The 113,770-nt window shown below is 38.4% G+C and overlaps 6 protein-coding genes, 1 long non-coding RNA gene and 2 pseudogenes across 13 annotated transcripts; 3 read left to right on the top strand and 6 right to left on the bottom strand.

Annotated features, from left to right (window-relative positions):
* The first annotated feature begins 22,768 nt into the window (after positions 1 to 22,768).
* Positions 22,769 to 30,902, top strand: LOC115693254 (auxin response factor 6). 4 transcript variants are annotated; one of them, XM_056319548.1, is made up of 15 exons: positions 22,769 to 22,991; positions 23,214 to 24,009; positions 24,592 to 24,704; positions 25,282 to 25,380; positions 25,457 to 25,513; positions 25,597 to 25,752; positions 25,866 to 25,950; positions 26,661 to 26,751; positions 27,128 to 27,292; positions 27,370 to 27,492; positions 27,837 to 27,912; positions 28,035 to 28,179; positions 28,665 to 29,806; positions 29,945 to 30,135; positions 30,552 to 30,902. In XM_056319548.1, the coding sequence occupies exons 2-15, from the start codon at positions 23,967 to 23,969 to the stop codon at positions 30,757 to 30,759; spliced, it is 2,694 nt and encodes an 897-aa protein (XP_056175523.1). In that variant the 5' UTR covers positions 22,769 to 22,991; positions 23,214 to 23,966; the 3' UTR covers positions 30,760 to 30,902. The 4 variants fall into 4 exon arrangements, with proteins under 4 accessions (XP_056175523.1, XP_056175525.1, XP_056175524.1 ...); XM_056319550.1 differs by having other exon boundaries at positions 22,769 to 23,037; XM_056319549.1 differs by having other exon boundaries at positions 22,769 to 23,092.
* A 5,008-nt stretch (positions 30,903 to 35,910) lies between these two features.
* LOC115693265 (U2 spliceosomal RNA) lies at positions 35,911 to 36,066 on the top strand (annotated as a pseudogene).
* Positions 36,067 to 38,460: 2,394 nt separating this feature from the next.
* Positions 38,461 to 42,328, bottom strand: LOC115693261 (uncharacterized). 4 transcript variants are annotated; one of them, XM_030620242.2, is made up of 6 exons: positions 42,167 to 42,328; positions 41,504 to 41,678; positions 40,426 to 41,121; positions 39,397 to 39,847; positions 39,175 to 39,256; positions 38,461 to 38,871 (listed from the first exon to the last, which is right to left on the bottom strand). In XM_030620242.2, exons 1-6 carry the CDS (start codon positions 42,194 to 42,196, stop codon positions 38,665 to 38,667), a joined length of 1,641 nt encoding a protein of 546 aa, XP_030476102.1. In that variant the 5' UTR covers positions 42,197 to 42,328; the 3' UTR covers positions 38,461 to 38,664. The 4 variants fall into 4 exon arrangements, with proteins under 4 accessions (XP_030476102.1, XP_030476103.1, XP_030476106.1 ...); XM_030620243.2 differs by having other exon boundaries at positions 39,397 to 39,844; XM_030620246.2 differs by having other exon boundaries at positions 40,426 to 41,115.
* A 22,886-nt stretch (positions 42,329 to 65,214) lies between these two features.
* LOC115693262 (uncharacterized) lies at positions 65,215 to 67,307 on the bottom strand. The gene is made up of 3 exons (XM_030620247.2): positions 67,000 to 67,307; positions 66,312 to 66,377; positions 65,215 to 65,770 (listed from the first exon to the last, which is right to left on the bottom strand). The coding sequence occupies exons 1-3, from the start codon at positions 67,171 to 67,173 to the stop codon at positions 65,270 to 65,272; spliced, it is 741 nt and encodes a 246-aa protein (XP_030476107.1). The 5' UTR covers positions 67,174 to 67,307; the 3' UTR covers positions 65,215 to 65,269.
* An 11,688-nt stretch (positions 67,308 to 78,995) lies between these two features.
* Positions 78,996 to 81,299, bottom strand: LOC115693249 (B3 domain-containing transcription factor VRN1-like). Its single transcript, XM_030620226.2, has 4 exons — positions 81,198 to 81,299; positions 80,279 to 80,702; positions 79,848 to 80,011; positions 78,996 to 79,319 (listed from the first exon to the last, which is right to left on the bottom strand). Exons 1-4 carry the CDS (start codon positions 81,297 to 81,299, stop codon positions 78,996 to 78,998), a joined length of 1,014 nt encoding a protein of 337 aa, XP_030476086.1.
* Positions 81,300 to 82,621: 1,322 nt separating this feature from the next.
* Positions 82,622 to 95,774, bottom strand: LOC115693250 (B3 domain-containing transcription factor VRN1-like; annotated as a pseudogene).
* On the bottom strand, positions 92,069 to 95,328 carry LOC115693257 (B3 domain-containing transcription factor VRN1-like). Its single transcript, XM_056319486.1, has 6 exons — positions 95,310 to 95,328; positions 94,537 to 94,936; positions 94,091 to 94,191; positions 93,436 to 93,679; positions 92,741 to 92,913; positions 92,069 to 92,623 (listed from the first exon to the last, which is right to left on the bottom strand). The coding sequence occupies exons 2-6, from the start codon at positions 94,820 to 94,822 to the stop codon at positions 92,354 to 92,356; spliced, it is 1,074 nt and encodes a 357-aa protein (XP_056175461.1). The 5' UTR covers positions 94,823 to 94,936; positions 95,310 to 95,328; the 3' UTR covers positions 92,069 to 92,353.
* Positions 95,775 to 100,334: 4,560 nt separating the features above from the next.
* Positions 100,335 to 100,879, top strand: LOC130140393 (uncharacterized). The gene is made up of 2 exons (XR_008818408.1): positions 100,335 to 100,484; positions 100,519 to 100,879. It is a non-coding gene; the product is annotated as an uncharacterized LOC130140393 (long non-coding RNA).
* Positions 100,636 to 108,510, bottom strand: LOC115693253 (putative hydrolase C777.06c). The gene is made up of 10 exons (XM_030620228.2): positions 108,183 to 108,510; positions 107,054 to 107,189; positions 105,181 to 105,308; positions 104,070 to 104,217; positions 103,878 to 103,983; positions 102,935 to 102,993; positions 101,658 to 101,693; positions 101,444 to 101,553; positions 101,072 to 101,140; positions 100,636 to 100,911 (listed from the first exon to the last, which is right to left on the bottom strand). The coding sequence occupies exons 1-9, from the start codon at positions 108,422 to 108,424 to the stop codon at positions 101,083 to 101,085; spliced, it is 1,023 nt and encodes a 340-aa protein (XP_030476088.2). The 5' UTR covers positions 108,425 to 108,510; the 3' UTR covers positions 100,636 to 100,911; positions 101,072 to 101,082.
* Positions 108,511 to 113,770: the final 5,260 nt, after the last annotated feature.

Raw genomic sequence — 113,770 nt, 5'->3', positions numbered from 1 at the left:
ATTCGATTGAAATGTCTCAAATCTGTGAATAGCTATTTGCGAGACTCCAACCAAAGTCTATGCGGGCCAATGCAAAAAAGTTAGTCCATGATTCAAGTGATCATACATGTACTTTGTCACCTAGCATCCCATATTGTGGAAGACCACTTGTTTTTTTCTTTGTTTTTCTTTTTTTTTTTTCCTGAAAGTGTCTGTAATTGATATGGGTATTTTATAAAGAGGTTAGATGGAACATTAGCCTTGAGAATGTGTCGGACTATGTTGCAATGGTGAAGGAAGTATAAGATATGGTGAAGCAATTCTTTTTAAGGTCTTAGACTAGTTCGGACCGGTTCTATCTGGGAACTAGCTTAGTTGGTGCGATGCCTAAGTAGACCGAGGCGGGTTCATGTGACTCAAGCCGAGAATTGGGGTGGATCTAGTGAGTTCTAGGATTTTTTAACCGTAGACAACCTCCATTTACTTGGGAATTGGCCTGGTGTCAGGCCGATTCTACCCGTTTCACGAACTGAATTTGAACCGTTGCTTCACCCCTAAATAAAAAGTATGATTGGTTTGGATCATATAATGCTTTATTTGACTTTGTACAAGAATGAATTAAGTATTAATTGGGTACTCGAAGAAGTGACTTTCGAAAATATGCAACTTTATGGTTCGAAGAGATGCGATTATTTAACTTAAATAAATATAATTCGAGTCATAGGCCTAACTATTCATCCTTGGTTTGGTTTGTACTTGAAAGTGATTGTCGAAGAGTTAGATGTTATCAGATACGGAAATTTCATTAAGTCCGGTATGCATCTTTCACCATCCACCTAAACCTTAAAGGGCCATTCAAATTGTAAATCCATACTATTCATTAAACAAGCCATTGGACTTAAATCATCACACTTGCACATTTTTTCCCCGCGAGTCATCGCTAAAAAAAAAAACTCATTCGTTCGTTAGTAATTGATTATGTGTGCAAAGAAGGGACACAGTCAATTCAACAGAGATTAATCAGGTACTCAAAAAAACCTTTCGACACCTCATTATTATCGATTACCGTTCACTTGTCAACTCAAGTTTTGAATCGGGAGTTCTTTAAACAAAATAGGCTTTCATTTTCTTCCTTCTTATTGTCCTTAACAAAATCACATCCTGTACCTCAAAAGAGAAGAGAATGCCATCATTCAGCCCCCAACAAATCATACACAGTTCGATTCCTCATAAGACAGCAACAAAGGTCAGACACAAAAAAAAAAAAACACCAGAAATTCCAAATTAATAATTTAAAATATATCTATCCACGACTATAATATTTATTATTCTCTCTCCTGCAACCTTAATTTCGTCGAAAAAAAAAATGGGATAAAAAGAGGAGAGAAAGGCAGGCTCTTATGGGGGCATCAAAGCATGGGTTTGCAGGCAGAGAGAGAGAGAGAGAATATCCAAAAAGCTGGTCAAAATTTATTATCATCTTTATGTTTTTATTATTATTATTAAACTATTATTCTCAATGATTTTCGGGTCGGCACAGAGATATTATTGAATAATTCGGGGGAATTTCAGCGTGGCATTTCCGTAATAAACGCGGGCTTATGGGGGCAAATGGCACTGAAAATGGGGGTGATTTAACGGGGGAAAAAGTGATTGTTATTATTTGTCTTAAAAGGAGCAGCAATAAATGAGCGCAGATATTGATGGTCAATGGTGGGGGTGGGTGGAAGATAAGGTCACACTGCTCACTGACACAAACTTTATATGTAATTTTTAATTTTTTTCAATTACCATATTAAAATTTGGCCCAAAAAATACCATGTAAACGAGTTAAATAGAAATTGCTCGTGGGATATGCTAAATTGGAATAGTTCGATTTCTAATAATTGTTTGTTTTCGTGAATGAAATCGGTAAATTGGAATTGGGTCTGCATTTCTTTTATCGACATTGTTAGGCTAAATCGAGATGGAATGGGAATCGGAATTCAGAATGAGGAGCGCTCGATAAATGTACTTTCGTTAACATAGTAGGTGAACTGTCTATTTTCTCTTGTTCTCGTAATAATTCGAAATGATGAAATTCGAGATATAGAAAAGATGCACATATGGTCTACACGTCACCAAATATGATATTTTCAAATTACCTACTATGAAAGATTCTCACGGGTTAATGTCTTATTCAAATTCCATATATTTTTATTGTGATATTATCTCGTTTCTGATTATTAAATGGGCATTAGTTTTCACATATATCAGTTGATACAATTAAAACAACAATTCTTTTATCAGATCATTTAGTGTCTATTTGAAGCTTCGGAGTGGCTTTCATTTCCTTCAGTAAACTTGTGACTCACAATTTAACTTCTATTTATCGTAAAACACCTAAAATTTGTCAAATACAACAAAAAAAGGTCAATTCATAGATATCACTTTTTATATTATAAATTTAATCTAACCTGTTTTGCGTTTCATCTAAAGAGAAAGTAAAAAATTAGAAAATTGAATTTTTTTTAAGGAAAATGTCAAGGAGTGGCCTTATATGCTTGTTAAGTTTTATCAAATGTGTTTTTTTTTTTTTGCTGCTAAGTCTTATCAAGTGTGTTTTGGAAGAAGAAAAGTTTACTAGTTGAAACAAGTGATTTATTAAAAGGTATATTTATGATAAATTTACTCTAAATTAATTTTTTGATCACTAAAAATCCTAAAAATCGGTACATTTATGATAAATCTACCCTTTGTTAGTTTCCTTTAAATTGGATTAATACCACAAAAAATCACAAACCGGTACACCTGCGATAAACTGAGGATAAAACCTTAAATCTGTACACCCATCAACTGTCATATATCATTCAACTCAGCAATTTGACAGTGAAATTTAACAAAAAATAATCGAGGGCAAATTTATCACGGGAATATCGATTTGAGGTTATTTTGGATAAATTTATCAAAAGTACGTCGGTTTGGAATTTTTCGTGATCTTAATTAGGAAAAGTTTCTTTATCCTAAGATAAATTTGTTGAAAAAATTTTATGCTTATTTTTAGTTGAATGGACTGCATAGAATAGAGAGATAGGGAGAGAGAGTGTGTGTGTGTGTGTGTGTGGAGGGCCCGTCCGTACAAGTGATATGTGTGTGTGTGGAGAAAAGTGATGGGCGTTGGCAACAGCTCACCCGATTAGATTTGCGGGCCCCGCCCCGATTCCTCCCTCTAGATTTCTTCGTCTCCCCGTCCCCCACAAACGACGTCGCCCCCCACGCCCCGGGCGCGTGCGCTCCCGCGGTCCCTTCAGTGGCGCGTGCGCGCGTTGCCCCTCCTGTGTAAAATAAATTTTCTTTTTTTTTTTCTATTTTGGAATTTTAAGTTTTTTTTTTTTTTCGCAGAAAACAAACCCGCCGTTTTTTCTTTTATTTCAAATAAAAAAATTATTTTTTTTTTTTTTTTTTTTAATAATTATTTTTGTTTTTTAATTTTTTTTATTTTTTTTAAAAAAATTTTTTTAAAAAAATTTTCTTTTATTTAATTCCATTTTACTAATTATCAAATTTATCTTTTTTTTTTTTTTTTTTTTTTTTTTTTTTTTTTTTTTTTTTTTTTTTTACCCTTTTTTTCTACTTTTAGTAACAGTTCACTCTTAATACCAAAACATTTAGAACCGGCTCGGTCGCCGCCCCCTCGGCCCCATTCCGTCGGCAGCACGAGCCCCGCGTACCGTATATCTACATATACACGCGCGCGCCCCTTAATGACGGTAACCTCGGTTCTACTTTGATACTTCTCGGGATAACGCCAACGGGCATTGCCTGTCACCGCTGATAAAGGAATTGGGGAGCGAGGCTGGGGGAGTATTGAGTTCGGGATTCGAATCCCCGTGAGCACCGAGCGCACGTGTGCATAGAAGGGAAGATCGAAATAACCTGCAATCTCGATGAATAGGTTATGCTCCGCTTCTTTATAGCGTGATTCTCTCTAAAAAAGAAAAAAAAACCCGAAAAAAATCGGCCATGGTTCCTTCAAAATTATCGACATCAAGACTAGTTAGGGGTCTATTGTCGGAACCTGCCTCGTGATGTTGATAATTTTGAAGAAACCATGGGCGATTTTTGGACTGTGGGTGGATATAGGACTAGAGCTAAAGTTGATGATTTTTTCTTAGATAAAAAGTCTCAGGGAATTTACCAAAAGAGTTTTAAACCTACTGCAATTATGCCCATTTAGTCCTAAATATTTTTCTGGCCAATCGAATCCTAAACCTTTTACATTTATGTCAATTCAATCCATCAGGCCAATTTTGACAGGAAATCGCTGACATGGACGCCAGCCGTCCTACGTGGCGGCGCTAGCATGGACAATTTTTAATAATGTTTTGATTTTTTTTCGAATTATTTATTGATTTTTTCCTTTACTTTTTTTTTCTTCCCTTCTTCCTCTGGCCGGCAAGGTCGCCCTCACCAATGGCCGATCGCCGAGGTTGACCTCGAAAGCCAGAGGAAGAATGGAAGAAAAAATAAGAAAGAGAAAGGAAAGGAAAAATCAACAAAAAAAATTAAAATATTATAAAAAATTGTACACGTCTGTGTCGGCCGCACCATGTTGGACGACTGGTGTCCATGTCAGCGATTTCCTACCAAAATTGGTCGGATGGACTGAATTGGTACAAATGCAAAAAAGTTTAGGATTCAATTGGAAAAAAAAGGGGGCTTATGATTAAACTGATACAATTGCAATAGGTTGAGGACTTTTTTGGTAATTCTCCCCAAAAAAGTTTGAAGCAGAATTAAAATTTGACCTAAAGTTGGAGCTTTTTTTAGGAAGTTAGACCGTTTTTTACTTATGTAGATGATCACCATCCAAAATAGTTTGTACGCAACCGATGAAATATGAATGGGTGACGTCCGCTTCCTGCGTCGGAATCTCTCAACGACGACGCCTCCGACCAACTACGCGAGCCTTGAGGTTTGTTTAATAAGGGTCTGCATAGCAACGTTTCTGTTCCCCGAAACAATTTTTGATCAGAAATAGTTTTTTCTATTTCTATTTCTTGAAACAGTTTCTGAGCAAAAAATAGCGTTTAGTAAATGCACAAAATTTCTATTCCTAGAATAAAAAAAGAATAGAAACGCGTTTAGGGCGCGAATGATCCATTTCTATTCCATGGACGAGTTTCTCCCTTCTGGGCTACCGGCGGAGGACGGCGGGTGGCGGTGGGGGGCGGAGGACGGTGGTCGGCGGCGACAGAGGATGGCGGCCGGCGATGGGAGGCAGTGGAGCACGGCGGTCGGCAGTGGAGCACGGCGGTCAGCAGCGGAGCACGATGGTGTCGGGCGGCGGTGACGGCAGCGGGGGGCGGCGGCGGGAGGTGGCTGGCGGCGGAGGGTGGCCATCGTCGGTCGATGGAGCACGGCGGCCGGTGGCGAAGGATGGCGGCCGATGGTGGGTGACCGCCGGCGTCGGGTGGCCAGAGGCGGGAGGTGGCCGGCGGCCGAGGGCAGCCAGCGCCGGGTGGTGGCCGGCGTCGAGCGGTGGAGCACAATGGCCGGCGGCGAAGGATGGCGGCCGGTGGTGGGTGGCCGCGTCGGGCGGTGGAGCACAATGGCCGGCGGAGGATGGCGGCCGGTGGTGGGTGGCCGAGCGGCGGAGGAGAGCGGCGACCGGTGGTGGGTGATCGCCGGCGTCGGGTGGTTGGCGGGGAGGCCCGCGCCGCCAGGTGGCGGCAGCGTCGGCGATGGAGCACGGCGGCGGCCGGTGGAGGACGGCGGCCGGTGACGACAAGCGTCGAGCGGCGGAGAACAGTGGTCAACGACAAGAGGCAGCAAGCAGGCGAGAGGCGGCCGACGAGCGTTGGCCGGCGGGCGGCGGCGGCGGAAGGCGGGCGGTAGGTGGCGGCGAAGGACGGCGAGAGGCGGCGGTGGGCGGGTTGCGGCCGATGGATTGTTTCTTGTTTTTGGAGAATTCTAGAAAAAAAATCGTTTCTTTTTTCTTGTTCTAGAAACAAGAAGCATATTTTTTTTGCTTCTTGTTTTTGTTCAAAATCTATTTCTGGAACACTTTTTTGTTCTAGAAACAAAAAAATAGATTTTTTTTACTAAACCGATTTCTGTTCTTTTTCTGTTCTGGGGAACAAAAGAACAGAAAAACAAAAAAACAGAAACGTTACTAAACAGACTCTAAGTAATTATAGCATGCTCTTTTTGATGTAAAGAAAAAAAAATTCCATAAGATCGGGTCTAATCTACTTTGGATTTGATGTTTAGTGAGAGAATGGATAGTTGATATTCTCTAATCTACTTTGGATTTGATGTTTAATGAGAAAGCATTCATAGTTATACATACGAATTGATTTGACTATGCTATGCGAATCATACTATGGGGTAAAGAAAAAAAATAACAAATAAAACTACAAGCATATATTTACTCAAAAGTGTAGGGACAAACATTGACTTTATTGCGTGCAATGCAATTTATAGTATAGCTGAGATTAGGCTAGATTTCAATGAGATTATACATTATGTAATAGATTGGTTCAACTTTTGAAAAGAAAAAGGGAAAAGGAAAACTACATCTAAGGGAGAACCAACAAAGAAAGGCATCCAAAAAGAGAAGAAATATATTATGCACTCTTAAATTAGAGTGCAATTAAAAAATTTTAGTTGGGAGAAAGTGTATGATGAAATGTGTAAGTGAGCAAGGTACCTGACTTTACCAGTCTAATTTATATGGGGCATGACTTTCGCTAAACATGAAACTACCAAATTATAGAAGGAGAGTTGTGGCAGTTAGAATTCAAAAATCTTTGAGGATATCTAGGATACGAAAATAGTTTTCACCTCGAAAAGGGGGAAGGCAAGGAAGTCGTCGAAATGTCGAAGAGGAGATTACTCGCTCTTGAACTATATGTTATGCAAGTCGCGAGCTCAATCTAGCAATATTGGACAACTATTTTGATGAACTGTCATTTAGTTTGTCACGTCTGCTCTAAAAGGATAAGTTGCGTCGGAGAATCACGCGCTAACACAGGCGTCTTTCTAATGGATTCGACAATCGGACGAGGTATGTGGCAAGAACCAGTGATGAACTTTCAATTCGTTGAAAGGTACACTCGAGTCTGGATCCTCTTTTCTCATACCACTAATCCCATATCTAATATAGACAATGTTAACGAATCGACGCAAATATAGAGACATAAGATGATTAGGGTGGAGCCCATTTTTTGATGATGTTTTTGTGTGTGTGTGTAGTAAGAACCAAGAAAGCAAAAACAACAATTGGACAAAGAAAAGGATGAGAGCGGTACCATCGATGTGCATTAATTAGAACAAGAATGGGTCATTAGCGACCCCTTTTCCTTCTTAATCAAACCCCATCCGAGCAGAGAGAGAGAGTGAAATGATGAGAGACACGTACATAAATAGGAAGACATTTGACCTAATGTTTCGAATTTCTTGTGCTCCTTTTGGCAGGCTCTCTAGGAGGGAGCAAAACAAGCCAACAAACCAGCAACCTTCGATGTTTCATTGACCATGTTTTGGGTGACACAAAGAGAGAGACAGAGAGAGACAGAGAGAGGGTCTGATCCAACACAACCACAAGAAATCATCAACACCAAGTTCTGCTCTAAAAGTGCTGTTTCCTCACCAGCCACTATAATCATTCCTATATCATCTTGTGGGTTATCTGCCAAAAAGGTCATATAACAGTCTCCATTTGACCCTGTTATGCTGGGTTTTGCTCCTCCACTACCCATAGATTATCACATTTTCTTGCTCAGATCAATCTTTTCTTCTCTTTCCTCTAGAGCCCTACTCCCTAAACTATATGTTTTTTAAGTGGTGAAGGTTTTTCTCTTCTTCTTCTGTTTTTTGGTGGGCTACCAAGAGGGTCAAGATTTAGAAAAGGGCAGCGTTTGACACTTCCAAGATACTCTTACTAAAGTAATGGCAAATTGTTTACTGGGGAACCTGGGAGAGATATAACGTGGTGCCGAGTCTTTTTGAATTGGAAGTAGCCAATTTTATTCCCCCACCAAGAAGAAGAACGGAAAGTATCACTAATCATTAATCATGACTCTCGCATAAAAGGACAATCTTAAGATCAAAAGCTATCATAGTCAAAGATCCTCTAATTTTTTAGAAATTTTTTCTCCCATTGGTTGGCTTGTGGTGATCTGAAGCAGATTTCTATTATTATTATTTTTTAAACTGCTCTATTCTTACTCTACTTTCTCTCTCGGACTTTTGACTTACTTCTTTACAAAGCATGAAATTCAATCTTCACATCTAAAATTAAACGTCCTCACTCCACCCAATTTCTTTATCATTGGGCCGCGTGCCCAATGCAAATGTCTATTACTTGAACGTGATACTTGCTTTTGACCAAAAAAAAAAAAAAGAACGTGATACTTGCTGCCTTATGGCCAATGGGGAAAAAAGAATTGTTGCCTTATGGAGAAGTGAGATTTAGCTACCTATTTGGATTTGGATGACTTTTATTTCTAACTTTTTGTTAGGAAGCGTTTGTTTTTAACTGAAAAAAAGAGAGTTATAAATTTTTTTTTTTACTTTTTCGTCAAAATATAAAATATCATTTAGATTTCAAAAAGTTACAAAAGAATTATATAAGAATTTATTTACATGTCAATATCTGTATATTGTTAAAAGGTTTTGAGTGGTTCAAGTTAAATAAAAAAATTAGAATGTAAAGGTGGTACGATTTCAAAAATGCAAAACTTAGAAAAAGTAAATAAAATCCAACTACACTTCTAGTGTTTAAATTTGACTTTATCTAACATTGAGTATCTCAAAAAATTTATTATATATAACTATTAGGATCTTTTAAGTCATTTAAAGTCATGAAAAAAAATTTGGTAATATGTCCAAATTTAAAGCAAGGAAAAATAATACTGAAAACCATTCTCTACTTCCAACCGGGTTCCATTTTTTTTATCCCCTATGTCTAAATCCTCCACTTTGCATCTTAGGAAAAAATACATTGCTAGAAAGATCCCATTGCTCTCCCTACGGAAAATCTCCAAATCCGCCTTAATCCCCATATGACCAACCACAAATCTTAGTCCTTAACTCTCCAAATCCTATTTTCTTTACAATCCTACAAATACAAACCCTAACCTATCTCCATCAACCGCCACTCGGTCGGCCACTGCCCCACCACCTCCTCTTGCTTTGGCATCACTGCCCGCGACCCTCTTGCTTCGAGAAAATTACTAAAAAAGTTTTAAATCTATTGTACTTGTGCCAATTCAAACCTCCTATTACCCTACCCCAACACCTTGTACTGCTTTGGCATCACTTTCGACAACCCCTTTTCCTCTCTGCTTAGGTCGACCCCCCTCTCTCGAACAAGCACCATGACCTGTTCGTGCTCGTTGTCAACCACAAATCGAGGTTGCCAATGCCGTTGAGTTCTTAGTGTGAGGTCATCATGTGATATTGACAACCAAGGTCGAGATCATTGACACCATGACAGCCTCGATCTAAAGTGGTTGCTAATCACATTAGCCTTGACCTGAGGTTGTCATGGTTGTCCTAGAGGGAGGGATGGAGGGAGAGGCTCCGACGATGATGGCTTCCTCTTGTGGCGGCAGTGGGAGATTGTGGCAACGGTTGAGTAAGGGTTCACATGTTAGATGTAATTTTGAATCTAATAGCAAATATTTAGAGTGTTAAAGATAATGCAAAGTGATTATGGTATAAAGGATGATGATTCTTTGAAGTTTCTCTTTAAATAATCTTATCTTTCTTTATATAGAGAATGGGGAAGTGATAACCATCGGTAAAGAGGTGCTATGTGGTGGAATTGTTTAAGGTGCAATAACATACCATATATTGTTGTGTCATTCAATGATTGAGATTATTCAGTTAATTGTCTAGCACCACCAAGCGACATCAAGACCAGCACCTTATGTAGGTTGGGTTTCAAACCTGCACTTCTTTTTTTTCAAACATCTCAATAAGTAGGGGCTTTCAAGCTTGACCAACAAGCGAGAAAGTTTACTTTGAGAAAGATGGGGGGGCCGCGCTAGTTGCAATCAAAGGTTAGCGCTAGCGAGCAAGAAGAGGGCCCCGACTATAAGTAGGGCGCAAGTAACCTGATAGGTTAGGGCGTTTGCAGTTTGATCGGAATCAACCGGCCATTGATGATGTACTTCATGATACTGTATCTATGATAACACGTATGGAAGAGGACCATTTTCTTAAATCCAGGGCGAAGAGGGCCCGGCTCGACTAAACATAATTTCGACGGCCTTCCTGCATCTTATAGTTAAGCATATCTTAATGACTTCTAATATCGACAAGATATTCCAAGGGTGTCTATATAAATATATGTATATTTTATACGAGAGAGAGAGAGAGAGAGAGAGAGAGAAGAGAGGAGCGTGAAATAAAAGAACAATTTGGAGATCTTGCAAAGTGATCACTTAGATTTGTAGGCCCCAGAAATAAATTTAGGTAGATGGGCGAAGTGGATGACCACAGTTGAATTATTCTCTGATGGGCAATAGCGGGCAGAAATTAGGGTTTAGCTTCATCTTTACTTTTAATATTGTTTCTTTTTGGAATAAAAATTTCTTTGGCTTAGGATTTGAGAGATGATACTTAATCAATGGTGTTTTCTTTCTATGTGATCGAAAGGACTATATTGAAATTTTTTATAAAAATTTATGATTATGTTAGCAAAATTAAAAAATTTAAAATCGAATTGACATTCGTACAATAAATTGATAACTGATTTGAAAGTTTCCTCTACTATGAATTTAAACTCAATTCTTAAGTTGCCACCATCTGTCCTCATCATCGTCCGATTTTGTTGATTTTTATCTTCTTGGACAGGAACCTGAACGCACGAGCCACAAAGTACCATAGATATTTTTCTAATGGAAGATGCATATGCCATATGCATAGTGTGGGCCAAAGAAGAAATCCCACATTGAATAATTAAAGTTCAAAAGGAATTGTATAAGTCAAGAAATTTAACTTTTGATAAAATTTAAAATCTAAATAAAAATATTGATGAGTTCAGACTTCAACTCTTCGGATGATTTTGCACTATGAGATATCAATACGTTTACACGCTCCTACCTATTACTTTTGTCCTTTCTCGTCAAAATAAGAAATAATTGTGAGTGAAACTTCAAATCGCTTCAAATCATGACTTAAATATAAAATAGTCATATAAGTTTGAAGATTTTTTATGTTATTAAATAAAGTCAAATCTAAAGAAATAAACGTAGAATACATAAGTCAAAATTAAAATTAAAAGAGCATGAACATGAAATGATGGGTTGTGTGCGACCGAAATTCAGTTAACTAAGGTATTCATTCATATTGGGCCACCATATACACATTTTATACAATAAGTCAGTACATTTTACGCAGGTCAAGGCCCTAAAAGGAGTATCGAGGTATAACCATTCAAGGTAATGATTATTAATTTGGCGGCATAATTGTCAAAAAAGTCCTAAGCCTATTATACGATAACAAATTCAGTCGTAAACTTTTTAATTGTGCAAATTTAGTCATAAACCTTTTGACGATTTTTCAAGTTAGTCGTAAACCTTTATTTGTGTCAATTTAGTCATAATCCTTTCGAAGATTTGCCTATTTAGTCCTAAATTGGCATAAAATTAAGGTTTATGACTAAATATTAAAAGATTTATGATGGAATAGGTTTAGAACTTTTCTGATAATTTTCCGTTAATTTAGGTGCGAGTCTTACTTATGAATAAGTCGAGAGGGTAGCTGCCATCCAATATGAGGTTTGGGGTGTCATTAACTCACTCATTTAGCATTGTTGTCCTCCTTATTGTCAACTAATATTCTGATATGATGTGATATGTGGTTTGGTTCATTTCTATTCCTTCGCCATTCTAAATGTTTGCCAAGAGCTGTACCTTATCTGAACTCTCTCGTCGTGATGATCACTCCCTGCTCTTCATTGATTGGCCGAGAGCTCAAATCCGATCACAAACCACGCTAATCTTGACTCTGAGACCCTTTTTCAGAAAGATTCGATCCGTTGCATGCGTATCAAGCCCTTAAAAGGAGCACCGAGACATATTCACGCAAGAAATTGACGATTTGAAGGTAAATCTTACGAACGGACAAATCTCTCTCTCGTTTCGATTGGGTCGAGGTATCACTGTTCGGACGTTGTATTGGATGTGAACACAGGAGATCTTCAGCGAGATTTGTCACTTTGCAGTATTTTCAACACTGTCTGCGAAAGCAACGTGGGGAGGTGGCTCCACCAAAGAAAAATCTAATGCCACCGACTCGATTCACTTCTGAGCCTTTGATACCCAACTCCACATTGCTTTCTTTGGTAAAATCAGCACACATGATTAAGAAAAATAAATACAATAAATACGGCATCAACATTTCCCAAAAATTAAATTAATTCAATGCAAATACTACGACCTCCAAATTCGAAACCCCTACTATTTATTTACGTCAAAAATCAAATGAGAGAGCCAGAGAATTTTAACATGTATGTGAATGATACGTACACGCGATATCTTGGAGTGTGATCATCGCAAATTACTTAGTACGCATAGTACTCTTTCCTCCCATCGTTATTGAAGAGTTATAAACTTCCGATTTGCCGCCTGACGTGACGACGATTTAGACAACTTCTCTTATTGAGGAAAAAATGTTGGCATGAGTTCTCAACTAAGATTAATTGGAGAAACTGTAGGGCTAATTAGTTGTTAAATTTGTATTGAATAATGTCCTTATTTTGAGGATCAACTATATTCTTAGCCTAAGATAGTGCATAGCCTAGAAAAACTTTAGTAATTTTTCCTTTGTACAACTATATATGTTTTTATATTCATTCAGAAAAGATTAATAGAAGAGAGAAAAACATCTCTGTTCATCATGGTATCAGAGTAAAGATCCTAGGATTTTCTGCTATGATCAGAGCTTGACCCAAAAGTTAGAAAAGAGAGGAACCAGACTTGATCAGAAACTATGACAGAACCAATTGATTTGGCGGAACACCAACAACACGGCGAGAGGTATTCTACAAGTGTCATTCTTGACGACTTAATGACCCGAATGACATAGGTCTTGAACTCAAACCCAGGCATTAAACAACCATTCTTCCGCTGCACAGATTGGCACCAATTATGCCCTATGGTCCCAAGTTGGACAGCACCAACTATGCCCTATGGTCTCAAGTTGTTGAGATGTGTATCTCTGGCAAAGAAAAATTGGGATATATCAATGAGACTTTCCATAACCTCTACCGACATATCCAACCTTCAGAAAATGGAGAACTGAAAATGCAATTGTGAAGGGATGGTTGATTAATTCCATGGATCCGGCCCTGACAAGAAATTTTATTCGTTTTTCAACTGCAAAAATGATATGGGATCTGATTGCTACAGTTTTTTTTTATGGAACCGACACCTCTCAAGCGTATGATTTGAAAAGACATGTGACTAGAATGAACAACCCGAAGGGCCCATTTAAACATATTATAATGGTCTTTAAGGCTTACAAAGAGAAATTGACTTTTGTCGCCTAACCCGATGGAGTGTCCCATTGATATAGAGAGGTATAACTCAATTCTACAGGAAGATAGGGTCTACATGTTTTTGATGGGTTGGATGATTGTCTAGATAAGATACGGGCTAATGTGATTCAGATTCGACCATTCCCTACGATTGAACAAGTCTATGCTCATGTCCGAAGGGAGGATGTTCAACAAGCAATTATGAAGTCGGCCATAAAACCTACACATGCCGCTGCCATAGGAGTCAAGACGGAACCTCAGCGACCATATGCGGTCCAGATGTCCAAAACTGGTTCTTACTCTTTGAGAGGTGGAAAGATGAATACAACCTCAAAGGCCAAGGCAAAATCGGATGGAGACTTTACACATTGTGGGAACATGAAGCATACTCGTGAAACTTGCTTCAAGTTACAAAGTACACAAAAATAACATGATTTTGATGCTAATAGCGGGTTGGGATGAGCTTCTTTGGTAAATGCAGAGCCTAACTTATCTTTGATTCCACAGGTGGAACCTTCAAGTGATTCAACTATTCTCAATAATTAAGGTAATCATGGTTATGAATTGGTTAGTTCTAATCAAGATAGTTACAGTGGCTCGGGGGGCAACTGATCACATGACTTTCGGTTCTAATGAATATGTCAAGATTACCCAACCAAGATGAAGTAGTGTCACCGTTGCTAATGGGGTCATATACTTAGTTACAAGAGCTGGGACTATTGCTTTCTCACCCTTTTCTCATTATCTAATATTTTGCTGGTTCATCCCTCTCGAATAAATTGATGTCTGTAGGCCAAGCCACTGAAGAGCTCAATTGTGTTGCTCTAATTTATCCTACTTTTTGTCTTTTTCAGGATATTCTCACGAAGGAGATCATTAGGCGTGGTATAAAGAGGGGGGCTGTACTATATGGATAATTTTAGTCCTGGTAAAACAAATAACATGCAACACTCGACTATTATCAAGGAGAGATAGGTTTGGCTATGGCATTGTCCTTTGGAATATCCGTCATTCAGTTATATGAAGTGCCTATTTCTTAGATTTATTTTCCAATTGGTAGGATTCAACTTCTAAATGTGAAACTTGCAATTTTATTAAAAGTAATCGTGTACCTTTCCCGATAAGCTTGCATAAAAGTGATATTTCCTTTGCCTTAATTAATTTTTGATGTTTGGGGACCTTCTCCAATTACTACTGTTTTCGCAATTTGTTGGTTTGTGAAATTTGTCTATGATTGTACCCGAATGATTCGATTATACTTGCTCAAACACAAAGATGATGTGTTGGGTGTGTTTCGAACTTTTCATGCTATGATTTAGACTCAATCTTTAGCTAAAGCTCAGATTCTGCATACTGACAATGGTGGAGAGTATGTTAATTAGGAATTTCAAAATTACTTTTAGAATCATGGTCTTCTTCATGAAACCTCTAGTATTAATCACCACAATAGAATGGAGTTGCCGAACGAAAAACAAACATATCTTAGAAATTGCTCTTGCATTATTGATTGGCGCACACGTGCCGAACATATACTAGGATAATGTTGTGGTCATCGCAACATATTTATTGAACCGTATGACTTCAAAGGTGTTAAATTTCAAGACTCCATTACAAGTTCTTTCCAACCATGTTTCTCTACAATCTGTTTTGTTGATTCCTCCTTGAATCGTGTTGTATCTAAAGACATTTTAATACAAACCAAAACTAGACAACCTGGCAGCCCAATGAGTTAAAAAAAATGAAGCAATGGTTAGTAAGGAGAATAGAAATGATATTGGTTATGGTTTTTGGGGTATGGCACACAAGAAAGGGACATCGATGGTACAATCTTGCTACCAAGTGTACCTATGTCACCATGGACGTGACCTTCGCGGAGTCTGAATGTTACCAGCATCCAATTCTTCCTTTCGGGAGGAGACACTAGTTGAAAGGAAAGATTGGTGGAATTGTGTTGTATTTGAAGACACTCTAATACAAACTGAAACTGGAAAACTTGGCAGCCTAATGAGTAGGGGTGATCGATTTCCGGTCCGGTCCGGTTCCCAAACTAGTCACTTTTTTTCCCAATACTTGATGCCATCTCTTCGTGTTCTCCACTACTTTTGTAGAAAAAAGATTTGAGTAAAATGACCTTAATTATGTGCTCATTTATCTTTTACGATAAACAAAAATTAAAAAACAAATTTATAAATTGAAGATTGAAAACAATAAACTAAGCCCACTAATTATCGAGAGATAAGGATTATTTTGCAACCATGAATGATCAAACATCAGTGATGATCCTCAAATTGAAAAGATGAACCAAAAAACATACTTTGATTAAGGTTTAGTTCAAATTTTACTAATTTTTTTGAAGAAATAAAAAAAAAGAATATATAGTCGGTTCGATCCAGTCGGTCTGGTTCCCTTTGGAATCGGGACCGGACCGACACTTCAGGAAATCGAACCAAACCGGCCTGTCCAGTCCAGTCCGAGCGGTTCTCGATTTGGGTGGTCCATTTTGCACACCCCTATTAATGAGTGAAAAAAATGAAGTAGTGGTTAGTAAGGAGAATAGAACTGATATTGAGGAATTAGCAATGATACTACATAGATTGCCGAATCCCTCACTTTTCAATACCCAATGACCCATCTCCTTATAATATTCCTGAGGTAAGCCCTCTTACTACACATTCTTCTCTTGATGACTCGGATATCTCCGTCAGTTATCCCTTTCAGGCATATCGTGAAAAATCCCCAAATGGTAAGGAGATCAAAATATCTTATTGCAAACCATGTATCAACTTGGATATCATTAGAACTTCTTAAGGCATTTGTACACAATGTGTCTTCTATCCATGTTTTCAATGGAATACAAGAAGCCTTAACGGATCCGAAGTGGATTTAATCGATAAAAGAATAAATGGAGGCGCTATAGAAATATAAAACATGGAATCTTGTTCTACTGCCAGAAGGGAAAAAGACAATTGCGTGCAAATGGGTTTTCTCCATTAAACATAAGATGGATAGATCTATTTAAATATACAAGGTGAGACTTGTGGCAAAGAGATATACACAAATATGGCATAGACTATCAAGAGACTTTCTCACCGGTGGCGAAACTGAACACTATTAGGGTCTTGTCATCTCTTCCGAATATTTAGACTTGCCATTGCACTAGTTTGATGTAAAGAACACCTTTTTTCACGATGACTTTAAGGAAGAAATTTATATGGATATTCTACCAGGGTACACCGTTTCCTAAAAATTGGGGGTTGTGTTTAAGTTGCAATGTTCATTATATGGTCTAGAACAATCACTCCGTGCATGGTTTGGACAATTTAACTTGGCTATGAAGAAGTATGGTTTCTACAAGAGTAACTCAAATCATACTCTATTCTTGAAATGACAACAGGGACAGGTAACGGCTTTAATAATCTATGTGGATGACATGATTATCATATGGGATGACCAAGAGATCTCTAGACTACAAAGGAGATCGGCAACCGAGTTTGAAACGAAGAAATCTTGGGGGTCTCAAGTATTTCTTAGGGATTGAAGTAGGCCAGATAAAAAAAAAGTATATTTCTTTCTCATAGGAAATATGTGCTAAATTTATTGTCTGAAGTGGGATTGCTAGACTGTAAGCCAGCTGATACTCCGATTGTTCAGAATCACAAGCTTGAAGAGTATCCAAATTAGGCACCAACTAATAGGGAGATATTAATGGGTAAGTTAATCTATTTATCCCATATTTTTCCGAATATTGCTTATTTCGTAAGCATGGTTAGTTAGTTTATGCATTCACTTTGTGAATATCATATGGATGCGGTAGTTGGAATTCTTCGTTGCTTGATGTCTGCTCCAAGGAAAGGACTTTTGTTCTCCAAGAATAATCATCTTAATATTGAGATTATACAGACATAGACAGACTACGCAGGGAGTGTTTCTTACAGGAAGTCTACATCAGGCTACTACGAGGCAATCTTATCACGTGGAGGGGCAAGAAGCAGAATGTAATGGCATTATCCAGTGCTAATGCCGAACTTAAAGAAATGGCCAAAGGACTTTGTGAACTTCTTGTGCTCTCAATCCAATATGAGCTTATTTTGTGGCAATAAGGTGGCCATCGATATTTCTCATAATCCAGTCCAGCATGACCATACTAAACACATCGAGGTAGATCGACATTTCATCAAACAAAACCTTGATGCCCAGATAATTCGATTCCCATTTGTTAAATCCAAAGACCAACTGGCGGATATACTCACGAAGGCCATCTATAGCAAGATCTTCTACAACTCACTTAACAAGTTAGGCATCAATGATATCTATGCAGCAACTTGAGGGGGAATGTTGGCGTGAGTTGTCAATTAAGGCTAATTGGAGAAATTGTAGGGCTGATTAGTTGCTATATTTATATTGTATAATGTCCTTATTTGGGAGGTTAAACCAGATTCTTAGCTTAAAGTAGTGCATAGTCTAAAATAGCTTTAATAGTTTTTTCTTTGTAAAACTATATATAGTTTTGTATTCATCTCAAAAAAGATTAACAGAAGAGAGAAAAACATCTTTGTTCATAAAAAAACAAGACATTAGAGTTTATTACGAAATATACTTGATCTACAATTAATTGAGTTTTCGATAATGAACCTCTTGAAATGTTTTTTAAGAGATTGACTAAGTAATGGAGAACTTTGAGGCAACGTCCACCACTTAAGCGATGTAATTGGACGTGGCTATTTGTGTCCAATGGAGAGATTAACTGAACCGAAAGTGAGATACTTACGTTATTTGAAAAAGAAAAGCCGCTTGAAATGATTTTTTTTTTCGGTTAAGCTCTTCAATTGTTGATGTGCATGCAACCAAAAGGGTTATTGTTATAAAATTTAACCCAAAAGCTTAAACTAATAGGTGCATGGAGACTATATATATATATATATATAAGAGTATATAAACTCCATTGTCAAAGGATGTGAGATAGAAATTTCAACACCCCATCTCATGTACAAACCAAATTAGAAGTGACTAATAGGGTGGACACAAACACTAAAGCAGAATAGGCTTGGATATCATGTTAGAAAGTTCAATACATAAACTACCGTTTCGGTCAAATAATCCAGACCACCAAATTAAAAATCTACCAATCTTATTTGCCATGTCCGGTCAAATAATCTAGACCATCAAATGAAACTAATTGTCGACACGGCTCATGCCCTTCCATTGACCACAAACTACCGTCCGGGAAAATTTTGCACTCTTAACAAAATTCATATATTTGACTAGAGATGGTCAACGGGCGGACGGCCAAGACTCAAATGGCAAATGGGCTAATTTTAAGCGGCATAATTAATCGAGAAAGTCCGACCTACCCTACTCATAGGTTTGCACAATGCAATAGACTTGACCACCAGTCCCGGCCGCCTCGTGATCAGCTCTCGGCCCTACTTGTCGCTCTATTCCTTCCCTCGCGGCCATTCTCCACGCAGAGCGCAATACAAAGACCCAACGCAAGAGTTACTCGGAATATTTTATCTTGAATTCGATCTCTGGGTGTATTTCCTTCAGCGAGAGAATTCCCCGCGAATTAATTTTCAGGACTTTCACTTATTTGATTTGCTGAGAAACCAACCAGTCAATGGAAAACAATTTACGATTATAGAAAATATGCATGCCTAAAATTATAAAAATGAATTCACAAATCTGAAAAAAGAGCAAAATATGCTCCCGTAAAACGATTTTCTGAATAAATATTTTTCTCCGTCATGAAATTTTCTCCCAAACAAATCCGGTCCCGATCGCACTTTCGCCGTGAATTTTTATTTTCGTGCCGCAATGAAGGCGCGGTCTAATCAATCCCGGCACTGAACTCCACCGGCAATTCCATGGCAGCCCTTCTTCCCCTTTGCCCGTGCAGCGCCTGTGGTCTCGTTCTGCACATCGCACGGTCAAAAGCTCAAATCGGGTCGACATTATGGGCATGCACGGGGAGAAGGAAAGCAACTTGAAAGCTCCAGCGGAAACTGTCACTTTTACTCCTGTACAAGCGTCAGCTCATCCCTTGGAAGGATGTTTTCTTTCTCGATTTTTCCGTTTTAAATAACGTTTGCGCTGTATATTATTAAATTTGGGGGTTCCCTTCTGTATTTTGTCTGAAAGTTCGCAGGATGTTTCCTTACAGAAACTCTCACACGTACTTTTCATGCATGGGATGGCTGTGTAATAATTGGGGACAATGACAGTAATTAGCTTCGGTTTTCGCAATTTTTTTCAAGTCTTCCCTGGCCTCTGCATTTTTTCAATTTTGAGGAAATTAGAAAGGTCATTGTCCCACTTTTTTTTCTTCTTTCTTCTTTTTCTTTTTTGTGTTAGGAACAATTTTCCAGCGTCCAAACTTTCTCGCCATGATGTCACTTGAGGTGTTAAAAAAAATTTAGGGTGCGTTTGATAATCATTCTATTCTCGAAAATAATTTATGTTCAAAAACGATTTTTTATTCTATTCTCGCCATGAAAGGAAAAGTTTCACATGATTTTCGCAGTTTTCGCGATGTTTTTTCATATTACATGTTCAATTTTTGCATTTTTGCATCGTTGTCTCTAGCTTTTACCGGATGACAGCACGAAGAAAAATGTAGTGCTGAATAATCAAGAATGGCGTGCCCAATTGATTAAGTTGTTGTTTTGAATAGCACACTATCCAATAGAGTTTGGCAAGATTTGATTGTAGTGCTAGATCCGACGGTTGATGTAAATTGCTCCAGTCCAAGGGCCAAGAGCTTTGTCATCCAACGGTTGACAATCATCGGTTTCTCATACGCTGCCTGAGATTGCGCGCAATAATTTTATCGTGTAAAAGGAAAACGATATAGTAAAAAAAATTATGTTGGTATTTAATTTTAAAAGATTTGGGATGGCATTGGATAGAAGTTAGGGCGTACTATATTCCATTCAGATTGCAGTGAATGGGTGGGGAACAGTATTTGGGTGGTGTGGGTTACTCCACAATTTTGCATGTGTTTTTTCATTTTGGTTGAGGTTTGGTGGGTAAGTTTTTTCCTTGTAGTTTTTGTCTTTTATTTAATTTGTGATATGAGGGTGGAAAGAGTGATTTTCCAGTATTATTTTCTATTTTCAGTCCTTGAATCAATATTGGAAATTCAACTCTTGCTATTATTCTTCTTTGTCAATTTCAAAACTAAAATCAAAAGGTTCATTCTGACAAAAGTTATTCAAAGACTAATACACTCGTGTTGTCGCCCTCAAACGATCAAATAATTGGACATGATTTGATTTTCGAAAGAATTTAAAAATGGCTGTGCTTTCACACTCTCAAATTCTATCGGGCTGTGCATTACATCATAGTTTTGATTTAATTTAACCAAATACTACTATATACACATATGATTATAACATAATAAATGATTCTTTTTAATTGAAAGAATTTTGTCATTCAAAACAAAATAAAAAAATGTTTCATGTGATAATCGGTTTTTTGATTAGCGAGTTCAAAATTATGAGTTTGATGAATCATTTACTCTTTGTAAGGAAAAAAAATAATTCCCATACTAAGAGGGCAGTGGTCAATGTAAGGGATGAACAATTCGTTGGCTTTGCTTTCTCATATACACTCATAATTAGTGTATTTATCTTTTATAGAATAAATACATGGCCTTTTCTAGACATGTCTAATGTCACTTAATGTTAATGGAATAAATATTTGGACTTCTCTAGACATTTCTCGTGTGTGTGCCTTCTTTTCTAGTTTGCCTAAAAAGGGCCAATCTGCCTTATTGTAGTTGTGTATGCATCAATTGTTGGTCCGCTGTACCATATTGGTAAGTTATAGCCAAGGACATCACTCACATTTATATTTAGTAAATTTTATAGAGATAAGAACACCACAAATATCATGAATTTAATACGGTGCTCACTTAAGTGTTATAATTTTTTTATAATTATTTGAGAAGTATAACTTTAAAAAATTGTTCACTTTAGTGTTACGAGTGATTTTCCTTATTGGAAAATCTGACATGACATTAATTTATCATAAATTAGGTTATGTGGCCTGTTGAAGAAATCGAATGAGCAAAAGAGTGCAAAAACGACGTTGTTAGCTCTTTGATTTTCCCCCAAAATTGATAAATAGAGGGTAACAACTTCAATTGAAACCCTAACCCCAATTTGCAGGTCAAGAATCGAGAGAGCTATCAATAGGCATGCGATCTTGCTAGTAAAGGGACTAGGGGGTGGGAACATTAGCATCACAAGTTCGGGGTTCGACTTCTGCGCTCTACAGAAGGCAGGTCAAAAGTTAGAGAGTGAGAAGAGTTAGAATTAGGAGAAACAAAAAAAAAAAGAAGTGAGAGAACTGAAGTATTCTTCACCACTTAATTTGACGATTTGCGAAAAACAATACGTGGAACTTGCTTCTTGTTCTCCTCTTCCTCTTCTCGGTTGAGAATGGCCATGTATCTTCCTCCTTCCTCCTGCATTACCTCAAGACATCATCTTCTTCTTCATCACCTCTTGCGATCTCTTAACTCAGACCACTGCAGCCAAACTCAAAGATCCTAGCCGATCCTCCACCATCCGATCGCTCCAAGTTGGCTCCATCACGTGTCTTCTCCATGACCCTCCTCCCCCAACCCCTCCCAACCTCAGTCCTCTACTCTCCGCCGCTCCATCGACCCGCTCCCTGGTCCTATGTCTCCCTCCACATTCGCAACACCTCACCCTCCTAGCACGCGAAGAGGACGACTGCTCCTCCATGGCATGTGTAACAATGGTTGTGAACACACTGCCATGGTTGAAGATTGAAGAAATTGAATTTTAGACAAAGCATAACTTTAAATTTAACACCGTCGTTTTGGTTAATCATGCCACGTTAGACGAAGAATCTTTCACATTGGACTTCAATTTCGTTTAAAAAAGTCACGTCGAAACTAGAGTTTAGTTTAAAAAACCAATGATTGATTTTTCATTGATACGAATAGTCTAAATACTATGTATGGATGGTATGAACCGACACCATTTTATTTTGCGAAAAAAAGTGTATAAAAATTTGGCATGACTTAACTATTAACCCAAAAATCAAAAAACCAAAAGGAAGGCAAACCAATTCCTGTAAAATTCAACTTCATCTGAGGGCATTTCAGGCTTCTTCACTGAATTGTCCTAGATTGATAAGGGGAGTCTCTCCATCAACAGACGACTGCCATTTCTTGCTGTCTCTTGTACCTTGGAGAGCCAAAGAGAGAAAAATTTTGAAAAAGAAAAAACAACAAAGAAAAACGAATGGTCTTCTTAGAGAGAGAAGGAGGGCGTGCATGAGAGAGAAATGATTGTCAGATCTTCTCTCTCCTCTCCCCTTTTTTCTTTTCTCACACACCAAAAACAGAGTCTTCAGAGAGAGAGAGAGAGAGAGAGACGGATACAGAGGGAGGAAGGGAGAGAGAAGGGGGTAAAAGCGCAAGTAGCAGCAGAACTACCACCCACTGGCAGTACTTCAACTACAGTCTTCATGCTTCTTCCTCACCACCATTACCAGTGACACCTCGCTGTTCCTTTTCCATTACTGGAAACAGAGACCGAACCCCCCCATGTTCATTTTCATCTCTTTCCTTTTCCTTCAGAAGAACCCCTCACGTGTACCCTTCCATGCCCCGTGTGTGTGAATATAAATGCTTCCTCTACAGTAGTAACCTCTCTTCCTATGTTTACAGGAGCTCGAACTCGGGTTTCGTCATCTCCATCGTCGTCCTCATGCTTGAATCGTTGAATTCTGCTAGTCTTCATCTGGGTTTCTGTGTTTGAGAGAAAATCTTGCTTTCTTGAATCTTGGGATCCAGTTTCGTCGTTGCCTTTGTATCTGGGGGTTGTGCTTTCTTGGGTTTGGAGTTATTGGGCCTCAATCTCGTTGAATCAGAAGCTTCTTGAGCAGCTGAAGATGGTGGGTTCTGTTCTCTGAGGACTCGGGTTATGAAGTTTCTTACTCGAGTTTGGGAACATTTTGTGGCGATTTTCTATGGTTTCAAATGAAATTGACTGAGAGCGAATGAGGCTGAAATGGATTGTGTTTTGTAGCGGAACTGGGTTTGGTTGAAGGTTCTGGGATGGATCATTATCTGTGGTTTCAGCATTATAAAAAGGTCTTGAGCTAGACCAGCTTTGAGTAGTTTGAAGCAGTTCAATAAGATGGAGTATGTGGATTTGATTTTGGGGGTTTTGTCAGAGAAGGTGATGGGGATGCAAAAGTCTGGTGTTATATTATGAAGGGAAAATCGCGGTAAAAAGAAAAAAAAGTTTTTCTTGGTCAGTGCAGTGGGTTGTGTACTTGTATCCAGAGAATTTTAGTGAAAATAAAAGAAGGTTCACAATTTTGGATCTCCTTTAGTGGGGGTTGATTTTTTCTTAAAGAAGTTCAGATTTCAGAGTTCCGCTGAAATTTGGATTTTGCAGTTCTGATTGCCAAAAAAATGAGGCTGTCTTCTGCAGGTTTTTCTCCCCAAACCCAGGAAGGTATGTTTCTTGTTTTTTGGGTGTAACTTTGTGCTTGAATTTCTCTCATCTCTCTGGTCTGGGTGACCTAAGCAACTGGAAAAATTTTGTTTTTCAGATTTCTACTGACATAAATTGTTGTATTATGTTTTAAAATTTGGGTTAGCTACAATTTTCCTTGCTCAGGAGTTTTTCGAAAATGATTTACAAGTATGAGGACCAAAAGCTTGACCATAAAGATGTTGGCTGGCTTGTTCAACCAAATTCTTGCTTAGTGAGCAAAAAGATGTGACTTTTTTCATGTCTTTGCTTTTTCCTCCCTTAGTGAAGTGCTTTTTCAGATGCCCCGGCAGATGGGTTCATTTTTCTTGGTCCAGCTAAATTTGCTTTTTCTAAATTCTTGGATGCTGAATTTTGGTTCTTGCTGTTACCTCTAAGAAGCCACAATTGGGAAAAAGAGAGAGAATTCAATCTCTCTTCTGCGCCATGTCCGTGTCAAGTGCCCATGTTATCTTGTGTGCTACTGGTTTTCACCACTAGCCTATCTTGTTTTTGATTTCAAAGCTCTTAATGTGTTCATTCATCTCTTTCAAAATATTGCAGGTGAAAAGAGAGTTTTGAATTCTGAACTTTGGCATGCTTGCGCTGGTCCTCTTGTTTCTTTGCCTGCTATCGGAAGCAGAGTTGTCTACTTCCCTCAGGGTCATAGCGAGCAGGTCAGTAGAGGAGAATTTGGATGCACGATCTTGTACAAATTGATTTTGGATTGGGTGATGTATTCTGTACGTCAGCTTGTGCTTTCTGAAGAAGAGTGAAGTACGTAAATAAACAAATCAGTAAGCCTGCCAACCGTGGAGGCTGCCTTAATTAGCCTGCAGTTTGAGATTGCTCTGTAGCCGTTTTGGTTCATCTTCTTTCACAAAGAGCCCCATCTGGCTTGAGGGAAGGACGTGGATATTAGCTCTACGAAGAAACATAAGAATAACTTCCTATTTAACAAACCAAGGATCTCTTTCTGTAGTTTAATCTTTACTTTTGCTGTACTGATCATGAACTAGACAAGCCATTAATTTTGCGTTTTATGTATGATCTGAGTTTACAAACCCACCCAACAGGCTTATTCGCAAGTGTCTTTCATGGTAGCAGCTGGTGAAAAATCGCATCTTGAACTTTTTATGTTGGACACACTTGGCATCATTTTTAATCTTTTCATAGACTGCCAGTGATCGCTAAAATACTACTCCCGCATTTACAACCAACTTGACTGTGGACATCATCGTCATAATTAATCAGGTTGCAGCATCGACCAATCAAGAGGTAGATGCTCAAATTCCTAACTACCCAAGCTTGCCTCCACAACTTATCTGCCAGCTTCACAACGTGACAATGCATGTAAGACCTTTTCCCTCTCTACCTCTAATGTTTCCTGAAATTGTGCCTAAAAGTTTCAAGCTGTTGTTAACTCCAGGCAGATATTGAGACGGATGAAGTATATGCTCAAATGACATTGCAACCTCTTAGTCCAGTATGCTACATAACTTCCTTGATTAATGTATTGATCTTTTGTGGCTTTGCCTGGTTTTTCTCAGAATTATATTTCTTTTGTAGCAAGAGCAAAAGGAAGCATACCTTCCAGCAGAATTAGGCTCCCCCAGCAAGCAACCCACAAATTACTTTTGTAAAACATTGACTGCCAGTGATACCAGTACACATGGTGGTTTCTCAGTTCCTCGCCGGGCAGCTGAAAAAGTGTTCCCACCTTTGGTCTCTCTCTCTCTCTCTCTCTGCACATGTCTCTGCTTCTCAGTGTGCGCGTGGCATCTGAAGATCAGTGATAAATCCATGACGCATCACTGACCAATGTGTGTAATTTACAGGATTACTCCCTACAGCCTCCAGCCCAGGAATTAATTGCAAGGGATCTTCATGACAACGAATGGAAATTTAGGCATATATTTCGCGGTAAGTGTTCTTGACATTTCAATTATGATGCAAGAATACAAGCAAAAAATGGGCACTTATTTTTTAACAAATGCATCATCTGTGTTTGAGCCATGTACTTCTAGGCTTGAAGCCGCAATCTTATCCTACTTGAAGTTAACGTGTTGTGTAAATCTTGCTGATGCCTAAGTATATGCAGTTTAATAGTTTATTAACGGTGAAGAATGAGGTTCCTTATTACAAGAACAGAACTACAGCTAGTGAGGCTGATGAGAAAATTGCATAATGAAAATTCCACCTTGGTTAGCAATGATTGATTGTTCTGTTTGTTCGCCCATATGTGAGTCTTAATCTTTTCATCTTGGAGCCTTGTTATGTTACTAAAAGGGTGTCTCACCTAACCTCTGCTTCCCAACCTATTTCGGTAGACAAATGATAAGTGCTAAGAATGTGCGAAAGATGACGTAGCAGTTGTCTACCTTTTAAATTCTCTATCTGATACTTGTCTGATGAGGCATCATCAGATTGTACTCTCTTCCTATGTCATCTTAATATTTCTCCCGCCTTACATCTCTACTTTGTTTGCCTTGTCAAAAAAAGCTAGGATATGAGTCTGGACTTTTCTGATTGTTTTTCTGTCACTGTTCTGGATTGTTATCATTGTGCAACAAGACTAGTTCAGTATTGTTACACATGTGCTTATCACCAACCACTGCCTCTTATTTGAGCAGGTCAGCCAAAGAGGCATCTTCTTACAACAGGATGGAGTGTGTTTGTTAGCGCTAAAAGGCTTGTTGCTGGTGATTCAGTGCTCTTTATATGGTAAGCAGTGTAACTAGGTTGTAGTTTGCCTCATTACCATGATTTTCTTTTAACTACTACATTATCTAACGTTCCATCTCAAGAGTTCTCTGCATGCTGAGAGTACTTTTAGGAAATTTCCTACCCTGAACACTCACTATCGGAATTATAGACAGAGAAAATCTATTGTTGAAAGGAGCCCTCAACTTGCATGTCATTTGCCTCTTCTCTGCTGATGCTCTCTGAATGAGTCGTAGCACTGTGGGTGTGGGTGCACTAACTTCTTGTTCCTCATACTCAATTGTGTCAATACCTTTGCAACAAAAATATGGATGGATTTGTCTGGTGAACATACTTAGAGTTTGCCCTCTTACCATGGTCTGATTTGTTTCATCAGGAATGAGAAGAACCAATTACTTCTCGGGGTTAGACGTGCTAATCGACCTCAAACTGTGATGCCATCATCAGTTTTATCATGCGACAGCATGCACTTGGGTCTTCTTGCAGCTGCAGCCCATGCAGCTGCAACAAATAGCCGCTTCACCATATTTTATAACCCAAGGTACAAGTACAACTTGGTCCTTTGAGGAAGGTGTAAAATTCTCATATCCTTCTAAAGCTCATGACATTTTGCCACAGGGCTAGCCCATCTGAGTTTGTCATATCCCTGGCCAAATACATCAAAGCTGTTTATCATACACGCGTTTCTGTTGGCATGCGCTTTCGGATGCTTTTCGAAACAGAAGAATCTAGTGTCAGGCGGTAAGTTTCAGGCTTTTCAGCTATGATCCATTATAGTTGCTGTAAGTTTAGACTGTTTATTTGGCTTAGAATACTTCTCATTTGTGTACCGTTGGATTTTTTTTCCCTGCAATAATGGCTTCATGTCAAAGAACATTTTAGCTACTGTATGTGATCTTCGTGAAGGGAGAAGGGACTATTGAGTTTCCTTCATGTTATTCTTTTCCCTTGATTTCTTTGTCAAAACAGTTTGGACTTGCATTCTTGTTACAGTTTTGCTAGTTCCACCCTACAGTATTGTGGCCAAGAAATGCCTTTGGAGGAGTCTAATGTAAACTGAATGAAAAAATATTTTGGATGTACAGCTATATGGGAACTATTACAGGCATATGTGACTTGGATCCTGTTCGATGGCCAAATTCGCATTGGCGATCTGTGAAGGTATGCTTCCACCAGTTTGCTGGATAGGTAGTTTTTTTTTCGGTCAAAGTTGGATAGGTAGTTTAGTAGGTTATATTTGGACCCTTTTGATTGACTTTATGGCGATTGACGAATGCATGCAGGTCGGATGGGATGAATCCACGGCTGGGGAGAGACAGCCAAGAGTGTCACTGTGGGAGATTGAACCACTTACAACATTTCCGATGTACCCATCTCCCTTTCCCCTAAGGCTCAAACGCCCTTGGCCACCTGGACTACCCTCTTATGGTATGCTTTTACCGTGTACCGATGTTGAGCCTTTGCAATACGAATTGGCTTTCCTCTACAATAAATTTGCCACTGTAAGGTGTTGCTCTGAATGTCAGATCAGCTTCATGTTTCTCCTTTTTCCCAATATATTTATTGCAAGTGATGTTTCATCTTTCACAGAGATACTACATTAATGCCTGTTAAGGGATTTATATGAATGGTTTCACCTATTCAAAAATAATTAATTATTATGGCTTAACACTTTCATATTTGTCAGACTTTTTTTTTCCAGTCGATATATTTGTCAGACATTATATGGAACTATCTCAGAGTTATCAAGATCATGAAACTATTGTATGATTAGTAAGTTAAGTCATTCTGACAGGGATCGTGTAGGTTTTGAATATACTTGCACGATTAACATCACTATAATCACGAGAAAATCCATATAGCCTTCTCTTTCTTCTGCTGGTCTTCTGATTGGTTTTTTCTGTTGATCCAAGGCCTCAGGGATGATGATATGGGAATGGCTTCTCCATCGATGTGGCTTCGAGATGGAGACCGAGGAATTCAGTCCCTAAATTTCCAGGGGATGGGGTTGACACCGTGGATGCAACCGAGGCTGGATGCGTCCATGCTCGGGTTGCAAACAGACATGTACCAAGCTATGGCTGCCGCAGCTCTACAGGAAATGAGAGCCGTGGATCCCTGCAAGCTGGCTGCCACATCCCTTATGCCTGTTCAGCATGTGCAGAACATACCAAGCGCTTCCGCTTCTTTGGTGCCGTCCCAAATGTTGACGTCAACTCAGCCTCAGCAGTCTCTTCTCCAAGGGAGTAGAGAGAGCCCCCATCATTCAGTTTCTCAAGATCAAGTGCAGTCTCACCTTCTCCAGCGACAGCTGCAGCATCAGAACTCGTTTACTAATCAACAGCTGCCACAGCAAGAGCAGCTGCGGCAGCAGCTGGTCAACCAGGAGCAGATTCCAAGTGCTTCTTCCCCGTCTCAATTCACTTCGGCCTCTCAGTCTCACACTGCATCATTGCAAACCATGCCTTCCCTTTGCCAGCAACTGAGCTTTTCTGATTCAACTGGCAATCCTGTCACTAGCCCTGTTGTCTCTCCCCTGCAGACCCTCTTGGGCTCTTTTACTCAAGATGGGTCACCCCATCACCTCAACTTGCCCAGGACCAATTCCTTGGTGTCCCCTTCTTCCTGGCCGTCAAAGCGAGCTGCAATTGAATCTCTTGTTCCTTCAGGGGCTTCCCAATGCGTTCTGCCTCAGATGGATCAGCTGGGCCCGCCTCAGAATAATCTTTCTCCAAGTTCTGTCTCATTGCCACCTTTTCCTGGCAGAGAATGTTTGGATCAAGAAGTCACTGACGTGCAGAGCCATCTTTTATTTGGAGTTAATCTAGAACCCTCATCACTTCTGATGCAAAATGGGATCTCGAGCCTAAGGGCTGTTGGCAGTGAGAGTGACTCGACATCCATGCCCTTCCCTTCTAACTATATCAGCAACAGTGGTGCAGACTTTGCACCTAATCCATCGGTGGCCCCTCCCAGTGGCATCGATGATTCTGGTTTTCTGCAGTCACCAGAAAATCTGAATCATGTAAACCCACCGACTAGAACCTTTGTTAAGGTAACTGACCTTCTGCAGCCTAACTTCTAAAATGTTCATCGCGAGGATTTTATGTACTAATATTTTGAATTGTTATAGTTTTGTATTTTGTTATGATGACTTGCTGATTTTGAATACGGTGTTTGGTCTACTTGACAGGTTTACAAGTCAGGGTCCTTCGGCAGGTCACTAGACATCACGAAATTCAGCAGCTACAACGAGCTGCGGAGTGAGCTTGCTCACATGTTTAGCCTTGAAGGCCAGTTGGAGGACCCTGTGAGATCAGGCTGGCAGCTTGTATTCGTAGATAGGGAGAATGATGTTCTTCTCCTTGGTGATGGCCCTTGGCCGTGAGTTGACATCCTCTCTATTCTTATCGAATTTAAAGTTTCATTTTTTTCCTCACGATAAATTGCGAGTTTCAGTTAATAATCCCTATGTTCTGTCTGGTTCTTTCTGGTGCACTAGTATATGCACGCATGAATATATTTGATCGCGTGGGTAGGGTTTAGGATCATGTGAAATATCCAAGTGCTTGTAATGTATTCTGGTATCTCTAGCAGGTTAAGGGTCTTGAATGCCGATTTACCTCTTGTAGCTATCAAGATTATCGAAGGACAGTTCTGCAACTGGTCTTGAAGTTATTCCGTAAATGATTATTTAATGGACTTCTTGTTAGACGAATTCCAATTTTTGGGCTCTTCTCGATTTTATGCTACACGCGGCTTGTATGTTAAACTTATAATTGTATTGTTTCTTGCTGCAGGGAGTTTGTGAACAGTGTGTGGTGCATCAAGATACTCTCACCTCAAGAAGTCCAGCAAATGGGCAAACGAGGTCTGGAGCTTCTGAGTTCCGTCCCTGTTCAGAGGCTCTCGAACGGCAGTTGCGATGAATTCACAAACAGACAGGATTCTAGAACCATGAGCTCCGGAATACCATCTGTGGGGTCTCTTGATTATGGAACTCTATGACCACTTAAGATGCGATTTCCTCCTGTAATATTCAGTCTTGTCCAGGCCATCTGTGGTTGGGAAAAACGACTTGCTTAGCTCTTACCGTAGATCGTAACACTTATGCGTAATTTAGCACTGTAATGATATTTGCTTCTCTCCCATGTTTCCGAATTGTGATATATGCCATATTGCTACTAGGAAATTAGTGATATCATGACATGAGATATGCTGGTTATTGTAGACGTTCTACTTGCTTATTCATCGACGTTCTATCTGTGTAGTAGAAGTATCTGTAGTGCTTGTGTGACATTATCTTGGGGTCTTAAGGAGCTGGAGACCACGAAACTTTCTGTGTTTCTGGCTTACCTTTCTGTGTCTCTGGGTATGGGCATATAAACGTATCGTAAATGAATCTCTCTGAAATTGCTACTAAGGTAAAGCGATTCTTTTATCTAAGTAATATATTTAGGTAATCACGTCTCAAAGAATGCGTACTCGGAGCTTCAATCTGTTCTTCAACTGTGAATTTGTGATTATTTGTGTCGAGCAGAGTGAGTTTTGTTAATAATTCCTAGACTTCGAAATTGAAATGACATAATAAGAGGACCTTTAGATATATGCAGTTAGCTTGTGCTAGATCAGGTCACTAATACACAGCTAAAAGAGACTTTTTCCTTTCTCCCTTTGGATAAATATTTTACTTTTTTTTTGGTTTATAAAGATATAACTATGTTAATTGGTTGTGATTTTATATGTTGGCTAGATTTTTCTTCATGATGATTCAGCTTGTGAGGGTTTCATGTGCTGTGTATCTGATTAACACCCACAATGTGTTTTTCCGTGTATATGGACCCAATGAAGTTTCAGTGGATATGACAAGTGAGAGGAGTGTGGCCCTCCTAATTTCATTGTACCTCTTTTCTTTTTCTATTTCTGTTTTTTTATTTTTTTCTGTTTTATATATTTACTTTCACCACCACAACCTAGTCATCTAAAGACAATGCAAAACCTTTCTTGTCCCTTGAGAACAAGTGCAATCAAATTAAGGTTTTCTGGAGATTGTTGTCTGGAAATTCCTTATTAGGTTTGAATTATGATCACATCTTCTGCTAATTATAGACGACATGGACTTAGTAAATGGTGGCTATTTTAAGGTACTTTTGATGTCTCTAAATTGCTTCTGGTAATTTGTTTTAAGACATCAATTTTTCCATTTATAACGGTGCTTAATATGCATCTTTCTTTTTTTTTAAATAGGGCATGACCGTAATTAACCAGCCATCTGAAAGGGAACTAGCACGGTAGATCTGAGTTTTTTATGGTAGGAATTGAATTCACAACCGTTAGTTCCCGAGTCGAAAGCATGAGAGCAACCTTGTCACGGGATCATTAAAAAATAAAGTCTTTTTTTTTGTCCTATCACTATATCAAAGCTAGTCAAAACAATAGTTATAGAGTTGAGAAGTTAGAAATTTGTGTATGTTTTCATTCTTTGTAACTTTTGGAAAGGCAGGAAAAATTTTTCAAATTGAGCTCCCTTTCCTTGGGGGTTGGGCTGGACACTAGCTAGTTGAAAGGTGGAAATGAAATAATAATGAAGTATGGGTTTTGGAGTTTTTGTGCATGTGGTGGGGTTTGGTCATTTTGATAAGGTCCTCTTTTCTTTTGTGTGGTGTATGGAATGGTGACAAGATAGGGCACTATCATCAATTATAGTCCCCAGTAAGAAGCCTTTTTTTCTTTTCTTTTCCTGCAATTCTTGTGTTGGTGGAGAGAGAGAGATCTATCTGTTTTATCCTGTTTTACATGTGCCAATGAAAATGAGTGACTATGCAATCTTAGGTGACCCCAAAGAATAATGGAGAGCAACATGCATCTGACATTACTACCACAAATTGATATCAAACTGAGATGCGCTTTTGGTTAGGTTGAGATGGGACAATGATGACTATGAGGAGTTTCACAATTAACCAATAAATCACCGGGGAAAAGCAAGCATGACAAAATTTGGACACTATACTAAAGATTTAGGATTATTAGAATAATGTAATTACATATTAAATCACTCTTTTATCTAACAGCTTAAACTTTTAAAACAATTCGCGATCTCACAAATTTTCACATGGTATCAGAGCAGAAAATCCTGAGTTCAAATATTTTCAAACCCCTAGCTGCCTTCCCAATTACACATTTCCACGCTTTAAGCTCAAGCCAAATCCCAGCCTATGCGTGAAGGGAGTTATTAGAATAATTACATATTAAAGCAAGTCTTTATCTAACGCCTTAAACTTTTAGAACAATCGACAGTGGCCTCACAAAATCTCACGAGATAGGGCACTATCATCAATTATAGTCCCCAATAAGAAGCCTTTTTTTCTTTTCTTTTCCTGCAATTCTTGTGTTGGTGGAGAGAGAGAGAGATCTCTATCTGTTTTATCCTGTTTTACATGTGCCAATGAAAATGAGTGACTATGCAATCTTAGGAGACCCCAAAGAATAATGGAGAGAAACATGCATCTGACATTACTACCACAAATTGATATCAAACTGAGATGCGCTTTTGGTTAGGTTGAGATGGGACAATGATGACTATGAGGAGTTTCACAATTAACCAATAAATCACCGGGAAAAGCAAGCATGACAAAATTTGGACACTATACTAAAGATTTAGGATTATTAGAATAATGTTATTACATATTAAATCACTATTTCATCTAACAGCTTAAACTTTTAAAACAGTTAGCAGTAATCTTACAAATTCTCACCTGGTATCATAGCAGAATGTCCTAAATTTTAATCTTTTGAAGCCCCTATTTGCATCGCCAATTACACATTTCCATGCTTCAAGCTCAAGCCAAAATCTAGCTTATGCGTGAAGTGAATTATTAGAATAATTACATATTAAAGCAAGTTTTTATCTGACGCCTTAAACTTTTAAAACAAATTATTATCACAAGGACTGGGGGTGGTTTGGAAGTCGATCATTATATTATCTCGATAAATTAACGAATTATTATCTTCAAGGAGATTGCTAAAATATCCCACATCGCTTGTCTACAACATTTTACATAGTATCCCAATCTGGTTTTGTCTTGATTTATTTCGCATATGCGGACGTCATTCATCACTTTCCACGTGCCCCACGTAAGATGGGGTGTTAAAGCATCCCACATCGCTCTATGAATTCGAGTATCTGGATCGAACTTTCTAACAGAGATGACATGCTCGTTGAAGCTTCTTCGAGTTGCCTCTGCTTTGTTTTGAGCTTTAAGTCTTGAATGCGATACGCCTAGAGATTCTTGGCAAGATTTTTTTGGAGGTACTTTTATTGTGATAATTTCACAACAACAAAAAAAAAAAAGAGATGTGCTCAATTCATGCATGAGAAAATGCGGTCCATCATGTTAGGTTATTATAGCACATGCATTTTCTTCGTTGCTGAGTGCCAATTTTTTTTTTTTATCAACCAAAAATAAGAAGCTCATAATGGCTGGGCTTACTCACAAAAGTTCAGTTCAGAGAGGCCCATTAATGAGGTAAGACTTTATTATTTTTCCAAATTAATTTGGCATATTTCACTTCTATTAATTATGATAATTAATTGGAGTATCATGGTTACATTTCTTTATTAGTTGGTATTGCTTCTCATTAGGTCTTCTGTTCAACAATTTTAAATTAGGAAGTCCATGTAAAATAATTAAGGTGACATACATCATGAATTGTGATAAATTTCTTATACGTGGCCGTTGCGGAACTCGTTGACGCCCTTCATCAGTTTCATGACACCGGTGGCATTCGGTCGGCCGGTCCCTTTTCTCCACACTCTCGTCCACCCGAAGCTCACAACCTCGCTCCCGAACGTTGCTGCCGGCGATATACGGCAGTGACTCAGCTACCCCGACGTCGACATCGACGACAATGCTCCTCCAGCCGCGGTTGCGACGCAACCCCTACCACGACAACGTCTCGCCGTGGACAAACGCAGATGCAGACGCAGACGCAACCTCTCAAATCTATTTCAGTGGCGCACTTAGGTTGCTTTATCTGTGATTATATAGCTATGTGCGCCTTTTCCTGTTAATGATCCGTACGGCTTGCTTTGAGCGTGACGGGGAAAATCATGTTTTCCAAATCAGATGCAATTGCGCTCTTTATGTTGGCCAGGCTCTCACGGGGCGTGCAATCGCCTTCTCTCTGGACGAACGAAGGATCGAAATTCGGGAAATTAGGGGATTAAGATGTAGGCTAATTGGAAACTCGGGGTACTTTCTTTTATCGATTTGGAGCGCACGTTGAGCTGCATGTGCTCAAATAACATATGTGACAAAATTACCCCGATCCATGACACGAAATGCGGCACGCGACGCGCATCGTGTTCGTCTACCGATAAAAGATTTGTGCGGTCGGTGAGATGGGAGGTCGATTGATACGTAATCATCAATTCAGGGACTACTTTGAGACGAGCCCCCCCACTCTGGGAAAAGGGAAAGGGGAAAAAGCTTCCATAAAGTAACATGTGGTTGACCAATGGCCGTATTACAAAAGTGTAGTTGATTTGGCTTTTTTTTTTTTTTTGGGTATAAAACTTCGGCTAAGTTCTAAATCTTTTGACGATTTGTCAATTTAGACTTTTCAATCATGTCAATTTAGTCATAAATATTTAGACGATTTGTCAATTCGATCTCAAACCTTTTGACGATTTGCCAATTTAATTCTTCTGAATCGCCGACGTAGAGGTTTAGTTAGAGTCGACAGTCTTACGTGGCATGACCAATACTAACATGGATAATTTTTTAAAATTTTTAAAATTTTTTGAATCTTTCATTATTTCTTCTTCTTTTTTTTATTTATATTTTTTCAACCCTGGGCCGGCCAGGCGTCGTGGACCTTGCCTTTGCCCAGACTTGGCAAGGGTCGGCTGGTAACCTCGCTGGCCCATGGTTGGAAACAAAAATAAAAAAAAATAAAAGAGAAAGGAAAAAAATTAAAAAATCAGGAAAATAAAATTGCAAAAATTGTCTAGACCACCATGTTAGAAGGACTAAATTGACACAATTAAAATATTTATTATGACTAAATTGACCAAATTGAAAGATTTAGGATTGAATCGGCACAAAAAAATAGGTTTAAGACATTTTTGGGTAATTTCCCCATTTAAAATCATGTTCTATACCTTTCTCGGCCATTTGGCTATGATCAAGTGAAGCACCTATTCTTGTCAATTAAATCTAAGGATGTGCTTGTTTCGTGGAAAATGAATGATTTTGAAAACGTTTTCCTAAAAATTATTGCTTCTTTCACTTATAAAAATGAAGCTAAAATCTTTACGTAGCTCATATTTTAGGTAAATTATTTATGAAATCTTTTTTCAATCATATAAAAGAGAAAAAGATAACTGATAGCATTGAGAAATCATTGGTTTATTAAAAATAGGCAGCTGTCCTTACCTTTTTGATAGCAAAAAAATTTTCAAACTCATCAATTTTTTAAAAATTTAAAAACTTGCCTTTTTGATAGCACAAAAAATTTTCTTTTACCGAATGCTGAAATCTTGATAAAATAAAGTTTTTTATGAAAAACAGGCAGCTGTCCTTTCTAATTACCGATACAGTCTAATAATTGTGTTCATATAATTGCTTGCACACGATTAATATATATCCTATGTTATATTGATTATATAAAAAATGATTTTTTTGAGGCATAGGGCCAATCCGAACATATAATATTTCCCTCTCGAAATGTATGCGTAAAAAGAACAGGCCAATGTTGTCTAACCCGTTTGATCTAGTGGCTCTATTGATATGTTAATGATGATATTATCCTCCACATAGTTAGCATAATTTCTTATTACCCGACTCGAATATTAGGCGATTACAACGTCATAATCATCTTACAGTGATTACATATTAATATAATTGAAATTCATCCGTACCCGATGCATGTGCAATTTCCAGTTTAATTGTACATTCTGCTTAGGTATACATCATTTAGTTCAATAAATTTTTACATCTTTTTGGTAGATCATATTAAGTTTTCAGTAAAATAATAAAACTCACTTGTAGGATGACTTAAATAATTGGAATTGGATTATAATGAGATAATTTTGAATTTTCATTTTTTAGGATTATCAGTATTAAATGAGATGAGATATTTAAAGATGATAATCTAGTCTACACTAAGAAATATAGATTTTGAATAATATATCTAATTATTAAGTTATGCATAAAGTTACATTAAAATATGAAAGTTATCATATGTAATATTCGATCAAGTAATTAATAACCATGCTAATCATGTTACAAAAATTTACACAATTTACATATAAAATTACAAAACATAAGATATTATAAACATTTCTACGACACAAGTATTGCAGTTACTTAATTATTCAAGGTTATTCATAATTATATAATCTGTCATCATTTGTAAGATATCACCAAATTGTTACAGATCTTACAATAAAAACATTATAATGACTTCCATTATTCTACTAAAGACGATTGCCTTTTTTCAAAATCAAGATTATTTGATAGCTTATAAAATTTTACTGATATCAAATTGCATAGATAGCTATTATTTTTTATTCTTATGTTATTATAATATTAACTTTTATGATATGATATTACAAACCGTGGAATTTATTCTATCATTATTATATCAATTATATGAGATACATACATACATACATACATACATACATACATACATACATACATACATATATATATATATATATATATTCAGATGGCATAACTACATGAATATTTTGTTTTTTTGGTTTGTCCTACTTTAACCCTCAACTCACTCTCAGACTTTTGTCCTGCCTCTTGCAGGGCACGGGAGTCGAAACACACATCTGAAATTACATGTCATCGCCCCTAGCCCCCCTAAAAAAGCAGAGATTCGAACTCCCAACCTCTCCCTTCTCAAGTAGGAAGGGTGGTCACTGAGGTAAACCCCAGTGGTTCTACATGAATAATCTTGTTAGTACTTAATTATGTATAACTATAAATATTATGTAGTTATATTAATATTACTATATACATATATATTAATGATATTATTATACTGATTACCGTAACTTGTAAAAGTAGTTGCCTCTTTTCAAATAGAGATTTTTTTAGAATTTTATATAACTATATGTAATATAGAGCTAAATAATTAGCAATTATTTGAAGTGTTGTGGTATTAAATAGATTGATTGAGAATGTTATAGCATAATAGACTTTTAAATTAAATACACAATAGTTAATTAGAAAACTTTCTTTCATCGTAAGCAATTTCAATCTTTTCTAAGAAATTTTTTTTGTGCTATTGGAAAGGCAAGTTTTTAGATTTTCTCCTAATTGATAAAGGTTTTTAAAAATAAAAAATTTGGAAGTGTCCTCTTTTTCAGAAAGATTTGCAAAAAATGAGCGTTTGAGAAAACTCTTATCTTAGTGCAGTACAACATGTTCTCATAAATTGTAGTAGTCAAATTTTTTATGCCATATAACAAAAAACATTTTTCTAAATCTAGCTGAAGACGATCCTAATTCTTATTCCTTCGGCGAAAATATTTTTTGCGCAAAGCCGGGTTTGAAGCACTAGCAATACAAAAACAGAACCCGAAACCTTCAGCATCAGAACTCGTAGGCCCAGAAATGAAGGCTTCCTGCCATGGAATACGCCTTCTGAAGTTGCTGTTAAAAGCACTGTAGAGTTCAAACGCCACAGCGATTGAAGCAAAACCTATATTCTTCATATACTCAACCATTAACATCATCACGACCAACATGTCATGTGAGAATTTAAGATCGCGTCTCTGCGTCTAAGCCGAAAAACAGGTAGCTTGATTGATACGTACAAGGGTACACATTTAAAGTAGACATGCCATGACACTCTTTTGGGCCACTTTGTCTGTCTTATCCTTTGATGTTCTTATCACAACCAACCACCACAGCAGATGTAAGGAGATGACGGCATTCGTCCGGTTTGACGAATGTATTCTGCCTGCGCGGCAGTCCTCTCCGCCTCGCTATTCCTTCTGGCCTCGGCTGCAGCGCGTTTCTCCTCCGATCTTTGCCTCGCCAGTGCAATCTTCTTCACCATCTTCGCTTGAGCTTGGGCTCTCATTTGGTCAACTTGAGCCTGGAAAAGAGTCACTCCACAATGAAGAGTAAGTGCTAAAACTATAAAGAAACCTAGTTGACCTGCTCTTGGCTTTCTATATGACTTCAAATGTTACAATAGCTTTTGCTATACCGACCATTGATTCTAGAAGAGGATGAGGAGAAAGTGCTACACGGTAGCTGCATTAGGCCTAAGAACTAAATGAGATACCAGAAAACAGACTCGATCATTGCCCGATTCAAGCAATTAATTTTTGGGCTTCTTAAACAACCGTTCTATCTCTCAATGACTAGCATCTTTAGGGATAATGATTTTAAGTACCTCTATTCTCCGCATTTCTGCTTCCAATTTTGCTTTCTGTTGACTTTCCCATGCTTGCAGTTTGATCTCTTCGCGCTTGTACCTGAGAATGTGGGTTATTATTGTCAGGCTAAAAGATTTTCCCACTAATAGAAACATACCTTTGCATTCTACATTTTTCGAGAGAGGATAAAAGAAGTGGTATGAAATCCAGTCAGAAGGGGAGCAATTTTTAACAGGAACCTTGCTGTATGTTTAGATTTCTCAGTTTCCTCCCAAGAAGCTGCACGTTTTTCAAATTCGATCCGTTCAAGTTCTTCCAAAGTAGCTTTTTCCAAGGAAGATTTGTTCTTCTCGGAGTCTTCTTTACTTGCCCAAGCAGCAATATTCATTTTACCCAGTTGGACACCGAGGGCTACTATTTCTCTCCTCGTCTTCAGCTTCAGTTCTTCCTCGGACAATTCCTTTTTGCACAATCCCATTGGATGCTGAGAATCTTCATCAGTGGTATCCCCCACCGGTGTAGGAGCTGGTGCTCCTCTTCGAGGAGTTGATGGCACCGACGAAGTTGGGCTACGAAGCGGGGTAGCTGAACCCACAGGAGTTGCTGTCCTTGAAGGCTCTTGACTAGTGGCAGGAGTCATCTCCGTTCCCATATCTCTCATGGAAACTTCTCTCATTGCAGGAATGCCTGCTTTATTGATTAATTGAAACATAAGAGGCAAGAGTAAGGAAAAATTATCAATTCTAGACAAGCATCCCACGAAAAGAAAAAAATACGAAGTACTGAACTTTTTGAGGCAGTGATGAGCAACGGTCCCACTTTTTGAGGACACTCATATGTCTACAGAAAATCACAAAATATTATGCACTACGACTAATGCGTCATGCTCATGCTTTACATCGATTTTTCCCGTGTAACTTTATTTCTTAAACACACCTACATCGTATTATCAATCCATCTATCAATCTGCAAATAAATACAATAGCGGTGCTAATGACGTCGTAGAAGCACCTCAATTGCCGGTGGCTCATTGCAAAACAATAGGCATACGCATCCATCCAGTCACCCCAGTTAGTGATCATACAAATCAATGAGCTGATAAATATATTAATAGCTCGTTGAGAGTGGAGAGGACAATAACTAGGCAACAGAATCACATGAAAAGTAAGTTCCAGTGGAGATTGATAAACTTACTAGAACTGCTCAATTATAGTTTTATCAAAGATGAGGGGCACTCTAAATCTGAAAAGCAAGAAACAGTTTCATACCTGTCGATTCTTCTGTGAAGCTTTTTATGCAAGAGGAATCTGCAAGAACTACTTCCTTCAAATCCTTAGTTTGAGAACTTGCATCAACCCGTAAATTTCCACCATTAGATTGACCTGAAGTCGGCAATCCCTCAGGAGGGCCAAAGGAGAACTTATCAAGTCCCATTTGATGAGTAGGATGGCAAAAATCGACTCTCTTGGTATCGGACCCCCTAGCAAACGGTAACTTATTCTCGCACCCTGCATGCTCAGGAGCAACTCTGATTGTGTTCATCGCTGGCAGGCGATTTGTTTGGTTTTGCAGAACGGACTTCTTCCAATAGTTAGCTTGGCCGCTCTGCCTGTTCATTATCCATTTCTCAGCATCATTCCACTTAGATGGCATCGACCTTGAGAGCGACCTGTTGATATGGTGGTGAACTGACTTCTCCCCTTTGTGGAACTCGAAACTGGATGAGCTAGCATTGCTATCGTAATCAAGATTTTCGTCCTCTAATATTCTCACGGGATAAACTGCGCTAGAGTTGCTGCCATCTCCCTTGGCGAATTGTTCGAAGCGAGCACGGCCTACATTCTCATTTTCTCTCACAACTGTCGCTCTGGAATTGAGTGAGGCCTGATTATAGTGGCCTGGTTCCAAAACAGATGACTGAACGGGTACTTTAATTAATGCGGTTTCTACCCTGGTAGCTGCAACTGAAGTATAGCTTCCAATCAGTGCAAGTTTTGATTTTGGAATCGATGCAACTTGTTCCAACATATATGAGATTAATTCTAAAAAAGAAACAAGGAAAAGCATTTGCAAGAGCACGAAGAACTGTTTCTCGAATAATCAGAACTCAATCTAAACCAGGTACTTACAAAATCGACAGCGCTTGTCCAGACAATCTCAGCATTTCAAGAAGAACCAAGACAAACCAACTCAAAGCACTTCACAAATTTGTTCAGAAAATAAGTTGTTTTTCAAGAGCAGTTTTCCCTGAGAATTTGCCTGGAAAACTCTGTTTAAGAACGCTCTCGAGACCATCCCAACTCAACCTATCGCAACGAAAAGTGGACAAAGGCGAAAGCCACGCACCTTCCTCGTCGAATTCGGCATCATTGGAGGCCAGCAAGCTGTTTCTCGCGAACTCGGAGTCCTCGAGCTTGGAAGGTGATGTTCTTGAAGAGTTGCTGTTGGACCCATCCTTCTTTCTATGCTGGTGAGAACCCATCAGCTTCATCCTCAATTTCCTCGGAGAGATCATGCCAGTCTGCACTTTGAAGAATTAAACCCATAAAGACCAACGTCAAAACACTCAACGAAATCATCAGCTCGAAAAAAGAAACGAAAAGATCACACACAAACACCATCATTGAGTCAACAATTACTGCCAACACAATCGCAAATCCAAACACCAAACACTCTCAACTTTCAATCAAACAGCAAAATAACTCGCTCAATCATCACGAGCAGAGACACAGTCAAACAACAGACATGCCCACGTGACCAATTCAACTCAGAAGCGAGATTCATCCACGCTACCATCATTCCTTCAACACCGCACGAACGCAGAACAAGACAGAGGGAAGAAGAACAGAGGAGAGAAGGAAATCACTACAACTGGAAGACGGAAAAAGAAGGCAATCCTCGTCAAGCAAACGAGCTCGCTTCGAACGCATCAACGAAGCAGCAAGAGCTCGAGCCGACGGGCAAATGGGTGATCAAATTTGCACACCCAGTTGGAAGAACATGGCGTACCTGAACCTTCTCTATCCTCTCGTACTCCATAGCCGGCCTCCCTCCCTCCCTTTCTCTCTCTACAACACAGGGATGAACAAATTTCTCTCTCTACGGGTTGGAACAGAGAGAGAAGAATTTATAGCTCATCGGACAGCAACTTCTGCACTTTCATGACAGTCTCCTTCGGTATAGAATAGAAATAAAGTATGGGATTAATATCACGAAAAAATTTAAATTAATGTATTTGTGATAAATTTATCCCGAATTATTTTTTTGTCACAGGTATACCAGTTTAGGATTTACGGTGATCAAAAAATTAGCTCGGGGTAAAATTGTCACAAATGTACTAATTTGAAATTTTTGGTGGTCAAAAAAATAGTTCGAGGTAAATTTATCACAGGTGTACCGATTTTGGGTTTTTTGCGATCAAAAAAATAGTTCGGGGTAAAATTATCATAGGTGTACCAGCTTGAGATTTTTCGTGGTATTAATCTTAAAGTATATCATACTTAAAAACAAATTTTTTTATCAATAGTGTAAATTAATTATGTGGGGCCCATCTCTTTTATTATACAGCCAGTTATGTATTTTTGTTTATGAAATTTATAGGATAAATGATGATCTGCCAGATTTTTATCGAGCCTAAATATGATCTGTTAATTTGAAAATTTTTATTTGCATTTTTGTTGCTGTTTTTTATATCGAGAATTTAATTTAGTAGAAAAATTCTAATTGATATTTCCCTTTCGCTTTATAAATAATCATCTCTGATCATACCAGGTCGAGAGATGGACTTGAATGGATTGTCATTAAGCATATTATATGCATAATTCATGTATATCTTCGTTTCATAGATCAAACGTGCATTATATATAAATTGCTATATTTTAAGTGGGAAACAAAAGATACTGATTTTTTTCTATCAATTTAGAATACGAAGTGCCTGGTAAAATATTTTTTTATTAGCTTTATTGTCATACCTAAATTTAATTGTTTTCCTAATATTGTGCAATTAACGATACTTATGAAATACCTCATAATTTTATATAGCGATTAGCATTGCTTTTCATGAATAACTCAAAAATCCAATTTCGAGGAGCGTTTCATTTTCCCTCTACAAAAAATAATTTTTTTTTAAAAAATTGTTATCGACTGGATTTTCCAAATCGGGTTAATACCATGAAAAACCTCAAACTTGTACACATGTGACAAATTTACCAAAAACTAATTTTTTGACCACAAAAAACCCCGAACTGGTACGTTTGTGACAAATTTACCCTCCGTTAGTTTCCATTAAATTGAATTAATACCACAAAAAATCATAAACTAGTAGGCCTGTGACAAATGGAGGGTAAAACATAAAATTGATACATCTTTTAATTGCCGCGTGTCATCTAACAAAGCAATTCGACAGTAAAATTTAACGGAAATAAACTGAGGGTAAAATTTGTCGCGGGCGTACCAGTTCGGTGTTTCTGGCTGTCAAAAAATTAGTTTGGGGTAAAATTGCCGCGGGTATATCAATTTGGGGTTTTACGGGGTATTAGCCCTTTCAAAAAAAAAAATTAAAAAAATGAGGGGGCAATTTCGGGAATTCCCACCGCGGTCAAAATTCAAACCGACCACGGTCAACGGTCTTCGATAGCCGACGGGCTCTTGGGTGTATTCATACGGGGGACCAAACATCCATGTCCATCCGGTCTTCCCCGCCTTCAATTTCCAAACAGTACGCAAAAGTGCGGTACTTCGCCTGATCCCTCCACGTCATCCCCGACGACCGGCCCCCCGATCCGGTCAACGATGACGTGTCGAGATCCCAGCGGGTCGCTGGCCCAGTTGGTGGCGTCGCCGATCTCTTCGCCCCCCCTGTGGCCGAGGAATTGCCGCCCTTCGAATTTCGCTAATTTCTTCTGGAAATTTTAACTTTTTTAATTTTTTTAAATTTTTTTTCTTCGATGATGGGACAAGGAAAATGATTGAAATGATTAACCCCGAGGGGGGGTTTGAATGGGGGGAGGGCGATGATGAAAAGTTGGGATTTTTATTTTTTTTATTTTTTTGATTTTCTTTCTTGTATTTTTCATCCCTTTTCGTGGAAATTGTTCTGATTTTTATTTAATTTTTTTCTTTTTTTAGAAGGTGAATATGTCGCTATCAATCAATCAATCAGCATAAAATAGGAAAACAGAAAAGTGGGAAATTAGAGGCTTTTTGGGAGTAGGCATAATCATTTTGATCGATCTAATCGAAATCGCATTTACAGCGATGTTGAATCTTGCTTTAATTATCGCACGAACCCATAAAAGCTTTCCTCGTTCAATTCCACGACACGTGGACTCGACATCGTCTTATTTTTTTAAGTTCAATACTACAAAAAAAAAAAACCTCAAATTGATACGTTTACGATAAATTAACCTAAAATTAATTTTTTGATCATTAAATACCTAAAATTAGTATATTTGTGATAAATTTACTCTCGGTTAGTTTCTGTTAAATTTGATTAATATCACGAAAAATCACAAACTCGTACACATTTAACAAACTAAGGCCGCCGCGTGTCATCCAACTCAGCAATTTGATGGTAAAATTTAACGAAAACTAATTGAGAATAAATTTATCACAGATGTACCCGTTTGGAGTTTTTGATGGTTAAAAAATTAGTTTTGTGTAAATTTATCACAAATGTATTAGTTTAAAGATTTTCGTGATATTAACCTTTTTTTTTTATGCGAGAAGCTTCATCTTTATTTTCTCTATCCCCATATTATATGAAACTTAGAACTTAAAATTTGAAATTATCTAAATTAGAATTAAATGTGCAGGATAAGTGAATCGAACACACTTGTTAAGAAAGCCCATTTTATATTTGAAACTTGTATATAGCATGGCAAATGAAGTATCTTCCAAGGAAGTTTGAAAATTTTACTTTTCGCCTCCGTACTGTGATGCTTTTCCTTAATCAAATTCTTGTAGTTTTAATTCGCCCAATCAAGTCCATGTGATTTTTGTAAATTTTTCGATCAAATCACTTCGCAATAAATCCGATCAAATTTAGCAGATCTATTAACATTCTTAACAAATGCAATAATGCCTCATTCTTATATGCAAAAAAAAAATGTATTTATATATATAACTCAGATAAATCTGAAATAATTATCGTAGATATTTTTGGATTGGAAAGAACGTTTTACTTACTTGCCAAGATAATTTCTTTGGACAATTTAACCCCCGATCATACCTTGACTAATAACTTTTCCTTTCCTATTATCCCCAAAAGCAACGGTTCCCCCTTTCTCATACTTCAATGAGGTGATTCTTACAGCATCCCATGTCATGTTTCTTGAACATTAGCTATCCAAGCACATCTTGTCCTTATTTTTGTGCATGTGCTTCAAGTTCCCACAAGACGAATTTAATTATCGATTGGATGAACATTATTGTCATATATTTCCAATAAGTACAGTTAACACCATTAACAAATGTAGGACGGGTAATTGAGTTTGCCTTCGTTCAAAGCTAAATCCGGCAACGGTTTGTGTCGATCTTTATCTTAAAAGTATAAAATTTTATATAGGAAAAAGAACTTGTTTTGCTATCAAATGTAAGGTCCAAATAAGCAACCAAGAGGGGCTCAATTAGCTTTTTAAATATGTAAAAATGATTTATTTAGAACCAATGCCTTCTCAAAATTTTGCTTCTGCACACAAGTGAACTAGCAATGTGCACTACGGAAACTAAATAGTTTAGAGAAAGCGAAATTGCAAACGGTTCTATAGACGTTTTCGGCTTTGGTGTGCCTACTCCTCTCTTCCAGCTCTTATAGTCCAATTAGGTAGAAATCCACTAGCTGAGCCAAGAGTGGAAACACCGTCTTATAATCAAGTGCAGAACCTTTCGTCATGTGAACTTGACTTCTTCTACAGCTACCTTGTTATAAGACTAAGTAACCATTAGTACCTCCAATAGCCGTTCTCAGGCCTTGTACACACGACATAGTAGAATCACTATCCTATAACTATGAACCACACAACTAAGATTTTGTTTGTTTTACGAAAAATGAATGATTTGGAAAATATTTTCCTAAAACTTACCATTTATATCGTCTTAAATAATTAGTCAATGCAAAATGTTTTCCATTACCGTCATCTAAACATTTTTGTGAAAGATAAAAATATTTTTCTTTCATTCATTTTTGTAACCAATACAAGCAATCATTTTTATGAAAATATTTTCCAAATCATTCATTTTTCGCTAAATAAATAGAGCCTAATAAGTGTTTACGAAGAGTCCTTCTCACACCTAGACATATGCATTCACTCTAAATACGACAACTTCTCTTTTGTGTTCACAAGTAGGTTTGCTACTCCTGCTAACTCTTAGGATCAGTGCTCGATTGACCGCGATGCGACAGCAAAGAGATAGACCTCAATAATGCTCGATATGCTTCAATTTCTCTTACTTTAAGCAATCATCGACTGACTAAGTCCCGCTCGTTGTTTGGTCTTCTTATAGGCCTCCAAATTCAAACATTAAAGCTTGGATCCACTAACCTTTCTTGGGCATTTATTTACCAACATCACGTTTAAAACCTTCAATCAATCTGATTAGTTAGCAAAGCTTTTATATATGGCAGTGTAGGTTTTGAACACATCTGTTCATCAATCTCTACATGAAACTAGGCCATGATTTTTTGTTGCAATGTACTTGTATATCCATAGCCGAGTTTTGAAATCTGGCAATCCAATGATCACAAAATCTATGAATGCAAAGTCCGGATCGCCATGATTTGCTTCTGGGTTTAACACTCTTTACATGAGTGCAGATTTTGATTGCCAATGACTTCTTTTTTCATTTTTTAGGGAATAAGTGTATTTGAAGCTTAAAATTTGTCACGAAAGTGCAATTAAGTCCTAAAAATTTCAAAAAGTGCAATCAAGTTCATCCATTAACTCCGTCCAACTTGACAAATGGAAAATGCTAACAAATTTTAGGACTTAATCCCATCAACTTGACAAGTTTAGAACTTATTGGCACTTTTTTGAAAGTTTTAGGACTCAATTGCGCTTTTCTGACAAGTTTTAAGATTTGATTGCACTTTTTGAAAGTTTTAAGATTTAATTACACTTTCGTAACATGTTTTAAGACTTTTAGTGAACTTATTCATTTTTTTAATCAATATAGCGGTCCTTTTTATATTGACATTAATATAACCTCGTTGCACCTTTAATAAAATCTATTAAAATACTGAATTAAGTTTTGTTATTTTCAAAACTACATATATATAATATATAGTATGGTCCTCCTAGGTCACGTCAATTAACCTATGACTGTCCACGCCAATGGATGAATCGAATCCTTTTGGCAACAGTCTCCATCGTTCCCCAGAGAGCTACAGTGTAGAATCTACAAATCATTTAGATACTTTATAGAACCGATAGAAATGATATATTTAATAACCTCGAATCTTGCAAAACATTCCTCCAAAATATTTTATTGCCTTCATTTTTTTTTTGGTAAAGATAGGGAAACAAAACTAATAAATTCACCAACTAATTAAATCCAAATTTGAATCAGATGAAGCCAAACCAGTTCATCTTTTGAGATAAAGAGTCTTGCGCTATGACTCACAAACACGAGATGCATCTCTCATCCATTATGTGCTGTTTTGTGCTTGACATGCAATGCATTTATTCCATTTTTTTCAATAAAAATTAAAAATTCAAAAATTAGCCCGTACAAATTTGGGATAGGATCCATTGGGCAGTTCAACTCTAGTGAATTTCAAAAGAACCCACAATTGTGAAGGGCATTTAAATATCAAAATAAGGAAATATTGCAAATTTCAATGTATCGGCTCTTCTTGTGATGTGCAGCATCAATATAGTGAATATCGAATATTTTCCCAGCAAACGTGTTCAACGAGTGCTTAGCAGCAGTTGATTATAATGATATGAATTGTAAATATCCAAATATCTTTGGCATCCACTCCTTGGCAAGTGAACTCATTAAGCATCAATCAAGCCGGCCAAAATTCAATACCATTTATTTCAGAAATACAACAAAAAATCCAACATTATGTTAATTGTGACACAACACGCCCAAATTTTTTCTGTGCCACTAAAAACAATAAACTTGTCCATTGTGATACAAATATCCCAAACTTTTTTTTGTCATAAAACCTTAAGCTTTACTATAGTTAGAATTATAATAGATGATATATATATATCATATATGTAAAAGTTTGGATTTTTTCGTGTAATAATTTTTTTTGTATTTGTATTATAGTAGGCAAGTTTAGGCTTTTTTGTGGAAAAAAAGTTGGAGATATTTATGAAGTATAATTTGAAATTTTTGATGGTATTTATTTGACGCGCTAGTATATGTCCTTTCTTGATTGGAAAAAATAGAGAAAATTGTATCAAGGGCAGGACTTTGCAAGTTCCAAAGTGACGTGCCATTTTGTTGATTACAAGAAAGCAATGGGGGGCAGCCTGCAAATTTTGCTCCCCCGTACAAATTAGGGCGGGGGCAGTTATGAATTCATTGAATTTAAGATATCTTTTTCTTCTTTACCCTTTTGTGAGAGGACCTTAGATAATATTTTTAAGTATATTTTGTCATTGAATTATGGGTCTGCTGAGATGACTCTTGACGTGCATGGGTGTAGAAATCGTGGGGCTCAGATAAGTCACACCACTTAAATTCATACTATTTCAGTCCTTCTGAAGAAGGTTTGTCAGGCATGTGATTATTATTGGACAAACCCCTAAATAAATAAATATGCAAACACCATCCGTTTTCCTATCTTTTTTCAAGAACAAAATCGTGGCTACAGTAATGCCACCATTTTCAAGACATTATTGGCGCAATATATAATTAATCTCGTAACTATATAATTGTACCTTGCTTTTTACATATTATTTTATATAATTGTACCTTGCTTTCACATTTATTTTTCTAACACAATTAAGTTTGACGACTCTTTTCGCACTCCGCTATTATAAATTACGCACGATTCAATTATTCTTGCGCATTTTTCAGTCAAATCCGAATTATTCCTGATGGTCCCGTGCACTGCTTTTCGATATTTCCAAGTCCCTAATTTTTCATGCATCGGGCCGATGAAAATACGTACTTGTCTCGATCCGACCTAAACAAGTAATCTGAGAGAACTTCGAATGTTAACAAGGCAAAAAACCTGCACAATAATATATAAAATCCATGGCCGATAATTCCGCCAGCATTGGCGTGGCTGTTTCCGAGAACCAAAAGCTCTTCTGAATTCCTCGCCGCGGAATAGATTTTCCGGCGATTATTTGAACGCTCCCATGCTAAAATTGAATGGAAAGGGGGCGATTTAATAAAAAGAGAAAATGATATATAATAATAATTTTTCAATGGAGTCATCAGTCAAAGATACTTTGGGGGGGGGGGGGGAGCACGTCCACCGATGCCCACTTTATATCTCACAGTGGGTGAATTTTCAAAAAAAATTGAATAAATTATAATCATATAAAAAATAAATAAAATTATATATTTTTGAACAGTGACAGTGTGTCAGAGATATAAAATTGCATCGGAACGAATGAAACTCTGCCCCTCCTCTCAATTCCCCTCACCAGTCCTCTGCCCGCCTAATCAAATTCCATTTCCTTTTATGGTCAGTTTTATTAAAATTCCATTCAAATGGAAGAAGTGTGCCCTCTTCTTTTTTTAACTCCCTTTTTTTTTTCCAAGAGAAAATCTTCCTTTTTCCAAATGCTACCCACAGCTGTAAAATAATAATAAAGATTTATATCATGAAAAACTCCAAACTAATATATTTATGACAAATTTGACAAAAACTAATTTTTTGAACACCAAAATCCTAAACTGGTACACATGTAACAAATTTACCTAAAACTTATTTTTTGACCACCAAAAACTCCAAACATGTACATTTATGACAAATTTACCCACCGTTGCATTGGATTAATAACATGAAAAATCATAAATTGGTAAATTTGCGAGAAATAGAGGGGTAAGACCCTAATAATTGTGAAATTCTTTGGTTAAAATTGTGAACATTAATATGGAATAACTCATTGTAGTATACAATTCTTCGGTTCAAGCTTTTATCGGGAAATTCCTTGGTTAAAATTGTGAACACCTTATGATTATAATTTATATTATAATATATTGATTTACAAAGATTATCAACAAGGTTCAAATCCATAACAATTATTTTTGTAAAAGTCAGCTTGAGCACAATAGTAGATAGAAGAAAGGAAACGAAATCTGGATAAAGACAAATAGTAAATAATATGAGGTGGTGGAATAAATTATCATTGTTATGATTAGTACAGCCAGTCGTGTGTTTTCACGAAAACGTGTGATTTTTGCATTTTAAATAAATAATTTTTTTACCCATTTCATTTGTGATTTTGATTAATTAATTCTCTTGAGATTACTTTCATCAACTCAATAAGTTAGGGAGTTTTATTGCCATTTAGAGGGTGGAAATAGCATGAGCCTAATAATTGTGTGGTGTGTAAAAATCTACATCACCGTATGGCGGGTTATTGATTTTTATTTTAAGGAAATCATTCCCTTAGATATCTTTTGGAAATATTCCTTATCATGTACAATAAAATTGTCGTACGTGTATATAATTGTATCATATTAGAAAGATTTGAACAAACAAATGACAATATTCGCATGAGTGAACTTGACTAGAATTGTTTGAGGCCACAAATCTCTCACAATATAATTGTCTGCTTGAATTGACTTTTATACTTTATGTTTTACTTAATTTAAATATTGTAATTCATGCACTTCAAACTTTTCCTGATCCGAGGCACCCGAGACTTTTACAGTGTATAAATATTGGTACATGGATTAATATATATTTTTTCTTATAATTTTTGAAAATTCGTATAATATTTTAAATTTCGGTAGGGAAGTGTGCTTTTGCTTAATTCCCAAAAACAAATAGGCCCTAATATTGTAGTTTTTTTTTTTTGATACCGAAGTGTAGGGAAGTGTGCTTTTTCGACATTTTCTCGGGATTCCCAAAACAAAGAATCAAGAGTGCCAACCACACAACCCAAGCGCCCTAATATTGTTGTTGTATGTTGTAAAAATCAATATTGACAAGTAGTGGGTTATGAAATTTGCTTTCAAGGTAATCATTTCGTGGTCTTCTATTTAAAATGTTCCTAATTGCATATTGTGAAATTCTCGCACTTGTGTTAAATCGAAAAGCTTTATATAGTCAAATGACTAATTACATACATGACTACTATTTCCCTCTCATCATGATTTTGTATACACATGTAGGCCCATTTATTTTACTGAAAATAAAGGATTTAAAAAATACTTTTTAAAAATGGTCGCTTATATTGCTTACACAATCAAATGAACGGAAAATATTTTTGTTGTCCACGAAAATATTCAAATGTGTATTTTTGTCAGTAATGAAAATTATTTTAAATAATATAAATATAAATTTTTTTTTGTCAAATCATTCATTTTTTTACAAAACAAACGGAGGACAGAATTTTACAAACATGAATCTTTTTTCGATTATTGTATACAAGCAAAACAAAAACAAATATCAAATATCGTAAGAGAAAGGTACACTGTCATTCATTATACCCTAAATCATCTCGTCCATTAGGAAAAATTAAAAAAAGAAAAAAGAGGAAATTGTTATTGTTTTTTTTTAAATCCAATCAAAAATATTATCCGGGCCTAGAGACCGGACACCAGAAGGATATGCCTAAGGGATAACAAAAGAAGAAGTAATTAGCATCATAATTAACATTGAATATTTATCTTGGGTCCTGTGAAGCGAAAGTTAAATAGGGTTGGAACAGTCAAAAGACTCAGGATTTCTATGCTATTTGATGAAATTGATTACAGCTCAGACCATCATGGCTCATCAAAAGGCGAGAAATGGATCGTGCGATGTCATTTTACAGGTCGAATTTCGTACGGTCAGCATATTGCCAATGCGAAATACCAGGAAAATTCGGCCTAAAATAAAGTGGGACAAACATTATCTTAGTCTAAATTTTTAGTTGGAAAGTGGTCTCATCTAAGCCAACACCTTATCGGTAGTAGCTCATTGATATATAGAAGATCTAGAGGTAAATGTCCATCCTGCATAGTCGACCGATCAAGACTCGCCTCGATTAATGATGCATCGTTTCGTATGTTTCTTTGACGGGGAGAGAATCATAACTTCATCAAGTGTCTTCTACCTTGGCGAAGTTAATTGCACTATTGCATGTCCACATGACAGCTACCATAGGATGAAATAACACATTAGTGGATCACGAGCCTATCTCGTGTATGAATTGTAAGATCTCTTGTCCATATTAAATTTATAGAGATCCGTCATGTAGTTGTATGGCAATCAATACTTTCACGTATCTCATACATGCACGGTCATATAAACGAGGGAATTCACTTTTGACGAAGAAGCCACGAAGCAAAACCTTCGTGCATGGCATCAAACATATGCAACATAACAATAATTTAACATTGCGATATAAATAATGTCTCTACAACGTCGTCTTCGTCATGTATATTTCACTCCTAATGCATCAATGCAGAATATAATTATTTCTTCACACGTTCGATATAACAATTTGAGCATCTCATAAGCATAAGTGCCATAACATTTCAGCGTTAATGTTTAACACATTCTCATCGGTACGTCTTGCACGATATTAATCTCTGTATAGTGCACATATCATAAATTGTCATAGTACATAAAAGACAGAGCACGGACATAGGCACACTAATCTCTTGAAATATTTCATTTACTGTAACGGGATCCTCCTCATTTCTAGTATAATAGAATTTCCAACAATTCAGTAAACACAGATTATTTTCTATATTTCAATAGAAATCCAAGTAAAGTAATATCATTTATTATGCCCAAGACCCTTATTATCATATACACACAGGATCCATTTCCTATTTTTTAATTACAAAGCTTGTCTCGGTCCCAATAATAAACTTAGGGACCAGATCCTAAATTGGCTGACTAGACCCTCAAATTCTTTGATTTGATTAATTTCACCTTGATAAATAACTTCAGCTTTTAAGCTTCCTTTTCTATTAATTTTGATAACCGAACTCACAAATTAATTCAAGATAAACAATTTCTCATATTTGACAAAGTTTCAGATCCATGGAATTTGCAAAACAGCCATTTAAATCGTCCTTGGTTTAACACATTTTACCACAGATTGCCGATTTTTCACAATTAACCCTATCATCCCGATCGGTAGGAGTTAAAGTTAAGAAACTAGGCCTTGATTTAACCAAATCCCCTTAAGAAATGTTCATAACATTGTATTAAGCCATAGTTAAAGTAGTTTTCCAAGATGCAAGCCCGATCAATTCGAAAAGTACATTTTCCCCAAATTAGCATATTTCATCAACTTAATTAATCTAACTTGATCCTTCAATCACGATAATGTAAACATGACTTCTATGCTGGTCTCAGCCTTATCTAACTTACAAAATTACTGATTTACCCCCTTAACTAGTTGAAATCACAAGTTTGCCACTAGTTGTATTATTCTTGTTAAGCAACTTGCTTTTAATGTTTATCCACAAAGTTACTTAGAGATTTAGGATGCTCGGGTAGATAATCGGGGATTGAAATGTTAGTGACTTGGGTTGCACCAATTCAAAAGCTCATAATTTTATTTTCATTATGGAGTAAAGGTTTAAGACCCGATTATACAAATTAAATTGGATTATGAGTATACAATTTTAGCTTTCGTCCCCACCCTTCCTTCCCTTTCGCACATGCATATGTATGTATGCGCATATCTATCTGATCGTTAATGTTCATTATATATGCATGGAATTCTGCTTTGGATTCTGATTCTCTTTGTGAGAGTCTTATAGAGAGAGAGAGAGGGTACGTGTATTTAATCCATTCCTAATGAATGGATAAGGTGTAATTAATTTGCCTTAAATAAATTGGATTACTGTTTATTCCATCAAGTGAGGGCATCACCAAAGCTCATTGGAGCAACAAAAGCAGTCCCGATCCAACCTCACCCTCTCCATCTGCTCAAGACCCTAGGCAAAATGCCAAAAAAGGGGTCCTTCCAAAGCTTCAAAATCTCATTGGCTTCATGTGGTCCTATCAAAATGACTGATTTCACTTCCTTCTAAACCAGATCAGGCAGGATAAAAAAAAAGGTGCTGTGTGTGTCCCCCAATACATTCTCCTGCACAAATCGTTATTTAATATGAAATTCTAGGGTTCTTTTTTTCGAAATTTTTTAATGAACAGTGGTCCTAAGGTTAGTAGCTTGAAGCCCCCCCTGTTGGTTTTTCCTTGTCATTGGGCCCATGTCATTCGGTACTTTGGTGGGTAATGCAGTGGCACGTATACTCTCTCTCTCTCTCTCTCTCACTCTCTCTAGGGTTTTGACCAAAGTTGCCTTCATACCCATTTTGTCAAAGTTAGTAAGAATGTGTTGTTGAGTTGACTGCTGGCATTCCTCTTTTCTTCTTTGGACCATGCTCTCCACATTGCAAAGACGAGATCAAAAACAGCCAAAATGAGGAGGTGCCAACGGCTATGTTGTGCCGCTGGCCTTGGCCCCTCATTTGTCGGTCAACCATTTTGCAGCAAATAAATACACAAAAAATACTTAGTAGTAAGAGGATCCGACACGTGGCATGCGCAGAGGAGCCTCATTAGGCACTACCATGTTAATGTATTATAATGCAAACCCCATGTACCAAAAAAAAAGGGCTTAAGAATTCAGATATTTTAAATTTGTTTAAGTTTTATGGATTTCTATTTTTGATAGACGATGTGGCTCCACCACTAAGCATCGGCCATATGGCCAAAAGGTGAGACACAAGTGGCCATGTAAGTTTACCATTGAAAAGTTACCAAAATGCCAATTTGCTCTTAAATCTTTTAATTTGGCCAATTTAATCCTTAATTATTTGATAATTTGTCAATGTAATCCTTTCGGCCAATTTTGACTGACAATCGCTAACGTAAAATTTTAAATTTTTTCTTTTCTTTTTTAATATTCTTTCTTTCTTTTCCTTTTTTCCATCTAAGAAAGGCAAGGGTTGGCACTGGTCGCAGGCAAGGGCGGCCGACCCTCGCCAACCATTGGGAGAGGGCCATGACCCTCACCTGTGATCGGTGAGGGTCGGCCGGCGACCCTTGCTAGACTTGGTAGAAAAAAAAAGGAAAAGAAAGAAAAAAAAGAATTAAAAATTATAAAAATTGTTCACATCAGTGTCGGCCGTCCAATGTTGGCTTTGTCACGTAGGAAGACCAGTGTCCATATCAGCAATTTTTTGTCAAAATTGATGGAAGGATTATATTGACAAATAGTCAAAATGTTTAGGACTCAATAGGTAAAATTGAAAAGTTTTGGACTGAATTGAAATCCTTACAATAAGTTTGCCAATGAAAATTAGTCTGAGAAAGAAGAAGGTGCATATTGCAAACAAATGGAAATACAGTGCATTCAATCAACAAAAATTAAGAGTAGGTTTGTTTGGAGTGACCTGGGTCTTTGACTTTTTCCAAATTTCGTGATGCACGCATTTCGACTTTTTTATAATGTAAAGTGATTGAAATTTTTAAATTTTTTTTCTATTAATTTGAAAATTCACTTATAATTTTTTTCGTAGTCTTTAAGAACAAAGAATGCTACCAAAAGTCTTGAACATATAGCTCAATCTATAATAATGATTTAAACGATTGAAAAATTGTAATCAAGTCTTAAATATTTTATCTCCGGTGCAATCAATCTTTCTTGTAACTGCGAAATCAATCCAATTGTGGTGACACGTTGAAATTCGATGTGATATTTTTATATACTTTCTAGTAGACGTGACTTTGACGTGGAGGAGGCACCGTCCGAGACGGCGTGTGAAGATTGTGGGCGACGCCACCCCCAATTTGTCCAAAACCACACCCATGGTCCGCTCTCTTTCCATCTTAGGTTGGTTGATTTATTTCTTTAAATTTTGGGTTTTATGATCTTTCTTCTTCTAAAAAATTGGCTTTTCGCGACGTAAAGCTAATGCGCCACATCAATGCTATGCCAACATCACATGTGCTTGAAACTTAAAAAAAAATCAATGTTGGATTCTGGCTGCCACGTCAGCAAAATTGGTTGCGTCCTTGTCAGAAGAACTTAATTGCACTTTTTCAAAGTTTAGGATTTGAATGCATATATAATTGAGCCAAGCACTTAGAGCTATTGATTCAAGTTTTACTTCTTTTAAAACTTAGATTATGTCTTAAATTTTGGCGACAAAGTGGAAAAGTTAATTTCCATTTTTTAGAAGTTGCAACAAACAACTTGAAGCAAATCATTCAAAAAGCATAGCCTAGTCAATCATATAACCTTCGATTTAAAATTTCTCAATTTAGCCGAAGATAGAACACATGTATAAAGCTACTTTAATTCAAATTCAATGTTCAACCTCTCAAACATTTTTTCGACCTTTCTAATAATGATTATAAAGACATTTACCTTTTGCGGGTCGTGTTCCCACACGTCCTTGTGCTGCATCATAGGATGTATAGCAGCACAAAATAATGAAAACTGAAAAAAACCTGCTTCTGTCTTTATTTTTTGCTTATAGGAAGGGGGAGATCTTGACAAATCAAAATGCATCATAGGCGGCCACATTTATTGTATGGGGACTTTCCAGGAGCATTAGTTTGACTAGAAGCTCAGCTTGTGCATGTTCATTTTCAGCTTTTCTCAAATGGGTCCCTCAGCCATCAAGCAAGGAAAAGGATTGTTTTCTTTTTGTTGAACAAATGAGGAAAAAATGATGTTTTCGTATAAATGAAAATATATTATAAAGTATGTACATTGCGTGATATATTTGATGTGATATTACACATAAGTTGCAGTATTCAACGATTCCGATGCATCATAGCAATTAACAACGAGATTATTATAATCGATTGAATAATTGACGGATATCAGACGCCCTACGAATCGCATAAGAGATTCCTTTTTCTTCTCTACTTATTTTTTTCTATGTTTGAAAAGTTCGAAACGATTTGTAAAGTTGTCTTTTTTCCCTCCGTTCGAGCACAATGATAGAACATTTCATGGTGCATGGCTCTCCATCATTCTTTGGAAGAGTCCATATCGCTTTGCATGTGATCATGGGCATATGTGGAGAGAGAGAGAATTTTAAAAGTCTTTGATGTTTGATTGCGCCAAAAGGATGGCTTTTGATGATGTATACTTTGTGGAATGTAGGACAAATATATAGGTATCTTATTCAAATAGCGTGAATCGCGCAACAACCTCAGGGTTTTGCTTGCACATGAAACGTCAACCTCAACACCATGACATGCATGCTCTACTTTGAAAACTTTTCTCGTCCTATTCTTCCCTATGATTTTGATTTGATGGACCGACCTACTAAGCCTATATATATTTATATATAGATGCGCATTGCCTGAAAGTCACGAGTTTTCAAGTGCTTGAACTTTATGCTCGTGAATGGCATGGCATGTATTGGGCGGCCGCAAGATTTGAAAAAAGTGTTGACTTTCTTAAAGCCGCCAATTTGAGGATCAATCAATTCAATTCAAAATCACGACGGTGCGAATTAAGAAAGTAATGGTAGCAGGAAAAAGTTTTCTCTGGACTCCGTGTGTTTGCAGAAAATATTTTGTTGGAAATTTTTTTTCTCAATTTCTAGTATTTGGATCACTTAGATAGATGAGTTTACGGAAAATTATTTCATAGTCAACAAAAAATTTAAACTTTAGCAAAATGATTTTCTCTTTTAAGAATTATAAATTATTTTTATAATATGACTATATAACGACGCTTGTGCATGGGAACTCCAACTCTCGTGCGTGAGTTCCCAGCAGTTGGGCTTGGGTGCATAGAGGTTGGGCCTTAGACCCTAGTGCCTGTGTTCGGGTCCCTAACAGTCATCCCCGTGTACACGACTCCTTATCTAGAGTCCACAAAGACTGGGCCCATGACCTCAAAGGTTGGGCCTAGGTCACTCGAGGCCGGTTCCCATACCTAATTACTTGGCTTTTATGCCCAAGTCACTAGCGCATGGGCCCGGGTCCATGAAGGACGAGCTTGAGACCCTGGTGCGGGGTGCTTGGGTCCCTGGCGACCATGCCCGTGTACCAAACTCTCAAGCCCAAGTTACTGACCACCGGGATCGGGTCCACAAAGCTCAGGCTCGAGACTTTGGTGCCTGTGCTTGGGTAACGATGACCATGCCTTGGTGTTTGACTCTCATGCTGAAGTCATCGACGCCTAGGCCTATGTCCATCTACCTTGGTGTTTGACTCTCATGCTGAAGTCATCGACGCCTAGGCCTATGTCCATCTAGGCCGAGCTCGGGTCTATGAAGGCTGAGCTTGGGACCCCGGTGTCCGTGCCTAGGTCCTCGATGGCCATGCTTGAATACTCGACTCCTATGCCCAAGTCATCGGCTAAGTAGCACCGACACGCGACACGCGACACGACACGACACGACACGACACGCGATACGTCATTTCTCAAAAAATAGAGAATTCCGACACGTTGGGATACGTTGTATATTAAATATATATTTTTATATATACATGATAAATTATCATTTTTAAATTTGATTCAAATAAGTAAATAAATAATAATAAAAAGCCTAGAATGAATTTACCCTAAAAAAATTATGCACATAAATTTTCAAAAAATAATTATGTATAAGTAAATATGTTAGTTAAAAAATTAAAAGTAAATAATCAAATTTGAAAAAAAAAGGAAAGTACAAGATAAAAATAAAAAAAAACAGCCCATTGAAAGCCCAGCCCACTTTCAACCCTAATAACATCTTCTCTAGCCCATCGCCTCCTCCTCTCTGCCGCTTCTCCTCCGCATGACCCGCAGCTCCTCCCACCTCTTCCTTCTCTTCCGTCACCGGCGAAGCGTGAGGCAAAGGAGATGACGGCGTGAAGGGCGTCGTCCTTGGCGCCGGAGAAGCGGGTGGCGAAGGAGATGACGGCGAGGAGGGCGTCGTCCTCGGCGCCGGATTTGCACCTTCTTCCTCATCTCTCGGCTGCACCTTCTTTCTCATCTCTCTCGACGACGAAGGGACACGCGGGTCGGTGCTTCATAGGTCATCGGTACCAAGGCTTGCGTCCATCGAGGTCTGGCCTGAGCCCACGAGGCAGGGCCTAGGTCCATGAAGGCTGGGCTTGAGACTCCGGTGTTGGTGCTTGGGTCTCCAACGGCCCTGCCTTAGTACTCGACTCCCACGCCCAAGTCACTGGCTCCCGGGCTCAAGACCTCGATTTGGTGCCCAAGTGCCCGGGATTTCAATTTGATAGCTGAGCCCAGATCCTTCGAGGTCAGGCCTACGTCCATAGAGACCAGGCTTAGGAACCTGGTGCTCCTGTCCGGGTCCTTTGACGGCCATCCTTGGGTACTTACCTCCTTCCCCTAAGTCATTGACAACTAGGCTCGAGTCCACAGAGACCGGACCCAAGATCCCAATGCCCATGACCGGATCTTTGGCAGCCATGCTCGAGTACCAAAATCTTGCACCAAGTCACCGGTACTTGGGAATGCTTCCATATAGGTCGGGTTCAGGACCTCAGTTTGGTACTTGGGCCCGAGTCCACAGAGGTCAGGCTTAAGACCTCGGTGCCTGTGCTCGGGTCTCCGACAACATTCTTGGGTACCTAGCTATCGTGCCCAAGTCACTAACAACTTGGCCCGCGTCGACTGAGGCCAAGCCTAGGTTCCTTGAAGCCGAGCCAAGACCTCGGTGTTTATGCCGCCTCGGGTCCTTGACAGATGTGCCTGGGTACTCGAGTCCTGTGCCCAACTCACCGTTGCCCAAGGCTGGGTTGAAGAGGTCGGGTTTGGTTCCTCGGAGGTTGGGCTCGAGTCTAAAAAGGCTGCGTCTAGGTCCCTTGAGGCAAGGCCCAAGACCCTGATGCATGGATATGTGGACCCCGATACCTAGGTGCAGCACTTGGGCCTGAGTCTATCATGGCCGGGCCTAGGTCCCCGACGCTCGCGCTTGGGTTTCCAGTGGCTTGGTCGAGAAATCCGGCTTGTACAATTGGGACCTCGATGGTTGGGTATCTTTTACATCACACAAATAGTGCGTCTCTTTAGGAAAATAAAATCAAGTTTTCCTTTCCAAATCGGAAAATAATTTCCAATTCATTTTAAAATTTCAGTCAAACACCGAAAAATATTGTCATTTTTTGAAAAACATTTTCCTAAATAAATTTTCTACAAAACAAATGGATGTTGGAAAATATCATTGAAAACAGCATTTTTTTTTCTTTTGATTTTTGAAAGAACCTAAGTTGATGGAGAGATATTTATAATTAATGCATCAAACCCAATTTTTCTTCACTATTCTTCATAAAAGAAGCATTTTACTTGGTTTCGTCAATGACTCGAAATGAAAGTCACAAACTCCTACATTTTTGTTAATGATTAGAATTCCCACTTTTGATAGAAAAAATTTGTGTTATAAAAGGAAATTCCAGACTAAATGTCTAAGAAATAAACCAAAGTGCGCACCAATACAAATGTCTAAGGAAGTATATATGTATGTATGTATGTATGTATGTATGTGTATTTGTGCGTTTCGATCGAAACTTCACTCGCAATGGGCTGGACTATCTGGTGTTTTTTTTGGTCGGAAATCTGGTGTTATTATGTACCATTGGGCCTTAGTGATCCCAAGTTCAAGCTGAGCGATTTAAGCAGATTATTTTGCACAGCCGATGCAAGAAGCGTCAAATACAAATTGAGCGGTATAATGACACTATAAGTGCTATAACTTTCGTATATTGTTCATTTTTTTTCGTTCATTTGAGTGCTATAACTTTTTTTTTCCGATCACTTGAGTGCCAATACTTTGAAAAAAAGTTCATTTGAGTGTCCCAACTTTCAATCAATTACTTAAGTGCCATAACTCTTAAAAGAAGTTCGTCCAAGTGTCAAAAACCCAACATGGATGATACTTGTGGTGAACGTTTTTCAAAAGTTATGACAGTCAAGTGATCGATTGAAATGTTATATGGCGATTGAAAAGTTACATGACAATTAAGTAATTGGAAAATAAAGTTGTGGCACTCAAGTGAGTGCCATATGAAAGTTATCGTACTCATATGATTGAAAAAAAGTTATGGCACTCAAGTGAGCGCCGTGCGAAAATTATAGCACTTGTTGATGTTTTTTCCCCAAATTCAGTTATTTGAATTTTAGAAATAGTTCCATTTTACTTTAAATTGTTATGTGCACAGTTCCTGAGTATGATCCTTTCATTTTGATTTCTCGATAGTCTGATATTCTAATAGATCATAATCGAGTTTTGAACTGTAGTTGGATTGCCTATTTAAAAATTAGGAAAACACCAATTACCTTTTACACTTTTCATGCCATTACCACGTTCCCTCACATATTTTTCAAATTACCATTCCCCATGTTAAAACAAGATCATGCGATCAAACAACAAAATAAATAGAATAAGATAATAAATTGAATACCAAACTTACGTGGTTCGGTCATTGGACTTACTTAATAGGGAGAGCAACATGTGGTATCACTATAGATCAATCGATACAATAGTGATTACAACCATACTTGATTCATTTACACACTCTTAGAATTCTCAGCTCTTAATTACGCTCAATAACTCACACAGTATTTAGCCCTCACAATTACTCGCGAAACAATCTATCAATGCCACAAAGGAATTACACAAGTCTTACTACAAGATTTCTTGGCTTTAACACTCTCAAATTGCTTTCGAGTGTAATTCATGAAGAAACAACCTCTTAGATGCAATTCAAGAAGAAGACCCCTTATATAGACAATATTTTGGATTCTAAATAGAAAACATACTCAAACTAGGAAACCTAAGAAACCTACTTTTTATGAGCCAAAATTTGAGATATATTTTCAACAATCTCCACTTTGGCTCAAACTAGTCACAATTGCTTAACTGGAATCTCAACTTTATTGCTACTCTCCCATAGCCCCTCACGGGCTTAATTGCCACAGACATCTTTCAAGTTCAAGTCGCGCTTGAATTTCTCCTTAACATTGTAGTTTATCATAACACCAACTCCACTCGTACCTTTAGCTACTCCACAAGAATTTTTAGACACATCCTCCTTTATTATAAATAAAGCGAAACTAAGCAGATCAAACATGCACCTCGTTAAACTCAGCAGCTACAATAATCGTTGGCTCTAAAGGTTCCATCTCGCTGCAAGCACCCTTTGTGTTGATTACCACGCTAATACCCACTACCTTAGGAGTTTCTGATTGCAATTTCATTTGAAACTGAATACTATCCAAATTCGTATGAAAATTACCAATAACACTTTTTCCCAGAAGTATTGAGACTCATCAAATGTAACTTCTCTATTGATAACATGTGAATTTAATTCCAAATACCGCAATTGATTGCCTCGTTCACCTTGTACATAACCTAGAAATATTCACTTTCTTACCCCTCCCATTGACTTTACCATCACTACTCGAAAATGACATGGGTAAACCAAATATTTTAAGAACAAAATAATCAGTAACATTATATGACCACACTTCTTTGGGAGTTCGACATCCAATGCAGTCAATGATGATTTAATCACTAGGTAGCTTGCCGTACTAAGCACATTTGCCAGGAATTTCCTAGCCGTACCAGTACTAGAGAATATTTTATGAACTATCTCTAGTAACATTCTACTTATCAACTTTGCAACCTATTGTGATTCACTAGAATTAGTGTGGTGTGTCGCTAACCTTCCTTCATGCAGATTTGTATAACAGCTCCAATCAGAACTCTATGCTGTTCATCATTACATGCCGTCTGACAAAAAAAAAATCATTACATGCTGGATCGCTTTACCAATTTCCTTTTCGGTCAAAGCTCTCAGTTGCCTGCTTCTAACTATTGCATCAAATTTTTGTCTCAGCACAAACATCCATGTTCGCCCTAAGTAGTCATCCATAATTGTTTGTATAAATTGGACACTTTTTCTCGAAATAAATTGCTATAACGTCCTTTATATTTTTCAACCACATTTTTCTCCGTCAAACTCTAAACTTATTTTCATTCTTCCTTTCGCTTCCTAATTAGCATCCGCTCCCTCTAATCTCTCCTATATCACGTGACGAGCCAACAGTAACAACTCATTCGATAGTGGATAAGCAAATATTGAGTGCTACAATATGTGGATCTGTGGTCTTTTGCCAAAGAATTGGTAATGACTTAGGTTTGGGATTTCCACAAGAGAATTTGGAGAAACTCGGATAGGGTTGGGTTTAACTAGGCCAACCGTTATGAACTCATCTTGCTTCCATCTCTGTCGGGTCTAGGCCCTCCCAAGTCATGCCTTTCTCTCCTCATCTTTGGGTTCAAAGACCGACATTGGATAACTAATCACGCTCCTTCTACCTCATTGTGCCTCATCTGTCGTGCCAAGGAGGTCGGCAACCTCTTTGCAATTTTCAGGGAGAGAGAGAGAGAGAGAGAGAGAGAGAGAGAGAGAGAGAGAGAGAGAGAGAGAGAGAGAGAGAGAGAGAGAGAGAGAGAGAGAGAGAGATTTTGAATTAAGGATATGTCGATTTAAGAATTAGGCTTGTTGGATGGTTAAACAATTAAACCTAAGTTAGTTAGATCGATCGACTTCTATATATTTATAAGGTACCTGTTAAAATATATCTTGAGTTTGAGTTCACGAACAAAATCCAATCCTAGATAAATTATAAGGAAGCCCGACTGATAAAAGGAAAGTGCGGAAGTTGTAACATTGTGAACATCGATCGTGTGCTACGGAAATCAAGATTTCCGATTTGGTGTTATGGGTCCAGGTTGTAGGAGGTTTGCTCTTTTCACCTTCCTTTGACCCATTCATTTGGACTCCTCGAACGGAGGGAATATATATATGCATATATTCTCATGGATTTCTTTTCTTGTTTGAGTCGGCAAAGGTTCAGAGAATTATTATATTTCCTTCACTCATGGTCTTCGAGATGGTTGATGAATACGTGCAATATACGTACTGTGGAAGCCCCGTTTCATCGAGCGCTTGGCAGGGTATGCCCCGTGGATTTTGTTCGTGAAATTACACCAAGAATTCAAGGGAAAAAGTGTAAAAAAAAGTCATAAACCTTTTGGATTTGTGCCAATTCAGTTCTAAACCTTTTTTTTTTATGTCAATTCAGTCCTAAACCTTTTGCATCATTGGTGCCAATCGAGTCATAAACTTTTTTTTGGTGCCAATTCAGTCCTAAACCTTTTGCATTGGTGCCAATTTAATCCTAAACCTTTTTTTTTTGTGTCAATTCAGTCCTAAACCTTTGCATTGGTGTCAATTCAGTCCTTCAACATGCGAATAGTTATTAGCCGAAAGGACTGAATTGGCACCAATGCAAAAGGTTTAGGACTGAATTGGAACCAATGCAAAAGGTTTAGGATTGAATTGGCACAAATACAAAAGGTTTAGGACTGAATTGGCACTAGTACAAAAGGTTTAAGATTAAATTGGCATTAATGCAAAATGTTTAGGACTAAATTGGCACCAATGTAAAAGGTTTAAGACTGAATTATCACCAAAAAAAGATTTGGGACTAAATTGGCATCAATGCAAAAGGTTTAGGACTTTTTTGACACTTTTCTCAGAATTCAAGTGTTGAAGCTAAATAAATCTTGTGGTAAGATTAGTTAAGTCTTTTATGAGATTGAGATATTATTTCGTGAAGAATTGTGGCTAGGAAACACCGAGAGTATCTAAGTGATTCACTCGAGTATGATTGTAATCTCCGTTGTATCACTTAACCTATAATGAAATTCTTTACTGCTCTTCCCGTGGACGTAGGTTACTGCAATCGAACCACGTAAAAATCTGATATCTGATTTATTTTCTTGTTTTGTTTATTTTATTGTTCGATCGTTTGCTTCAGCAACAATATCTTTTTAAATAGGGTAAACTGAATATGTCAATTGGCTCGAATTTTAATTATGCCTATGAGAGAGTTCAACATAGTAAAATAGATTCAAAATTTCCGTACAAATATACTGCAATATATAAATTCACAACAAATGAACCACTCTTCGTCAATTCTGCATGACCTGCCTCTCTTTGCTTTCTCCCTCATGCCCTAACATGGGCTGAGGAGAGACATGGTGATGGTAACTCACTGAACCTTCACTACTCACGTAGACTACCTTGAAGATGTCGTACTTGATGTCGAGAGAGAACCGTTCGAGATACGGGAGCATCGCCTTCCGATACTCCGACTTCAAGATATATGAGTAACAGAACTGAAGCGATTTCCACACGACGATGCACGCCACCCTCGGCTGGCTCTGCGATTTCATGCAAACCCCAGCGTTCACGCCCTCAATCTTCATGAACCGAGACTTGAATATCGCTAAGCACGCGTAGGCTAGGTCACCGATCTTGCAAGCGGTGGACTCGGCCGCATCGACGGATATGATGTCGCCCGTCGAGAGTTTGGCGGCCAACGAGCCGTCTCGCGACTCACCCGCGTAGGGTTCGAAGAAGCTGTGCTCGATGAGGATGGCCATGGTTGATACATCAGTCAACATTGATAGCTAGGAAAAAAAGACGGGGAAAATTTTTTTAGTGAAAGAGAAAAAGACTCAAGCATTTCTTGTCATATGAGAAGAGAGAGACAATTCTTGCATGTACGTGAGAAATTGGTCCATTTTCAAACGGGGAGAAAATACTCATAAGATGAGGCGGCATGTCATCACATCGATAGATTTGCACTCGGACATTTTGCCTTAGAAATCAATAGGTCCCAAGTTTGACCCTCATCGTAGTTAATTCATTGGGCCACCCTCAGAGTTACAGATCCGTGTGATTCTATAATAATTCCGTGAGGACCGAACATAAGGAGGATCTCACTCTTTATGGTTCCTCAAATAACACCAGACACCCGGACGATACGAAAAAAAACGAAATAATAATAAAGATAAGCTGTCATTGCTAGAGTAACCATCAAAGATGTGCACTTTGAGTCCTAATGTAAGTGGCTTTGGTGAGACATCTTGGCCCATATTTGAAGTTTCAAAGCATGATCGATCTCATTAAGGGACAGAACTTGGAAGTGTTGGATAATGAAGAACTCACCAGTGTCGCATTCAGTGACTCTTTGTTGTCGCTTGATTTCCTCATCCATGCGCCGTACCATATAATCTGGGAAAGCATACTACCATCGGTTAATATAAGACCTCTTAAAGGTGAGAAAATTCGTGACTCTCATAATGTGTTCTGAGAAAGCAAAAAGAAAATGATCTCATAGACACATTTGTTCCTAACAAAACTACTGCTTCAAGTATGAAGAGAGGGAAATTTCACATCGCCCTTTAAACTTTCTCGACTCTGTCAATTTCGCGCCATCGAGTCATATTTGTATCAAATTATCCCTCGAAACCGTCTCAGATCGCTCCGCTACCTTCACCGATTCTACACGTTTTGCCTCAAAGGTTATGTAACAGGCGCGTGATGCAGTCTTAGGTCGATTTCGGTCTAAAAAAGAAAATACCCCATGCAATCTGACTGGGCAATATGAAAGTAAAGGGGCTAAAATAAAACAACTCCAAAAATTTCACGGCGTAATAAACAATTCCCCAAAATAAGACAAGCGCAGAATTCTCGAACTCGATCGGTCAATACTTGGACCACTGTGGACTCCGACAAAGAGAAAGGACACATTATAAAGTTCCTCTGCACAATATATTTAGATTGAATTAATCGGATCGAAGATAGTTTTTCGACATGGACTTTGTTCTGAAAATGGGTTAAATCGAAAACATACCATGTTGCCATGAATGCTCCTGAAAATGGAGCTCTGGACGCAGCCGAGAGCCTCGGTGGACACGGAGAATCGCTTCAAGGCCTCGACGAGCTCGTCCACGACGACCAAAGTTGGCCTGAACACGAAGAAGCATATGTCCAGGTTCCTCCTGTTGAAAGGCACAAAGCAAGACATCTTCCCTTTGCTTTTTCCGCAGCCCTTTCGTTCTCTCTCTCTCTCTCTCTCTCTCTCTTCTTCCACTGTATCAGAACGATGGGGAAAAAGTAGACGAAAGAAGCTTGAATTTGAGAGCCACGAGGTTCTCCTGTTCTTGATTTTATAAAAGTGGGTCGTAGCAACTTTCTTGGTCTTATTTGGCGTCTTCATGGTTTTGAACTTTGGGAGAGTCACGAGAAGTTAGCAGTCGTAGGAAGAGAAAGTGGGAAGTGACGTGGTGCCATTTGCTTGGTTGGAGTTCTAGATGATGGTGAACAAAGGGGAAGGGAATTCCAATTCAATGGCTTGGACCTTCGATCAAAAAAAAAAATGGCTTGGACCGAAAGATGTAGGCCCCGTTTGGTTCAGTATTTGAAAGAGGCTTTTGGCCTCAAAAGTCCCTTGAGGAAATGCTGAACCGTTTCGAAGTCCATTGGCCAAATGTTAGCATTTGGAATGCTGAACCCAAATTTTTTATTCCCAAACTACCATAACTTATTTTGGTTTATTCCGGTTTTGCCCCTTTTGTTACTGTTCATCTTCTTCGTGAGGCGGCTGGGGAGGGAGGCCGGTGAGAGGTCGACGAGGTCGCGTGACCCAGGCGACGGCCGCTTGAGGTCGTGCGACCGCCCAGGTGACGGCCGGCGTGGGTCGCGCGAGGTCGTCTGCCTCCCGGCCTTGGGTGACGGCTGCCGGTGGCAGATATGGCTTGCCCGACCTCGGGCGACGGCCACCGGCGCCAGATCTAGCTCGCTGGCGGCCGTAGGCCTTCGCCGGCTCCGGCGAAGGGTAGGGTAGGTTTTTTTTTTTAATAAAAAAGATAATTCCCAAAGCCCTTTTGCAAAAAAAAATTTGCCAAACACTACTTGGCCCAAAGTAACTTTATAAAGGATTTTTTACTAAACGCCATTTGCATTTCCTCAAGGGGCTTTAACCTAAAGGTATTTACATTCCCCCAAGTAGCATTTGGAAAGTCGAACCAAACGAGCCTGTAATGGATTTCTAGTAAGTCTTTCTAATTTATTAGACCATGTGTACATATGTGTGCGCGTGCAAGCGTGCACTCCGAAGAACCCTATTAAAAGATAAATATATGAATTTCTTTTTAAAGATTTAGCACACTTCGATACACTCGAAAGAAAAAAATAGAGAATTATGTCGACTAACATAACAGAAAAGTTTGTGTTGATTGGCAATCATGGGTCGTGAGGGATTAGATGATCCGTTGCAACGGTGGTGACAGGACACTTACGGCGGCGATTGGGGACTGATCGGGCCAAGGGGTGGGTAGTGGAGGCAGTGATCGGTGGCAGATGACCATGGTGACCGACGAAGTTTGGCGACTGACAGCGTTGCGATTGGTCGCGGCGGGCAGTGGACGAGGGGGCGAGGGGTAGTGCTGATGAATGGCAATCGGCCATCCTCAATTGGCAGCTGGCGAAGGCAGTAGCAAGCGGCTAGTGCCAACCGCGGCAACTGGACGATCGCAGGGGAATGGTGGTGAAAGAAGAGTATCGCGTAACAAAGAAATTCAAACAATTGTGGTGAAGTGCATTTTGCCTTGTCTAGAAAGCCTTAGTTCAGGTTAAAAAGTCTTACTTTGAGTTGGAGACATAATTCGATTAGGAATTTGTCACATAAAATCGAATACTTACCCATGTAACTTTCTCGAAAGATAATATGTTTCCATCTGGCCAAGTATAGATAATATAAACATATGTTTGATCAGCTAAAAGACGACGAATGCAAAAAGTCAACGCATGGAATGCTTTTTTGTATAGTTACTTTCTTATTCTTAGGGATAGTTAGGATAATTTTAGTGATTTTTTGTATCTCTCAAGATTGAGTGAATATCACTTTTTGATTGTGCATATCTGGATTGATATGTTTTCTTATTTAGTTATTTCATAAAACCTATAAATAGGCTAATGTAATCTCATTATGATATATCCAAATATACAAAATTACTTTCTTTTGCATATCTCTAATTTCTCAAGTGCACCCTGTGCACACCCAAGTGCCCATCCAAAGCTAATTTAGCTTCTTCTCCTTTTTTTTTTTTTTTTCAATAAGTCATAATATCCTCCATTGATTTCAACATTATTCATCTTGTCCGGTAGACGCATAGTATGCAGAGGCCTTTCATATGAGGAAGCGCTTAGTTGAGTTGATGGTCGTGTTTCGATGCCAACTGCAACGGTCGCATCACCCAGTCAAGTTGTATAGGTCGCTTGATACTACGATGTCAGCCATATAGGCCGCGTCGCTCGATTATTGTTTCGCAAGCCACCTGCATCGGTTGCTTGCTATTTCCCCTCCGATTCTTGAAAGCCACACCACCACTAGACTTGCTACTCTCAGACTAGCAAGATTTGAAAATTTCGCCTCATCCGCCATGTCTCAGCCATTGGACACTATTCAGACTAGTATTCAAACTCAAGTTGACATCTTTAATGACATTTGAGGGGATATTAGAAATATTTAAGATAATTCTGATGGAATTCTGTATCTCTCAAGATTGTACGAATATCGATATATCTCTCTTTGATTATGCATATCTTGATCGATATGTCATCTTATTTAGTAATTTCATAAAGCCTATAAATAGGCTAATGTAATTTCATTACGATATATAGAAATATACAAAATTACTCTTTTTTGCTTATCTTTCTAGTTTCTCAACTCTTCCAAACGCTCTGTTTTAAGATGTCAAGAAAATACATATGAAACACACTAGGTCTGTTGGGCAACCAGAAACCGTAGAAAATATCCTTTATTTAATTTAATTATCAATATCCCAGCTCTTTTGTAAACAAAAATGATATTTATATATGTAAGTGTTGCTTGACATGAGACCATTAATCAATCAACTGTTCTCTTTTTATAGATATTATTAGACTGTCCTTATTTATAAACACTTATTAATTATGCTTGTTTTTTTTTTTGTGACCCTAGCTTTCTTGCCCATTCTTTGAAGATGTCCCCTTCTTTCAATCGGATTTCATTCAATCTTTTAATTCCCTATAGTCACAAGACGAGATTAACAGCTTTTTACATAACTTTGATGGCAATTGGCTAACACAAACATATTTGCTTCTATAAGTTTAATGGATTGCTTAGTTAAAATTAAAAATTAAATAAGTAATACACAGTACATATAAGGATTTCCTCAAAGTAAAAAAAAGATTGTACTGCTAGCAATTGTAAAACAAACTTCATTAATTCTTTTATAAATAATAATTGTTGATAGGGGTATATTTGAAGAGACACCTCTCATGTTTAGGTTGTCATTAAATATACTAGCAAATATACATACACGTTGCATGTCCGCTTTAAGTCGGAAGTCAAAAAATTAAGAAAAATTACTTTATATCATGAAATATTAAATCATTATATAATGAAAAGGAGAAAAGTGCCAAAAAAGTCATAAACTTTTTGCATTGGTGCCAATTTAGTCCTAAATCTTTTTTTGGTGTCAATTCAGTCCTAAATCTTTTGCATTGGTGCCAATTCAGTCCTAAACTTTTTGTTTTTGTGCCAATTCAGTCCTTCCGGCCAATTTTGGCCAGATTTTGCTGACGTGGGCGTCGACCGGTCACCGGCGCTGACGTGGACAACTTTAATAATTGTTGACACCTGATTTTTAGCTCGTTTTTTTTTTCATATTTTTAAAAATCTCAAAATTAGATTATGAATCTTAGCCAAGCCTAGAAACCTATTTATAAACCAAAAATCATTTTTTTAGCATTTTCCTGATTTTTTTTTAATTTCTTTTAGTCAAAATAAGTGAGAAAATCATGAAAAATAGCAAATGAAATCATAAAATTCCATAAAAATAGTCATTAGTCTTATTTTAAATCCAATTTCATTAATTCATCATCAATTTTGAAAAAACTCAATCGAGCATATGTTTTTCTCAAGATTGGGCAAAATCAAACCCGAATTGGACCAAAAATGAAATTAAATATTTTCTAGTCATTTTTAAGTCATAGTGTCTTCACAACAAACGATTCTGGGACCTTGAATTACATAATAGTCAGTCCAATTGCATAATTTGTCAGAAAAATAAAAAATCCCCAAAATTCAATTGGAAATTAGGAATTTTAAGCCCAAATTGGGAATCGTGTCCAATTTGAAATTTTCGAACCATGAGACTATCATTTCTAGGGGTAATCAGATGTGGGTAATTCAATTTTGGCACCAATTTTGCCTAATCAGGTCATTAAGACATCAAATTGAATAAAACCCTAATAACCCGAATACAAAAGTTCGAAAATCTTGGACATGATTTTGTCAAAAATTGGGGAAAATCTCATATTTGGGTTTAGAATGTTATGAGGAATTCAATTTTTGGATTTAATTTGGAAAAATCGATCGAAATTGGGCTCAATTTGAATTTTTAGTCAAAACCGGGCTTACCGGGTCAGCCGGGTCAACCCGACCCGACCCGGGAACTTGTCTTTTTCGCCCGATTCACACAAAACACAATAAAACCCAAAAAAATCAAGTTGAACCCGCGACTTCGTGAACCTTCCCCAATCGATTTAGCACGTGAAAATCAAGTTGGCCAGCTGGAGAATCTCCGGCTGGCGCCAGAGAATCGATCTAACCGGTCGAAAGTCGGTTCTAACTGAATTTGGGCGGGAAACAAGAAAAACTGAACATTATGAATGGAAGCTGCTTGAGGAAATTCGAGAGAGAGAGAGAGAGAGAGAGAGAGAGAGAGAGAGAGAGAGAGAGAGAACTAGAGAGAAGAGGAGAGAGATCGAGCAAGAGAGTGAGTTGAGACTCCTTGAGATTGAGCGATCGGCACTTTTCCGATCGGAAAAGCGCCGGTAAATCGATCCCGATGGTGAATCTCCTCGCTGGAAGACCTGCGACAAAGCTGACTGAGAGGCTCTGAAACTGAGCTTCAGCCAGGCAATCTAGGACTTTCTCGGTGATACAAAGAACACTACCTTGAAGAACTAACATCGGGGAATCGTTCCAGAGCCTTCTTACCTCTCAGAATTTCAGATTTGACCTCCATTTAAGAAGGTAAAGTTCGTTTACAATCACGTTTTGACAAAAATCCAAAATATGTATTTGAGCTCAATCATGTTTGATCATACAATTTTCTTCGTGATTTTGAGTTTATTGATGTCTAAAACGTGTCCCTGATCATGTTTTACATTATTTGATTGCAACTTGGATGAGATTATGCATTTGACTGAGTCGGCCGTCCATGAAAACCTTCGCCGGAGCTTCCTAGACCTCGCCGAAGCGTTTCTGTGACCAATCATCGCTCAAGTTAGTGATTTCTGACTATGATTCATGCTCTGATGATTGTTTTGAGCAATAGAAATGGCTAGGGCGCTAGATTTATTGATCTGAATGTTAGAATCAGTTGTTAGAACTGTTTCGAGTTAGGTGTTTTAGATCAGTTTTTCGCCGGCCGGCGATGGTCCGACGACGAACTAAAGAGGCTAGATAGTTGAAGGATGATATGGACTCAATATTATACCAATTGGAATGGTTAAAATCCCGCTGGAAGGTTGTCGGAGGTGACCTTGAACCGACGGCCTCGAGAACATTTGAACCATAATCATGCACACCACTTGTTCGAGGAAATGCCAAAACGGCACCGATTTGGTGTTGTGCCCGCCGGAGCGCCGACCGGCGTTGGCGAGGCCCGGTTTGGCCAAGCTGAACCGGGTTAAACCGGACCGGTCCGGTTCGCCATTTTGGCGGGAAAATTAAATAATAAAAAATCTAAAAAAACTTAAAAAATTCAATAAAAATTCGATAAAAATTAGAAAAATTTGGAAAAATCAATAAAAAGTAAACAAAATTCAAAATTTTTTTTTCAAGAAAAATTTTAAAAGTTGGAAAATTTCAATAAAAATTCAAAAATTTTCAGAAAATCCATAAAAATTCATAAAAAATTCAGAAAATCTAAAAAAAATCCGAAAATTCGAAAATTCATAAAAAAATAATAAAAATAATAAAAATCAACTCTCGGTTAATGAAATTCTCAGAAATTCAATTTCCAAAAAAAAATCAAAAATTTTAAAAATTCACAGAATGGTCCAAAAACACTGTGGCCAACCTTGGAAAGTGAAATTTGAATTTTTGGAAGTGCCTAAGTAGCATTTTTAGAAAACCTCAAATTCATTGGTTATAACCCCTAAAAAATCCTAAAACCCTAAAAAGACACAAATTATGGAATGAATAAGCCTTTAGGGCTTCATTAGGATTTGGATGTTTTGAGTGCATTTTCATTTTTAGAGACGATTTAGGATTATTTGATTTGATTGACCTTGATTGCACATTTAATTCTTGATTGATTTTCCCTGCAATTAGAATGGATAAGATTAGTAGGTAAGCCTCGGAAACTTGCGTGACACGTTAGACATCGTATCGTTCTTAGGTACCGAAATGGCGTTAGAGATCTCAATTTGGGATCATTAGCGTAACCAAGTCCCCGTACTCAGAATTTCTGGTTCGTAGAATCGTGGTATTTCTCTCATACCCCGATTAGGTTTCCAGTTAACCTACCAACATTGACTAGTGGCGACTCCAAAATCGAGAACTTAGACTAAATAGGAAATTATCATACGCTGTCACGTGAGGTATGGTCTGGGAAAGACCCTTGCACGGAAATACCTCCTTAGCGTGCAAATCCCGAAAGGCAAAAAAAAAGGGCAGTGCGACAATAATATTTTAATATTTTATTGAATTTTTATTTATTTATTTTCTTTTCTTTTTTTTTCCTACTCCCCTCCCTTCATCCTCTGGCCAGGGCCGGCGCCGGCGAGGCTCGCCCACGCCGGCCACTGGCGAGGCTCGCCCTCGCTGGCCACTGGTGAGGGCGGCCTCGCCAGATCCGGCAAGGTCGTGCCTCGCCCAGCCGTCAGCGAGGCTGGACCTCGCCAGATCCAGCGAGGCTCGCCCTCGCCAGCGAAGGCAAGCCTCGCCATGGCTGGACGAGGCCCGACCTTGCCAGATCTGGCGAGGTCGTGCCTCGCCCAACCGCCGACGAGGCTCGACCTCACTAGATCCGGCGAGGTCGGGCCTCGCCCAGCCATGGCGAGGCTCGAGCCCTCGCCGGAGGCCGCTGGCGAGGGCTCGAGCCTTGCCATGGCTGGCCGAGGCATGACCTCGCCGGATCTGGTGAGGTCGGGCCTCGCTCAGCCATGGCGAGGCTCACCTTTGCCGTCGCTGGCGAGGGCGAGCCTTGCCTAGCCGCCGGCGAGGGCGAGCCTCGACGGCGCCGGCCTCTGGCAGGTTGCTGGTCTGGCGATCGGCTGGAGGGAGAGGAGGAGAAAAAAAAAAGAAAAGAAAAAAGAAAAATAATAAATAAAAATTCAAAAAAAATAAAATATTATTAAAGTTGTCTACATCAGCGCCGGTGACCAGTCGGCCGTCGTCCACGTCAGCAAAATCCGGCCAAAATTTATCGGAAGAACTAAATTGGCACAAAGACAAAATGTTTAGGACTGAATTGGCACAAATGCAAAAGGTTTATGACTAAATTGGCACAAAAAAAAGGTTTAGAACTGAATTGGCACCAATGCAAAAGGTTTAGGACTGAATTGGCACCAAAAAAAGATTTAAGACTAAATTGGCACAAATACAAAAGGTTTAAAGCTTTTTTGGCACTTTTCCCTAATGAAAAGACATTGTTTGGAACACTACGCTATCCAAAGGAATTGTATACGTAGAAAGATAAAATATGTAACTATTTGAATTTTTTTTAGAAAGTTGTTGTCGGATAGAAAATTTTTGTATATTAATATTGAATCATGCGAGAGAAATTAAATATAATTATAAATTAGCGCATTTGTCATTGGATAAACTATATTTAAAATAATTAACCGAGGATATTCGGAGCAGAAAAAACATTTGAGATTCCTCAAAAGTATGTAGGTGATTTCTTTGCTTTATATATGGTATGAATAAGGATCGATTCTTGATAGTCAAAGCTCTTCGTAGCAATCTTCTTATAAAGGATGTTAATATTGCTATTAATAACATGATAAAACTTTATAATATTTATGTGCTGATTGATTGCCTATTGTGTGGACATTTTTAGAAGGTCCAATATAATCCTCAACAGGCACAAATTTTGTACTTCAAATTGAAAAAAGGCCAAACATCAATGTGTATTAAAGATGTAGGGAAAACATCCCTATGCTATTTTGACGATAACAAAATTATTTATATCATTTTTATTATATAAATGCATATACTATTATAATTAGGTGATGTTGATATACAAAAGACTTTGCCAATGTCAATGGTGTCCTAAGCAGATTGTGGATAGATGTCTACAGGATGGATGAACCTTGATAAGGGGAGAACAAGTTTGATAGAATTACGCGATCGTGAAAAACTTGGAAGGACCTTATGAAGTTGAACATTTGTATGGAGTCCCGATCTTTCATATACTATGGAAGACCGTTCGATAAAATATTACAAGTTGACTCCTAGCGAGCTGCATGGATAGATTCATTGGGTCAGTGCTAAAGGCACATCCTACTATCAACTGATTAGGAGATGCTTGGTGTGGTTCCATCACCTGACTTAGAAGACATTGTCTACTTCTCGTTTGATTCAAACGTTAGACAAAAGAAAAATAATCATTAACAAGGCTTCGCGGCAAAAGGACAGAAGTTGAGTCAGAGCAGTTTTTGCCTATTTTGTTCAAGTAGTCAGAGGAACATACTGTTGACAGCGGCAGCAGACTCAAATTAGGGAAACTTTGCTTTTGTCTGGAAGAACAAGTTGTATGGGTGGCCTAATCATTGGCGATTGCTCCTATCAAAGTCCAACGGCTCTTTGAGTCTCCTGAAGACCCTCCAACGACCAGATTGGAGCTGAACCATCTATAAAAGAATATCGAAGCAAGCTTAAGGGTTTGGCGGAAATTGAGAAAAGTAGTACTCTGTCATCATCTTGTTATTTCTCTCTTGTGCGAAATTGCTATTGTTTGTTTGTAACTCTCTCTGCCAAAGAGTTCTTGCTACTTGTAATCAGTGAAGAGAGAAGTGCACAAATATAATAACAGTGCTTGGTTATTGATAGTGGGATTATAAGCTTCGGGTTGAAGTGACACTTGTTATATTATAATGTCTCTTGAGATTGCTAGTGAAATCCAACCTTGTTTAAATTTTTGAAACAACCTAATTACCTCCATCCAGGTTGCATTTTTAACCTCACCAAAAGAGGTGTCTGGAGTTATTTTGTAATCAAATTATTGGATTTCTGTGAACCGCAATTCTCTGTAATGAACCGTTCCAAGCACGTGTGTCAAGTAGAGTATATTTATAAGAGAAAATTCCAAATAAGGGCATGAAGTGTCTTTGTTTTCTTAAATAAGGGCATGAAGTGGATATTGTCTTAAATGAGGACTTGAAGTGCTATTGTTTTCTCAAATAAGGGCATGAAGTGAACACTGTCTCAAATAAGTGCTTGAAGTGGCTTATTAGTCTCAAATAAGGGCTTGACCTTGCTGGCTGAGGGGCATTTTCGTCATTTACTTTTTTTTGAATTTTTTTCCCTTCTTCCTTTTTCAGTTTTTTTCTTTTTCTTTTTTTCTTTTCTTTCTTTCCTCCGCCAGTCGCCGACGGAGGTCGCGGGCAAGGGCAACCCTCCCAGCCCAAGCGAGGGCGACCCTCGCCTGATGCTGGCGAGGGCAGCTCTCACCCACCCGAGGGTGACCCTTGCTCGACGACAGCAAGGGCAACTCTCGCCCTCGCTTGGGCTGGCGAGGCAAGGCAAGGCTGAGGGTCGCCCTCATCGGATTTGGTGAGGAACGCCCTCGCTAGCCCAAGCGAGGGCGGCCGTTGCATGATGCCAGTGAGGGCAACCCTTGCCTGAGGCCGGTGGAGGCCACAGGACGGAAGAGAGAAAAAGAAAAAAGGAAAAAGGAAAAGAAGAAAGAAAATAAAAAGGAAAAGAAAAATAAAAAAAATATTTAAATTTTTTTTGACTAAAATACTCCTTCTCCGATGCCGAAATAGTCACCGGCCGGCCAAAAGTCCTTATTTGAGACGATTTAGCCACTTCAGGCCCTTTAAGATAATGTCCACTTCAAGCCTTATTTGAGAAAATGAGAACACTTCATGCCCTTATTTGAAATTTTCCCTATTTATAATATAATAGGCCACATCCTCAATTGATGGAAGCTTCCTCTAACCGGTTTGTTCAGTTAGTAAGTCATAAACATGAATATAATGCGCATTTATTCGATTTCCATAAATCCGGGATGTGTATTCGATTTCGGTGAATGGTGAATCCTTTACAGTGAACTGTTCCGCGCACGTGTGTCGAGTAAAGTCTACTTACAAGAGTACAGGTCACATCTGCCATCTCTAGTTGATGGAAACTTCTTCTAAACGATTTTTCAAATTAGTAAGTTAAAAACAACAAAGCACGAATATCGTGCACATTATTCTCAAGTAAATTGATATGTGAGTAATTTCCGTAGTCGTAACTTATCAATCAAAGGCGTGGCTGGAGGACTTCTCTAACTAGAGATGAAGTTTACCTTTGTTCTTTCAATCTACAGATGAGATGAGCAGGATCATTTGAGTAATGCTCCACAAGGTCATGCCACCCTCTTCCACAACCAAACGATGTCGAATAATTATCTCTAGCCCTAAAGGCCAAACTTGAGAGATAATCCTCAGAGAAGGATTGTCATAAATTTGTCACTAGTTCAAACAGGAAATAAACCCAAAAAGAAAGTGTTGCACTTCCCGTTGATACATCAAAAGGCAAAAGGAGGCATAATTAGGAATTCTAAATTCATGGAAAGCAAACACTTCTAGTGTATACCTCAGTCGAGGTCAATCAGTTCTGGACCTAAACTCCTGAAAATGGAGACTTTGAACACGGGAAAACCGCCACCGATGAGCTCAAATACGCAGACGTCTCTTACCCGCAGGCATGTTTCTCTCGTAAATGCAGACCAGCCGGTAGAGGAGAAGAACCCCGCTCGCCCACGTCGATTGAAACTGAAATCCACCGGCCATGATGTGTCCGAATACCTGAGAGTCACAGTTTGATTGACTTCCATAACGTGTTGCTTGATGAATCCACGAGGAACTCTCTGGCCATGTACGTCGAAGGAAACCATAATCAATTGTTAGTTGCGTGTGCTTATGGTGAAAGCACACAAGATGAAGGTTTATGGCATAGTATTTGCTAATGAAAAAAACTTAACTAATGAAAGCCATCAATCTTAATTGCAATTTGAAGTCAAAAGGCAAAATGTCGGTGATTAGGGGAAATAAGGAAAGATGTGACCACTCGAATACGTACTGGATCAAAAGTTGAAAATTAACAAAATACAGTGTGCCTCTACGTTCTTTCATTCCATTTCAATTTGCTAATTTTTCAATTCGACCATCGAATTAAACAGAGTCAATACCTCTTCCTTTGTTTTTTATCTATTGTTCATCGTTGGACCAATGTTAATATGAGGCAAGATATATAGCTAGCATTCATGACTAGATTTGAGATAGTCTAGCGGTAAATTAACAGCCAGGATCTTACCATGTGTCTCTTAATATGAGTAGGTTGCATCACCACCATGAAAAAGGGGTTCTTGGATTCAAATTTACTGGCTAATTCAAGGCTAGCGAGAGGGCTTGGACGTGTAGGACGGCATGTAGACTGTTTGATCTTGCCTATATTCTCAAAAAATAAAATAAAATGAGAACTTCAATAGACACCGGCATGAATGATTCATTGATTGACTTCCTATTTAAAGAAGGTGGGAAATTAAAAATTTAAATAATCGGCAGAAATCAATTTCATATCGGCCTTGCAATCGGGCCTAAAGCGACACATCCAGTGTTCATCTTAATCAACAGGAGTATGAGGCACTTACCAGCACTACCAAAGATAGAGACATCGAACACGATATCATTTTCATCAATGAGCTCATACACGCAGACATCTCCTGAGCGCAGACGTGTTTCTCTCACAAATGCAAGCCAACCGGCACTGAAGGACGCCATATGCTTTTGTGAATAGCTCAAAATTATCTTCACCGGCCACGATCTGTTTGAATACCTAAGAGTCGCAGTTTTTTTGTTTTCGTGAATGTGTTTCTTGACGAATCCGAGAGGAATTTTCTGCATGCCCATGAATAGTTATAACAACAAATTTGTAGAAAGAACATAGTATAAGCATACAGTCACAAGAGATGCACACAAGATGTAGACGCATGGCCAAATTTTCTAGTATCAGAAATTTTATGAACAGTCTTTACAATCTAATGAAGGCAATCGTTCTTAACCAGCAACACGAAGATGAAGTATCAATTTATACTCCTAGACATTAAATTTAGGATAGGGTACATAGTCTGAAGTCATTAATCTTGTGATATACATGAATAGTAGCCACAGGTTGAATGGAAGAAAAAGAAAAAGAAAACGATATCGATGACTTGAATGCGGTTTCATCAACTTGTTGCTTCATTGTCTGTTTGATGGCTTTTGATGACGATTACCTAAACAGAAGCTAAATAAATAGAGTGAGAAAACTTCTCTTGATAAATCTGAATGGTTGTGACAAAACACAATAGGAATCTCCCATTTGATAAAATGACAAATATAACTAGCCTTTGACAAAGCCAATGGAGGATCAAAACAGGATTTTACCAGGCTTCTTTTGATATAAGATGGCCGCATCACCACTTTGAAAAAGGGATGCTCCAATTCAAACTTGTTGGCTAATTCGAGCCTAGTGAGAGGCTTCGGAAGTGTAGGGCCAGAAAAAACCAGCTCAGAGTGGCTCTCTCCGCATCTTGATTGTTTAATCATGCCTGTACATTAAGGATTGAGGATTCTAATCGACACTGATTTGAGCATGTTTTTAATTGACATATTGGTGAAAAGACCATCATAGGAAACAAATTTAAAGCAATTTGTTGAAATAAGTTCTGCATCCACTAGTTAACACAATATGCACCACTACAAAATGATCATACAAAAAGCTTATCTTTTCAAAAGTTTCATGACTAGAAAAAAAATCAAAGTAAAGAAAGTGGTGTAAGCAGAAGTGCCACCACTTATAATACCACAAACCGGACCTCCAAATTCTCGTGATGAGCAGCTCAAACTTCGCTGAGATAAATATGATTTGGCCCTCAGTCTTTTACATGGCATGAAATTTTCCGAATCTTCAACTTCTATGACATCTATTCTTTTTCGTGAGAGAAGTTCAGCCTCATGGTTCGATGCCTCGCCACTGCTCGAGGAATAATCTATCTCAGAAGCACTTTTATCAAATATAATCACATGAAACATGGAGTCCCCTTCGTATTTGAAAACTACGAGGTGACCATGACCAATCGAGTAATGCTCCATAAATTCCCGCCACCCCTTCCCCAGCCAAACCATGCCATTGTCGCACTTCTTTAGTTCTATGGGCCAGGTTGAACCATGTGGGACCTTGAGAAACACCAAACTTGAGAGATCATTTCCATATTTCCTTAAGAACCTGCTTGGAATTCCCTGTTATAAGATCAACTTCAAGTGTCATCTCGAGGCCCTCGTTCATCATACAAAAAGAACTGGTAAAAGACAAAAAATGTCATGTTCTACACATTCCACGAAAGATCAATTTCCGTGGACATCATTGATGCATTTTATGGTGGTCGATCGTTTTCATCAGAATAACGCTGGGAATACAAAGCATTATTTACAAAAAGAGGGGTCAAATCACTTTTTGACTCCATTTTGCAAGTGTAAGCACTCTCATCTGATTTTCAAATTAGGTGGGTCAAATCTTGCAACATATTAGGTCCAGTTCACATGGACCACAAGCTTATGCGTATAGTACACTCAAAGTAGGATCGCTATAGCTATTTCTCGTCCCAAAACCAAGGAAACGTTCTTGGATGTACAGAATGAGTGTGAATTTTTGAGAAGTAAAGCCATGCATGCAATGTTAGATGAAACAATGGCGCGAGATGGTGAAGGCAAAATTGAGAATGAGTTTGAACTCACAAGTTTTCCAGAATCAAGTGTGTCAGAGAGTATGATCTTGAAGAAGTGAGGGCCAGCACGTTCATCTTCTCTCTGGTGGTGGCAACGCTGACGGCAAGCCATGCAGTAGCGACACTGAATGCTCAAGGAAGAAGAAGGAGGAGGAGGAAGACGATGGTGAGGGGGACGGTGGCAGTTTTGGGTTTCTACACGAGCCTGTCAAAATGGCTGAGCGGCCTCTGTTCTTGATTGAAGCAAATCTTTTAGTGGGTCTGTGCGCAGGATTATTTATGGTTGTGTGGCTCGATGAAGGGTTGAGATCAGGAATGAGCATACATGTGGCTTCGCTTCGTACTCATGCATGAAGTGACAGTTCTGATCATCAATCCACATACTGTTCTTGGTTTTGTTTCAGCACCCGATGTTTCATTTGATTGTGTATGGTCGGACAAATCTCGTGCAGAATCAAAGGAAATGGAGATTGGCGTATGGTCCTTGGCATTAGGATTTCAGATTGGAAACACCATTCCATAGTCTTAAAAATCAAGTATGTTTCGTTTCATTCAATTCCAAATTCTATTCCATTTCTATTCTGTTTCTATCTGCAGAACATGTCTATACACTTCGTATATATTCTCATCTTCTTCTTCCACGTTCTTCTACGTCTTCCCTGTCCCTCCTAACGAGTGTTTTCATCTCCTGCTCACATTTTCTTATTGGAACATTCGAAGGTCTTGCATTTTCTCACATATCTTTTCTCGTATGAGAGTATGCCCCTCATCCGACGACGAAACATTCGCATCTTCGTCGCCGCACGATGCCTTTGCTTAACGGATCAACGCTCGGTGTGATAAAGCATCACTGACCTAATTATTATCTTATGCAAGTCTCCCTCAAGCATAAGTGACATTGATTTATCACATAAAATACCCTAGACATACTTCTCCACTCCATTCATCCTGTCTGGAAGTCTTATGAAATAAATCAATAAATCAAGGTATGACTATTGAGTATCAAGTTGAGCATACATGATCTTACAACACCATCACACATTAACACCCAACGATTACTTTAGTGGTCAGCTCAACCAACGCTAACCAGACTAATGTATAAATATAAGAACAAACTTACTCACTATCAACGAGCTTCAAAGCATAAAATCACTCACACAAGCTGCCTTTTCTTCTTTTCTTTCTTATTCCCCTGCTTTTCTTCCAACCCATCAATAACTATGTTCAGGAACATTCTAATTCAAGTAGATTTACATTCTCTGATTTGCAATCACCAGGAAACAAGAAGATTTATGTGAGCAAGCACAAGTGAGCTCTTCATTGATTAATCACAGTATAGATAAAGAAGGCATGGACTAGTGTTAGTTAAATTTGTTTCTTGAGTTCCTCTCGGCACCAAAAACAGCCTACAGTGTGACACTTCCGTTGTTGATCTCAATCGATACAAATCACTTCTTTATCTGCACTTCTGAAAATGGAGACTCTGAACAGAATATCGTCCCTATCGACGAGCTCAAACACGCAGACATCTCCTTTGCACAGGCAAGCTTCTCTCGTGAACGCGGACCAGCCGACTGTCAAGGAAGCAACATGGAAGCGCTAATAGACCCGGAGCTTCACCTCCCATGATCGGTCCGAATAAACAAGAGTCACCGTTAGCTGGTCTTCCCAAATGTACGTCTTTATGAACTCCCAGGGAATGTTCTGCTCACATAGTAATTTGATGACCAACCAATATATGAGAAGCAACGACCATAATATAAGCATGCAAATTCATGAGAGAAGCAGAGAAGATGTAGATAATTTAAGATCTGGCTCATCAATTTTCTGTTAATATGATTTGGCAATATCACATTATTGAAAAACGGATGCTCCGATTCAAATTTTTAGCTTTTTCATGAGCAGTGACAGGGCTCAGACTTGGAGAACTGTGGAAAGCTGGCTCTGAAGAGCTTTCTCGGCATTGAGACTGTTCGATTTGGATCCGACCTGCATTACAAAGAGGAGAACTCTCACAAGCACCAGTATGAACTCTTCATGAATTGACCATGAAATTATTTGACATGGATTGCAAATCAATATGCATGATCGTTTTCATGCTCTTCTCAGAAGATATAACCGAGTAGATTTGGCAGCTCCCATATCATCATCTCATCAATCGACAAAGAAAAAACTTCTTAAAAGGTTTATTAGGATTTGAAAAAAGATTAAAAATAGAAAGCATATCAGCAGAAACAAGACTTATAAAGCAACAAGTGACCGACACCTAAAAATTTTAGATTTGAATGTGGCGCCATCAGCAAGTGTGCATCTGAATTACTATGAACCTCACAAATCATACAGAAGAATTTATCATCTTGGAAAGCTCATATCTAGGGAAAAAAACAGAAAAAACGCACTTTTTATGGATTCACCACTGATGAACTGAACAAAGGAGTCATAATTAGGAATACTGAATTCCTAGGAAATCTAGATGGCGTCAAGTGACACTTCCATTGTTCATCTCGAACAACATAAATTAGGTCCTTACCAACACTGCTGAAAATGGAGACTCTGAACACTATGTCGTCCGTATCAATGAGCTCGAACACACAGACATCTCCTACATAAAGGCCAGTTTCTCTTGCGAATGAGGACCAACCGGTAGTGAGAAATGCCATATCTCTATGCTCATAGCTCTTCAGCTTCACCTGCCATGATCTGTTTGAGTACCTAAGAGTTGCAATCTGCTTGTTCTTTTGGACATATTTCCTAAAGAACTCACGAGGAACACTCTGCCCAGTAGGTGTTTGAACAACCAAAATAAGATTAAGAAAGGTGATAGAATAAGGATACACTCACCAGAGAAACATGCACGAAATGTAGATTTATGATAAAATTTGCTTATTTCAGGAGTTTTAATCAATTTTTTTTACTTGCAATGGAAGTTATTAATCATAACCACTTAACCTGCAATTTCCCATCTAAATGTTGAAGTATATATGCTCATGGACAAAAACCAAAGCCATCAATTTTCAGACAAGATATGGATAGGATTCATATTTGAATTTGACTTATCCCAAGAACACTTCAAGCAAAATACCATGTTCCTACACAAACCAAATGAATTTGGTGAAAACTAGAAGATAAAACAAAATACAAACAACGACCATGCTTGAATTCGACATTGACACCAACAAATAGAGCTCCAGACCCTACCAAACGTTTCTGAACATAAGTAGGCCGCATAACCACTTTGAAAAAGGGATGGACCGATTTGAATTGGCTAGCTAATTCAAGACTGGTGAGAGGCCTTGGACCTGTAGAACCACAGAAAACCAGCTCAAGATGACTTACTCTGCTTCCAAATTGTTTGATTTTGTCTGCACTCAAGAAATGAGAACTTGATGTAGTAAATTCTTCATCATCTTCAAATTGGAAGCAATTTATTAACAACATTTTCCACACACTTCATCAATCAACATATAAATATAGTTTATTAAGATGCTTTGAAGGAAGTGAACTAGAAAATAACTGATCGAGGAATGAGAGTCATGCCGAGAAGGAACATGATGTAGAACCACAAGTTGCACCTCCAAATTCTCGTGACGAGTCGTTTGAACTTGGCCAAGAACAAAGCATGGACCCCTCTGAATCTTCGATTTCCATGACATTTTCCTCTTTTCGCGAGAGAGATTCGCCCTTCGGGCTCGATACATCAGTTTGGATGCTCGAGGGATAATCAATCTCCGAAGCACTCTTATCGAATATTATCACATGGAAAATGGAGTCCCCTTCATATTTGAAGACTAAGAGGTGATTATGACCAATTGAATAATGCTCCATGAATTTTTGCAAGCCTTTCGACAACCAAACCTTGTCATTGTCAGTGTTTTCTAGTTTCACTGGCCAGGTTGAACCACCTGGAACCTTGAGAAGCACCACACCTGAGAGATCTTTTGCATATCTTCTTAAGAAGCTTTTTGGAATTCCCTGTGATGAAAAATCATGGTACATCCTTTGCACTTATTTACAGCTAAACTCAAGACGCCAAAAGAAAAACAGGACGGAAAATATAGGAAATCTTTCCTTGTACAAGTGCCAATATTAATTCTATATTAATAAATGTTCATTTTCACAATAATAATGTTGAGAAATGATAGGTATGCTAGGACTAATTTGCTAAATCAGTATACTAAATAGCGTGATAAATAATAAATGCATTTCCAAACATGCGGGTCATATTCAACTTCTAATAAGAATCCGCTGCACAACTTATTAGACCCATTTGGAAGACCAGACTCAAATTTTTGCCCTTAAGGTTTTTAATTTTATTTTATTTTTGTCCTTTTTGCTAGATTTAAACAGTTTGTTGCAAACCAGAGACGACCTTGATGAACAGCATGAGCTGTGAAATTCAAGAAGATAATTGAAAATGTAATAAAATCACTTCATGACTCCGTTTTACAAATGAACTCACTCTCATCTGATTTTCAAATGATGTGGGTCAAATCTTGCGACATATTGGGTCCAGTTCACATGGACCACAAGCTTAAACCATTCCATGATATAGTCAGAAGACATCTTATGCGTATGGTACTCTCAAAGCAGGATTACTAGCTGTTTCTCGTCCCAAAACCAAGGAAATGTTCTTGCATGTACAGAATGAGTGTGCGATTTCGAGAAGTAAAGCCATGCATGCAATGTTAAATGAAACAATGGCATGAGATGGTGGAGGCGAAATGGAGAATGTTGTGGAGCTACTGCGTGAACTCACGAGCTTTCCAGATTCAAGTGTGTCAGAGAGTATGATCTTGAAGAAGCGAGGACCACTTGAATTTAAAGCCTCCTGCTGCTGGGCACGTTCGTCTTCTCTCTGGCGGCGGCCACGACAGCAAGCCATGTAGTAGCGACACTGAATGCTCGAAGAAGAAGAAGAAGAAGAGGAAGAAGAAGAGGATGGTGGTGGTTTTGGGTTTCCGCATGAGCCTGCAAAATGACTGTTTGGCCTTCGCTCTTGATTGAAGCAAATCTTTCAGTGGGTTTATGCGCACGATCTTTTATGAGATAGTTTGTGTAAATAATGGAAGAAATGTCACATAAGAAGGATTGAAAGAAAGGACGGAGTTGAGCGGCTCGATGAACGGTGAAATCAGGAATGGGCATTACATGTGGCTTCGCTCCATGCTCCTGCTTTAAGTGACAGTTCTGATCATCAATCAATTTACTGTTCTTATTGTTTACACAAAAAAACACCTACTTTTAGTTATTATTGATAAGTGATGTTTAATTGATAAGCACCGACTTTTTATTATTATCCACAAGTATTAGACTTAATCGATAAGAGTAAAGTTTGGTCAACAATAAATAGAATAATTGACACCTTGAATGGAATCGACAACTCGCTATGCAAGTCATTGACAACATTAGTAATTGACGAGAGCTTGCATCAAGACTTGAGAAGTTGATCAACAAATTCATCGACAACGGGCAATCGATACATGGACGTAATTGCTGGGAAGTTATGTTTTGTTGCCGCTAATTTGCTACAACTTCTTCCAAATAAGTGCTCTAGATAATAGGATTTAGTAGATAACACAACTTTTTGTAATCGCAATTAGGAATTTATTTGTTTATTTGAATTCCAAAGTTATAACCACTATATGTAACCGTCGATTGTGGGCTATAAATAACTACATTATACTCTTTGTAAAGCCCCGATCAATTAATCAAAGAACTTAATGTTTTCGCAAATATATCTTTATCTTTACTTTTCCGCAATTTAAATATCTTTCAATTGTTGTACTTTAGAGGTAGTTTTCAGATCTTCGTGATCGATTAAATTTTGAAATTGTATTTTTATCATTGATTAAATTCCAGCAAAGCTTTTCATGTCGTTGGACTGTATCGTTGACTGAATCCCATTGAAGCATACTTTTTCCTTATGTTCCATTGATACAACTCATGTCCATAATCGCCATAAAACCCATCTCCTCCTAGTAAAAATCAAAGAACGGAATTTCGGTGAAAGGTATTTCGTTGTCGACGCACATCTTTTGGCATGCCCAATGGGACAACTTGTAGTTCGATTTGAGGATATTTAGGTGCAATGACAACCATTCTATTTCAGAAATTAATTTCTTCGGAGAAGTTTCGAGCAAAAAAACACGTTTGATAACAACACAAAATTTCTATTCCAAAACAGAAATTTGTTTGATAACGGCACAAAATTTCTCCATCTTCGGTGGCCGGAGAGTGGACCGGGCAGGGGGACGGCTGTGACGGGGGCGGCTATGGCAAATGGCGGGTGGTGGATGGCGTGGGAGGCGGCGGCGGATGAGTGATGCGGCAATGCGGAGGATGGCGGCCGGAGGCGGCGCGATGGGAGGAGGGCGGCGAGTGCGGAGGCGGACCGTGAGGATATTTAATGCCAAGAACAAGGAATGCAAGTGGCTACGCAGAGAGGTGAGGCCGAGCCTGGGCAGAGATGGCAGAAGCTGGAGACTATAGGCTCGGGGACGCTACGCACGCGTTAGGCAAAGTGGTGGCCAAGCAGGGTCCGCCACGGCAAGCAGGCTGGGAGATGGGCGCATGAGTGGTTGATCGCCTAGTAGAGAGGATCTAGCGATTACTTAAAGAATTTTAACTTCTCATTTCTCGTTCTAGAAATAGAAAAGCAAAAATTTTAACTTCTCATTTCTCGTTAAACTTATTTCTAGAACAAAATTTATTCTAGAAATAAAATTGGAATCATAAGCACATGCCGATTGCTCCAAACCTATTTCCCTAATGTAAATGAGTAAATGTATCATTATCATTCGCAAAATTTCTTAATGCCAAGAACAAAGAATCATCTAGAGTCTGACATCGCCGCGAGTAACGATCCCAATTGTAGTGACACGGCTGTACACTCCAAATCTTCTACCATTAACTGAGCGGCAGCGATGCAATGGGAGCTCTGGTGGATAGAGTAGCGAGAACGGTACCAGCGTCATCCGCGATTCAAGCTGAAACCCTAGGCTTGCTCGCTGCCCTCTCTCTCCTCGAAGCAAAGAAGGAAGAAGATATTGTACTTGAATCTGACTGTCTGTCTTTAGTTCACGTGGTTAACAGCTCAGATCAAGGTAATTGGGAAGCACATGCTCTTATCGTGGAAGCTCGCAGGGCCATGGGCCGGTTCAAGAACATTTCTTTAGCCCATTGCAAAAGAGAATCCAATAGTGTAGCGGACTGGCTTTGTAAGACCCATAGACAAAAAAATCTACCCTCAAATTGGGTATCTCAACCCCCCAATCTCTTTGGGATTTACTTTGTTTTGATGTCTCTGACGTGGGCTTTGGTATTTGAAGTACTTTCAGATTCGATAAAATTTTGTTTGACCAAAAAATAAAAATAAAAACTGAGCGGCAGAAGTAGGGCAATGCGAGGGGGCATGCCTTCCCAGACGTCTCATTGAAGAACCATCAAGAGAAGTTGCATCAAATCCTCATACGTTTGCCACCATGAAGAGATTGTTTGAAGAGCAACGAAATGGTATAGCCAAATACATTATGAGTCACATGTCAGACGTAATTGAGCCGATCATCATTAATGCCATGAATGATATGTTTTTGAGGTTAGGATTGTCCAATCAACCACCACTATCCAATCTAGTGGTAATAGAGCACGTTCCTACTCCTCCTTCATTTATTGATGCTTATAATGTTGGTTAGAGTAGTCAACCCCCTTGTAAGAAGTATGCCAAGGCCTGAATATTCTAATCTAGGTCACAATGATGAGAGTAAGCAAGCTGATGTTGGTCAAATTAACCAAATTGGTGACAAGGATCTAGCAAATTAAACTGGTCAACAAGCCAATCATTGCCAAATGTTAAATTTATAAGGCTAGTTCTACTCAATTTGAATATCCTATTAGGTCTAACATGCCGATTAACGTTGATGATTTGGCAAGACCAGCGTTATCGCCTAGGGCACAAATTGGCCAACCAAATTTATAATTGAACCTATCTAGGTTTGTTGAAGAAGCTCGACAACGATTGGGAATAGACAAATGTGTTATCATACCTATTTAAGGAGACCATATCCTGGATGGGTCGATAATCAGCCTTTTCCAAGAGGCTTTGAAATTCCTAAATTTGCCATTTTATTAGCGAAGATGAACAATTGATTATTGAACACATTGGTCGATTTATAACGCAGTGTAGAAAAGCAGGGACAAATGAGTTTTTAAGACTTAGTTATTTCCTTTGTCTTTACTGAAAACTGCTTTTATCCGATACACTATTTTACCACCAAATTCGGTGTGTAATTGGGCACAGATGGAGAGACAATTTTATTCTCAATTTTATAGAACAATACTTGAGGTATCAATTGCTGATTTGACTACACTCTATCAATACAATAAACGAGTCGATCAAATAGTGTGTTGCTTGATTCAAGAAGGTTAGAAATAGATGCCTCACTTCACTCTCTGATAAAGAATTTGCAAATTTGGCTTTCAATGTATTGAAATTTAATCTTAGAGAAAAATTTGAAAGCCAATTTTTTATTGATTTATGGGTGTCTAAGTATGAGTAAGTACTTAAGGACGGAAATAGAGGGCCACATGAAAACTTCACACAGAATGTGGCTTACGTGGAAAAACTTGTCAGATGATGAATCTCACCAAGATAAGATTTGGTAAGGAAAAATCGAATTTGCAGATGACAAGGAGGCACATGATGACTCATAATTATCTAATTTAAAATAATCAAATGATCGATGTATCATTCGATTCTTTAAAAGGGGCATATGTTTACACCAAAAATGACAAACTTTGGATTATTATCGACAAGTGATAAATTTAGTCAATAGAGCAGAGTTTGGTTACCAACATTTTGGTTATTATCGATAAGTATCAGACTTAGTCGATAAGAGCATAATTTGGTCAACAATGAGCAAAACAATCGATAAGTTGAAGTGAATCGACAACTTGCTAAAGAAGTCATTGACAAAATCAATTATTGACGAGAGCCTTTATTAAGACTCAAGAAGTTAATTGATAGAGTCATCAACAGTGGGCAATCAATACAAAGACATAACTACTGGGTAGTTTTGTTTTGTTGACGCTAATTGAGGGAATTTATAACTTATTGTAGATAAGTGTTCTAGACAATAAGAATTAGTGGATCACATAACTTCTTGTAACCGCCATTAGAAAGTTATTTGTTTATTTGAATTCCAAAGTTGTAACCGTCATATGTAATGGTTGATTGTAGGCTATAATTAGCCACATCATACTCTTTGTAAAGTCTTAGTCAATTCATCAAAGAACTCAACGTTCTCGCAAATTTATCTTTATCTTTACTTTTTTGCAATTTAAATATCTTTCAATTCCCGTACTTTAATGGTAGTTTTCAAATCTTTGCCGTCGATTAAATTCCGACGTTGTTTCTTTATCATTGCACTTTATCATTGATTAAATTCCGACAAAGCTTTTTATGTCATTGGGCTTCATCATTGATTAAATTCCGTTAAACTATATTGGGTTCTTGTGTTCCATCGATACAACTCCCGTCTGGAATTGTCATGTAATCCGTCTCCTTTTAATAAAAAACCGAAAAACGAATTTCGGCGAAAGACTTTTCGTCGACAATACAATTTTGGCAAAAACACTTGTTTTGTCACTGTATTGGATGTTTCATTTTATCGTATATCCTGCTGGATCAAATTGCTTTCATCCTACCGATCCAACTCATTACTTATCGACAACAACGATGATAAAAATAAAAAATAAAAAATCCATTGTTATTTGGCTAAAGTGGGTTGGCAACATTCATCATACCGCATGTAGTCAGTTAGTCACTCTCGACTCTTTATCAGATTGTAACTCTAGAAAACACTACTACATGATTTCAAAAGTCAAAGTATTGGTAAGCAATTATTTTCCTTGTATCATCATCCTTCTCTAAAATGTTCAAAAAAGCTCCTTTGTCATGGGCATAAAACGTCACCTCTTATCATTATTTTTTTTTGCCAAGTTTTGTTTTTTTATCCAAATTAAACTTAGCAATTTATTAAATTTTTCCCAGCCGAAAAAATTACATAAAATCTCGCTCCAAAAAAATGATAAATTGTTGGTTCAATTCCATTGTTGGGACCAAACAAAGGAATATCAATGCCATTTCCTTTTATAATTTCATTCCATTCGGTTCCATTCCATTCCGAATTTTATCCCATTCCAAATCTGTTTCTATCTACAAAACATGTCTATATGTTTCATAAATTTGTTTATCGTCTTCTTCCACTTTCTTCTGCATTTTCCTCTGTCCCTTCTCACCAAATGTTTTCATCTCTTGCTGACGACATTTTCTCATCGTCGGAGCATTCGAATGCCTTCGTTTCATATCACCAAACCATCTCAAATGGACTTCTCTCATCTTATCCTCAATTGAAGTGATACTGACTTTTTCTTGCACATCTTTTCTCGTATGCCCGCTCATGTGACGAAACATTCACATCTCCACCGCCCTAACATCGCTGGCCTTTATTATTGTCCCGTAGAATTATCCCTCTAAGTTTTAAGCGATATTCATTTCTCGAGAAATGATTACGTGACAGCTCCATCTCTGCCGCTCGTTTTCCCCTTGAAATCGGGTAACTTTTCCCATCTCAAGGGGGAAATGAGTTTGTAATATATTGTTCCTTGTATTAAAAGAAAAAGGAAAGAAAGTAAGCGGAGTTTTTTCTGGTTGCCCATCCCGTGCAAAATGAAGTGAATGGTTCTCCTTGCACCATTATCACATGAAAGTGACAGCACCGAAATGCTAGGCATCCCTCTTTCTACCAAAAACTTCACCAACACTAGCAAGACTAATATACAAATATAAGAATAAACTCACTCACTATCACGAGCTGCAAAGCATCACACAAGCTGCCTTTTCTTCTTTTCATTCTTCTTCCCCTGTTTTTCTTCCAGCCCCATCAATGACTGATCTCATGAACGTTCTGATTCAAGTAGATTTACTTTCATCTGATTTGCAGTTACCAGGAAACAATAGTATTTATGCGAGCAAGCAGAAGTGAACTTCCTCATTGATTAAATCACAGTATAGATAAAGGAAGCATGAACTGGTGTTAGCTAATTTGTTTCTCGAGTTCCTCTCGGCATCGGAAACAGCCTAAAGTGCGACACTTCCCGTTGTTGATCTCACTCGATGCAAGTCACTTCTTTATCTTCACTACTGAAGATGGAGACTCTGAACACGATATTGTCCCTATTGATGAGCTCGAACACGCAGATATCTCCTATGCGCAGGCAAGCTGCTCTTGCTAACGCGGACCAACCGATCCCCAAGGATGCAATGTTGAAGCGCTGATAGACCCGGAGCTGCACCTCAAATGATCGGCCCAAATAAACAAGATTCACCATTTGATGTTTTTTTCGAATGTATGTCTTCACGAACGGCCATGGAATGGTCTGCTCACATAGTAGTTTGATGATGAACAAATGTATGATAAGAAACGAGCATAATATAAGCATGCAAATTCAAGAGCGAAGCATAGAAGATGTAGATAAGTTAAAGCTCTGGCTTACGAAATTTTGTCTATTTATATGACTTGGTGATATCACGACATTGCAAAACGGATACTCTGATTCAAATTCGGAAGCTTTTTCATGAGCAGTGACAGGGCTCAGACATGGAGAAGTGTGGGAAGCTGACTCCAGAGAGGTCTCTTGGCATCGAGACTGTTCGATTTGGATCTGACCTGCAATACAAAGAGGAGAATTCTCGTAAGCACCAGTAGGAACTTTTCACGAATTGACCATGAAAAAGGTTTTAACATGGATGGCAAATCAATATGCACGATTGTTTTCATGCTCTTCCTAGAAGATGTAACCAAGTAGATTTTGCACCTCCCTAATCATTATCTCATCAAAACAAAAATCTTCTTAAAAGGTTTTCAGGATTGGAAAACAGATTAAGAATAGAAAGTACATCAGCAGAAACACAACTTATAAAGCAACAAGTGACTGACACCTGCAAATTTAGATGTGAATGTGGCGCCATCAGTGAGTGTGCATTTGAATTCATACAGAAGAATTCTTCATCATCTTGGAAGGCTCATAACTTAGGAAAAAAACAGGAAAAGAGTGCACTTTTAATGGATTCATCACTGCCGAACTGAACAAAGGAGTCATAATTTGGAATACTGAGTTCCTAGGTGATTTAGACGGTGTACAGTGAAACTTCAAGTGTTCATCTCAATCAACATGGATCAGGCCCTTACCATCACGGCTGAAAATGGAGACTCTCAAGACAATGTCATCCCTATCAATGAGCTCGAACACGCAGACATCTCTTACACAGAGACCAGTTTCTCTTACGAATGAGGGCCAACCAGTAGCGAGACATGCTATATTTCTGTGTTCATAGCACCTCAGCTTCACCTGCCAAGATCTGTCTGAGTACCTAAGAGTCGCGATTTGCTTGTCCTTTTGAATATGTTTCCTGAAGAATTCTTGAGGGATGCTCTGCCAGTAGGTGTTTGAATAACCAATATATGATTAACAAAGGTGATAGAATAAGGATAAGAGATATGTGAATTTATGATAAAATTTTCTAGTTTCAGGAGTTTTAATCAATTGTTTTTACTTGCTAACGGAAGTCATCAATCATAACCACTCAACCTGCAATTTCGCGTCTAAATGCCAAAATATATGCTCCTGGACAAAAGCTGTAGCCATCAATTTGGAGACAAGTTATAGATAGGATTCGTATCTGAATTTGACTCGTACCATGAACACTACAAGGAAAATAACATGCCATCTGGTTTCCTACACAAACTAATTCGACTGGGCAAACACTAGAATATATGACAAAATACAAACAGTGATCATGTTTGAATTCGACGTATGCCACTGGAAAAGAGCTCGGGATCTTACCAAAAATCTCTGAACATAAGTAGGCCGCATCGCCACTATGAAAGAGGGATGGTCGGATTTGAATTCGCTGGCTAATTCAAGAGCAGTGACACGCCTTGGAACTGCAGAACCATGAAAAACCAGCTCAAGATGACTTACTCTACATTGAAACTGTTTGATTTCGTCTGCATTTGAGAAATGAGAACTGCACTAGTTTTTATCAATTAATTGACTACGACATTCGCATCGATGGGAAAAATAATGTAATCTATAATTTCAAGATAAACATGATTTGATGTGGTAATTTCATAATCACCTTCAAATTAGAAGTAAATAATTAACTAAGATTCCACAGACTTTATTAATCAACATATAAAAATAGCTTATTTGTTATTAAGTTATGAAGAAATTGAACATGACAAGAACTGAGGTAAGAGAGTTATGCCGAGAAGGAACACAAGTCACACCTCCAAGTTCTCGTGACGAGCTGTTTGAACTTGGCCACGAACAAGGCACGAAACCCTCTGAATCTTCAATTTCCACGATATTTTGCTCTTTCTGCGAGAGGAATTCGCCCTTGGGACTCGATAAATCAGTTTCGATGCTCAAGGGATAATCAATCTCCGAAGCACTCTTATCGAATATTATCACACGGAAAATGGAGTCCCCTTCATACTTGAAGACTATGAGGTGACCATGATCGATCGAATAATGCTCCATGAATTTTCGCCACCCTTTGCACAACCAAACCATGCCATTGTCATTCTTTTCTAGTTTCACAGGCCAGGTGGAACCACCTGCAACCTTGAGAAGCACCACACCTGAGAGATCCTTTCCATATCTTCTTAAGAAGCTTTTTGGAATTCCCTGTGATGAAAGTTTATGGTAAATCCATTGCCCTTAATTATAGCTAAATTCAAAGATACCAAAAAAAGAAAAACCAGGAGACTTGACATTTCACCCTGCAGATGAATGATCAATTTCCACAGACAATGCTGTCACTATACAACTGCGGAATTCAATTGTCCAATCAACGTTCATCTTTCACAATAATAATGTTGAGGAATGCTAGCTATGCTAAAATAAAATCGCCAAATTACTATACTAAATAACACGATAAATTATAAACGGGTTTCCGAACAAGCGGGTCATGTTCAACTCCTAACAAAAAATCCGCCGCATAACTTATTATACCAATTTGAAAGACCAGACTCAATAACCTTTCAGAGATATCCATGACCTCGTTTCGCAAAAATAACCCGAATAAACTTGGCCTTCAGGTTTTCAGTTTTATTTCGATTTTTATCTTTCCCTTTTTGCTAGAATTTAACAGTTCATAGCAAGCCAGAGACGTCCTTGACGGACCAGCTTGAAGACAATTGATGGGTATGGAACGAACTGTGAAGTGGGGACGAACTCACAAGCTTTCCGGAGTCGAGCGTGCGAGAGAGCACGATCTTGAAGAAATGAGGGCTGCCGATCGGTGGGGTGTCAGGAGTTTTCTCACCCCGCCCCCCGGCACCTTCGCCTTCCCTCCGGCGGCGATGACCGCGCTGATGGCGACGGCGAGCCATGACCGATCTCTGGTGACTGTGACTGACTGATTGACTGACTGACAGCTGAAGAAGCGGAGAAGAAGACGAAGAAGAAAGAGAAACAATGGCTGGCAGGTGCAAGAACGCGTGCGTTTTCGTGCGTTTTCGTCTTTTACCGTCAGGTTCGGACAATGGCTTCTGCTGGTTTGGTGCCTTTCCTTTTCTGTACGGAGCCACGTGTCTATCTATCTCCTAGATTTTATCAACTAGTGTTTGGGAAAAACTAACGAAACCTTATTATTTCCAAGGGCAAAAATTATAATTCTTTTCTCACTTTTTAGTCAAATCACTCTTTTGCCTCAAAATAAGGTAAGACAAATTTGTTTCGAGCGATAAATACAAGATAATAAGAAAAAATGTAATGACCATTAAAAAATAACAACAACAATAACAATAATAATACGGGTAAGTTTGATTTTTTATTTTTCATATATCCTTCATTAGTTAGCCGTTTAAAAGGACCGTGGTTGTTGGGATGGCATCGTTATTATCGTCGAAATGTGTAAAAAAAAAGTTACTTTTATTCTTAATGTTTGGTTTTGTTAGCATTTTAGTTAATTTATTGTTTCCGTTAATTAAGTTTTCTCTCATATTGTATATTTTTGTCTTAAGTAAGGTAATAGAGAGAATTCCTACACGAAGTGAGATGAAAATATAGCAATTCATCTACATCCGAGACAGGGTTCAGCCTAAAAGTCATCGATCACCCTACAATTTACATTTTGATTACAATTTATATTGAATAATTCATTAATTCATAATTTTATAATTCATTATTTTTTATTTCATAATTTTATTTTTTAATTTTTAAATTACAACCAAACAGGAACAACCGCTAGGGCATTGTCTCACATACAAACGAAAAAAAAATATTTAGTTGGGATGCATCGTTATTATCATCGAAATGTAAAAAAAAAAAGTTACTTTTATTCTTAATGTTTGGTTTGTTAGCATTTTAGTTAATTTATTGTTTCCGTTAATTAAGTTTTCTCTCATATTGTATATTTTTGTCTTAAGTAAGGTAATAGAGAGAATTCCACGAAGTGATATGAAAATATACTTTGACCCTTTAAAAGCCATGTGCATTACACATACAAACGAAAAAAATTGAGTGTTAATGAAAGTTCGGGGCAATATTATGTAATGATTGAAAGTTTGAAAGCAAACGTGTACTATCACAAAACTTCATAATTTTTTTTGGTAATTTCCCCTTATATACTAATTCATTAAAAAGTAAACTATATTATCAAGCAAATCAAATGAGAATATTTGTTATTTTATTACTATTCCAACTCTGCTCTAGCATCATTTCCGTTGTTAAACTTACTAATATTAAACAATAACATGAATCAAACAACACGCAAGGGTGTGAGTACATTAATCTATATGTGGATCATGTTAACGAGTAGTTAGTCACTGGACGCTCAGCCCAGTAGGCAAGGGGATGGGGGTGGTGACGCGTGAGTGAAGAGGCAAGGTTTCAAAATCTACATATAGCATACAATGCACCAATGAATATTCTCACTTTCGAAAAAAATTAATTTTTAAAAAGTGAAAATCGCTTAATTTGATTATTAAATCCTTTAAATAAGAGGTTAATTAGAAAAAAAACTACAACTTTACATTGAGTGACAATTCTGGCCCGGAATTTTTTTTGTCTCGTTAAAAAGCACTAACTTTTACTCGTGTCCCAAATTTGGCCCTTGTGATATGAAATTTTCAAATTGTTCAAGCAAGATTTGAGATTTAAGTTAAAGTTTGTGATTTTTTATAAGATAAAAAAAAGTTCGGACCAAAATTGTCACTTAAGGTAAAGTTGTTGTTTTTTTTAATTAGGCCTTTAAATAAGTGCCCACAAACATTTTTTCATTAAAATTTCTAGACAATGGCGTGTTCTTAACTCTCAAAATAAAATAATTGGCATCATATCTCATAATGATTCTTCCCAAATAGGGTTAAATTATCAAAAACCAAAAACTATTACACTTGTAACAAATTTACCCCAAACTTGTACAACCTGTGATAAATTTACTCTCTGTTAGTTTTCGTTAAATTTTATTGTCAAATCGGTTATCGGTTTAGAGTTTTACCCTCCGTTTATCACAGGTGTATGAGTTTGTAACTTTTCGTGGTATTAATTCGATTTAACGCAAATTAACAGAAGATAAATTTGTCACAAATGTATCAATTTGAAATTTATCATTATATTAACCCTTTCAAATAAGACAACTTACCTTTTTTACCATAAGATCAACTTTCCCCACCTCCAATACTTTTGACATAAGAGCATCCAATGCTCCCTCGAGCATTGTGATTTGGGATTGAAATTCCTTTGGTAGAAAGAAAAAAAGAATGAAATAGAAAAGGAACAAAAAGGAACAGAGACATCATCATTTTCATCACTGCTTCACCTTTTAGCTTTCCTCTTCTATGTTTCTGTTTTTTGTGAAAACCAAAATAAATGTTGTTTTACAAGATCCTCTCTACACTAATGATTGGAATCTTCATTGCTCGATTGGACAAATTAGCCAAAGGGAGAGAAATGAAAAATTTGGAGATAATTTTTGAAAATTTCTCATTCTCTCCATCCCACATAGTTTTCGAAATCCTCGTTTTTTTCTCATGCAAATTTTCTTTCTCTTTGCGTATGTGTACGGCGGCGCCGCTGGCCTGAAAGTCCAATATCGCTGTCGGAGGCCACCCTAGGTATGGGCCACCAAAGGCTGGAGGGACATTCATGGTGGTCGCTGACACTGTAGACACACAATTATTTATAGACATTCCAACAAATTTTGGTCGACAAGTGCAACCTCGATAAAGACTACGATGTACAATTTTGGTCTCTCATAAGATCTTTCCAACGGTGCCCATTTGCTCAAATTGAGAAGTTGAATTACTGGATATCGTGACTTTCAATCATAGTCATTTGATCTTGATGAAGCTGGAAAAACTTGTGATTTTAATAGATTAAGTAATGACATCACGTTGATTTGGTCGTAAGTTTTCCAATGCCTTGAAAATCGCTTCGATGGGAGTTTTCTTGAGGGAGGTATCGTGACTTTTCACCTCGATACGTTCGGCTCAATTTACGAAAACCCACGATCCCGACACTCTTTTGGAAATCTGCATTTTTGGAATGTTCAGGTCGCTAGCTTTTTTGTTTAGGTTGAGAATCATATTGATCGGACATCAAATGAAAAAAAGTTATACGCAATCAAATTTAGTCCTATATTATTTCGAAAAATTCTACGTTTCTCCATTATACTTTCACGTTTCTCTAATCAAGTTCATGTACTTTAAATTTTTCTAATCTAAGTTCTACTTTCACAAATTTTTTTTAATCAAGTCCCTTTGACACCAAATCCAACTTGCGTGGCCGTCGGATGATGTAGTCGTGCGGCGTAAATAAACATTTTCCAATGTGAACGTCCGCATGTTCATCAAACATTAAATTTTGCTCAAACTGCAGTTACACACCTCTCATTCACCACTTCAACCAAGACGTCGTCCCTTGAATTCAGCAGAATAATACTAAATCCAAGTCCTGTATCTCAAGCAGCGCCTGCATCTTAATGCGCCACCAGCCGAAACTGTTGATGCAGTGTGAGTTTCTCCAACTCAATCTTCGTAGATGCCACTTTGTCACGACCAAGAATGAATAACTGAAAAGTAAACCTAACAAAAGGAATTTACGCGGTTCGGTGGTGTGCCTGTTGTATGGCGAGAGATTGACGAGATGGTTTTACTATAATTGGCAAAAACAAGATTACAATCGCTGGAATACTCAACACTCAAGCATTTCCCAATCCTAGATAAGACCTAAACCCGCAAGAATTGATCACAAAAAAGAATTTTTCTTTGATTCTCAACTCTTTCGGGTGACGACTCTAAAAAAAACTCTTGGTTTTCACAAGTTCCAGATACAAAATAGGCTTCGAAATAGGGTTCAAAACATGTCTGGATCAAGGCTGCGTCGGAGCCGGGCGCCTGTGAAAATTGGCCTAGGCAACCTGCTTGTTGCGCTGGAAACACGTTCAGCTATTAGACGCCGGTCGGGTGCCCGACCAGCTTGGTTGGCCAACTTGGTCTAGGCACCCATACCTGGCCGTCAGCCTGGCCACTCCGTGGCCTGGTGCACCCGCTTGACGTCCTGCTATGTTCAGGTGTCGGGCAGGCTGCCTTCACGCACCCTCCGTTCATCCCTCTCCTTCTCCGAGCCTTCACGAACACTTCAAGCGTACTAACAAACAAGAACTTCGAGCTATAATTAACAGAATCAACCGGCAGGGAAACAAATGTAATGGTAGTGTAGTATCTTCTTTTGTGCCAAGAGAATTTTGTTTCCACGAAAAATGTCTCTTTTGATCAGCAATCATGACAACAGAAGTGTCTAAATGTGGCGAAGTGGGATCGTTTTAGCAAGGCCTCAAATTAAGCCTTTTCTAGTCTAGTTCTTTTAGGAAGTGGTCTTGTGTGAGGACGGGTGCTGCTGTGAGCTGTGAGCATGAATGTAATCAAGGAAGCGCGTGGGTCAATCATGGATCTAACGGTCGATCAGCCACCCATAACATGGGAGATTTGGACTGGGAACACGTTTGGATGTTTGGCTTCGGCCGACCTCGCAGTCGTTACCAGCAAAGTTTGGCTTGCTTGGCTCGAGCCCTCACTGCCTGCCCATTGATCAAGTCTCACGTCAAAGCATGGAAATTTATAGCAAGTGTTTTTGCCCCTTTCTCAGTGAATTTTTAATGGTGAAATTAAGGCAAACAATCCTTAAGATAAACGAAGAGTTACATTTAGAGCCAAAAGGCTTCTGCAAGGTTTAGAGAGAGAGAGAGAGAGAGAGAGAGAGAGAGAGAGAGAGAGAGAGAGAGAGACCTTGCTTCGGGCAAGTACTGAATGTAAAAAAACTATTTTACGCTTATAAACTTTCCCCTTTAATGTTTACTCTTCTACTTTTCCTTTCGGGGATTCAATCAATGTTACAGAACACGTACAAACCGCACTATGCTAAGGCGTCAGACTCCTTTATCTCAGAGCATTAGCAATGCAACATGGTAATGATATAGTGATCGTTAGTCAGCAGGGTGCCCTTCGCTACGTGAAGCACCTTCCAAATCAATTTGAAACTGGGCCAGGACAATAAATCACGTAACTGCTTGAGCGTGGGCGTCATCCCGTTGACCCAACATGGGTTGTGGGTTGTGGAACCATATATACTCCTAATCTGACAACTCAATGTCCGATCTGCATCGAGAACATATGTAGCAATACATCAGTTATCTCCATCGGTGAGCATGCAGAGAGAGAGAGAGAGAGAGATGTTCTGATCTAAGACTAGAGCAATAAATCAAAATGTTATGATCCAAGATTAAAGCTATAAATCGATAATTGGGTTCAATCTAACCTTGCCAATCATCACAGATCTATGGGAACCCTCAAGCCATCGCGTGCCAGTTGCACATTGATTCCTTCTCTGATTCAAACAATTTAGAAGTAAAGATCAGCCTTGTTCTTGATCCCTAATTTCATAATTAGAAGAAAGGGAGAGGAGGGTGGCAGAACTATGGATACCACTTGTTCCCATACATACATAAAGAGGAAAAGTATGCAAAAACTATATCGACAAATCCTTGCCTTGGAAACATAGTTTTTTAAGGCGTACAAATTGACACTTTTAGTTGATAAAAAAAAAGACGGGCACTTTTGATAGACAAAACATGATTTGTTGTCAACCAGATGTAAAAAGCCGCTGAGAAAGTCTTGATGAGTAGGTTACCTTCTTGACCACTCAATAAGAGATTCATTGTCCTTGTCGTGGTCAAACTCATGAGTCATTCCAATTAGTAGAGCTTGCTTTGGACATATCCTCTTGATGGCTTCAAGACTCTGTGTAAAAAAAAATCTCAAGTTTCTCAGATGCATCCTCAGGAGATTGCTCCTTCGGGCTCAAATCAGTAATAGTAATTAGTATCTTAAGTACAGTGTTAAACCTGAGGCAAGCAAAAGTGAACATTATGAGATCCTTCCTGCAAAAGAAGTAAGCTTTTGAGCACAGGATAATAATGCTGCCACGAAATTAACAATATGATATGCTATAACAAACCAATACTGCTAGCACAGAAAAGAGGGTATGGGCAGATACGTGTAATGGTAACATGAAGAAAGAGTCCCCAAATTTCTGTGTAGCCCATAAGTCAAAATACAAATCTATAGATTTATACCTTACAAAATACTCACAAACTGGCCACCAGCCTAAATAATTACCATAAATAGGGGACAGCACAAATCATATTGCTTAAAGGGGACCTTATTCTAAAGACAGTATTCCATGATTTAATATGAAAACAGCCAAACAAGTAAATCTGCTATCAGAAAAGTGACGGTTCAACATAGCATCTGCTGTAATAACTTCTAACAAGTAAGGAAACCAACTAATAGTTGTACTCTCTAAGATGTGACGCTAAAATAAAATCGACCCTAATAGGTAAGGGAATCAGCTGGGAAATATCATGATTATAGGCACTTGGACTTCAAAACCTGCTAACATTTGCAAGAATGACTATGTAGACCTACCCACAATCACTACTCTTCAAGATCAAGTCTTTGTAGCACATAAATTATTGATCTTTTGGATATGCTTGGTGCATAAGGGCGTTATAATGGAAAGGGAACACATTCCCTCATATTTATCTCATTTTCCGAACAGAAAGACAGCCACACTCAGTTATCTACAACAATCTTCTTTTACTATCCCTCTCAAACAAGAAAAGATTATCTACTTTGAACTCAAAATTCTTCACGACTGGTATTCTATACACTTGTACATTAACCACGAAGAGTCTGGAATAGTTACTGATGTTGTAACGAGCTCCATGAAACGAAACCAAAGAGTGATAGACTTCAGCACATATTTCAATCAACCACTTACTGTGATAAAATAAAATATGTTTGGACGTATCTTATTCAGTACCACGTCCTTGGATCGATATTCTCATGGTTCTTTTTACATAATATCTAAAGAAGCAAACAATCATAAGAAAAGTCTAGCAACTACCAGCCAAATCAAGCATGCTCTACACCATAAGTGCAACTTAAATGTATGAATCATAAAGCCACATGTAAATGAAGTAAAACATCAAAAGACTTATTCATAATTCTATAAACTGTAATTGCCACAAAAATTCATCGAAACTTTAAATGAAAGCAAAGTTTTATTGGCAGCCTTCAATCAAAAAGATGCCATCAGGATAGCCAAAAAATTTATGACCTTGTACAGAGTGTCCAAGATAAGAAGATCCAGCTGCCAAACCCCTTTTTTGGAAATAACTGCAAAACAATCAAGTTGTTTAGTCTTTAATCCAAGAAATCTAATGTTGTGTCTTCGTGAGGTGTAGATAGGAATATATTTATCAACGTCTCTATCTGTCTATCAGCATGTGTAACTACGTGCTCGCAGTGCTTTTCTATTGTCTATGTGTTTGTGTTTCTTTCTCCATATACTTTCATTATCTGTTGTCATCCTTCGGTTCAGTGAAAGTAGGATCTTCAGAAATAAAAAAGTGTTTATTTATGACATTAGGATTGAATGACTAATTCCCTTTGTCTTCCATCTTTGATTTTATGATTGAGGGCTGTAGTTATAAAATTTTCATGAACAACCAGTCTGCTGCACAAGACCACATATCTCAAGTAACATATGGTGTTCAGGCATGTAATACAACTAAGCAGGAGCTTGTAAGTAGAACCATCATATGAGACCATGTCCACATTATAAAAAAAAATATTGATTTTGCATCCTTTTCCCTAATAATTTTCCTGTGAACATGTATTAAGCAAATACCATAGCTTCAAGTAATTAAGTACCTAATAAGCAACCTGCTTATTGATGGAATAACTCATATTGGAGGAAAAGAATAATAAGCTTGAACGAACAATACATTATTAATCTGATAGAAACCTGAGTATAAAACTGAACTACCACTTACGTCAATTATCCGTCATCTCTACAACGGATACCATTGTTTGATAGAAATCATGCAAACCGTTTTTGGGAAAGCTGAAGTTTCAACTATGCACTACACTTAAAAACCCAAGTCAAATTGTTTTTTGCTGCTTACTAAACCTCACAACTTCAGTATGTATGCCATATGACATAGTTAATTGTGCCTTACAAAAAGATTTGAATTGCAGATTCATGTTCTTACACTCACCTTGCTCTGTGCTTGGGAGGAAGCGAGATACATCAGATATGTAAGCTACCTTATATTTTTCTCCAAAAAGAAATCCAAGGCATACATAGTCTTCTCCATGCATCACCTACATCCACAAGACTGAAAATGAAAAACCTATTCTGAAAAAAAATTGTAGATAAAAGAGCTATATAAAAGATGTTGGCAAATCACCGGTAGGGGAAAAAATTGCAGGCCTGAAGCAACAAATGATTTCTCACAATTTTCCTCAATAACCTTCCACTCAAGCTGTGCAACTCGTCTCACCTCCTGACCTTCCTTAAATTTCTTCCGAACCAAGTATGGGAATTTCTCTGCAATGCTGTCTCAAAGAACATAAACAGGATCATTTAAGTACCACTTATCATATTAAAAACCTCAACATGACATGTCCTGTGTAAATCCTCGCTATGATTACAACACCCTTTGCAAGCCCCCACCCCCAGACCCAAAAAAGAAAACAAGAAAAAATCTCCACAAAGAGAAAAGTGAGATAAAACTAGCCTTTTGTAGTGCTCGTGTGTGATCCACCATTTCTAAGTTAACAAACAAATCAGAAAAAACAACTTATGTTGCTAGAATGAACATTAAGAGAAAACAAGACATGAGAGCTCAGTTCTTGTAGGCCACTCGTCATCTGTATTACCAGAAGAATGAAAATACTCGGCAGCTTGAACATATAAAACCTGAGGTCTTGTGGCTCAGCAACAAAGACCTCATGCAGGAGTAATGATATTGGGGTCATGCACACAGTGATCAAACTGAAAGGATACTTGAGAACAGAAAGATACTTTCAAGACAAGAAAACAAAAACTGAAATAGATGAGCATCTCGATACTTATGCAAAATAAATTCTTACATTTAACTGATGCTAGTCTGTCTGCTCAATGAAAAGCATGCAAGGTCACGGGCAGTGATTCAAAAAACAGGGTACTTTACAAAGTACTAATCCTGTTGATGCCACAATAATTGACGGACTTTTCTTTGACCTCACAAAGTCAAGCATAAGAAACACAAAACAAGGGAGCTTCTACTGAAATAAATTCAGGCACAATAAAAGTAGTATATAAGACAGAAATGATTGCAGCAGAGATGAGAACATTGTGCCCACTGTTTTTGTTTTTCTTTGAACGGTGCTCAATAAAATATATTCTTCCTTAAATCATACAACCTATGGTTAAAGAAATTCATCCGCTATGGTAGGAGCCTAATATTTTTTGAAACAAGGCCCAGAGAGAGTATAAAATAGTTGCAAGAATTAACTCTCGTGAGTCTAGAAGTGTACCTGTCCATTGTATGCTGACTCAAGTATATAGGAGTTGGATCAATGTCATTCGTGGGACTAAAAGGTTGTATGGCACGAACATCATCCAGACCAAGAACTGCATCAGCGTGTTCATGAGTCAAGATTATCTGCAGTTTGCACAAATACTAGTTTTAGGCTCTAGCACTTAGAGATTGCTTCTATTGCAAAGCATTTGACTTGACGGTGATAAACAGATAAACAAGAAAATGAAAATCCTAAAAGAGTGTCAGAATGGTATATATTATGAAATAGGTACTATTGAATATGCTGCACTAATCAGCACAGCCTACTACCATGTGATTTGAGCATTCTCTGTAGGAATAGTTTTTTGAAGATAGAACCAGCCACAGCTGACTAATGCTCCAAGAGAATAATATTGATATTTTCTGTTAAGACAGTTTAGCTTTTAAAATGGAAAATAAAAGATATAAAAGAAGTGATCAACCATTTAAGCATGACCTAGTAGAACATTGTTAGGAATATTCAAATTCTCTCCTAGCTATAGCCAGAACGTTAGAGAAGGCCGATAGCAGAAATGATCTAACATGAATTAAAAGCAAAGTCCACCAAAGATACACCATAAGATACGTGTTGCCGTTTGCAATTTTAAATCCGTTAAAATAGCAGTGAAAGCTCTGGAATCGCTCCGCAAGAACATAAAATTGCGAGAGGTATGATGATGTTTCAAATACATGGCTCTATTTTCCCCATAATGGAATTTGATACTGCCGGTAGTCAGATTTTTCTACATTTGACACAACACCAGTTAGGCCAACATTGTTCTCTTTTATAGAACTTTGAACTGAAGCTTCCAATTGAAAAAAAAAAAAAAAAAAAAAAAAAAAAACACAGATTGTGCAAGATGAAAGTCCCATGTGCGATTTTAATCCTATAGTCAAATCCTAGAGTTAGTAGAAGTTATAGTCCAAGGAGGTTTGAGACTAAAGCAGCCATTCTATCCACTTGGCCCTCAGGAATACGTCCTCCAGAATAGAAAAAAAAGTGATAACCTTGACAAGTCTCCAATGTCAGGGAAAAAGAAGTTAAATACTTCAAAACATTTAATAATTTAACAAACATGACCCACACCAGCATAAAACTAGCTGGGCCCTGAGTGTTTATAATAAAATGGAAAGTACTTCCTGTGTCCTAGCTTATGATCTGCATGAGAGTAAACAGCAATATGTTCTAATGCAACAAGATGGAAGAAGGAAGGTGTGTGTGGGGGTGAGGGGGCTTAAACTTATTCCTTCTACAGCAGCAAATATAGTTCTCTAAGTATACTACTCATGTTACTCCTGGCATCTATGGGTTATAACATATTTGATCACATTGTTTATATAATTTCTTGAGCCCAATTTCGTATGAGGCCATTGAAAATATCTCCTTTAGACAGTGATTTACTCGGATGAACCAATCAGCAAGTCAAATGAAAAAGTTTTGCATTTGTTGTTGGTTAGAATCATCTTCATCTGTGAATTGCAGAATTATCAATAAACTAGTGGCATCGTTTGTTCAATCTGTAGAGAGATTTGCATACACACAATGACAGCCTAGAAGATCACCCTTCCCATCGGGTGATGTATGTGGACATAATACTACTGGCACAAATATTTCCATGTCATATAGTACTCATGGATGATCTTGTGTGCAAAATGATCATTCAACAGTCCACGCGCCTTTTTAAGAACATTCATATAGAATCAACGAATACAATTAACAAACTGGAAACTTGATGTGAAGAAATCCATCAAGATCAGTCACATGTCAAACAACTGGAATTGAAAAGAGCAAATAATTAGTAAATATAAATCAATCATATATACAAAAGAAGTACATGGGGATAACTCACTGAATCGACACAAGGAATCTTATATAATGTAAACCACCGAACTACTTGCTCCCTGAATGTCTTCCCAACGTCAATCAATATATAGCTATGCTTAGTATTATTCGGGCAGTAATCAATAAGAAGAGAAGTATTGCACCTGCAATTGACAGGATGAAAACTATCAAATCTTCATTTTCAAGGTATGAGAGATCGTTAGAACTCAACATCGAAATTTCACCATGATCTGCCTCAGAGGCCGGAGTAAATTATAAGCAACCTAACAAGTGAACAGGCGACAAGCAATTGTCTTAAACTAATAGCAGGGCTTTTCCCAATTTTCCTGAGAAACTGATGCAGTGAAGATTGATGCAACTCACAAGGTTAGTTTATCTACTTTAGATAGCGAAGCCAAACAAAAAACTCTTCAGTTTTGACCAGCTCAACAGTAGTGGAAATGAGATAATGGCAATGCTGTGCAACCTAGCCCATCATTTAAGAAATGGGTCTATGATCCATCTTGACAAGTCAGCCACAATATGTTGAAAAAGACCACTTAAATGTGGTGGATAACAGCAAAACAAGATAATCTGCCATATATCCATGTGACTACCATGAATACAAAATAGGCGTCGTTCCAGTCCAAACGATGGTCCAACTAACCAGTAGAAGATAATAAGCCTCCAACAAAGTCACCAAATACCAAATGAGGCATATGGTCCAAGTTGCACTCAACGACCACTTTACCACACCTTCTCCCTTAACAGATAAAGGCACTGCCAGTTTTAACCTGCTCAAACTCATCTAAATGGGGCCATATTGATATGTTTTCTCAAAATACCCAATGCACCATCAACACAACACGTCCATACTCATACTTGCAACAGGACATCCACACACAACACCGCTCTAAACATTCCAAAATCAACGCACGGGACAAACAACGAACGGGGGAACCAAAAAAAAAAAAAAAAAAAATCCCAGCGACTCCTCGAATATTTCAAGAATCTATTCCAATCAAAGACCGAATCAAACGCCACAACAAACCACATTCACCGATCTCGGTCCGAAAAAACACAACGCATCACCGCGAACCCAGCAATAGGGAGCAATCGAATCGGCAGAAGCGACACGGGCGGAACGAACCCCGTACCGGTAATTAGGGTTAGCATCCGGCGGGAGCAGGAGCGACTGGGAGCAGACGCGGCACGGCGGGTCCGACGGCTGGATCAGGCACCTCGCATTGGGGACGGCGCTCGAGCACCCCGTCCCCAGAAAGATCAAGGCCGATCCGCCGCCGCCGCCCCCGCCGCCCCCGCCCCCGCCCCCGCCAGCCGCCGCCGCCGGCCCGTTCGAGGCGCGGCTCGGGCCGATCCCCGCGCCTCCGACCTCCATCGATCCCAAAGGAATCACAGAGAGAGCTCGGCGATGGCGTGAAGAGAACGGTGGCTCCGCCGGAGGAGCGCGACTCAAGATCCGTCACGCGCGAAGCGCGTGTATTTATATATACGTTAACGGTTTTTTTTTGGGCGGGGGTTTCGCGGCCGGACACGTGGCGGCCTCGGAGTGGTCGGGGCCCCGAGATGGACGAACGCTCTTCCTTTTTACTTTTTTTTCTCCTTTTTCTTTTTCTCGCAATTTTTTTCTTGTCCGTGTTCGGCAAAAGAAGGACCGAGGTTTGGAGATGTTGATGATGCTGCCGGAAAATAGTGGCATTTCCCGTGACTCTTGGAGCTCCCTTTTTTTGGCGAATTTTCCTTTGCCTTTTTCTTTTTTTGGGTCGAAATTTTTTGCTTGCTTGTACCGCACGGCATGTGTCGGGGAATTTTCCGTTTTTGGCCGCCGGAAATCATTAGCATGAGTGCCGTGTGTGACCGAGGATGGTGAAAGGTACATGTCGCGACAAATTAGGGGTGGACCCCGCTCTCGAGTTTTCGAGCCCGCGTGGAGTTACCTGCCCGACACGTTTTGGAATTTTACGGTTTCGTCCGGTGACTTCTTGAAATCGGTGGCGACGCGCGACGGCAGGTGATACGGGAGACAAAAATGTGGGGAGTACTCGAAACTGTATTTTGAAACTGATTTTACATTGGGTGTTTACTCCGGCCGAATTCTCGCAGGAACTTCGATGTTCAGACATGCACTATGTAACTGAGTAATTCTTCTGTTTTATGAATGTGCATACTTATGTGATGAATTTGCGTTTCGTTAAGTAGTGGCGTGTTGTCACGTGGTCGGGGCTCCGGACAAAGTTTGGTGGAAAGTCGACGCCGAGGGACATATTGCAATTGATGACTAAAACTTAGGGGGAAATTTGTAAAATTTGGGAGGACGGGGGCAATTCGCAACAACTTATGAAAAGAAAGATGAATTGTAGCTTGCCCTACTCATACTTTTGATTAATGTTCTGAATTGTAACATTGATGAGTTGATTAATCTGTATGCTTTATGGCACGTGAAAGATTGATGCCTGATTCGTAGACCAGGCAATACCAGCTCATGAATTGTAACATTGCCCCACTCATACTTTTGATCAATGTTCTGACCCAAAAAAAAAAAAATTTCTTTTGATTAATGCTTAGTTTGCAAATTATAAAAGAACTCGTTTACAGGATTTCAGAAAACCCATATTTCATTTAATAACTCTAATCTTCTTTTTAATTTAAAATGCTGAGTAGTCTTGTGGATCTTGCACATGGAGTTTTCTTGAGCTTGAATGAAATATGCATAATAATACTACGATAAATTAAACACTTAGATATAACATAATTTTTAAAAAAAAAGTTTTTTTAAAAAAAAAAATTTCGAAAAATAAAAAATAAAAAATAAAAAATAAAAAAAATACAGAAGAAGAAAAAAAAATTAAAATTTTTTATTTTTGTGCAAATGTACCTAATTTCTATATGCAATGCATTTAAATTGAAATATTTTTGTTTTAGGAATTAAAGAAATTAATTCCTAAATTTTGTGCAATTAATTTTGGGCAAATTAAAAATAGGTGTCAACACACATGGAGTTTTCTTGAGCTTGAATGCAAAAAATAAGCCTCAGGATCAAGTAGACCTAACCAATTGGTGAGTGGGCCTAGGGGTGATCGGTTCCCAGCCCGGTCCGGTTCCAAGGTGGAACCGGGAACCGGACCGAGAGAACCGGTTCCCAATTTTGGGAACCGCGGACAGGACCGGTTGGTTCTAGAATCGGGAACCGGACTGGACCGCCAGTCCGGTCTAATGGAACCGGTCACTTAGAGTTTAGTTTTTTTATTTTGGTTAAACACTTAAGGTTTGATTCACATTTTACTAATTTTTGTCAATGAATTTATGTCAATGAAGTTCACTTAGGGTTTAATTCACATTTTACTAATTTTTATCAATGAATTTATGATAATGAAGTTCACTTAGAGTTTAGTTCACATTTTATTAATTTTTTTAAAGAAAAAAATAACAAAAATATATATTAAATAGTCGGTCCGGTCCGGTCCGGTTCTCCCTTGGAACCGGGAACCGGACCGCCCCCGGAAATCGGTTCCGCTTTTAGGAACCGGGAACCGGATCGATAGTCCCTTGAACCGGACCAAACCTGTCGGTCCGGTCCGGTCCCGGTTTGGGCGGTTCAAGTTGCTCACCCCTAAGTGGGCCGACATCAATGTGCTCATTAGGCCCGATCACTTGAAGAGCAAAATGAGTAGGCCTAGGCAAGCCATGCCCTTCTTGAACCCGACTCGCCAAGATCCGTCCAAACTCATTCGACAATTTGTTAATCATAGATGGCCTAGGAAACAATTTTTTAAGGCTCGATCATAAGCCTGATCTGTCAACTGATCGAGGGTAGAGTTTAAGTCGCAAAAGTTTGGCTTTCTATTTCAGTCTCCTGTATTTACCTCCGATCAGATGTACAATTTGGATTTGAATCGATTGCTGTAACAAGTTACTATGATAAAACTTTGTTGCAAGTATGGCAAATAAAATTTGTCACATTTATAGGAATTGCCCAGTATTCTAAGACAAGATAGTTTTTATTCTCTCTGACGAAAAAATATATGTTTAGGCGGTTTTATTCTATCAAAATTAGGAAAGTTCTAGCTCTAGAAAACATCTCGAAGGTCGATAATACTGATTATATACATATATGTACGGCGTAAAAATTAGCTCACCAGATTCCCCACTAGGATGATTTGGTGTTATATCATGTAAGTCTGATTGAGATGCACATTGATTATAGTTGTATGCTTTAAATCTCTAGTGTACTATAACTAAACTCTACTATATCTTAGCAAGTCGGGTCTCACTTTTAGGTATATTAAGATAGGTTGATAAAATGCTAGTAAGCGATCAAGTTGGGTAGATAACATGGCCCAACTGAAGCATCGTCTCTAAGTCCAGTCCCTCTTGTCTCGGCGATTCCGGATCATCGAAATTTAACTTCATGTATGGTTGAAATGAGTCCCAGCATGTGGTGCTGTAAAAGCACATGGAAAGGAGTCAAAGGACGTTTGAGCAAACCTCGAAGGCACCGTCCAAATCTCTCTTTACACGGCCTGTCCTCTTTTTCAGACACAACTTGACCTTTGTTCTCTCCATTCCTTGCAAAAGGTGAATGTCTTGCAAGAAGCTATTTTATGAAAGCAACACTCTTTTAAGTTGATCAGTTCAGTCTCTACTTTTTATAAGGAGTAACATTATGGTAGCTAGTCAGTGGAAAATTAATCTATTGTAGGAGCTCATGGTAAAACTCAAATTTCAAGGGGCAACTTAGGAGTCACAAGTCAATTGGTCTTTATTAAATCCATTGTCGGGCTGAATGGTAGTTTATATATTCACCGTTACACCATTGACACGTGGAAGAGTTTGGTTACAATACTAGCTCCATTGATACGTGTCCTCCATCCGACGACGAATGTGTAATAATATTTTTATACTGATGGCGGACTTAATCATTATCCATTTATTTAAGATGATTAAGATCTTGCATGTTGTGTATTTAAAATCGGTAACGGTACACGTTCTAGATATAACTAGTAACATACCTGTGTATCGCACATGAGGGTGAATTTCTTTTCATTTGTATTAAGTTGGATTACGTATTTTTCTAACTTAAGCTGTATATATGAATCTTCCTCTTTTGAACAAAGTAAAAATGGAATTCTTAGTTCATATTATAAAATATAGGGATTAGATAATAGTTAGAAAATTCTTAATTGTTGTTATATGACATAGGGAAATTTCATATGTCATCAACTACAATTTCGAAATATTGAGAGAAGATAATAAAAAACTTCCAATGAAATATTAAATGGGAAGAGTTACAAAAAAGTTAGAATTTTCACTAATGGCTAACTTGCAACATTGAAACTTATTAAATCTGATGATCTTTTGTTGGACAAAACTCATGGTATTGAATTGGCAAGCACGCACAAATTCTGATTGGAAGCAAAAGGAGTGGAAAGTGTAAGAAAAGTATATTATGTGTGACATCCTGAAATTGGTCCATTTGGAATTTATAAAATATTGAGTTTTATGAATGTACTCGTAGTTAGTTCTCACCTGGAACTGATCATTCCTAGGATACTAACCATTAGGGAAAGGCTAATTAGGGATTTAAATTCGTATGACTAAAAGAAAATTCGATCGTGAATTGACTTTCGACCATGAAATCGCCGAGGTGACATTTTGAGCCACTATTGGCCGATCCAAGGATAGTCAGGGGTCAGTTCGCCACTGTCAGAGTAGTGGATCGCGGGTGATACCGCCAGACCACGAAATGAATTGACGAATGATCCTGAGCCTATACCGAACGATCGTACCCCTCAGATCTAGTGATTGATCCTCGCGATTTAAATGACAACCGAAGTCGTCGCGAACGGAATAAAATTTCACGTGACTCGATTTAGTATCAGTCACAGGTCGAATATGCGAATTTCCCCAACAAGCCGCCCGTTAGTTGAGAAACGCTCGAGTTGCGTTTAATAAAATTTGATTATTTAATTGAGCCCAATTTGGACATCGGAAAAATTTGGAAGTCACAACGGGATGTTAGGACGACGTTACGGATAGAACGTGCAATTTTAGATTGTCCTGATTACTTCAGAAAAATTCGATTTCGATGAGAAATGAGGAAAGGGACCGTTTTGCCCCTAAGGCTTTTTAAAGGGTTAGTTTTATGAGACAAGGGTGTTTTAGTCATTTTGCCCCCAAAGTTGGAAAAGACATAATACCCTTGGATATTTTAAAGCGAGATTCGATCCGGACCGTTGATTTCAAGATTAGATCGAATCTTGACCGTTGGATTAAAAAGGTTAGATAGGGGTATTTTGGTCATTTTTGACTTGAGTCAAAGCTTGGTCACCAAGATTGACCAAGTCTTACCAAGTTTTATCTCTCTCTCTCTCTCTCTCTCTCTCTCTCTCTCTCTCTCTCTCTCTCTCACCCCATTCGGTTCCCCCTTTCCCCCCGAGAGCCTCTCCTCCGATCTCTCTCTCTCCTGCCGGATCGCCGCACCGCCCGGACCGCCGTCGCCGCCGAACCGCCCGCCGCTGTGCCGCGCCGCACCACCGCCTCGCCACCCCCACACCGCCGTTTCTCTCCCTCCCTCTCGGTTTCTCTCCCCTTGGCCGTGAACCCCACCACCATCGTGAATCACCGCCGTCGCCGTCCATGCCGCCAGCCGCTCCGCCGTTCGCCGCCGCTCCCGTTGATTGCCGCCGCTTTCCGTTCTAGCCGTGTCAGTCTAGAACTTTGTAAG

The sequence above is a fragment of the Syzygium oleosum genome, unplaced genomic scaffold (genome assembly GCF_021117445.2).
Source record: "Syzygium oleosum isolate NSW1041296 unplaced genomic scaffold, Sole_v2.1 Sole_v2.18, whole genome shotgun sequence".
Taxonomy (NCBI): Eukaryota; Viridiplantae; Streptophyta; class Magnoliopsida; order Myrtales; family Myrtaceae; genus Syzygium; species Syzygium oleosum.
This window is presented reverse-complemented; position numbering and strand designations above follow the sequence as displayed.

Coding starts and splice junctions, on each gene's coding strand:
- LOC115693262 (XM_030620247.2), bottom strand. CDS start 67,173: ATGTCTTGCTTTGTGCCTTTCAACAGGAGGAACCTGGACATATGCTTC. Junction 66,378..66,999: donor GGAGCATTCATGGCAACATG/GTATGTTTTCGA, acceptor ATGCTTTCCCAG/ATTATATGGTACGGCGCATG. Junction 65,771..66,311: donor AGTCACTGAATGCGACACTG/GTGAGTTCTTCA, acceptor TTTTTTTCCTAG/CTATCAATGTTGACTGATGT.
- LOC115693257 (XM_056319486.1), bottom strand. CDS start 94,822: ATGGTTTGGTTGTGCAAAGGGTGGCGAAAATTCATGGAGCATTATTCG. Junction 94,192..94,536: donor CTCGTCACGAGAACTTGGAG/GTGTGACTTGTG, acceptor ATGGTTCTGCAG/TTCCAAGGCGTGTCACTGCT. Junction 93,680..94,090: donor CTTATGTTCAGAGATTTTTG/GTAAGATCCCGA, acceptor ACCTACTGGCAG/AGCATCCCTCAAGAATTCTT.
- LOC115693261 (XM_030620242.2), bottom strand. CDS start 42,196: ATGGAGTACGAGAGGATAGAGAAGGTTCAG. Junction 39,848..40,425: donor CTTCACAGAAGAATCGACAG/GTATGAAACTGT, acceptor TAATCAATAAAG/CAGGCATTCCTGCAATGAGA. Junction 39,257..39,396: donor AAATCTAAACATACAGCAAG/GTTCCTGTTAAA, acceptor CCACATTCTCAG/GTACAAGCGCGAAGAGATCA.
- LOC115693253 (XM_030620228.2), bottom strand. CDS start 108,424: ATGGAGGTCGGAGGCGCGGGGATCGGCCCGAGCCGCGCCTCGAACGGG. Junction 102,994..103,877: donor CCTCCCAAGCACAGAGCAAG/GTGAGTGTAAGA, acceptor ATTGTTTTGCAG/TTATTTCCAAAAAAGGGGTT. Junction 101,694..102,934: donor TCTTGGACACTCTGTACAAG/GTCATAAATTTT, acceptor CTTCTTTTGCAG/GAAGGATCTCATAATGTTCA.
- LOC115693254 (XM_056319548.1), top strand. CDS start 23,967: ATGAGGCTGTCTTCTGCAGGTTTTTCTCCCCAAACCCAGGAAG. Junction 27,293..27,369: donor ACCATATTTTATAACCCAAG/GTACAAGTACAA, acceptor ATTTTGCCACAG/GGCTAGCCCATCTGAGTTTG. Junction 27,493..27,836: donor GAAGAATCTAGTGTCAGGCG/GTAAGTTTCAGG, acceptor TTGGATGTACAG/CTATATGGGAACTATTACAG.
- LOC115693249 (XM_030620226.2), bottom strand. CDS start 81,299: ATGGCTTGCCGTCAGCGTTGCCACCACCAGAGAGAAGATGAACGTGCT. Junction 80,703..81,197: donor CACTTGATTCTGGAAAACTT/GTGAGTTCAAAC, acceptor ATCTTATAACAG/GGAATTCCAAGCAGGTTCTT. Junction 80,012..80,278: donor CTCATCACGAGAATTTGGAG/GTCCGGTTTGTG, acceptor CTTAATGTACAG/GCATGATTAAACAATCAAGA.